A 121896-nucleotide genomic window follows, 5' to 3' on the forward strand; every position below is an offset into this window, starting at 1 on the left:
CCGCGGTGGTCCCTGGATGTGCCCCCTTCGTATTAACATAAGGAGGATAACTGTAGTCGGCCTTCCGAACTTGGAATGCCGGCCGCTGCCTTCTTTGGGTCTCATAAAAGGCCTGCCTCCACTCTTTCACGCAGAGCGAGAACAAGGCGAACGCGGACGGACCCTTTTCTGGAATTTGGAGGGAGAAAAACTGGAAAGACATAAAGAAAACTTTCGACCAGATGAACGCAAACTTATCGAATAAAAATTGTTCGTCTCGAATCATCTCCGAACGTCTTATATCAATACTTAGTTATTCAGATATCGTGAGATGCGGTCGGGTATGATGTAGGTTTCAGAAAAACATTTTCTTTATCGTGCCAACGTTTCGATCTTTTATTGAGATCATCTTCAGGGCTCAAAGTGTTTGTCTTCTGTGTAATTGTGCCATCCTTGCGTGTCGTGTTGAGAGTGCCCTCTGAAACCTACATCACACCCGACCGCATCTCACGATATCTGAATAACTATCGATTAACAGTCACTAATCTCTACACATCAATACTTAGGTTTTGTTGACAATGGTAACCATAAACCATAAATTCTTTAGCCCTTTATCGATATTTAAATAAGCTTCCAATATTCTTTCTACGTACATCAGGAAAGCAACAACTATGTACATCCTAACCTTAGGGAATCAGATGATAATCGATAATAAAAGTAACAATATTTTACAGGTAATCGCGAATAACTTTTTCTTTATTGACAATCGATTCAGACATTTATGGCATAAAGGGTGAATTGTTTAATCTAACTATTGATTTTCAAAAAAAATCTATATTTACTTATTAATTTCTCTCACCCTCTACATCTCTCATTCCCTTTTGCACTCTCCCACTCTCTTTATTTCTCTTTTTCACTTTTCTTCTTCTCCCTCGTATATCTCTCTCGTTTTCCCCCTGCCTCTGCTAATCTCTTACATTTCTTCCTTACAATTCTTTCCATTTTTTCGTTTCTCACACACACTCTCTCTTTCCCTCTTAGTCCTTTCTTTCCGCTTTCTGTTGCTCTCTCTTTCTATTTTGCCCACTCCCACTCTATCTTTCACTCCCTCCTCTCTCTCACCCTCTCTCTCTCTCTTTCTCGCTCCCTCTCTCTCTCTCTCTCTCATTCCCTTATCTCAACCTGCTTAGTTTAAGTATATTGTTGTTAAGGGGCGCGAACGTGCGGGTGATGCGTATGCGGATAGAGGTTGAGAGGAGGTCATCAGGGTCTCAATCATCATCGCTGCTGTGCGGCATAGATGTAATCTTTCTGGAAAACCCTTTGAAGAGATGACACAGACACGTAAGACGGCATGTTTGCAACAAGGGGCCCAATTAAAAAAGTGTTCCGGTCGTTGAAATAAGGGATCAAATAAGCTGAGGGTACGGCGCTGATGGGGCGGCCGTTAAAAGCCGGATCATGATCACCGATTAGAATGGTAGCCCTGTGCGATGTTTTCAGTTTTGAAATTGAATGAAGGCGGTTTCCGCCTGGTAGCGGAAGAATTAAATAATACATTCCTCCCCTCCCCTCTTCTCAACGTGGTCCAGCCTCCTCCTCCTCCTCTTTCCCTCTAATGAGAGGCCAATTAAATAACAAGAATCTACTTTCATCAGAGTACCCATCAAAGGAGAGTCAGTTGAATTCTAACGCAGCACGTGACTGAAATTTTATATCTTGACCTTTTTTTTCTTCGAATCAGCTACTTCATTTAAAGCATTAATTGACGCTAATTAGAAAAAGACGTGCCATTCACAACAAATTCACTTAATTACTTATTAAGAGCAAGGATTACACTGTTAACCCTTTATGGGCTAATGTTGTCATAGAGTAAGACGAACTTCAGCAATTCTTTTAAAAGGCTAGCGGGAAATCCCATGAGATTAGATTAGCGCCAAATAAATCAGTGTTGCCAATACAAGGGTAGGAACAGAGCAGGAACAAAACTGCGCCAGCCTTATACTCACGGAATTTCCTGCTAACCTTAAACAAAATTGATGAAGTTCTATGGCTCTGAAGCAAAATCAGCAAGAAAGGGTTAAATTATAAAATAAACCCGCGAGTGAAGACAGACCCAGTAGTGCCCGTGTGCCGGTTCAACATGAGTTCGCCAACTCGCAGACCAAACCCCATCATCTATTATAAAATAGATATGAAAAATTTATGTTTGGCAAATATAACAATCGATCAAAGTTGCAGTGGTTGGAGATAGAAGACAAAGATGGAGGTTTTAACTTGGCGTGAAAGAAATCAGTGTTGCCAATACACAGGATGAAATATTAAAGGAAAAACATGGCCCTCACCCTGAACCCATGAGATTACCTAAAATTTAGGAGATTTGAGGCCAGAAAAGGTTAAACTTTTTCTTTCTCAAGTCGGCTTAAGGTTGATGGATATGTTATGAGATAATTTTTCTGTCATATAGGAAAACCTTTGATCGACAATAATATTACATAAATAAACTAATTTTATTAAATCATAATCGAACCCCAATAGGTATAATTTAAAGTTTCATTAATATTGAATTCAATACCAAAATATATTTCCATTATAGCAGGACAAGGTTATTTCTCCTTTCGGGAGGCCGGTCGTTTCAGCCTCCAAGATTTTATCTTTTGAAACGTTTAACCATATTTTAATTTGTTTTATTATTTCTTAGAAAACCGTTAAACGGTATGTTTTTATGCTGGATTAAGTTGATAAATCATTGGTAAAATATTTCCTTTTTCACATTATGCATATTTAATGGTCGTTAAAGAATAAAAAAGTGTAAAATCTGCGATATATCGTTCAAAAATGTCGAATACTGTTTGAAAATGTTCTAAAAGGTTGTTTTTTAAGGCGCTGTAATAAAATAAAGATAAATACGACGTAAAATTTGTATTTTCGTGGTAATTTGTGTATTTTTTTTCTTTCTCCTTCTGTATATAGAAATAAATTATGGGCTGATGGCGGTGCTTGGTCGTGAATGGGCGAAAATCCGTTTGGGCTCGTTGTAAATTTTTACGAGGTCCCTCAAACGGCCGAAAGCCGTTTAGATAAGTAATAACGAAGTTGGCACTGGTCCCCCTTTTGGGGAAATAACGGTGAAGGAAACAATTTCTTCCTTGACGCCGCGACCCACGTGTGAGCCCGACATCATCGGCCGGGCCTAATCAAGTCGGACAATGGGCCGTGAATCTGATACCGGGATGATAGATGATCCTGTTCGATGTGTCTTCTCGATGTTGAACGTTTCGGGGTCAAACGACGAGGGGGGAGGAGCAGAAGGAAGCCACGTGATGGCCATCCTCTTCCAAATGATCTTCGCCTTTTGTCGGCTTTGTCTCGAAAGCGTCGACCCTTCGCCCGTCAGGCTCTATTCTATACAAATGCCCATTACTTCATCTTTACAACAATACGATATAAACCCAACAGAAATACGCAGTTTGATATATAAAGTGATAAAGTTACCAATGACTGGTAGGGTTGGTAACCTTGTCATAAAAAACAGGAAAAACCACCCTAGTTTAAGAATTTTCAAAAAAAAATCTATTTTATTGTATCGGACATAATCAACATATAAATTTGATTTACTTAATAAAATAATAACAACAACAAACAAACCCATTGAAATTTTGTCAAAAAAATTGAAAAATTTTCAAAAAGGAATAAATATTTCGTTTAAATCAAATACTGAACGTTGAACGTCAATGTTTCGATTTTATTGAATCGCAAAAGTGATACATGGATTTGTGCTGTTGGGGTTCGTTAAAATAAATACATCGATTGCTAGTATCGATTCAACGACATTTCGCTTTTGGAATTCCATAGAATCGCAACATCGATATTTGACTATTGGAATTAAATAGTAACAAAACATCGATATTTTGCCGCTGGAATTCAATAGAATTGAAACATCAATATTTTGCTGTTGGAATTCAATAGAATCGACGAAACATTGGAATGTTGATGGTCTAATTCAATAGGATCTAAAAATCGATTTTTTCTGATGGAATTCAATTGAATCCAAACATACAATATATTCGATAGTATCGATGTTTTCGATTAAAGTTTGAAGAACACCGTTGATGCTTCCTGTCAAAATTTTTGAGTATTGAGTACCATCCCTAACCATCCCTAAACATCGATGTTTTCTTTTGAATTTTGCTTGTAGCGATACTTCGATTATTTCTAAGGAAGTTCGATAATATCGAAAAATTTCTATCGATTTTTCGATATTATCGAACTTCCATAGAAATAATCGATGTATCGCTACTAGCAAAATGGACATAGATGGACTCTGTCCATGTACTAGTGTCCCTGCATAGAATTGTGAAACTGTAACTTTGTATATATTTGAATAAACACTTTATTATTATTATATCGAAACATCGATGCTTCAATGCTATCCATATAAGTGCATATAAATGCTGCTGAAATTAATACCCGAATGACAAGCGGGCGTATGTGGTGGTGCCCTTTGGGGGTGGCCCGGGTCGGTTGGCGTAGTCACCGACAAAATGACATTGAATCAATGTCTGTAGGGCAAAGTCAAAAAAAAAAAAAAAAAAAAAAAAATCCATATAAGTAAGTAAAATCGAAATTTTGTTACTGTCGATTATACAAAATTAAACATCAGCATTTCAATATTATATTGTAGTACATATAAACAGCAAAACACCGATGTTTTGATCATCCCATGTAGATAACCCTTAATTTTTTAATTATCTATTTATGTTAAGATCTAAACGTTTGAAATATTGTTAGGACAGATTTACCATTCCTGTTTCATTTGTGCACGATCTTCTGAATCAACGTTTAAAATTGCCCACTGATGATTTTACTTTTGCATGATTCATTAACCTATTGTAAAAAATGATAGCCGCCGGGTATGATTTATAAGAAGCAATACGAAAGGAAAATATATTTCGTGCTCTGCTCCCGGCCGTTAATTAAAATTAAATAGGGGGGTCCGCCCGGCTTATTCAGCAGTACAATGATATCTGAGGACTAATAAACAAGTCCCGAACCGACCACTCGGAATAAATTTACATTTTGATTCAACTGGGCACCGTTGGAGGGTTTTTTCATCTTTTTTTTACCTCGCTAGCTTTTCAGCTTTCCTATTGAGGAGAAGAGCACGAAGACGCGATAGATGAAAGAAACCTTGATGTTGACAACTGGAGTAATTGACCCTATAAACTAAAAACCTGAAGAACGGCTGGAACGGTTGGTATGTTATACATCTGGAAGCCAGATAGGCAAGAGGTAAAATATACAGTCCTTGTATGACCAAGTGGCTTAGAGGTCAGCGAATATATAATATTGATTGTTTCCGACCTTCCTGGCCCGTTGAGTCTAGCTGATTTGTTTCGGCGTTTTCATCAGTGGTCGGACAGATACACTCTTGGAGTTCCTTTATAAAAGCAATGCTAAGGTTGTTAGATTAGAGACCAAGTAAGAAGCTTTGACAATTTGTGTTGACTTTTAATTGGAAGGATTAAATAATTCGGCGGAATCCGACAGTTTCAGAGGTCCAAAGTGGTCACAATCTACAGAGCTAGTTGCGTTTTGGTTAAAATATATTTCGGTCCTAAAGACTTCTTAAGTTCAACCTTAATTAGAAAGATGTTAGAAGCTGGCATCTTACGTTTTGTATGATGATTCGACGTCAGGCTGCTGTCTAGGTATAGTCTTAAGTACATGACTTTAGTAGAAGTCGGTAGGTAATAAGGATTTGAGCTTATAGAAACCCTGGGTGCAAGAACTTATGAAAAGCTCAGTCCACATCTGGGGTCGCGAGAACGGAGGAAATTTCAACAACTATGGAACCATCCTGGTTCGTGGAATGATTTTATGTGATAGGACGAGCTTCGAGGATTTTGGACATCTCTGGAAGAAGGCGGTTTGTAGAAGGATGGTTGGAAGGTCTGTGAGCTTTAGGAATGAGAATGACGACGTCCAGAAGAAGGGAAAGCTAGTAGGATTACAGTTAAAATGGGCAAAGAACTTCTGAGGAAGGTTTCGAAGAACAGTGGAGGCAATTAGGCAATGTCGTGATGGTTTTCTACTTGGGGATTTGTGAATTAAGTACTTAATTTCAGAAGAATGGTTGAGAGGGCGATGAAGGTGAAGTGGCGGTATCAAAATCCTAGGCCCCATCCAAGATGGATTTAGGAAACCACAGGAAGAAGGCGATTTGTAAGAGTATGGCTGGGAAATTAGTTAGCTATAGAAATAAGAATGGCCATGGAATACTTCCATAAAAGAGGATTATACGTAGGATCATGGTTAAAAAGACCACAGACCTTCTGAGGAAGGTTTCGAAATAGAGTAGAGGTCCTGAGGTCATGTCCTGATGGTTTTCTACTTGTTGATTTGTGAAATACTTAATATCTTGTTATATACTGCATCAATCAATTCAATATTTTAACTGATCAACTAGTCAAAATTACAAGCCAAAAGACTGACTTAATGTGGCAAAATGTCACAGCACATTAGCAAATCTTTCTTTTCATTTTTTTACCAAAATTGCTTTCTCTTGTGTACGTATTCAAACCAATCACTAAATGACGACAGAACCGACGAGAATAAGCGGATCATGCTCAAACCATTCATTTTTTATTGGTATCTTTTATTAGAAGTTTAAGAGGTTCACTGCCATTGATGCCATGAGTGAGTTGTTTCACCGAGTGGATAACGCCAGAACGGCTTCGAGCTCTCAGTTCGAACAAATTTCTCAAAAAAAAAATATATAAAATCAGTCCCGCGGTAAATGCCTCGTGCAATAATGCGTTTTTATGCGTTTAAAAGAGAACGTACAAGACAGCAGACAGACTAACAATGTATATTTCATGAATATATTAAAAGCATGGAGTGCGGTGTGTTTGACAAAGCGCGGAAAGCTAGGGTCAAGTTGGCATTTTTTTTCTTTTCAAGTACAAGCTCCGCTTTCTCTCGGCTCTTCTGTGAACCAAGGCGCAGTCCGCTAGGTGCTGCCCTCACCGGCAAGTCCCAAAACGGGCATATGGATGGAATTTGACAACCCCGAGGGCCACAACGGGTATTTTTCGCTTATACGCCATAATTATAAATATAATACGGTTTATTCTTTATTTTATTATGTGTCGCAACTTATTATTTACTGTTTTTCCTAGTAAGTTTTCTTTAAAAAGGAGATTCCAATAGTGGATCAACTCTGCCGTGTCTTGCCAGAATTTGTCGCGCCCGTTTACAAATATAAAAGAGTTTCGAGACCATTTGTGAAAATTAAAAAGTCCAGGTAACAAGAAGTACTACATCAATTAAATCCATTAAAAAAAAACCCATCCGTACTCAAAAATCGACATATATAAATGTATCCTTTCTGGAGACTATTGGACCCTTGGTTTTCACGCGTTGTGACTTGTTGCAGTCTATCGTTTTTCCTTTGAAAATCAACAGAATTTTAGTTTTTCTCTTATACTGTTTTAACCATTAACTAAACATGAAATGGGCCCGCCTATTCGCGCTTTTTCTCTGCATTCTGAACATCTCAACAGACATTGTTTCTCCAGATTAACAACCTACCAACTATAAAATAAAATAAGAAAAATCTATTCCTTTCTAGTCCACTTCATGAAACAACGATTAAGTTTTTCCCTACACTTTTTTGAAATGCAAAAAAAAAGATTTTTTTGCCAATTCTTTTAAAATAAAATTGCTACAGGTTTTATTGATCCGAAAATTCGGCCAGAATGGGTTAACAATGATTCTGAAGGCGTAGTAGAAAAAAATGGCATAAAAGAACTTAGATATGAAAAATTGTTTCCTAAAGCATTGAAAAAAATGGAGTTATAAAAACATCGATTCATAAATCAACTAACTATAACATCGAGTGGAAATATCGATTTAAAAAGTATCGATACAAAAATTCTACACCTAAAACAATGATATAAAAATTGATTCTTTAAGCATTGAAACTAAAAAATAACATAAAAAAACATTGATATAAAAAATCGAATCATAAAGCGTAAAACTAAAAATCTACATAAAAACATCGATTCATAAAGAATGAAAATCTCCATTTAAAAAAGCATGGAACAACAGAATCGAGGAGAAGTATCGATTTGAAAATCATCTGAACAGAAATCGACATCTGAAACAATGATATAAAAATCGGTTCTTAACGCACTGAAACTAAAAATCAAGATATAGAACTTAGATTCTTACAGCATGAAATTAAAATATCGAATGTAAACATCGATATGAAAAATATCGATTCAAAAAATCGACATTTAAAAACTTTGATCTATAAAATCGATTCGTAAAAGATTGTAACTAATAATCGAGATATAAAAATATCGATATTTAAAAAGAAAAGATTCTTAAAGGTACGAATTACAACCTCTAATGGAATTATCGATTAAAACCATCGATACAAATAATCAACAAAAACTGATATAAAAATCGATTCGTAAAACATTGTAACAAACAATCGAGATGTAAAAACATCAATTGTTAATGTATCAAACTACATTATAGAGTAAAAATATCGATTTAAAAAAACATCGGTAGAATAATAGATATATAAAACGCTGATACAAAAAATCGATTCCTAAAGAGTCGAATTACAACCTTTAATAGAAAGATCGATTTAAAACAGCATCGATACAAAAATCAACATCTAAAAACATTGATATAAAAATCGATTCGTGAAGGATTGTAACTCACAATCGAGATATAAAACATCGATTGTTAAACAACGAACTGCTACATCGACTTGAAATATCGAAATATAAAATATCTATTCATTCTTGGACTGTGGGCATTTTCTGCGTTGTGCTTTTTTGCTATCCTTAGTCCTGCTTTGGATTAACGGCTCATTTTTAGTTTTCCATTTATGCTGTTATAATCATTAACCTGACCTGAAATGGGTCCGCCTATTCACGCTTTTTCTCTGTATTCTCAACGTCTGTACTGATTACATGTCCACCTGTTATCGCTATTTTCCTGAAGTTTGTGAATAATCCTACTTACAGTAATGGAAGGGAAGTGGGTCCCTGAAGCGGCATAGCAGCCCCGGCTCGATCCTCAGGGTCTTAAGAAGGTTTTGGACCTCGGAGTAGCCCAGAGGAGCCCTGTCCTCGTAGGTCTGGTCCGGGCGAAGTAGCATCCACCCGTTCGGTCACATTCTCTGGAAAAAAAACATAGGGGCGAAATTTAAGTCAGCGCATTCCGGAGGTTCGAGATAAAAATCTGACGTCGGAAATCAGTCCTGACCGCTCATTTTCATCATACTTCCTCAACAAAAACCCGCCTCGCGCAAAACAAAAATACAAATGATATTGCGCTATGTTTTTATCGCATCTTAAATGCTACTTCAAGTCTTTAACTTGTTGGCTTAATTTAATTACTCTACAGTTTAACCAGTTTTATCTATTCGTACTTAAAAAGAAAAACAGTTACAAATCAAGACTAAGGCGTCTTCATTAAGCATGTTTTTACCTCGATATCCAATTACATTATGAGACAGGTTTCGGCTTGAAACGTTGTAGTGCAAGTAATGAAGTGTGTAAACGGTACAAATCTTTATCGAAACGGCCTCTGTTTTCTTATTAGGACGATGATTTAATGCTAAAACATTGCGTTTATGTGATGGTTAGAAATACGATCGAAGATTAAGAAGAAGATAAGTTCTCGTTGAAATTTGTACCATGATAATGGCGTTGTAAAGTAATGCCAGTTGCACATCAAGAAGCCACATTAAACTTAAGATTGAAAATATATTAACTTAGCAACTTTATTACACTTGAAGCGTAATTAAGTGTTTTATTGTAATTTCTACGAGGACGAATGACACACTTTTTTTTGAGAAGGTGAAATAAATGAAAATGTGATGGTTTTGCTAATGCTTGCAGCAAAGTCAAAAAACCACCTTGTAATGCTAAAATAATGCAGATAAATTTAAAATATATAAAGTTATTTTAGATTAAAAAATCACGCCAGAAAAGGATAACGATTCTGAAGGCAGATATAAAAAAAATCCATTATTAACAACAAAATCGACGTATAAAAACATCGATTTTAAAAGAATCGAACTGCAGCATCGAATAGAATATCGATTTAAAATAGCATCGAAACAAAAAATCGAATGAAAGTATCTATTTGGACAAGCTTCAAAATAAAAAGAAAATGTCGATTCAGCTGAAATGGCCTATAACAATTAGTGACAATATCGATCAAACATATCGAAATAAAAATCTAAATCAAAAACATCGATTCTGAATTAATCAAAGTAAAATCGAATGAATATATCGACTTTGAAAAACATTTGACATCTGAAAACGTCGATTCAGCGGAAATGATATGTAATAACGAGTGAAAATATCGATCTAACAAATTGAAATAAAAATCTAAATCGAAAACATCGATTCTGAATTAATCAAACTAAAATCGAATGGAAAATATCGATTTTGAAAAACATCGCAATAAACATTTGACATCAGAAAATGTCGATTCAGCGGAAATGAATTATAACAACAAGCGAAAATATCGATCAAAATATCGAAATGAAATCTAAAGCGAAAACATCGATTCTGAATTAATCAAACTAAAATCGAATGAAAATATCGACTTTAAAAAACATTTGACATCTGAAAATGTCGATTCAATCTATCGAATGAAAATGTGTATTTTTAAATATTCGAAATACGAATTTGACAAAGAAAATATAGAATGGAAAATATTCAAGCTGTGACATCGAGTTTAAAAATCGATTTTAAAACGTCCTTTAAAAACATTTCATTCGGAAAGTATCAAACTACAGTCGAAATACAGATTTTAAAATAGTAAAAAAATAAAAAAATCTATTCTTCAAGCAATTAAAGCAAAAATCGAAATATAAGACATCAATTTTAAAGAATCAAACTACAACATCGAGTGGAAAAATCGATTTAATGAAGAATCAATTACAAAAAATTTGACAGATGAAACATTGAAATAAATAATTAATTCTTAAAGTATTGAAACTAAAACTAAAACAGATTTTTAAAGCATCGAACTGCAACAACGTGTAAAAATATCGATTTAATAAAGGAACAATACAAAAAAATCGATTCTTAAAGCATTAATAATAAAACTCGAGATATAAATCAATTTTTAAAGAATCGAACTGCACCAAAGAGTGAAAATATCGATTTAATGATGAATCAATTACAAAAAAATTCGACAGATGAAACAATGATATAAAAAATCTAATCTTAAAGCACTGTAGCTAAAACTCGAGATCTAATTTAAAGAATCGTACTGAATATCGAGTAGAAATATCGATTTAATAAAGCAACAATACAAAAAAAAGTTTCTTAAAACCCGAAGTGTAAAACAATTTTTTAAAAAATTGAACTGCAACATCGAGTGGAAATATCGATTTAATAAAGCAACAATACAATAACAAAACGGCAGACGAAACATTGATATAAAAAATTCGATTCTTAGAATATTGAAACCAAAAATCGAGATATAAAATCATCGATTTTATAAGAATCAGCCTATAACATCTAGTGAAAATATCTATTTGAAAAAGCAAAAAAGAATAAAAATGTATATTTTGAAAAATTCGAAACAAATATTTGACCACATCTAAAAGTAATGAATTGAGGTTTCAAGAAGGAATTGTAACTGAAAATCATACAACCAAGTAAATTTATGTCGAAAAGCGAAAGGAATAATGATGTTTTGTTTTTCTGAGTGGAAATATCGATTTGTTTTTATCTTTACGTAGACGATGTGAAATTCGTAAGGAATTGCGTCAAAACAAAATAGAAAAAGAACTCAACGAGCCAATTCACTGAAGTATGTTTAAAATACGTGCAACATAATAACATTGCGGTTAATATATGGTTAATGGGGGAAAACACGTTTTTTCGTTTTCGGCCACGGGTTTTTCGCGTCCCGCGAATATCTTCTTCAGGCGAAATTCATATCTCATATCTCGAAAAGTAGGATATGCATGAAAAATACTTTTCGACTTGACCGTGATGACGGAACCCCTTCCGCATCGGGATTTTACGATCCGGTACATCAATTTTAAAGACCGGTCCCGTTGATTTTTATCGCCACTCGAGTCTACCTAGATTTTTTATGTTTAAACAACACATTGAGCATTATTTAAGCTTTTTTTGCCAACAAATACCTCAGTGGATGGCGGAGTAGAAAGAAACCAGTCGGCCCTTTTACAGAGGAACAAGGAAGAAGCAATTACCATTTAGATGTCACGGGCCAGTCCAGCTTTATTCTTTCCTTTTTCCTCTTTTTACATGTTTATAATTCTTCAATAATACCTAGACGTAACAAGTTAAAGGTAGAAACATTTTTTCTTCTTGAAAATATCATAGGCACGTAAACTATTTTCTTACGGTCGGAGGATAAAGTCATTTGATTTATTTTGAATCGTTTAACACATCCGAAAAGTTTCATTGAATTCTGAACTTCAACTTCAGAACTTGAAACTGAAACTTCATTAAAGATCTAACAAAGGGACGACCAGGTTGGTGTGTCACGGATTTGGACTTTTTTTTTTTTATTCAATACTCCAAAATATCGGACACTTATCGGCCACTTCAAGCGAACAGGCCCAGGTTTCGCCAAAATTGTTTTTGAAAGGTCAAATTTTCTGTCTTTAATATTTTTATTTCCCCGTTCTACTTGCTCAAATCGACTATATATAATGGATAAATTATGAAAAATATAGTCCCTGAGATATTTGCGAATATATTTTGGCCAATCCTGATTAGAAAACTGGCCAAAATGGACACCTTTAATCAAATTGAGTCAGTGAAAACCTCATATTCTAGAAAAAAGCGAGGAAGTACGTACCGGAAAAATGATTTAGAGGTATAAATGGATAAACTATGAAAAATCTAGTTCCTGAGATATTTACGAATATATTTTGGACATTCCTGATTAGAAAACTGGTCCAAAATGGACAACTTTAATCAAATTGATTTAGTGAAAATCTCATATTGTAGGAAAAAGCGAGGAGAGACGGACCCAAAGATGATTTAGATGTATAAATGGCAAAATTAGGAAAACTCGTGTCCCTGAGATATTTGCGAATATATTTGGCGAGTCCTGCTTAAAAATTCTCGCCAGAAAGGCAAATTTTAATCAAACTTGGCCAGAAAAAATCAATACCATAAAAAGTGAATGTGTGAATTGACCCTTAGATTATTTAGGAGTTTAATTGGGTAAAACAGAAAAAATTGACGGTCCAAGAGATGTTGCGAATATATCTGGCCAGTTCTGTCTAGAAAAATCTTGTCCAAAAGCCAAATTTTAAATAAATTGAGCCATTAAAAAATATGATAAATTATTCTGAAAAAAAATGTTGGTAGAGGACGACCAGGTTGGTGTATACGGATTTAGACCAATAGAATATAGTGATTCTACACTCCAAAATATCGGCCACTTCTTGTGAATAGACCAAGGTTTCGCCTAACATTTGTTTTATAAAGGTGACATTTTCTATTTTTAATACTTTTATTTTGCCGTTCTATTTGCTCATATCAACTATGTGAATATATCATTCTACAGCGTTTTTATGTACATTGCAATAAAAATATAGTAAAACTATCAATGTTTATCAATAACTAAAAAATTCTAAAAGCCAAATATTTTTCAAGTGAACCTTTTATGACCTAAAGGTTTTTCAGTATTATAACTATCGACTACCTTTTCACTCACGAACACTCTGAATCAGGATCTTGAAGAAGGAAACAAATTAAGTTGTTACTGACAAGCTTTCGACTTATTTTAAGGTCATAATCTATTATTGAATATATTTATATTATATATTTAAGGTCATAGCCATATTATTAAATACTGTTACGGTCTTTGGCATTGTTGGGACTGAGCCTTCAAGAAAATATGAGATCGCCTGTAAAAACACATAAATATATCAATCTGTAGATAAAGATTGTTTTGCCCTGATGTTGACGATAAAATAGGTCGAAACGTTGGCGGTAACAATTTAATTTGTTTCCTTCTTCAAGACCATACCTTGAGCCAGAGTGTTAGTGGGATAAACTGTTTTTTTTGAGAAAATAATATGAAATTCCGTTTTAGCTCTAGAGACTCCTAAATATAAATTTTTATTTAAATTTATATTTATCGATTTTTTTAACCCCTAAAAATTTTCCATTTTTAAGAAATTGTTATCGGTATGTATGATTGAATCGCATATCATTCGAAAAACAGACCATTTGAAAGATTAGGAACGTAATTATTTAACGACCTATGCACCATTAAAATATATAAACTATTTCTATAAGAAAATACACAAAATAGCAAAATTATTTTTGAAAAATTAACCACTTTTTTAAATGGAAATAATAGTCCTAATCTTAATGTTTGATACAGTACTAAAATGCACTTGACAATTTTTTTAAATACGAATCATGAAAACCGGTCTCCTAGATTTGGAGAAAAAAATATTAGGGCTTAGACTAGGAATGTCAATCAATCAGAAAGATCAGCGAAATTATCAGTTAAAAAATTAATTTATATCATTAATTTAAGTCGGTATCTAAGGGCTGTATAATGCTAAAACCATGATTCTGGCAATGAAGTCAAGTTTGATCATTTAGGTGTTGCTAGAGTATTTTTTCCAAAATTTCAGATTATTTTCATACAAAAAATTATAACCTAGTTTACATGAAAAATATTTGATTTTTAGAAATTTTTTGTTTATTGATAAACTTCGATAGCTTTTATAATATTTTTATTGCAATCTACATAAAAAATTCAGTAAAATGACATATTCAATAGTTGATTTGAGTAAGTAGAAGAGCAAAATAAAAATATTACAAACGAAAAATTTTACCTTTCAAAAAACGTTTTTGGGAAACCTGAGTCTATTCGCAAGAAGTGGCCGATAAGATTTTGGAGTGTAAAATCACGAGAAAAAAATTTCGTCCAAATCCGTGACACATCAGACTGGTCGTCCTCTATCAACGTTTTATTTGAAAATAATTTATCATATTTTAATGGCTCATTTTTACTTAAAATTTGTCTATTAGTCAAGATTTTTCTAAACAGAACTGGTCAGATGTATTCGCAACACCTATCGGACCCTCAAATGTTTTCTATTTTACCCATTTACACATCTCTAAATCACCCGAGGGTCAAATCACACTGTTTTCCTGTAGTACTTATTTTTATGGCCCGATTTGATTAAAATTTGCCTTTGTGACAAGAATTTTTTTAAGCAGGAACCGCCAAACGTATTCGTAGACCTCAGGGACACGATTTTTCCCAATTTATCCATTTATACAACTAAATCATCTTGCGTCCGTCTATCCTCACTTTTTTCTACAATTTGAGGTTTTCACTGACACAACTTCATTAAAGTTGTCCATTTTGGACCAGTTTTCTAAGCAGGACTGTCCATATTCGCAAAGACCTCAAGGACTCGATATATCCTATTTTACCCATTTAAACAGCTAAATTATCTTAGGGTCCTTGTTACTTCTCGTTATAGAAATAGACAGGAAGGAAGGAAAAAGGAAAGAAGAAAACGTGACTATAGAGAGATTCTCGGTGAAAATTCTGTTTCCTAGTTAATTTAATATTATAGTAAAAAGATGTGTGAAAAAGGTAAGCAGTTGTTTTGACTATTCCTGATCCGACGGGCTTCGCTTTTCCCAGGACCAATAATGCTGTCCCGATATCACCTTGCAAGGATCCTGTTTTTCTATCCTGTTGTAGGAAAGTGAAACCAAAACCTTTTATGGACAATTAGAACAAATGGTATTCCAGAACCTTGCGCAATGTTTAGCGGGTTTTTCCACTTTTTCACCATCCCTGGGAGGACGCAATAAAGAACAGTTTCCTGTTCATCGTGATTTTCCAAAAATCACAAAAAAAAAAAAAAAAAAAAAAAAAAAAAAAAACAACCAGAGGACACGGACAAAAAGAAAATCCTTTAGTCCTTGTTCCTTCGTCCTGTTTCGACCAAGAGGCAAGAGAGGACGGCTCGAGTATTTTCATCTCTCCTCCAAGTCTTCCGGGGCAAATCTTCATTTTGGAATTTTTCACGTGTTCTAATTAAAAAGCGGTACCGTTGCAAGGGTGAAGATAAACGTCGGAATGTTTGTTTCCTTCCTTTTTAGGAAAGCGGTCGGACGACCGTCGGAAGGTCCCCGGTTGGTGTAAATAATTAATTAATCCGACTTTTATATTGTTCCTTCTTGACCGACGTGATTGCCGTTGTTTTTATGGCAATTGGTAGAGATTAATAAACTCTAAAGGGCCGGAAGATGATTCAGAAATTTTATTATGGCCTTGTTTTATATATATTTTTTTTTCTCTCGCGAGAACGTCTCAAATATTTTATATACAGGACTCTTCAAACGGTACAAAATTCACTGCTTCAGTTATGACAAGACTGTCTAGTTTGTTTCATTTAAACTGGAAAGACCTGACGAGGAATGTAGATCGTTTTCTCGTGAAAATTGATTGTTTACTTTTGGAGAGAGAAAAATATGCGTGAGGGGCCCGGCTTTCCGAGGCCGATATCGGCACGATCAGGAAAACGTGACCTGGGGCCGGGTCCATTTGTTTTCCAAGTACGAAGTATCAATCGGCACCGGCCCATTGTCTTGCGATTCGAAGCACGTCCTCGGCCTGATGGACGGTCTTCGGCCACAAAGCACCGGCCGCGGCATCCTCCTCCACCCAGGATCGGCAAAAAAGACACAAAGGAGGCCTAGAAGAAGGGTCTTAAAAATGAGATTTAAATCAGGTAAAATAAGGGGAAAAGTTGATAAAGCCTTGCGTTTAACATATCCACCTAAGACAAAGAACCTCAATAAATATACTTTGCTCGACTCCACACAGGTTTTCTTCTTTATTTATTCAGACATTTCCAACCTTTCAGACACTAAATATCAAACAAAACAATCGCAATAATATCAAAGATCCGAGAAGCTAAATAATAAAAGGAACAACACTAAAAACCTTATGACCTCCGCATCCCAAAAAGGCATAATCGTTATATTTTTGTATTATTTCAACCCCTCAATTTTTTTTTAGTTTTCTTTCATTCAAAGTAACTATTTTTTTACCTTCAAATTAACCTTTTTTAGTTTCAAGTTAACTTTGAGAAAATTAACATTTATAGGTTTTCTCCGTCAAATTAACTCTTGAATTTAACCCTTTTTAATTTCAAATAACCTTAGAAAAATTAACATTTATAGCATTTTTTCTGTTAAATGAATTCTTTATACATTCAAATTAATCCTTTTTAATTTCAAATAACATTAGGAAAATTAACATTTCTAGCATTTTTTCTGTTAAATTAATTCTTTATACATTCAAATTAATCCTTTTTAATTTCAAATAACATTAGGAAAATTAGTAGCTTTTTTCTGTGAAAATGATTAGTTAGAACTTTAAGCCCTTTTAAATTCAAGTAACTTTAAGAAAATTTGCATTTATAACTTTTTAATAAATAACATTAACAGTAAATAAAAATAACATTTATACATTTTTCAGTCAAATTAACTCTTATAACTATATTAATTTCAAATTAATTTTGGGAACGTGTACAGTTATTGCTTTTTTCGACAAATTAACTCTTCATAACTTTAATTTAACCCTTTTTAATTTCAAATAACCTTAGGAAAATTAACATTTATTAAGGCCCTGAAGATGATATCAATAAAGATCAAAACGTTGACACGATAAAGAAAATGTTTTTCTGAAACCTACATCACACCAGACCGCATCTCACGATTTCTGAATAAGTTCGATCTTTATTGAGATCATCTTCAGAGCTCAAAGTGTTTGTCTTTTGTGTAATTGTGCCATTCTTGCGTGTCGTGTTGAGAGTGCCCTGCATTTATTGTTTTTTCCGACAAATTAGCTCTTTATAACTTTAATTTAACCCTTTTTATTTTCAAATAACCTTAAAAAAATTAACATTTATAGCTTTTTTGTTAAATTTGAACTCTTTATAACTTTAATTTAACCACTTTTAATTTGAATTTATATATTTTTACCATCAAATTAACTCATCATACCTTCAAATCTACAAATTAATCCTTTTTAATTTCAAACAATATTAGAAAATCTTATGACTTCAAATTAACCTTTTTTTAATTTCAAATTAACTTTAGGAAAATTTGCCGTTGTAGCTTTTTCCGTCAAATTAACTCTTTAAAACTTCAAATTAACCCTGCTTAATACTAAATGCCATTGCATGTATAGCTTTTTTCCGTCAATTTAATTCATCATAACTTCAAATTAATCATTTTTAGTTTCAAATAGCCACAGGAATATTAACATTTATAGTTTTTCCGTCTAATTAACTCGTTACAATTTCAGATTAACCCTTTTTTAATTTCAAAGTAGCCTTGTTAAATTCAAATTAATCCTTCCTTTATCTTCAAATTACCCCTTTTAATTTTAAATTAACATTTCCGTCAAGTTAACTCTTTTTAATATCAAATTCACGGTTTTTAATTTCAAATAACCGTAAGTAATTCCGTCAAATTACTTTTTTCTAAGTTCAAATGGACCCTTTGTAATTTGTATGTAAATTTTGTAATCAAATTAACTGGAAAATTCACTTGCATTCATTCAGATTTTTTCGACAATTCACAATTTTCATTTAATATTCACCCTTTTTCGCAGCAAATTATTATTATTTTTTAATTTCAAATCAATCCTATTTAATAGGTAAAAATTAACTCTTTCTCTAAAACAACAAAAAACCTAGGAGCAATACAGTAAGCAGATAAAGTAAAAATTCCTGCGTTTGAAAAAAAGGCTCTTACAAGATCATATCAAAATTAATTACATTAAAATTAATGCTTATAGTATAATTTAGAAAAATGAAGGCTTGTTTGATTTGAGTTCAGAGATGTGATAATTTTGGTTAAAAGAAAAGAAATTAAAAGAAGAATTAATTGTTTTTTATTTAATTTTAAATCATTTTTAATTTTAATTAATTTTCATATAGTCTTCTATGAGCCCAATTACTTTAAATTAAAGACTTAAATGCTTATATTTCATATCATCTACTAATTTTTCAATGCTTTAAATAAAGTGTTGGTTTTAAAGTTAAAAATGCTTAATTTGGTGCGAAAAGGGTTAATTTGACGAGGAGAATCTATAAAAGCTAAGTTGAGAGGTGTAAACTATACTGTACAAGAAACTCTATGTTTTTTGTTTCTATACATTGAATAACATTAAAAATAAAATAAAAATACAATAAAATTGATAGTAAAACTTCGAGCCTTGGAAATCGGGAAAAAGAAAAAGCAGGCAAAGTGGCTAGAAAGGATGAAAATAATGATAATTGAAGGCACAAAATACACGGATGAGAAAGGAAGATAAAAAAGACTCGATGTTCACAGCAAATAACGGTGATTTAAATATATAATTGAAGCTTAGCAGAGATTATGCTGAGATAATTAAAGTTTTGAAAAACCCGATACGATTAAATTACCTCTCGCTTGTTATATTTTTACAAAATATTGTAATATTTTTTTGCTTATTGTTAATTTATCTAGATGTAGTGGTGAAAATATTCAGTTGATCATTTAAATTCTCTTTATTGTTGAATATTTGTTTTATTGTAGCATAAAAAACTTAATTATTTAGGGCCTAAATTCAGTTAGTACTTGCCCAATATTATTAAAGATCCAGTTTCACTATTGCTTGTTAATTTAACATAAATCATCCCAGCCTCCAGTGTTAAGTTAATAAAATTGTCCCATTATAGTCAGGAAAAAAAGGAAATAATTATACACATAAGAGAGAGAATTAGCATAGTGATCGATAATTATCAAGATTAAACAGGTCAAAAGCTATTTGAAAATTTCTACCATTATCGACAACTATTTTTCACCCTGTTTTTCGTGTTTTTCAAGGCGTTATTCAAGATTTTTACTCATGATTATTTCAGGTTTGTTTAAAAAATGTTTTTCCTCGTTATTAATCGATTAAATGTTAATCAGGGGGGCTCTCATTATCTAATCCCTGGGTATTAATTTCAAGAGAGGCTTCCGGGTCGAGGGCGTAGGAAAATGTACCGGAAATGATAAAGAGGTACACCGTTAATACAGCGATTAAAAGGTAAAAAATCAACGATGATATTTCCAGCCATGAGAAGACCCGAAGGGGGCACGCGTCTACGCGTAAAAAGCCCTGTTCAGGGGTCACAGTCCCACGACCCCTTTCCATTTCACCTTCGTACGAATCGTTAACACAATAAAAAAAAAATTTTTTCACCTTTTGGGATCCCCGACGATTAAAAACTTTCCATGGGATAAGGGAAACCTTGAAAGAAGAAATTCGACACGACAGTAAGCAGGCATGATCCGTCAAAGAAGTGGGTCTCCATCATTGTCTTGAGCGTTTTCTTAAGACAAACTAATCTAAAAACTTTGTTGATGGCACCCTTGTACATCCTTCAGGCTTTAGATATTCCTTTCTGCCTACATAAACGTTTAAAGTTAGATTAACTCTGCAGGGTACAGTTAGCAGTCTCCTAACACGTTCTAGGCTTAGTAGTGCGATGGTTCTTTAATCAACTTTTTCGCAAGTCAATGTCCTGAAGAAAATTCCCATTCAACCGATGACTTATTCTTAACGCTTTGATGGAATGGCTTTTCCACAATTTGGAAAGCGGTAAAAAGGTTCAGGGCCGAAAGGTGTCCCTAACTATGCTCGGCCAACTGGCCTCTTCGTTGCCCTGGTACCTAGAGAGGGGTTCTAAAATTAAATATACATTGAGCAAAAAGTAGTCAGGCTAGAAGGCAGTGGAGAGAGAAACTAGACAGTACTTGCAGATAGGAGGTCACAAGGCCTACTGCACCTCGACCTGAGTAGGTCTATTGTGCCCCCTTGTTAATTATAACTCACTGGCCAGCTTCAGGTTATTAATCAGCCTCCATGGCTTTGCCAGGGGCTGTTTAGTTTAGATCTTGCTTGTGGTTTTTCTTGTCCTAGTTGCAAGAACCTACACATACATAGACTTTCACAGAATCATAGAATGTTTTCTTCGGTCTCCTCCTCTTCCTGGCAGTATCTGCACAGTGTTTTATCTGTCCGTACTCCTATCTGGTGCATGTGACTTCTTAAGTGGCAGTGCCGTCAGGAGTCCCACTAGAATCCTGGTTCGGTTGAGGTTGCCTTCCAGTAAGTTTTGCGGATGGCCCTTCTATGAATCTCTTCACGTGCTTCGCACCTGTGGTATTGTTCCACCAGGTTTTGATCTCATTAAGGATCCATTTTAAAATGTATCCTCTTTTGTGGCAGTGTGCTAAGCCACAGTAGGTTTCAGGGCCCATTTACCGATGTCAGTTCGGTCTTGCGGTTCACCCCGAAGACCCCAGCTCCTTTACTCTTGTCGGTTTTGGAGCCGTCAGTATACCAGTAGGAGTTTGCCTTTAGCTTCCATTCTTCCCGTTCTGGTATCAATACTTGTTACTTTGTAGTGAAGTTGTACTTTAGAGTAGTGGCATCAATTGTTATGCCTAGAATGGCATCATCTAGTAGCTATCCAACTGTAGATGTGAGACCGCCTCTGTCTCATACGCTCACTGCATACCTTCATGGTGATGAAGACAAGTGCCCGTGCATGTCTGCTGGTCTTGAGATACTTGTCCGTCGTTATCCTGAACCGCACTTCCCCCCCTCCTACTGACCCAACTACCTCACGCTAGCTCTGAGCGCGCATGTTCCTATGCAACAATGACAAAGAATCCAACTTAATGTATGCCTCGACACAATTCTTTCAACGAATTTGAATCGTCACTTCAGGGCTAGGTGGATAGGACATCATGGCCCGATCTGTTGTCCATCCTCGGACCCGATATAACTTCACTTGACTAGTTCCTGAGGGGCCATTTAAAAAACAGTATCTACGCCAATCAAAACCCAGCAACCTCAATTGAAGAACTGCGGCATTGATAGAAAATCATTGTCAATCCATCTCCCCTGACTATCTCTCAGAGCACCGGCGAAGAGTAATTAAAAAGAGCAAATCTTCGCATCTTTACGCAAGGCAGGCAGTTCGAACATGAAATGTGACTAATAAATAGCAATCATCAAATTGCACCAATGTTTTCAGCGTAGAAAATCCTTTAAAAGAAGTGCTAGGATGTATAGGGTCGCATTTGAAATTTTGAAGTTGAACTGTGCTTGAGGTCCCTGTATAATTTTTCTCCAAAAAAGGTAAACGTTTGAAACTAGGATAAACAATATTAAAGACTTTTTTTATGGCGTCATTGGTTCAAGAGAAATTCAGTCACCATATAACTCCTAGCAAGTCAGTAATGTCTTATACAGATTCAAGGTGGTAACTTATAAAGCCTTGTGCTCTGTGTGCTTTGTTTTTTTAACGCTTCATTTTGTACCAAATTCAAAACAATTCCCACCGGTTTGATTGACGACCGAAGGTGCCGGGATTGAAAAGGAGTAAGGAAAAAATATCCTTTTGTCGTCGGAAATAAAAATCAGTGTAGCCCAGTAAAAAGGATCACGTGGGAACACGAAAAAAAAGTAATCAATACTTCGATTAATCAAGTCCATCAAGCCCCAGGGGATTAGATATTAGGCACGGTTTTTTTTTGTTATTCTACACTTTTATTATGACAAAGGTTGTCGGCGGAAGAATTAAAGTTTCTGTTCTAATGAATCTAAACCTTAATATTAACCCGTCCATAAAAAAAGCCAAATTTTCCTTAGTTGCTGTATAAATATTTGAAAATTTTTTACAACAAATTGGTTTTCTGATTTTCCAACAAGTTTACGGAATCTCCCTTGGCGGAAGTCGGTGTGATAGGAGGAAATTTATTGAACGATCAATTTGCCAGATTACAATAATTATCGGGTGTGTGCTTGTTTATCTTCGCCCTCGGTATAAATCAACCGCTGGCCCAACGTATAAATAAAAATCTAGAACAGCCTTTAAAACAATTGCCACATGAAAAATAATACTTCCTCCGACTCTAACGTGTTTCACAGATCGTTAAGTTATTTCCAGATTAAAATATAACGAGATAGATTGCGAAAGCATTTGATAATTATTATTTTTGTTTTGTTAGATGTCTTATTTTTTGTTCTTTTACTGCAAGCCTAAAATGGATTTCGGCCGAAAAATCCAACCGCCGTGAGTGATCTTCATCACGATTTAATCCGGCACCGGTCACGTTTTCAAAATCTGTTTAAAATACACTACAAACAACTGATCCGGGCTCAATATAAATAGACGAGTCTTTCCTGGAATATACTAGGGATAAGGATCCGATAAAGGAATAGCGAAAGTGATTACTGATTTACTTTTTGGGGAAGAGACACAATCCAAAGACTCAGGAATATGCCAAGAAGACAACTATACATACATCTAGAGGTGTATCGAATTGTTTTTTATAAATAGGCAAAAAAATAATGAAAGGATGTATTGACTTCCTTTTCGATAAACGACATAAGAATGAAACAATCTCAGGAATGGACGTATTGACATCCTTTGTAGGAAAGAAGAGAGAGAGAGAGAGAGAGAGAGAGAGAACGGGATAAGAGAGGGAGGGATAGGTTGATATTGAGAGAGAGAATAATATTTGAGAGGCGGAGAGGTATGAAGAATGGCACAGAGAGAGAGAGAGAGAGAGAGAGAGAGAGAGAGAGAGAGAGGAGGGGAGTGTTTGAGAGAGGAATAATATTTGAAAAACAGAGAGAGACGGAGAGGTATGAAGAATGGCAGAGAGAGAGAGAGAGAGAGAGAGAGAGAGAGAGAGAGAGAGAGGAGGGGAGTGTTTGAGAGAGGAATAATATTTGAAAAACAGAGAGAGATATGAAGAATGACAGGGAAAGAGAGAGAGAGAGAGAGAGNTGTGTGTGTGTGTGTGTGTGTGTGTGTGAGAGAGAGAGAGAGAGAGAGAGAGAGAGAGAGAGAGAGAGAGAGAGAGACAGACAGACAGATAGACAGAGACAGAAAGAAAGAATGAGATTGAGAGAGGTTGGGAGAGAGAGAGAGAGAGAGAAATATTCGGAAAGGCAAACAGAGAAAGAAAGAATGAAATTGAGAGAGATTGGGAGAGAGAGAGAGAGAGAGAGAGAGAAAGAGATTCGGAGACCGGTTGAAAGAGAGATTGATACTGAGACAGAGAGAGATAGAATGAGATTGAGAGAGTTTGGGGGAGGGAGAGGGAGAGAGATTGAGAGAGAGAGTGTGTGTGTGTGTGTGATGAAATAATGAATAAAAATAAATTTATTCTATATAGAAAGTCAATACAGCTTTTATTAGTCTTTAATTGGATCATATCGCCTACACTAGAGGAAACGAAATTTTTCAATCAACACTCAAATCAATTTTTTTATATTAATTTTCAAACATATAGTCTAAATTTATACACATTTCATCAGGAACGACGCGTAACGTACAAAGTTACACGGTACATTTACTGCCGACGACGAAAGTCTTTTACGGAGGCCGTTTCCTCCCGACTATATTCTCACATAAAACACTTCCTAGAATCTTTTAGACTCTTAACACATCGTCCATCTCAATCAAAGTTATCTTAATTGCCGATCAGCCACACGCGGTCGAAACGCTTGATTTACACGACTTTCAAATTTTATAGGAAAAAACACCGTTTCGCCTCCAGTAGGCGGAATCCGTTGATAGACCTAAGAAAGTGTTGCTTAAAAGAGAGTGCTACACATTTTATGTACATGAAATAAGGCCGGTCTAGTGATTAGATTGTAATAGTTTGGAATATGAGGCAGTAACTGCTGACTGCTCAGAAGAATAGAACTCAGTACAAACCCTATATGATCGTTAAGGTGCAGTTTTAATTAATTGCGGTACAGTTTAATTATTTTTATATGGCAATAGCAATGGGTCAAGAAATAATTAAGGAAGCACCTTGGAAAGTGCTTGAATTAATAAAGGATGTGTGATTCCTATGGTGTGGCCATAATGAAGTCATACCATGAATGATTTGGTTATTATGGCAAAACCGAGAAATTTTGTTTATTTTATCTGCATACCGTTTGCACACTAAGAATAAAGATTTCTTTCTTACCTCTTCTTGAAAAATGCGCATTTTTGCCGTTTTCTCCGTCGCTGTCTCATTAATACGAGCCGGGGGTCGGCTGGCTGGAGCGGGTCTTGACCCCCCCAGGCTTATCTAACGGATCTGTAACAGGAAAATAGGGAAAAACCTTTGTATAAAAAACTCTCAGTATTAATTTTTTTCACGATGCAAAGGTATGATTAAAAAAGAAATGCTAGACGAAAAAAGTCGAAATGACATTTTAAATGCCAAAGACGACACGGACAGGAGGACATTAGGGTGTCCTTTTTGTAAAAGACATCCTCAACTCTTTAGACACGAAAGAACGTCCTTCATCGCCAAAAAGTTTCGAATTTCAGCTGTCCGAGATAATAACTTGTGATAGAATTTATGTGGCGCTCGTGAAAAATTTATCACCGCGATTCCTCGGGACCTTGGATCAACTGTTTCAACGGTGATCTGTCATGAACTGGTTTGTACACATAACGTCCGGGGGAGAGGAAATCCGAAGAATTCCGTTTGCGCCCCGAGACGAAAATGTCCAGGGGAGCTGAGCGCTTAACATAAACAGGCCAGTTTATTTCCAAGTTCATCCATATGCATGCAAAACCACCCGTCATTAGCTGAGATATTTGCAGACGGTTTGCTGATTTCCGGGTATGGGGAGGATAAGACGATACCTTACCCCCGGTATCTGCCGTTTTGTGAATAAAGGTAAAACGTCTAAAGACCGTTAAGTGACTCACGTAAGGTTAGAAGCAGGGAGTGGTACAACGAACACTCACTCCATTTCTCCCATGTCAAAACACAAGCAAAACAATGGAAGATCAAAGAAAATATGATAAACAGTTATATAAATACATGGATATACAAAGAGTAATGTAGAAACAGAATGTCTGATAAAAAGAGCAGAGAGTTAGATAGGGGAGAGAAAAATGAATGAATATTGTTTTATTCAAAAATCTCGCAAATTTAGATCACGAAAGAAAGAGGGAGAAAGAGAGAGATAGAGATAGAGGTAGAGAGAGATAGATAGATAGATAGATAGATAGACATAGATAGAGAGAGAGAGAGAGAGAGAGGGAGAGAGAGAGAGAGAGAGTGGGAAAGACAGACAGACAGTAAGACAGATAGATACAGAGACAGTGACAGAGGTTGAGACAGAGACAGAGTCAGTGACAGAGAGGTAGTGAAAGTGTGAGAGAGGCAAAGAGAAAAAGAGAGAGAGAGACAAAGAGACACACAGGAAGAAAGAGAGAATGAACGGAGACAGAGAAAGAGGAAAATAAACAAAGAGGAAGTCGGAGAAAGAGAGAGAGAGAAACAGAGAAAGAGTGAAAAAAACAAAGAGACAGTCAGAGAGCAAGAGTGAGAATGAGAGACAGAGATAAAGTGTGAGAGACAAAGAGAAGTCATATAAAGAGAGATTGTGACAAAGAGGCAGACAGACAGAGAGGGGAGAGAGAGAGAGAGGAGGAGGAGGAGAGAGAGAAATAAAAAGAGAAAATTATTTTTTATTTGTACCCTATACATATTAGTACATAAAACAAATACAATCACGATGTTTTTTTCACAGTCACTGAGGCCAGCACTGCACCAGGAGGACACATGCCATTAGAAACCAGCCAATGCTCGTACTCAGTGTGAGGGATTAAAGGGCAATATCTCGAGGCAGTCGTCGGGCGGGTTTTGGAGATTGGATTGTATACAGAGGGTTCCAGTAGACGATCGAGAAGTTGATTTGAACAAACAGGAACGGATCATTCATTGCAAAAGGAATGTTTATGTCACTGTGGATAGTAGGGTTAGTTGCGCGGTAACTTACTTTGCTTTGGATGCACTCGGTGTTGGATGGCTTGGCAGAACCCCACAGTTCCTCTCCGTATGTCCAAAGTGGTCGGAAGTAAAGTTTTGTATAAGGTTAGTTCTGTTTTGAAGGTCAAGACGGATTTCGGTCCTAGAAGTCTTCGTAGTTTTTTAAGTCTTCTGTTAAGTCTTATGTGGGGCTCCACGAGTCTGCTGTCTAGATATAATCTGAATGGAAATAGGTATATTTTTGTTGTATATTGGAGAGAAAGCAGTTTTTTTCTTTTCTTCAAGTAAACATACACTGAGTACATTTTTCTTCATTCAGCCATGTTCTTTTTGTGTCTGTCTTCTATATGATGATCTTAGATGGGAGGAAGGTTGGTGAGGATGCGAGTTAGTAGGTGGTAATGTATTAGGTCAGCAGTGTAAATTATACAAAGGATGGGACCAATACGCTCCCTTCTGGGACGCCGGATTGTCTATCGTCTTCGGAGAACGCGTAGCCGAAGCTCACTCTGAACACAGTCGGTTAGGACAAATGGAGGGTAAACTGTTCACAAGTATGTTTGTAAAACAGATCATCTAATATAAAATAAAACAAAATAACTAGAAAGATATGAACACATCAGGCCGGGTAAAGGGCCTGATAGCAGTACGTCAAGACTATAAGCAGGGAAGGCTCTATTAAGCTCGGCCCTATCTGTAACGTGATCAAAGTGCAAAAAACGTCCATTATAAAACTGATGATACTTCTCCATTTGTGCTATAATTGCCAACCCGTTCCAATTACAATCTTGGGACAATAATCAGCGAATGAATAAGCATCGTCGATGGGAAAGAGGTCCAAATGACATGATTGATTAACGAAGTACCGATATGAATCCTACGTTTTTTCCACATTCGAAATGTGGATTTTTTTCGACCTCCTGTTGATTTTTCACCCATTCCGCAAAGCAGCCGAGACAAATCGTTAAAACAGAAAAAGACTCTGCCTAATAAGCGAGTCCGAGGAGGGTTTTTATTTTATTTTATTTGTTTATTTATTATTTGTCTCTTTTGGAAGAGCGTAGATTGAATTTAAAAGCCTTTATTTGCATAGATTTGACACTGAATCAATAAAGGAACATCTGAACTAAATTGCCCTCCTATTTACTTTAAAGTCACCGATATTATTCGGAATGCTTTTAATAAATTAGTAACCTCTTTAAATTCATTGATTTACCTCTACTTTCTTGGGCAATACGCTCGGAAACATTCTGATCTACAAGACCTTTCGTAATTCACATTTTTTTTATTATTGCAAAAATAAATCATTCATTCATTCACTCTCTCTCTCTCTCTCTCTCTCTCTCTCTCTCTCTCTCTCTCTCTCTCTCTTTCTAACTAGCTCGCTTTCGCTTTCGCTCGCTCTCTCTCTCTCTCTCTTTCTCACTTGCTCGCTCTAGTTTTCTCTCTATCTCTCTCTCTCTTTCTCACTTGCTCTCTTTCTCACTCGCGTATAAGATTCTTACATAGAATATGTAGTTAACGTTATACTTATATAATTTTATTTACTACTTTTATTATTCTCTTTTTATAATAAACTTTTACATTAACTTCTTAAACGTTAATAATCATTTTATTAGTTTTTTTTTCATTATGTTTCAATCCTAGAAGGTTGTAATCTAGTTTTTAAAAATCCTACGAAAAATCTACATCTAATTTTGTTACTCAACACTAATATGCTCTATATAAAAATATAACTTATAAGTTCAACTTACTCTTCCTTCATTTAGTTCAATGATGATTTTATCATAATTTGTTACTTATATTTTATTTCTGTTGCGACTATAAACAAATATTACAATTGAAACACACGTTAAGTGTAAGAAAGGTCCTAGAGACTTCCGTTTTGCGTGTATTTTAATGAATAAATCGTTAATCAATCAATCAATGAAACAATCTCACACTCTCACTCACTTTCTGTCTTTTTTCTCACTCACCTATTCTTAAATTTGTGAGATTGTTTTAAATAAAACAATATTCAATCATTCATGCATAATCTCACTTTTTTCTCACTCGCTCTCTCTCCCTCTCTCTTTCTCACGTTCTCTCTTTCTTTCTCTCTCTTGCCCACTTGCTCTCTCTCTCTCTCTCTCTCTCTCTCTCTCTCTCTCTCTCTCTCTCTCTCTCTCTCTCTCTCTCAATTTCTTTGTCTGTCATTTTTCTCCCGCTCGCTCACCCACTACTAAATTTGCGAGATTTTTTAAGTAAGACGGTATTCATTCATTCATTCTCTCTCTCTCGCTCTCTCTTTCTCTCTCTCTCTCTCTCTCTCTCTCTCTCTCTCTCCCTTTCTTTCTTTTTTCTCCTGCTCACTAACCCACTATTAAATTTGACAGATTTTTTAAATGAAACAGTATTCAATCATTTAAACATTATCTCTCTCTTTTTCCTCATTCACTCGCTCTCTCTCTTTCTCACTCACTCACTCACTCACTTACTCTCTCTCTCTCTCTCTCTTTCTCTCTCTCTCCTCTCTCTTTCCCTTTTTTCTTTTTTCTCCCGCTCACTAACCCACTACTAAATTTGAGAGATTTTTTAAATAAAACAGTATTCAATCATTTAAACATTATCTCTCTCTTTTTCCTCACTCTCTCTCTCTCTCTTTCTGTCCTTTCCATCTTTTTTGGATATATATATATATGTCGGGGCTGGACAAACGACTCGTTCAATTTAACTTTACTTTATTAAAAGTAGACAAATATACTACAATTACAAACAATTTTGAACTTCACTTAATTTTCACACGTCTTTTTCGTCTTTCCGATCTTCTCGTCGTGACTGTCTGTAAAACTACTATCTACTACTATCCCTGTAAACCATCCCTAACACTCTACCTCATCCGTCCCAATACGTCCCCACCCCTAATCGCACTCTCACGTCATCATCCCATATATATATATATATATANCTTTAATAAATCTATTTATAATAAAGTAATTTTAGTATTTTTGGTGGTTTTATAATTTGTTGGACTCCTGAAAAGCTGTCAAGAATGAGGTAGTTTAGATAAACACTTTTTCCATTTTTTACGTAGTTTTGACCTTTATTAGGGTCCATCTTCAGGTCATAAAGTGTGGTGTCATATTGGTATTGTATGAAACCCACATTCCACCCGAATGAAGGTCGAAACTTCGGCAAAAAATTAAAAAGGTGTTTTTTCTAAACTAACTCATTCTTGACAGCTCCTCACGAATCCAACAAGTTATTTATCAAATTGGAAAGGAAAAGGCGCGAGTAAATAGTTTTTTCATATATATTTATTTTTCATTTTTTCCAATGTCTTGTTTCACCTCAAAACGTTTTGGGAGGGAGGCACCACACCTGCTTCGGGGCTCGGGCTCGTAATTGGATTTTGTTTAGTTACACCAATCGGCCCGATGGTGGTAATTGCCGGTTGTGGGCGTTTAAGTAAGGTCATGGGGGGGCTTAGCTTGTGTGAGGATGGGCTTTTCGTGACCTCTCGCCGGCCGGCGTGATCCCTGGAGAACGCCCACTTTCCTGGCCGAAAACGCGTGGATCACAAAACTGTTCCAGGACCGTGGAAAGACGAGAGGAAAAGAAACCGACTCTAGTCACTGGGCCACTTTCTTGTAAACCGGTGTGGCGGGATGTGGTTAAAATCTTCATACAAATCTCCCTCTGTAAATTTGAGCGGTGTCAGAGGACTTAAGGAAGTCCTCCAGTAGAACTTTGACAATACAAGCGTTTAATCGCTGTACAACCGGGTTTTTAGTGTCTCTAAGACAGTTGGAAATTTTTCCCCTTTTCCTCGTTTGATCAAAGTTTATTCTCGATAAAGTAGGTCGTGTCAAAAAAGAACAATATCGGCCATCCATCGACATAGATCAACGTGACTACTCCAACCGTCGAGTTTTTTTTTCCTTTCAAATTTGACTCTTGATTCAGGATGAAACGAGTTCCACAGGTGGTCTTCAGAGAGTGGACCTACATTTGTCCCGGTATATATGACCAACACGGTATCGACGCCCCGTCGAGGCAAATTGAAATTTATCGACCCACTTCGTCATCCTCGTGAGGCAAATAGACCGACCGAAGGCAGCAAATTCTTTAAACCTTTCTATTTCACCGCACGAAAGATTGATTTAAGGATTTTTTAAAAATATTTTCTTTACAAACGTCCTGAAATGCCGAATTAGAAAAAAAAGAGAAAATTTTGTCAATTCTTGCTGGTGAACTCAAGCGTTTGTCATTAAGGAGAATCAGCCAGTCCTGATAAGGAAAACAGGTTGAACCAAATTTGAAAGCAGAGAAAAGCTTCGTCTGCACCCTCCCTACAGGTAAGGATCCAAAACAGACGAACTATAACCAAAGTAGCTACTGACAAGGGTAACCCAGAGGGTTTTAATGACAGGGGATTGCGAAAGTCAGAAAAAAGATTGAGATAAAAACTTCTCCAATGCCTTATTTTTAATATCGATGACATGATTCTGAAGAAACAGCTTGAACTAAAAATTATACCAAGAACAAAAATGCTATGGTGCTATCGAGATGGTAGGAAAATTTGTGAGATTTTCATTTTCCTTTGTTAACAATGAGTTCATGGTCATGACTCAACTCATAACGGATAAAAGTTGAGCGTCTCGTGGATCAAGGCTCACCAGGGGATTCACGGAAATGAAGAGGCAGAGAGGTTGGCTCAGGCGGCCCAGGACTTATCGCTTTACGTTGAAGTCGAAAAAGAACCAATCACAAGCCTAGAGATGAGGTAAAAGCTGAAGATGTGGAACGATTGGGAATATAAACGCAGTCCTGCAATAGAAGGCATACAGACAAAAACAGGAAGGATGGTCGCTTCATCGGTTTTTTTCGCAATTGGTCCAGACTCGTATCCCGTCTGGATCAATTGCGTTGTTCTTTATGATTTTATACTCATGATGGTATTTATTAATGCGTTGGGCGAGATGTCAGCGAAATACGGGGATCGAATGGGGGACAGCTAGGGAGGGATATTGAGTTATGAGTGGAATTTGAAGACTGAACAAAATGGGCATTAAACGTCATTTAGGAATGAAATTATAGATGAACGTGATGGCTTACATAGGGAGTAGAAGATTCCACATGTATCGTTAAGGCCAGAAAAAAAGCTTCATGAAAATAAAGAAAATGGCTGTTTTATTATAATTGCGCGATTGTAGGCTGCGTCGATCGAGGAGGCAGAGTCAGAGGCGGTTGAAGGTAAAGAACTAAAATTGATTAATTTCTAGGTATGTTTTGCATGTAAGCAATATGAGCATAATGAATAAGGTACACTAATATTATAATTTTTTTAAAATAAACTGTTCAAAAGCGAATAAGTTATTATTCTTATCTATTAATTTTAATTAAATTAACCTATATATTCTTGTTAGTTGGCTAAAACAAAATAGAAAATATAATCAAAAAACAAAACAAATTTGCTGAAGTCACGAGGAGCGGTCAAGAATGAGTTAGTTTAGAAAAACACCTTTTTTATTTTTTTGCCGAAGTTGCGACCTTTATTCAGGTCATCTTCAAGGCCTAAAGTGTGGTGCTATTTTTGTGGTATCATATTGGTTTTGTACAACCTACAATATACAAACAAATGTAGGAGGAGTAGTAAACGCGAAGATTACTCATTTTGTAAACGAACACCTTTTCTCGTCTTTTCTCCATTTTAATCCAGTTGTATTTTCTCTAATCATCTTGAACCGTATGATCGCAATAGTATTGTAAGAATGAGTCGTCGAGGCACAGGCAAGAGGATATCGCTTGGTGGATTTTAGTGCATTACGACGCTAAGGGAGGACAGAAATATGGTCATTGCTGCAAGACCCTTTTCACATTGCCTGTCAGATTCTAAATTAAGTACAATATGTTTTGGCAAGGCCTTTTTTAACACAAACGATTCGTAATGCAACATCTCATGTTGAGACTACCTGCAGCAACAGCCCACCACCAGCAACTAAGGAGAATATGGTACAGCGAGCATCCGAAGTGAGAAAAGATCAATTTTGCTCTCCTCGATGTTCGAAAAGGCGCTTTTTCTTTTAAAACAAACAGATACAGACCGGTGAACCGCAAGGGAGTATCCTTGGTACAACAACTTAATACAAGACTTGAACTACTCTGAAGACTTCAAAGGCCGAAATCGACTTTGACAACTAACACAAAGCTAACACTGTACAAGACTTTTCTAAGACCGATATGGACATATGGAGAGGAACTGAGGGGTACTGTCAAGCCAAACAATATCCAGCGCATCCAGTCCTTCAATGGGCCAAGGGAACACCACTAAAGGCAAATTCCTACTGGTATACAGACGGCTCCAAAACCGACAAGGGTACGGGAGCTGGGGTCTCTGGGATGAACCCCAAGACCGAACTGACAGTAAACCATACAGGCTTGGATATCCAGAGCATCCAGTCCTTCCAATCGAAAGTCCTTAGACAAATTGACAAAGCACCTTATTAAGTAACATAATAACAACTATAACCACTATCCACAAAAACCTCAACATTCCTTTTGTCAACAAACCGATCCAGTCCAGATTCCAAACTTTCCACAGTAACCTTTCGAACCATCCTAACCACACTGCTCGAGCCCACTCCACTCATTCCCATCCTGACTACCCTTGGGACTTCATTGGCAACTTGGCACCTAATGATGCATATTGAGTGCCAGCATTGGCTGACCAAAGCATGCGTTCTACCGGTGGCTGGCAATAGTGTTGGGCTGTGTGATACATTAATCATGTGCACATATTTGCATAGTGTACGATCATGTATGGGTAACAAATAAATTTAAATTGTAAAAAATCTTTAAAAAAGCAGAACATTATATTTGGACAGAGCTAACAAATATTATACTACTTAACCTAATTTAATATTATTTATATTACTTGAGTCTAAAGTCGCATTGGAGACGGAACTTAGTCTAAATCGCACTTCACTATACAAGTTCTTAACAAACACAATGTCCTTTATGTAAAGAGTACAAATCCGCGTAACTTTAAACCGATCGGGCACGAGATCCTCGGATTTGATAAAGTCTGGGAACGCGTGGCTTTTTAATCCTTTTAACGGGCACTAAATAGCCGGATTGTACGTGACACGTGTCAACATGGATTTTATTTTCTTGTGGATTTATAAGCGGGGGAAAATCGGACGATGCAGAATTATGTGGACTGTACTGTTAGATTTACGCCACCCACGCTCTACGCAGACGTGAGATATTTCCCTCCCCCCTCAGATGTAAGACATCTGGAATAATAGAAGAATTTTTTGAAAAATTTCATATGATAAAAAATACGCCTTACAATCCAGATGTTCGGTTCTTTCCCAGTTAATATCCTAATAAATACCTAATAAAAAAACAAAAAGTTAGCAATGCTATTAAAAGTGTTGTCTTTTACATGTAGGCAGATCAGAATGCGTAAGATTTTTTTTGTAATTTGCCGACATGGTGGGTATAAGTTGAAATTCCAGCCAGCATTGAACATAACCAATTGTGTACATGTCAAACCACATTGAAAACCATATCATGTGAAACCTTCAGGTTCTAGGTTTAATTCAGAGCAAAACGATATAGAAAAACTATCTTTATAGGCCAAAACTTTGTTTAGGCTTAAATCTCATAGGAAACTATATTTTAATAGATGAAATAGCAAAAACCTTTATTTTTTTATGCTCCTTTTTAAGGCTTGAGCCCATTGAAAACCATTTTTCTTTTTTATCAAGCCCCTTAAAAAGTTTCTTGCTGAATTGTATGGAAAACCTACTTTTAGGTTAAAACGTTATGTAAACCATTTTTATTTGCAAAATGAGTCGTGAACAACTTTTTTAGACCAAAACTTCGTATCAGACTGAAACTAGTGTCTGAAACTGAAAATCATACAGCCAACCAGTCTTACTTAACACCGTCTTATTAGATGGAAATTATTTAAAACCGTCTTTTCAGACCAGTTTTTTATTGTACGTATAAAACTTTCCTTTTTAAAGTAAACTTTATTTAAACCTGCTGAATAAATTATTTTTTAAAAATCCTACTCTTTAACTTCAATCACATAAGCAAAATATTTATAGGGAAATCTGTCGTGTAAAATGTTCTGTTGTCACTAAAATTAAAACAAGAAATTATCTCATTGCGAAAAAAAATTGAAAAACGGTCTTGTTAGGTGAAAACACGCGTAAATCTGCCATTTCAGGGCCAGTAGTAAATTTTTTCTGTTAAAGTAAAAACTTCTTTTGATGAACAAACATTACTAACATAAAAAAATAAAACCTTTCCTTTTTGAAACTTAAGTAAAAATCATCCGTTTGGTCTATTTTTATAGGCTAAAAATCTATGTAACACTAAGTAAAAACATTTCATGTGTCTTTTTTAAAATTATAATCATCAGCAATCTTGTACAGTATTGGTTTAATAATTTACTATATCCGTATTTTATTTTAAAAGATATGGCAATAGTAATAAGTAATAGTAATGGTAATAGTATTGGGTTGTCCGGAAAATAATGCAGGATTTTGGTATTAAACAAAAAAAAAGAAACTAGTTACTTTAAAGCAATGTTCTTTAATCAAAATAATTTCCCATACNTGAGTAATCCTGTAAACGTAAACAGAATATTTTATATAGATTTTTTTTAATGAAAACTTAAAATCCTGCATTATTTTCCGGACAACCCGATAGTAAGTAAAACCTTTCCTTTTTTAGACAAAATCTTAAGTTTAAAAAACTTCTTTTTTGTCAATAACATTCTTTAGGCTAAAACCCTACGTAAAACATTTCTTTTTCTGTTTAAAAAACAAGTAAAACCTCTCCTTTTTTAGACTAAAATAAGTTTAAAAAAATTTTGTTTGTTAATAACATTCTTTGAGCTAAAACCCTATGTGAAATATTTCTTTTTGTTTTAAAAAACAAGTAAAACCTCTCCTTTTTTAGACTAAAACTTAAGTTAAAAAAAACTTCTTTTTTTGTCAATAATATTCTTTAGGCTAAAACACTATGTAACAAATTTCTTTTTGTGTAAAAAAAAACAAGTAAAACCTCCCCTTTTTTAGACTAAAACTTAAGTAAAAAAAAACTTTTTTGTCAGTAACATTCTTTAGGCTATAACCCTATGTAAAACAATTATTTTTGTGTTAAAACACAAGTAAAACATCCCCTTTTGGACTCGACCTTTTTTTCTGTAACTTTCTTTATAGATTAAAATCCATATAATACCTTCTGTTGAGACTAAAACTCAAAAACTTAAAAAAGCATTTGATTACATTAAAACTTATGCAAACTCGTTTTTGTTTAAAACCTAGTTAATAGGCTAAAATATGTTTTTTTAAGTCCATTATGTTTAGTGATCTAATTGACCAAATTATTTCTTTCAATTAATTATTCTTTATATGTATGGTCCTAGTTTTTTTAAGATTCAACTTCAAAAGTGGTGTACGTAAGATCTTATTGTTAGTCAAAATAGCCTTTTGCGGGCTAAAATTCGTGTAATATGAAATATATACAATATTGTTTAACACTTCATTTTGGGTTTTGAAACATAATTTTTAACTTAAAACCTTATGGTACGTAGTCCCCGCGCCACTCAACCTGTAAGGGGGACTTAAGCTCTCCCGCTGGCACGAATTACTTACCTACCTTTTGAATCAAATATACCTTTTTTTCTAAGACCAATATTCCCATAAAATTAAACGGAATACATTAATAAAAATCGTTCAAAATCGTTTTACTTCAAGATTACAACCACCATAAAAAATGCCTTCTATGGTAAAACCTCGATTCTGTACTTTGTGATCAGTTAATCACAAATTTCAGCCCGGAAGTGAAATTAATGTGGGGAAAAACAAGGGGAATTAAAAGTTCTATGAAATTTCATGTATTGGGTTGTCCGGAAAATAATGCAGGATTTTAAGTTTTCATTAAAAAAAATCTATATAAAATATTCTGTTTACGTTTACAGGATTACTCATTTGTATGNGAAATTATTTTGATTAAAGAACATTGCTTTAAAGTAACTAGTTTCTTTTTTTTTGTTTAATACCAAAATCCTGCATTATTTTCCGGACAACCCAATAGATCGATCCATTACTGAACAAGGCGGAAAGAACATAACATAATTTGCACATGATGAGAATTACAATTAATTAGGAGAAAAGCCACAATTGATTTTAATTAGGCGATAATTTTGCAGGTTCTTCCGTGCAGGTTTTCTCTCAATATCCCTTACCCGCCAATTACAATTATTAAATATTCAGCAATTGTATTTTTTATATAGATTTTTCTAAATTTTATTCATCTCATTATAATAGAATGAAATGAAAACGAGGGAAATGTGGGAAATGGAAGAAATATGTTTATGTTAATAGTCTGTCCACGAAATACCATTTCCCTTTCACTACTGTTTCCGCTGGAATGCTTCAAAATAAGAGGAAATATTTCAATTTAAAGTATGTCTAAACAATCTGAGGAGTAGAATTCGTCCAGTGAATTAATAAAAAACATTATAACGTTATAAAAAATAATATGACCCACGTGAAAAATTCTTTTAAAGTTAATACTCATTTTAAATGGGTGTAAAATCTTCATTTCGGAGTAAACTCCGTGTAAAAATCCTATCGACTTTCTTCGCTGGCTAAAACTTCGTTCTTTCAGTTTTTTTAAGTCATATATTTTACGAAGAATAACACAGTCACGCTGATGAAGGCGCAATGCCGAACGTGCCTGATAAAACTACCCAGCGAAGATAGAGTAGCCAAGATTGGTTGGACCAAATTTCAGTTTTTCACCACTTTAGGAATCTCATTACATAATTTTTATGTTGCTATTGTTTTACAAATTTCTTTTAGCCTAAAACATGTGAAATACTTTCTTGTAGGGCAACAATTTACATAAAAATTTCTTTTTTGGTTGAACAACCAGAGCCATTAGTTTATCTTTTTGGCTAAAATTGAATTAGTTTTCTTTTTGTATTTGAAGTATTTGAAAACTTCTTTTTAGACCAATGTTCGTGTACAAGCTCTAATTTCAGTTTGTAGTTAATTTCAAATTTTAAATTTACATTTTTTTCTCCGTTAAAACACAAGTAAAACCTTCTTTTATGAATATAAGGAAAAATCTTATGGGAATATAAGGACATTTTTCTTTGGTTTTAACAGATAAATAAATTTTGGAAATAGATATTTACCCTATCAAGAGGATTATAGACAAAAAGGACAGTTTTATCTACGTTCGATTCTCAAAAGGTCGTTTTTCTTGGTTTTCAACAAAAAAAAATGTTTTTATATAGGTTTTTATCCTATAGAGAACATGAAAGACATAAAGGATGGGTTTTACTTTATTTTCCGTCTCAAAAGAAGGTTTTTCTTGTGTTATACCAGAAAAAGAAATGTTTTGACATAGGTTTTTATCCTATAAAGAAGATTATAGACAAAAAGGAGGGTTTTAAATAAGTTTATTTAAAAATTATTATAAATTTATATTTATTATAAATTATATATTATATTATAAATATTATACTATATTTATTATATTCAATATTATATTTATTATGAATTATATATTATAGTTATAAACTTATTTATCTGATAAAATCCAAGGAAAATCTCCGTATGAGAATCAAGATTAAATAAGCCTCCTTTTTGTCTATAATCTCCTTTCTAGGGTAAAAACCCATGTAAAAACATTTATTTTTTATTAAAACCGAAGTAAAATCTCCTTTTGAGAATCCAACTTGAGTAAAAACGTTATTTTTCCGTATAGTCCTCTTTATAGGTCAAAAACTCATATAAAAACATTTCTTTCTCTGTTAAAACAGAAGTAAAATCTCTTTTTGAGAATCAAACCTATGTATAAGTAAAATCTTTTGAGAATCCAGCTAAAGTAAAACCGTTTGTTTTGTGTATAATCTTCTTTATAGGTTAAAAACCTATTTAAAACATTTATTTTTCCGTTACAACACAATTAAAACCTTCTTTTGAGACGGAAAATAAAGTAAAATCCATCATTTTTGTCTATAATTTCTTTATAGGTTAAAGCCCATATAAAAACATTTAATTTTTTTATTAAAACCTAAGTAAAACATCGTTTTGAAACTAGGACCTAAGTAAAAAAATTCTTTATAGGCATAAAGCATTTCTTTTCCTGTATTGTAGAATTTTTAAGGAATTATTTTTAAATTACTAGAAACACAGCTGAGAAGCCAAAACAGCTAAATTGGGCACAAAATTATAGTAAACGACTAAGCTTGTATTCTATGTCCACCATCGCAGACCTCAGGAGGAATATCATAATATTTATATTACTGATTATCTTTGGTTGTAAATAAAATACGTTACTCACTTTCGTGAGTAACTTTTGTTGTGAGACTTGTAGCAAAATGTGGGCTTTTTAACACTAGTTTTAGTCTGGCCCGATTGCGCCGTGGATGCGCGCGATTTCGCGTGACGCCGAAATCCATCCATCCACGAAAAAGCGAGATCACGTTCCTGCAACGCCCACAACCAACAAGAAAATTAAAATAAGATGTATTTTTTCCTAATAATTCACCTCGTTTTGGACCGTCCGAAGTCCTTGGGAGTCCTGAAGTCCTCAAGCTTTCGCATCGGATGACGTATAATTTCAAGAGCATATTTCACGACGGCTCGTGACCGTTTTAAAAGCCGATTTACCCTCGTTGAGCCATAATGTTGCCTTGGTAATTCTCCTCTGATGGGTGGGAAACGTTTTCATCATTTAGGGCCATTAATAAAATCCCTAATCTATCCTTTCATCCCTCACGATCCGAAGCTGAATATTTTCAAAAAGAGCCCGAAGAAGGAACACAAAATATGTAAAAATTTTGGTAGAAACTTTGCCAATATCTCTGGATCAGGCCAATCTCGCTATTTCTACACGCTAAGAACTAGTTTTTTTATTTTTTGTTTTTTTATTAGCCCTAATGAACCAGTGAAGTCGAAACAAGTTTGACCGAGCGAACCCGACTCGAATGTGGACAAATCATCGATCAAAAACGGTTTTAAATGTGTATCAACCTAGTTATCTTTCGACAAGAAGCCGGAATTTAAAAGAAATCGTTACAGCTTACAAGACTGGTGTAATTGTAACTGTAACCTCAATTATAATTTACCCTGGCTTCTTTCTACGTAGAAACCACTTAAAAAATAATCATCTTCTATAATAAACGTCGTACGATTTATTTTAAAGCCAATTCTTCGAGCGTTCGACTATCTTGATCAGTAACTTTTAAAGCCTTCAGAATGCCATTTCAGATGTAAAATAAAAGTCATAGCTTAATGGGTTCAACTTAAAATTAATTTAAGAGCATAAATCTTCTTTCAACGTTTTTCAGGTTAAATGAGCAAGATTATGATTTGTCTGAGTTGTAGGGAAACATTAATTTTTTTAATAAACCAAGCATAAAATCTTCCAGGGTTGTTTTTTTTAATACTGTATATATATANTATATATAAATATGTTGAAACGTGTCGATTCTCTCTTAAGCGACCGTCGTAAATCCGGTCGTACACGCTGGTCGTGATGGTTCGGTCGTGATCATGCCGTGTTCCAGTCCGTCGCCTATTGGAAAATGACGGCCGGTGTGAACCGTACGGTTCCACGGTCAGGACTTGATCATTTCGACGGAAAAAGGCCCAAGTCTGCAGTTCGTAGGGTGGGAGCAGTTTAAAAGGCAAATGACTGTCATTGAACAAACAACCCCCATCAGGTGCAATCCCGAAATGACTTGAGACCACGAGAACAATCGTTTCAATATCAACATTTAACAACCATATTCACAGGTGAAATATGGACTTAAAACTTTGTCAAATGACTAGCGAGTCGTCCATCAAAACGGCCTAATCTTTTCAACAATGACTTCCAGACAAAAGAAAAATCGTATCTATTTCAATATTTAACGTTTTAACAGCATAATAAAACGCTGGCAAAATGGCCTACTTGTTCAAGAAAATAGAACATTTTCCAAACATCAGTTTCTAGAGAATAATAGGATCAACATGAACATTTACAAATATTCAAGTTTTTATTGCTGAAATATTTCTTAAAATGACTAACAAGTTAAAGAAAAAATGTTCAAATGAATCTTTGTTTCTGATGTTTGAACCATTAATGGCAATTCCGAAATGACTTTATATCGCGAATCCGATCAATCTAAATAACTGCCAAATTAAATAAAATTCCTCATACAAATGGCGTATTCGTTTAAAAGAGGCATTGGTCGAATGCAATGACCAAAATGGTTGCTTAAATATCTACGAAATCTTTCGTCGAAATGACCTATGTACTTGTTCCATGGAGATCCTTCCAGTCCAGCGATTGCTATATTCTAAATGGCATCTGATCGAGAGATTATTAGGGTCAATAACAACATTTACAAATATTCAAATTTTCTCTGCCGAAATATTTCTTAAATGGCCGACAAGTGGAAAAAAAAGTTTCAAATAACTCATTTGTTCCTGGTGTGTGAACCGTCAAAATAATTTCACAATGACTTTATATCGAGAATAGGATAAATCTAAATGACTGACAAATGAAATAAAATACCTTTATTGAAACGACTTATTCTTCAACTTTCACAATCTTAAATTCGAATTATTCTTTCAAAAGAGTTATTGATCAACTGAAATGACTAAAATGGTTGCTTAAATGACTACTCCCTTTAAAATGAGAGAGTAGCCATCAACAGCAATTCAAAATGACTTAAGATCAAGAGATTAAACTGATCTCTAAATCTGAATGACTGCCAATTAAAATAAAATCCCTTTATTTAAACGACTTATTCTTTCAAAAGAGTTATTGATTGTAACTGCAATGACTAAAACGATTACTTAAATGACTACTAAACCTCCCATTAAAATGACCTGATTCTTCGAGAGAGTGGCCACCAACTCCAATTCAAAATGTCTTAAGATCAAGAGAATAAACTAATCGATATTTAATAATGAACTAATCAATATTTAAAGCTCTGCTCGTTTTTACAGATGAAATGGTTCCTTAAATGACTTCCAAATAAAGTACAATCCTTCATATAAATGGTTTATTCTTCACCTCTTTCACTTTTAAAGCAATGACCAAAATGGTTGCTTAAATGATTACCAAACCTCTCATTTAAATGACCTGACTGTTCAAGAGAGTGGCCATCAACTGCAATTCAAACTGACTTAAGATCTAAAGAATATCTTAACGATCTCAATATTTAAAAATCTGCTCGTATTTACAGCTGAAATGGTTCCTTAAATGACTTCCAAATAAAGTAAAATCCTTCATATAAATCGTTTGTTCTTCACCTCATTCACTTTTACAGGAATGACCAAAATGGTTGCTTAAATGTTTACCAAACCTCTCGTATAAAAGACCTGATTGTTCAAAAGAATGGCCATCAACAGCAATTCAAAATGACTTAAGATCAAGAGAATAAATGGTGATTATCGATCTCAATATTTAAAGCTCTGCTCGTTTTTACAGCTGAAATTGTTCCTTAAATGACTTCCAAATAAAGTAAAATCCTTCATATAAATGGATTATTCTTCACCTCATTCACTTTTATAGCAATGACTACAATGGTTGCTTAAATAACTACCAAATCTATCATTAAAATGACCTGATTCTTCGAGAAAATGCCCATTAACAAATGACTTAAGATCTAGAGAACAATCTTATCGATCTCAATATTTAAAAATCTGCTCGTTTTTACAGCTGCAATGGTTCCTTACATGAGCTCCAAACGAAATATAATCCCACATAAATGCCTTGTTCTTCACTTGCAACGACCAAAAGGGTACTTAAATGATTACTAAATATCTTGTCAAAATGATCTACTTGTATAAAAGAGATTCTTTTGAGACCATCGATACGTTTGGAAAAATTACATCCGATCAACAGAAAATTCGATAAAACTTAATGTTCAACAAACTACTTTTTTTCTGCTGGAACGGTTCCTTAAACGACTTCAAAATGAAATAAAGTCCTTCATATAAATGATTTATGCCTCATCTCATTCACTGCTATTGCAACCATCAAAATGGTTGTTTTAAATGACTACTAAATATCTCGTCAAATGGCCTTCTTTATCAATAGAGATCCTTTCGGGACCAGACCATTGATATGTATATGCAAATGACATCCGACCAAAGGAAAATTCTGATAATTCTGCTTCACAATCTACCCTTTTCTTCTGCTGAAATGATTCCTTAAATGACTATTCATTTAAAAGAGTCATTGATCAAACTGATTGCTTAAATGACTAGCAAATCCTATATCAAAATGACCTAAGCATTCAATGGATTGGAACAGAGATTACAATTACCAAAATACTTCAGATCAAGTGAATAATCTGATCGATATTGACTTTAAATCTACCTGTTATATAGTCCACAGTGTTTTTTAAACTGTCAATTGAAAGAATAATGTTTCATTTAAATTGCTTATTAATTTTATTAATCATCTTATTAATATCATTAATAAGATAATTAATCTTATTAATAATTTTCTTATTAATAATACTAAAAAGTAATTGATTAAAACCTGATTGCACGAAGAGAGCAGAGTCTATTGTTCGGAACAATAAAAGCATTTTCAAAAAAACATTTTTTTAAATAAAAACGAACAAATTTTGCATATAATGAAATTGGCCCTATAAGATTCCGAGCTAAATAAGAGCTTGAAATATTTTTTTTGAATGTTCGGAATCAAATGTATCTGTGTATCTTGGACTGGCAATGGAATTCAACTCGACAACCCCATGCTGTTTGCAGACCATCGTCTTTTTCAAAAACTACCTTCCAACGTCCAAAAGAGAAAATCATAAAAAAGATTTTTTTTAAACAGAAAATCGCTTCTTCTGACAAGTCGTATTTTTCACATTTCGCTACGCTTTTCTCCAAAAACCTTTATCATATTGAAACAATCCTTTTTTCTGTTTGTAGTATAATAACAGTCAAACAATCGTAGCAAGGAATTGTTTAAACATAACTCTCAGTAACTGAGATATGATTTTTTAATAAATAAAAAAGTGTAAAATATTGTCGCAACTTTAATTTGTGAACAAACATAAAATTTTCACAATTTAAAAAACCTAGCCATGAATTTTTAGTACATTAAGGAAAATAAAACTGCAAGGAATATCGGTTATAACAGATCGAAGAGATTTTGAAAAAAAAGTGGTAACTTAAAAGTCCTCTCTTCAAACAACTAAATGATCATGAACTATTTCTGAAATACGTAAAATTTTAAATTTTGACGCTTAACCAGAAGGTTAAAGGCTCTCCTGAAGAAGAAAAAAAAAGCATATAAAAATGAAAAGTCATCATGTAAAAGCGAAATTGAACAAAACAATAGGAGACAAACACCAACTGTTCTTCCGAAAAACTTCAAAAAAATGTCGAAAATGACCAGAGACCAAGAGAATAAGTATATTCGATTTTCAAAAACAATAAAATTCAATATTTAAAAAAATTAGTAACTAAATTATGCATATATTATCAAAATCAAACAATTAAAATAATGTTTTGGCCTTTTCACTCAAATAAGTGTGTGCTTTTTGTGTATTTGTAAGCTATATAAAAAAAGCTTTTTTGCAGACATGATAAATCACCTTTACAACGTTATTCCTTTGTAGAAAAATAAAAAAGACACAAGACACAGTCACGTGTTCACACCGGTAAACGACAAAACCCGACGGACCGTCACTGGCCTCGTGCGCTAGTCCAACGAGGCCTCGGCGAGGACTGGCCGGGAAAAAGAAGCGATGCCCCACTCCCACGGATGAAAGAAGGGAGCCCGAGGGACCCAGAAGGGGTGAAAGAAGTCACCTCAAGAAAGGAAATCGCAAAAAAATAAATAAAAAGTGAAAGATTTAAAAAAATAGAAATCTGGACGGCACCGGTGAACCAGTTTAACGTTAAAAAAGCACCGAGTCGACAGTTACGTCTTGGTTTCAATGCAAGACAAAACCATTCGGAGCAAAGGACTAGGTTGATCAACGGAATAGAAAAGAAAAAGAAAGAACCGCCTAAACCACTATTCAAACCATGTTGTTTTTCAAAGCAGCTCTGAAACTAAAACAGTTCGATTCGAAGGTCAATCAGGTAAACATACATATAAAACACATAAGTCTTTAAATTGGGTGATTGAGGTGGTGTCCGGAGCTGCGTGAGCATATTACATAGTTGATGATGATAAAACTAGGAAGCGAGGTTTGTGCTCCCCAGGCACTTTAGCCTTCTAGCTTATTGTACCTTCCTAGTTTCTTAGTTCAGTGCAGTAGACTCAACCCTTCTCCTTACAAGTATCAGGTCATTGACTGTCGCTGCTACAATTTGATTCCCTAAGTTTTTTTTTCGTATGTTAGGTTAAATCTCCATTGAGCAGTTGCTTCGCATCAAAGGATAATACGGTTGGCTGTTTCTTCCTACTCGTTACATAATCTGCAGATGGGAACATCATTGTATATGCTGAGTTTTCTCAGATGCCAGTGATCGGTTAGTAATCCTATCACTCCTGTGAGTCCTGGTCGTCTCCAACTGCAGCAATGATTTTGCCAGTCTTGGTGAGGATTGTTTCATCATAAGTTTAATGTGTCTAGCGTCACTAGAGTTTATCCATTTCTACTTTTGTTTTGTTTGTATCCATATTTATTATATATTTGTTGTTGTTATCCAAAGTATAGGTTCGGGGCTTATATATGGTCTTGCAGATCCTCCTCTGGCCAGTCTGTCTGCGTTCTCGTTACCCAAAATTCCTCTGTGCCTTGGCACCCAAGATATCATTAGGTTGTTGTGTTTCTCCACGTTTGGAGATTCTGGATGCATTCGCTGACTAATTTTGATGTGATTATTTTACATGCTAACGCTTTAATGGCTACTTGGCTATCAGTTCTTTTGAGGATGTTTCGCCAGTGTAACCTCTTTTAAGATTTTCCGGGTCACAATCATTGATGGCATGTATTTCTGCTTGAAAGACCGAAGTGTACTTCCCTAATGAGTTTGATTGCTCATTTCTTGGGCTTGTACAGATAATGCCCGACTGGGTCCTTCGTTTGTTTTGGAGCCATCTGTATACCATACATATGATGCTCTCCTGAGTGAACTGAAGGCAGTTGCCGCACCGGCGATAAAGTCCACAGTCCTTTGGGACTGTATCAAAGCCTTGCCACAGAATGGGGAAAGTAACAAAATTACCCTTGTAGCGGGGCACATAGTACAGAGGGGCAACGATGAGGCCGATATATTGGCAAAGGAAAGTTCGATGAGAACACATATTGGCCCTGAACCCTTTTGTGGATTATCAAACTGCCAAAAGCGCGTAGCCATTAGTCGATTGAATAAAAATAAGTCCCCCGTTCAATGGGAATGTAGCCCGGGACAGAGTCATGCAGAAAAGTTCTCAAAGGACCATCGCAGAAACTAACGGCATAACTACTAAATCTAGTGCGTGGTAAGATTAGAATAATAGTTAGACAATCCTTTTAAAAGATAGTTCCTACTCACAGTAAGTAATTTTTACTACTACTACTACACCATTCATCAATTCTATTAATATTTGGACTGTTGACTAGACACTGCGGGCTCCGGAGGCTAGTATAGACTCGTAGTGTAAACAAGCCTGTGCAAGTATTGCCAAGAAGAAGAACAAACAGCGGAACATATCCTCTGTAGGTATGAAGGCCTGAGATTCCTAATCCTGGGAGAGGAAAAGCCAGCGCCTGAAGGATACTCGCGGGAGCTCTTGGAAAAGCTTTGGGGTCTGGTAAAAAGCCTTAAGCTTAACGAGGAGCTTTTGATAAAAAAATGGAGATGCACAATATACCATAACTGCTCGCGGTGTGCAGGTCGTAAATCCTACATGATCTAATCTAAGGGAGTGCTGATGAGAAACCCACCATGGTTCTATCAGCTCTTTATTTTCATGTTGAAGTTGAACGACTTGACGGAATCGTTTCCTCAAAAATTCATAATTCTACGTACAACCTAGAAGCTTTTTGAAAGTCTGCAAATTGAACTCGCGGAAGATACGTGAATATAGAAAAAGCAAATGAACTGCAATTCTTAAAAAAACATTGGGAACCATCCGGATCATCATCCATCAGTTCTTAAATAAAAGTTCCGTACTTTTTTCCAGGGGCAGGTTTCACTCCTGTTAATCGAAAAGACGAATGAAAATGCACTAATGTGACAATTCTAATGTGTTGTAAGTGTTTCTTGAACGGGCATAATTACAGACGAACGGTTGTTGATGTTGACAGGGGCTGAAAGAGGAAACAGGTTCGAGCCGAGTTGATGCGCGGGTGAAAATGGACTTCACATCAGATCTGTCCATTTATATCAATTATAATAAAAAATTATGCGACCTATTCCCACCCACAAATTATATATCATATTAGTTAAATAGGACATCATTTTTAGCTTTTGAATAAATGGTCCCTTGTTACAATTTAGTTTACAAATTGATTATGTGATTTATGTTGAAGGAGTGTCTTTCCATTGAAAACAAGTACAAATCATCGAAAAAATTCTGCTTTTAGCTTAATTCTTTCGCCAATCGATTTAGCAGGGTCGTTTCCATAGGAAAACATAAAAAATTATCCTACTTTTTAGGTTAAAACGTTAGGTAAACCCTTTTTATTTGCAAACTGAGTCGCAAAAAAACTCTTTTTAGAGCAAAACCTCGTGGCAAGAGTTCGTATCAGACTGAAACTAGTGTAAAATCATATAGCCAACCAGTCTTGCTTAACACCGTCTTATTAGATGGAAATTGTTTAAAACCGTCTTTTCAGACCAGTTTTTTCTTGTACATATAAAACTTAATTTTTGAAATTTGTTGAAGTCGTGAAGAGCGGTCGAGAATGATGTCGTTTAGAAAAACACCTTTTTCCTTTCTTTTTTTTTGTCGACGTTTCGACCTTTATTCATCTTCAGGGCCTGGGTAAATTACAAAACAGATGTTGATTGGAAAAAATACAATTTAAGATGTACTTTTACTGTGCTTGATTATAAATTTTGAATCATGTAGTTCATGCTCACATAAAGTGTGGCTCTTCATAATGTGAAATTAATACTAATAAAAATGACTTTCACATCACGTGGACAAACTGATTCTAAATTTGTTGACAACCAACAAGAAGGACTGCTGTCAATAATGGTAATGAAGTCTGTCAGTTTTCAAATTTCACTTCTTTGCCTTATGGGCAAAGTGTTATGGATATTAGATCTTCTCGTTGCACTTTGATAACGGGTAATGAGAAGAAAAGTTTGGCGTATAATGCAGATAGCGGCTCTTCAAACTTCACTAAGAAATCTGGGAAGCATGAATGCTCAGCTTCAAAGTTGCAGGTCAAAAATGCTACAAAAAATAAAAATATTGTAAATAATGCTGATTAGTGACCTTTAGTCGATGATTATTCAGAAATCGTAGATGCGGTCTGGTGTGATGTAGGTTTCAGAGTGTAGAAAATTGATTGAATATAAAAAAATATTTTTTGCATTGTATAAATTCACTTTTTTTCACATCCTACATGTATTTATTCAATTTAAACAATGTTTATAAATCCCAGGCCCTGAAGATAATGTCAATAAAGATCGAAACGTTGGCACGATAAAGAAAATGTTTTTCAGAAACCTACATCATACCAGACCGCATCTCACGATTTCTGAATAATCATTGTAAATAATGATTTACTACAGTTATGTTTTATGCAAAGAAATAAGATTGCATGTCCTTAACTGAATCTAACTGCATTCGTATTTCTTATGCTGCGTTTTTCTCTTCATTGTAAGAGCAAAGTAGTCCTAATTTTAGAATTATTTTAGTTTTCAATCTTAGAAGTATCGATCAATTTTTCACTCACGAACACTCTGGATCAAGGTCTTGAAGAAAAAAGCAAATTTATATTTACTGCCAAGCTTTGGACCTATTTAAAGGTCATCATCAGGGCCAATACTAATTTCATATTATGAACAACAATTGTTAACTCAATTGTACATATATGTTTTTGTAATGTGAAATTAATATAGGCCCTGATGATGACCTCAAAATAGGCCGAAAGCTTGGAGTAAAACTGAATCTTATTTTTTTGCATAAAATATAATTGTAATATTTCAGTATTTACAATATTTTGATTTTCTGTAACATTTTTGACCTGCAACTTTGAAGCTGAGCATTCATGCTTCCGAGATTTGTAAGTGAAATCTGAAGAGCCAGAACTATCAGCATTGTAGGTCATACTTTTTTTCTCATTACCCATTATTAAACGGAAAAGAGAAGATCCAATATCCATAACAATTGGCTCTAAAGTAATTACCAAAAATGTGGAATTTGAAAAATGATAGACTTCATTACTATTATTGACGGTAGTTTCCTTCTTGTTGGTTGTCAACAAATTTAAAATCAGTTTTGTTTTTTGAAAAAATGATGAGAAAGTCATTTTTGTTAGTATGAATTACACATTATGAAAAACATATTCGTACAATTGATTTAACAATTGTTTTTCTCAACGTGAAAATGTAACTACGGTATAGCATCACTAAACAAGAAAAACTGACCTAATTCGAAATGTGCCACTTTTCCTGATAAATACTCAAAGTATACTAAAGCTCGACACAGAACAAAGATATGCCACTTTTCGTGAATGGTGACAGTACTTTCCCTCCGATTCAAAAATGGCAAATAGTGCTAGGACAAGGATGTAGGGACTAGGAAAAGCCCATTTAAGCTTAAAAAAATCAAATTGGATGGGAACTAAACAATTCGGACACACAACCATAATTAATAAAAACAGACATCCGTTCATAGAAATGGGGACTGACTTATGATCCCAGAAACCTTCTTTACATCCTATAAAGTGTCAACGGACTTATAAAGGAAAGCATCAGATACAATGATATGGTATACAGATGGCCCCAAAACAAACGAAGGACCCAGTCGGGGATTATCTGTACAAGCCCAAGAAATGAGCAATCAAACTCATTAGGGAAGTACACTTCGGTCTTTCAAGCAGAAATACATGCCATCAATGATTGTGACCCGGAAAATCTTAAAAGAGATTACACTGGCGAAACATCCTCAAAAGAACTGATAGCCAAGTAGCCATTAAAGCGTTAGCATGTAAAATAATCACATCAAAATTAGTCAGCGAATGCATCCAGAATCTCCAAACGTGGAGAAACACAACAACCTAATGATATCTTGGGTGCCAAGGCACAGAGGAATTTTGGGTAACGAGAACGCAGACAGACTGGCCAGAGGAGGATCTGCAAGACCATATATAAGCCCCGAACCTATACTTTGGATAACAACAACAAATATATAATAAATATGAATACAAACAAAACAAAAGGAGAAATGGATAAACTCTAGTGACGCTAGACACATTAAACTTATGATGAAACAATCCTCACCAAGACTGGCAAAATCATTGCTGCAGTTGGAGACGACCCTTGAATGCGAAGCAACTGCTCAATGGAGATTTAACCTAACATACGAACAAAAACTTAGGGAATCAAATTGTAGCAGCGACAGTCAATGACCTGGTACTTCTAAGGAGAATGGTTGAGTCTACTGCACTGAACTAAAGAACTAGGAAGGTACATTAAGGCAGAAGGCTGCAGTGTCTGGGGAGCACAAACCTCGCTTCCTAATTCATCATCAACTATGTAATAAGCTCAGGCAGCTCCGGACACCTCCCCAATCATTCAATTTAAACCCCATCACTTGTGGGATTATATTTGAAGGCAGCTTAAAAAAAATGATGCAGATTATGTAATGAGGAGGAGGAAACGCCCACCCATATGATCTTCGAATGCAAAGCAACAGCTCAATGGAGATTTAACCTAACACACGAAAAAAACCTAGGAAATGAAACTGTAACAGCGACAGTCAATGGCCTGATACTTCCAGGAAGAATTGAGTGCAGTGCCTGGTACAAACCCCGCTTCCTAGTATCCTTATTACTACATACCAAAATGGTGACAGTACTTTCCCGCCAATTCAAACGTGACGAATAGTGCTGTCAAAATCACACGAATACTTAAAATACTAAATAATCGTTTTTTTATCATTTTTTTCGACTTGTTCCACTTTTCTAGTGAATATGCGATATGTGGTAGTCATAATTGACCTATTAATTATTTTAATTAATGATTATTTAGAGATCGTGAGATGCGGTCTGGTGTGACGTAGGTTTTAGAAAAACATTTTCTTTATCGTGCCACGTTTCGGCCTATATTTAGATCATCTTCATCAAAATGTTTTCTGTATAGGTATTTTCTTGTGTGTCGTGTTAAGAGTGCCTTTTAATTAATAATTTAATTTTAATTAATTTTCGTTTTTATGCAAGGTCTTGGTTAGGATGAAAAAACTTGCGTTACGACTACGATTCGATCCCTCGACCTTTGGCACAATACGCCTCTGCCTCGACCATTTTAGTGAATTCGATCCGCTCGGACACCTTCCGAATTTTCCCTCTTTTTGCCACATTTTCAACGGGAAGTTGGTGTCCGATTGGATCGAATTTTCTGGTGTTTTTGTAGTTGATTCGAGATTAATAGAATTGGAATCTCGTTCAGCAGAATTGCAGTTTTGAATGGCCTACGTTCTAGATACAGGGTGTGTTTGGACGTATCGAAGAAGGAATCGATAGGCGTACAGTTAGAAGTCTACAATTCTGCAGTTCTGCAATGATCGTCCGGTCGTCTGAACTCAAAACTCTCCCTTCAATTCTATCTTATCTCAATCGTTTCAAACGGAACATCAAAACGGGTTTCTTAAGTAGTACAGTACTGGAAAAACTATTCGATATTGAACAAGATAACTAGTTTACCTTTTCGATGCTTAAATCGATGTAAAGTTGTATCAAGAACGTCCCTCTGCCTCGGTGTCCGAGGCCGGGGTCTGTACTGTTTGTACGACGAATGGCCGTGGTCAACAAGTCTCCGGACCTCCGTTGGACGAAAAGGTACAGGCTCTTCTGCCTGGGCGGCTTGGCAGTCCTGTCCATCCAGCTCTTCCTCGCCTACCTCTTCTTCGCCGTCGAATCCAACAGCGAGACCCCTACCCAGGAGTACCTGTCTGGAAAGGGCAGGCTCAACCTGGAGGTTAGACATATAACCATTTATCAATACTTTTTTCGCGGTTTCCTTATTTTAATTTTCGTTTTAAACAAGAATAAACCTCTCCGGTGCCGCCTAGTTAATTTCAGGCTGACCATCCAACCAGGATGTCCACCCTGATGTTCTCAATACACCACTAAAATTGACAAAACATGAAAATTATTTTTAAATATTTGTTTATTTCTTTTAAAACTACATACACACAAACAAAAATTACAGTACTTACAAAATATACACTTCCAGGGTTGGAAGCATGAGTCGGATAGGTTGCGATGAAAGGACAGTTCGGAGTCTTCAATGGCACTGGACCAGCTTTGGGGATCAGGTTTTTTTTTTTAGATCAGAGTGTATGGTATGATAAGTGACAACGGTCATCAAAACCATCTGATACGGTCCTTCGATAACACTGGCGATTTAATTACATTAAAAAAAATTTGTGAAATGATATACTTACAAATATCTTAACCGAGCAGGCGCACTGGTGTACTTTGTATGCATGTTAGTTTCTTTTCTTATCAAGAAGTAATCATCACTCGTAGTACCTTCTAATCAGATATCTGAAAGCGTCTCAGTGCAGAGGTTCTTGCATCTGGCTTGTTTGCAGTTCTGGTATGAAGTGTTTGAAGTCTCTTTAGTGCCAGAAATACACCAGAGCGATTGGTCATGTAAGTGAACTTTACTATTCCATTATACGTCTAAATCTTTATAGAACCGAGTAACCAGTAGACATTTCAATTGTCATTACAATCATACCATATTTCGCCAAAAAGTAGGCCCTGAACCCTACTGTGGCTTAGCAGCCTGCCATAAAAGAGGATACATTTTAAAATGTACCCTAATAAGGCAAAAACCTGGTGGAACAATACCACAGGTATGAGGCACACGAAGACATTCATAAAATGACTATCCACAAAACTAACAAAAGAATTACTGGAATGCAACCGCAACCGAACCAGGATTCTGGTTGGACTCCTGTCAGGGCACTGCCACTTAAGAAGGTACATTGTACAGACATAAGAAACATTGTGCAGATACTGCCAGGAAGAGGAGATCGCAGAACACATTCTATGTTTCTGTGAAGGTTTATGTAGGTGCAGGTTCTTGCAACTAGGACAAGAAAAACCACAAGCATGATCCTTCACTAAGGAGCCGATGGCAAAGCTGTGGAGGCTGATTAATAACCTGAAGCCAGTGTTATAAATAACAGGGGAGCACAAAGATCTACTCAGGTCGAAGGTGTAGTAGGTCTTGTGGCCGCCTCTTTTATCCCTATCCCTATCATATTTGTTATTTATTGTTTATAAACTGCTCAAAAATGAATAGGTATAATGCCAATTTTGTATTATTTGGACCTTAAAGTTTGGATCAGTTCGTTGATAAAAGGAATGATGAAGTCTTTGTGGATAATAGTGACATAATAACAAGGTGCTTTGACAATTTGTGTAAGGACTTTCAATTGGAAGCCTGGATGCGCTGGATATTGGATAGCTTGGAAGTACCCCACAGTTCCACTTCGGATGATATATTGGTCTTGGTAAAGTATTGTACAGTGTACAAGAGCAGTTTTGTAACTTCTTATAAGTTTTTGTAGTAGTCCAAGTCTTGTATTAAGTTGTTGTGTTTTAAGTCTTGTGTGGGGATTCTACATCAGTCTGCTGTCAAGATATAGCTGCAGGTGACTTGAGTGAAAACTGGTATCTCTTTCTTGTTGATGTACAATCGAGGGCAAGACTGCTTTTTCAGCGTAAAAGTACACTGAGTGCATTTTTCTTCGTTTAGTCTGGTCTTCCATGTTTTACACCAGTCTTCGATAAGCTCAATGTGTTCCTGGATGTTGGAGGTAGGTTGGATAAGATTCTAATTAGAGGATAGGATTGCGGTGTTGTCCTGGGTGGTGATAATAATGTCAGGGTGTATTGGTAGATCGGCAGTACAAATGATATAAAGGATAGGACCAAGGATCTCCCTTGCGGTACACCAGCCTGTATCTATTTGTTTTAAGAGAAAAAGCGCCTTTTCAAACGTCAAGAGGCGAGAGCAAAATTGACCCTCTGTCATTTAGGACGCCATGCTGTAACATAACATTTGCTGGTAAAATAAAGAGGAAGAAAGCATCTCAGATCACATGTAGTTAACATTCCCCCAATTTGGAGAAAATATTGAAAGCCTAAGTCATAAACATGTACAATTTTGTAGTATTTACTTTCCCCAGTATTTTTATTATAAATTGTATTAAAATTTATTTAGTTTATTAGAATGTATTGTTTTTTGCTGAAGGAAAATTTATTTATTAACCGGTCACTGGCATCTGATAAAACATCTACACAACACGGACACATATAACGATGATCCCATCTGCAGATTATGTAATGAGGAGGAAACAGCCACCCATATCATCGTCAAATGCGATGAAACAGCTCAATGGGGATTTAACCTAGAATGCCTAAAACCTAGGGAATGAAATTGTAGCAGCAACAGGCAATGAATGACCTAATACTTATGAGAAGAAAGATTATGTGAATTGCTCTGAACAAGGGAACTAGGAAGGTACAATAAGCCAGAAGGCTGCAGTGCCTGGGGAGCACAAACCCCACTTTCTAGTTTCATCATCATCAACTATAAATATGCCTAGGCAGCCCCAGACACCACCTCATTTAAACCTTATTGCACATTTGTGGGATCATATATGAAGGCACCTTTAAAAAAATTAAGATTAAAAACAAAAACTAGCTAAAAGAAGAGGTTTTACAGGATTAGACTAATACATCCCAGGACTTCACAAAAAAGTTCTATAAATGAAAAACTGATTAATTTTCTGATCAGATTCGGCATGATGAAAAGAAACTTGTGAATAATTTTACACTTTATCAAAGCCTGGTATTTTTTGGCCTAATATAAGATAAATTTCCAAAATTATTAGTTTACACATCTTTAATTTTTTATTTCAGGTGTTGGATGAGCACAATGGACTTGAAAATTCTAGGAGATTAAGAGACTCATATTTAGTCAGTGATGACGATGACGATGATTCTTTAGGAAACAGTAATGCAATATATAATAAAGTCAAAGTCCCGCCTGATAAAGTGGACTCAAAGTCGAACAAAGTGCCTAAAATTAGCAAATTAGGGGAAGGAAACAAGTAAGCCAGTTGACAAAATCCAATTTCAAAAGAATTACTACTATATTTTATCTAGGACTGTTACACTGCGAATTGAAGAATTGGATTTCACACCTATGTGCGATATTCGCAATAAAGAGGCAATATCAGCGATACACAGGGCGAGCACACAGAACTGCAAACAGCAAATCGCCAACACGACGTGCCTTGTCCTCTCGGGGGACCTTTACCCGCAACTGCTTCCGCACAAATGTCCGGCTGAAGGTCGCAAGGGTAAGCCTTTAGGATGTTACCAAGACGATAAGATATCGCGACTGCTCAAAGAGTACTATATCAACCTCAAGTCGACCAACTCGCCGGAAAATTGCATCAACATCTGCCTACAATCTGGATTTCCTTATGCAGGAGTTCAATATGGGTAAGTTAGATTTCATTTGATTTTTTGTTAAATAGTTTTATTTTTATTTTTTAACAGGAGTGAATGTTTCTGTGGAGTGTCTGAACCGTTGTCTTCTGCAAAACTTCCTGACTCGTCTTGCAACATGAAATGCCCTGCGGATGCTCGCCAGGCTTGCGGAGGTTTCTACACAGTAAACATATATCAAACTGGAGTAGCTAGTGAGTTCCTGATACATTTTTCCAATTATTCTGTTTTTATTTAATTTGTGTCTTTAGAATTGTCCAAAGAGCCAATAATCGAGACCTGGAGCAAGAAACGTAATGAAAACAACGCTGAAAGTAAGGTCCGTATCGTCTTCCTGCTCATGCTGAATGGCAGGGCTGTAAGGCAAGTCAAAAGGCTCATCAAGGCCCTGTTTCACACTTCCCACTTTTTCTACATCCACGTAGACGCTGTAAGGAATCAATTTGCCAGCCGAGGGATTGTTTTTGAAAACGTGGTTGTTGTTTGTTTTTTCAGAGGCAAGATTACATGATGCGAGAACTTTTAGAGCTTGAGATGCGCTTTTCAAACATCCGACTGTGCCGGAGACGCCAGGCGACGATCTGGGGCGGTGCTTCTCTTCTTTCTATACTTCTCCAGGCGATGTCCGAACTAGTCGAAAGCGGCTGGCAGTGGGATTTTGTCATAAATCTATCCGAAAGCGACTTTCCAGTCAAGTAATAATGAGAAAACAAATATTGGTAAATTTGTTTTTATCGCCGTCTGTTCTGCGTAGGACGAATGAGCAGTTGGTGAATTTTTTGACTGCAAACAAGGAAAGGAATTTTGTGAAGTCACATGGCCGTGAAGTACAGCGGTTTATACAGAAGCAAGGCTTAGATAAGACTTTCGTCGAGTGTGACAACCACATGTGGCGCATCGGGGACCGTATCTTGCCGACTGGTGATTTTATGATTTCAAACATGTTACAATTTATTCAGTAGTATATAGGTATATAGTATATACATTTAAATAATTGTTCAAAAAATTGTATAATTTTAAGGAATCGTTGTGGACGGTGGAAGTGATTGGCTAGCTCTTTCAAAGCCATTTGTTGAATACTTGGCTAAAAATCAGAATGATCCACTCATTCAGGGTTTAATCACTATTTTTAAATACACCCTTCTTCCTGCAGAGGTAAGCCAAATTTATTAAACATATAAAAAGAAGAAAAATCTCGATTTAAAAAAAAATTTAGTCTTTTTTCCACACTGTACTGCGTAATTCTATATACTGCAATAGCTACGTTGACAACAATTTGCACATAACCAATTGGCGGAGAAGGCTTGGCTGCAAATGCCAGTACAAACACATTGTCGATTGGTGTGGTTGTTCGCCGAACAATTTCAAAACCGAAGACTGGCAACGGATATTGGTAAGTGAACTTTTGTTTTATTTATATTGCGTTTTAATTTTTCACCGTTTCTATTTGTCAGGCGACTGAAAACAAACCAGTTTTCTTTGCAAGGAAGTTTGAACCTGTGATCAACCAAGAGGTCATAAACCATCTCGACACGTGGCTGTACGGGAACTACCCAAAGAGTAAGCCTAAACATAAATCTATTGGCAATGATCGGTAAAATTGGATTCGATATGTTGTAGACCTTCCAGGCCTTGACAAATACTGGCAAAGTATTTACAATTCAAAAGACATCAGCCCTTCTCCTGATGATACCCTCATTTCCCTCGGGCACAGCTTAACAAGATCTTCGATCCGTGCTGTACAAAAAAATTGTTCACTCTCAATGGTCAAACTCCTCGAAATTATTTCTTACTATGAATCTAATACGTACAAAGTAATTTTTTTTTTTTTTTTTTTTTGTAAATTTAAAAGTGGTCAAATATAAAAAATAATACAAAATTGCAGGGTAGTTTAATCTTCTTTGAAGCAAAATCACGCCTCAATAGTAAATCTTTGAAAATTGAAAGTTGGATCCAGCATGTTGAACACTTTGTTATTCTTAACAACTCCGCACCATCTAGTCGGATAAAAGTAAGTTTTTCACAATCATATCAGCTGTAACAAGCCAATCATGAATTTTTCCTCATTTTCAGAATGTTTTTGTGAGCTCGGATTTTGACCAAAAGGAGCAGACGTCAAGGAACAACCTGAGGACGATTGGCCCGTTCACCGAACCGACGGCCATTGTCGAACTCAACCCCGGTGAGACGCTGTTCAACATAACAATCCTCTGGATAGATCCGATGGCAAATATAGCTGCGATCCAAGATTTTATTATGGAAGACTCTGTCAATGTAAGCAATGTAGAAGTAATGAAATAACCCCCCAAATAAATAAGTGCGTATTGAAATAAATTTTTCGATCATGGATGTCAATGAGTTAGGGAAAATAGGGTTTATACGCATTGCACTCATATATTTTCTCTACTTTGTAGAAGAATGTTAAATCATAGATATACATGACCTAATTGGAAGCGTCTTACTGAATGAATGCTGAAGACCCTGCACTGACCCTACTTAATTGAATCTAACCCTAACTCTACCTAAACCTGCCCCCACACACAAATCTTCTAACAGTAACCCTACCTAACTTAACCTCCATCTAGCCTGTCTCTAACTTTACCTAACCTCAACTCTACCTAACTTGGGCCACACCTAATCCATATAGTCACCTACTTAACTTAACCTCACCTAAAATGTCCCTAACCCTATCCAACTTGTCCCCAACCCTAATCCTAATAGTAACCCTACCTAGCTCGTCTTTAACTAACCATACTTAATTTAATCTAACCTCCTCGCTTGTCCTGTCTCTGACCTTAATCCTAACAGTAGCCATACCTAACTTAACACCTTACCTAACCTTTCCTGAACAGTAACCCAGCCTAGCCCTACCTAACTTAATCTCATCTAATCCTAACCTGTCCCTAACCATACCCTAATACAAACAACAACACTACCTAAACTACCCCTAACCCTAACTCTACCTAATATGAATATGTCTCTAACCTAACCCAAGTGCTTGGTTTGACTGAGTTGTAATTGAGTAAAAGACAAAATAAGACATTAAAACATAAAAATTACTATAAATCAGATAAAATGAAAATTGCCTTGATCAAGGCATAATAATGATAATAATTCCTGACATGCAAAAGGGCGAAATGTGCAACTACCTTGTGGGTGTTACAAATGAGGGGTTAGAATCACTTTCAAGTATTTTTTTCCAAATTATTCTCAAAATAAAATTCAAGGGCTATGGCCAGGTTTCAAATCTTGCATTGCTAGCATGGCAAATATGGGTAGTCAGACACCATTATGACAACCATAATTAAGACATCAAAATTTAATATAATTATGTATTTAATACTCAATTTATTTAGAGTTAGAAATTAAATTTAGCATGTATGATCCAGCTCTAGTAATTGTGTCTGATAAAAATTTATTATTGTTCTTTTGAACTCTTTCCTCAGTTGTTAAATTTTATTTTAGGTAAATTTTGTCAAACCTCTTTTGAAATCTCCCCTTTTACCCGGCGTCTGGACAGTCAAGCTAGTTTGGAAGTCTAACATTTTTGCTCAAACATACTTCCTCGTTGTTCCTTTAGAGATTGTCTCAGGATCGCCTATAAACCTCCAACAGACGCAGTAAGATTTTTTTAAATAATAATTATTATTATTAGTGTCTAAATAAAGAGGCAGTAAAAATGATTTATTTTTGAAGATTTTTACATGGGGGACCAGGGGAAAGGTATGTAAAACAAAACAATGATTGGGCCAAGATCGTCGGAAGCCAGGGCGAGAATAGAAGTGCCCTTGAAAGGAGGGCATTTAGCAACAGCAAACGAGTCGGGAAGGATTTGAACATATGGATTGATTCCCTTACTAACAGGTTTTAAATCTTTAATCTGTGTTGAACCCTGTATTCATTCATTTCTGATCATCCTGCTTATTTTTGCTGGTGTTGACTATAAAGACCAATAATATCTTAAAGGCCAAAATAAGACTATGATTGGAAACAACCAAACTACAAAATGGCATAATTAATTTAAAGGACTTGAACCAGTTATAAAATTACAGGTTTTACCAAATCGTGGAAACGTGTACAACGTCCGTTTCGGAAATGTGTGGCCTTGAGAACTGCAAGAAGACAAACTGGAGCTCCCTCTCACCCGATCCAAAATCCAACATGAACATGATCGAAAAGACAGGAAGGATAATCAGGTCGGTATATAAACCCGACGATCAAAATTATGGTTAAAATAAAAATATTACAGGTGGTGATGAGTTTTTAAAAGCATCCGACCGACCTTGGAGCCCAGAGAAGAAGCAGCGTTGCATAAATGTGATATTAATTTGTAAGGTTGATATCAACATATATTATTGTTATGAGGCAGAAACTGCTCATTAGATATTCCAAAGTGTCTTTGTTATTGATAATTAAATGCCGCTGCTTCAACCTGATTCGAAAACCGTGCCATATCAAGCAGAGCCATATCACTTTTGTTAGATTTAACAATTGGACCAAACAGGTTGGCTTTAGTTATTAAGTAGCGTAAGTAATTATTAATAATTAATAAAACTGCTTCTTTTTAAAATTATTTTTGGTAAAATTGCTTTAACAGTTATTAACTTTTTTCATTTTTTTATTTATTTATTTATTTTTTTTTTTAAATGATTCAGTGGCTAGGGGAAATAACTTTTGACATTCCTAATCGTTTTTAGATAGTTTACCAACACAACACACAGTCACACAGCTAGAAAATGGTTTAAAAAAATCAATAAATAAATAAAATTAAACAAATCCATTTATAAACTTAGTTTAAATTTGTAGCTTAATTAGTTTCTCACAATTGAAATATTCAATTCGTGAGACGAGATATGTAAACGTGTAGTTTGACCACTTCCGACTGTATCATGCATTTTTCTGTGTTGATTTCATCTTTTTTGTTGGTTTCTAATTTAACGAAGTGACAAAACACAACTGCTCACGAACGTAGCAAGAATAATGCAGATCTGAGACGATAATAATTCAGCGTAGTTTTACATATGTTATATAGTTTATACTCAGCACGAATTGTCAGCACAGTGGTAAAAAATGAACACAAGGATAGGATACAGAAGAGAGATCACAGATTTAAATGAAACTTTTTTTTTTCATAATGCTAGGTTGAAAAATATATATGTATTCTTGAGAATGAGACTTGGGAGCAAAAAAAAAGTAATAAAATATATTTTTATTGTTGGGTTTTGTTGTGCGTGTCTTTCAAAGTTTTATATATTGGTCAATTTGTTTTTTATTATTTAAAAAAAAAATTTTTAATCCAGGATCTTAGCAAAATAAGTTAAAATATTTTTTTAGCAAGAAACAAAGTTGATATTCATTTTATTGCACCCTGAAAAACCAATCTTTACAAGATACGGAAGAATTGCCTTCTTGACTGACCAACACTAGAAGCTTTAAGTTTATCCAATAGGATAAATTTGTCAACCTGGTCAAAGGCTTTGGATACGTCAGTATAAATGTAATCTAATTCGATATTCACCGGAGTATTCAGTATAAAATATTTAACAATTAAGTTTGTAGTTGTTGATCAGACTTTTAGGAAGAAAGCATGCTGAAAAAGAGAAATGAGAAAGAAAGCTCATCTGCAACTAAAGAGTTTTACTTACAGGGCGTCAATATCATTTAATACAACCTTGAAATGCATGCACAACAAAGGCAGAAAAAATATTTTAATAAAATTACTTAAATTAGTTTTTAAAAAATCACTCCTAGAACCCATTGGCAAGAATGCTCGAACACGTGTCTTAATATTTTTTGACTAAATTTCATGAAAAAAGTTTTATTAAAATTGGTACTTTCTCATAGCCTTCCCTTGTACTTTCACTGATAGTTTTAAAAAAAACTTATTTCCCATAGTTTCTGTCATAAGTTACCCAGTTTAATATATATAAAAGTTATTAATTGGATTTATATATGTTAAATCTTGAAAATATGATTATATTTATTATTATTTCGATGTAAGAAAAATAGTGCTAGTTTGCACTAAGTCCACAATTATCCAGTTTTATTAATTGTAGCATTAATTGCGGACCACTGCCTCTTTTCTAGTTAATAATGTGTTCACTATTACGATTCCAATTTTAATTATAAGCTCGTTCATTTCTTATAGATGATCTTTAGATTAGGCATTTGAGCTCTGGTACGAGTTTCAAAGGGTTGGAACTTGTCGAATCGGTGGTGAAGTTCAGGCATAAATTTTTCTCATTGTTGAAAGATACCCTTTTATAACAGGGTTCTTATTATTATTAAATTGAATTTTATAGTTACAGTTTATAAATGGATTATTAGCAGTAAGTGTATATATCCATTGGAAATCTTTATATGACATTCCTGCGACCAAACATTTAAAGGATTTTCATCTTATACTCGTATATATTGAATTAAAGGTATAAATATTTCTATCCTTTTTCTTTAATAAATTTCTTTTTATATTACTTTAAAAGCTTTTTTCCTTCCCTTCTGTGCTCAATTGTTTATTAAAAATGTGCCAATTTGACCAGTAAGTGTCGAGTCTTACTTTTGTTCCTTTTTTTTTCAAATTTATTTTAAGTTACATAGAAATATTTACACCCTTGGTGTTTTATTCTTGTCTGTAATTTCATGTTTGAAATTTTTCCAATATGATTTTTTTTCTCTCTTTAGGCTATAAATAAATGTAATTTAATTGTCCTCTCTCGTCGAAATTCCTTTTCAACTCTTTAATCAAAACTGCAATTCAAATGCTATCAAATGAAATTGTCTCTTATTAAAAAAAACTAAATATCAAACCAAAAAATAATTGAATTCGCTAAGATTTTACCTGGTGTATGTCATTCCAGTATTTTTATGGAAATTTTTCTACTGTTGATAATTACAATTCTCATAAGGTTTATTAAATATTTATCAAAAGTAATTTATACATTTAAACAAATGTTTCAAAGCAATACCATGTACAATAATATTTATATAAATGTATTTTGATTATTTAAAAAATATAAATAAATAAATGAGTGTATAATTTTAAAGGCTCCCTTTTACTTTTATTACTGAACCTTGTTTGAGTTTTCATCCTTGAATGATTAACAATAAGAAAATAAAGTTTTACATCATCTATTTTCCTGGCCAATCGTGACATGAATTGTCTGCTTATATAACTATATAACTATTTGTTTTAAATTTCAGTTCTTAAGTGATCAAGCAGTATCTTACAAACTAATGGCAAACCAAAAAATAAAAATTGTAACTGCCAAATACATAAAATAGTCAGAAGTAAGTCATCTTTTTTTTTTAACTTCCTACTTCTTATTTTCAGGGGACCGTGGTGGTCGAATGGTTAGGATTGCCAAATTATTTCTTGATCATGGCATGTACTATTGCCAACACCCATAATGGCATGTACTTGATACATAAGGAAAAAGTAAACTTCCATTTGTCTCACCTGAAAAATTTTCTTTTTTTGAGTAGTGTCACTTGTCTTGCGGATGTGCGACATGTTCGGTCATGTGCATGTAGTAGACTAAAAGGTAAAAATCTTTCATTTTCTGCCACCCTTTGTATTCTTCCATTCTCTCTCTCCTGTAAATTTTTTTTGTTGAGTAGTGTGACTTTTCATGTTGGTGTGAGATATAACAAAGGATGTATTTAATAGGTTATCCGACTGAAAGTTTTTAAGTGGTTTTGTGTAAAAAGTATGCTTCTGAATGATTGAAGCTTGGTTTGTAAATAAAGTAAATTATTTTTGTTTGATAATTTTTCTATGAATAATTATAAACAAGTTGATTTATCTTTTTAAAACTGATTACACTTTTTGGATTCACACGCTCACACATGTGCTTTGTCTCTGTATGTGATAATTGCACATAGAAAGAATCCTTCTACAAATAAAGGAGCAAAAAAAAGTTTCAAAAAGCCATTATATATATGTATATGTTGTATATAAGTGTGTTATATTTTATACAATATTCACACACTCATGCATGTGTTTTGACCCTGTATGTGATGGTTGCACATAGAAAGAATCCTACAAATAATCGAGGAAAAAGAAAAGTTTCAAAAAGCCATTACATATATGCATATGCTTTATATAAGTGTGTGATATTTTATACAATACTCACTCAGTCACGCATGTGCATTAACTGTATGTGATAGTCGCAGACAGAAAGAATCCTTCTACAAATAGCCGAGGAAAAAGAAAAGTTTCAAAAAGCCAACTTAATTACATATATGCATATGTTGCACATAAATGTGTTATACCTCATACACTCACATATGCGCTTTGACTCCGTATGTGACAGTTGCGGACAAAGAATTCAAAACGTGAAGAAAAAAAGCAGAAAGACTCCTTCTACAAATAACCGAGGAAAAAGAAAAGTTTCAAAAAGAGACCTTAATTACACATAGATATATGCATATGTAATTAAGTTGTATATAAGTGTGTTATACTTCATACACCCTCACACATATGCTTTGGCTTTGTAAATGACAGTTGGACACAGAAAGAATCCTATGAATAACCGAGCAAAAAGAAAAGTTCAAAAATACAAAAAATCAATTTAATTACATAACTATATGCATATAAGTGTATTATACTCCATACATGTGCTTTGTCTCTATATGAGACATTTGCTCACAGAAAGAATCCTACGAATAACCGAGGAAAAAGATAAGTTTCAAAAAGCCATTACATATATATGTTGTACATAGTGTTATATTTTATCTCACACACTCACGGATATGCTTTGACTCTGTAACTGATGGTCACACACAGAAAGAATCCCTATGCAAATAAACAGGCAAAAAGAAAAGTTGAAAAAAATGAAGTCAATTTAATTACATAAATATATGCAAATAAGTGTGTTATACTTCATACACACTCACACATGTGCTTTGTCTCTGTATGTGACATTTGCACATAAAAAGAATCCTCATTCATAAAAGCGACCAGCTCGAAGCTTTTAACTAGAAACTAAGCCTTTTCATCATTTTTACATGCAAAGAGTTAGAGTTTACTTAATGAAGTGGAAATTTGTAAAATTATTCTTGATTGCTAGACAACCTTTTTTGATTTAAAAAAAAAATGGATTTGAAAAATTGTTTGAAATTTTGTTTATCTCAATTTTCTTGGAACAACACCATCTGCCCATATGTACATCGTCTATCCAAGTGTAAATTTTTTTTGTTGGGTTATTTCACTTTCCTTGTTGGTGTGTCATATACAAAGGATGTACTTATTTAATAGGTTATCCGAACGAAAGTTTTTAAGTGGTTTTGTGCAAAAAGTATGCTTCTGAATGATTGAAGTTTGGTTTTTAAATAAAGTAAATTATTTTTGTTTGATAATTTGTCGATGAATAATTATAAACGAGTTGATTTATCTTTTTAAAACTCATTACACTTTTTGGATTCGATCTGAGATTCAAATGAAGCGGCGTCAGAACAGCATGTGGCGCCACCTTTGACATCTACGTGCTCTCTTTTTCGATTAATTCTCAAAAAAAAATCCAATAAAACCTGTTCAAATGAAAATACAAACCCTTTCATAGTTAAAAAGGTTCCTTTTTTGACAAAAATCAGTCTTTAAATCTCCAGTTCAAAAGCAATCGACAAAAGCAACCTGTTTGATTTGACAGTTGGCAGTTGCCCTCAGCTGGGTTTGTATACTTGACCTGAAAAAAGTAAAAGCCTTTTAGTTCACCACTGCGATCCGTGAAGTGAGGACGGACCTCCTCGGGCTTTTTTTTCTCGCTTTTATCACTTGGAAAAAGACTTTTCTCGAGCCAACCATCACGACCAAGGGCCCGGTTTGAGAAGGACTAGGCCGAGATCAGACGTCCCAAGCCAGCGAGTGCCTAAGGTAGGGGATTTTCTCAATTACCTACTTTTTAACTTACAGCCTATGCTTTTTTCTTTTTCTTTTTAAATTTAACGGAAAGATCTTATAATTGGACTTGCTCACATATGATATATTCAGTACAATATATTGCACAAATAATCTTTACAGTTCAGCTATTAATAACACATTCGAATCAGTCCGAATTCAAAAATTATATTCTTCTTCTATTTTCACAATTTAAACTACATTTATAACATTTAATCGAGTTTCATAGAGAGGAGAGAAAAAAAACTATAACTTTTCCCAACATTTTGTGCAATTCAAAAGAAATTTGCATATTTCCTGATGCATCATAGCAGCGAGAAAATACAAAATATAACTATGCTCTAGATTACATCCGGCGTGTATTTCGTTGAATCTATGTGTTTAGATAAGAATATGTGTGGATATTTTCTGTATAAATGCGTTCGTATATTCTACTTCTGTGGGGAAAAAAATAAAATGTACAGTGAGCTTTTTCCAAAATCAATGCCAACATGATTACACATATGCAAATAAGTGTGTTGTACATTATACTTACGCATATGCTTAGATTCTGTATATGACAGTTGCACACAGACAGAATCTTTCTATGAATAAACGAGCAAAAAAAATATCTCAATAAGATTAATTAATTACATATATGCATACATTGCATATAAATGTGTTATATTATATGCACACTCACTTGTGTTTTGTCTCTGTATGTGACAGTTGCAGACAGAAAGAATTAAAAAAGAGAAAAAGCACAGAAAGACTGCTTTTACAAACCAAGCAAGAACAAAAGTTTCAAAAAGATAAAAATCCAACTTAATTACGTATATGCATATGTTGCATATAAGTATGTTAAACTTCGTACACATCCACACATGCGCTTTGACTCTGTATGTTATAGTATCACACAGAAAGAATTTTTCTACAAATAACCAAGCAAAAAGAAAAGTTTCAAAAAGACAAAAAGTCGCATATATGCATATGTTGTATGTAAGTGGGTTATATTTTATACAATATTCACACACTCACGCATGAGAGAGAATCCTTCTACAAATAAACGAGCAAAAAGACAATTTTCAAAAAGCCAATTTAATTTCATATAAATATATTAGCAACATATGCATATGTAATATTTTTACTTCATACACACTCACATATGTGCTTTGACTCTGTATGTGACAGTTGCAGACATAAAGAATTCAAAAAAGTGAGAAAAAATAACAGAAAGAATCCTTCTACAAATAACCAAGAAAAACAAAACTTTCAAAATAAAAAATCCAACTTAATTACGAATATGCATATGTTGCATATAAGTTTGTTATACTTCATACCCATACATGTGATTTGACTCTGTATGTGACATTTGCACACGGAAAGAATCCTCTTTCATATAAACTCCTTCCTCCCTCCTCCTTCCTTTTAACTATAATCTAAGCCTTTTCTGATATTTGTTTACTTGCAAATGGTTAGAGTTTAATTAATTAAGTGGATATTTATTTTTGTAAAATTCTTCTTGATTGCCAAACAATGTTCTTCGATAAATTGTCGGGGTCGAAAAATTCTGTATCTCAATTTTCTTGGTACAACACCGTCTGCCCATACGTATGTCGTCGAATCGAGGGACTGTAGAAAAAAGTCAAACATTTTGCCATTTTCCACGTTCATAAAGATTAAAATAGTCCCCATTGAACTAAAAAGTCGGCAGTTTTAATGTAATGACAGATTTTCTGACTAAAACAAGAATTTATATAAAACTACAACTTTTTGGCCACAAAATGAAAGCTTGAGATTACGAGCTTAATGACCAATGGCCCAAGTGGAGAAGTCATAGACATATTCCATATTGTCCGAGCACTACTAACCATTGGGCCGAGTTTATTCAACAAAAACTGGGGGGAAAAACACCCCCACGAGTATTAGATATACAAGTCAACCTTGATCACATATGATGCACCAGTATACGCAGGAAACAGTGCAGGAGGAACAAAAACTGAAAAGTCTATAATGACTAGTGTGTTTTAACAGGGGTAATATTGGAAAAATTCATGTACAAAAAGTGGCTTGCTGGATTGCTAACTGACTCCTGACAAAGAATAAAACTACATCAAAGGAGCCTTCACAATAGTTCTTTAGAGAATTAAGATAACCCGAGAGGGCTACGATGGTATTTGACAAAATTAGAGGAAAACTCTACCTTGACAGATGAAATGGTCTTAGTTAACTGAAAGTTTTGAAGAAATGCTACCCCAAAGTTCAGGAAGCCTTAATGTGGTATTCTGATGAACGATCATCGATGGAACAGGTGGTAAGTAGATGGGGTAAAAGATCCGAATTACATCCTAGAAAAACCCTTGAACTGGTTCGTACTATCTTCTAGGCTGAGGACCATGCAATCCTACTCTGTAGTCAGGGGATGATGAAAAACATGAAAGTTGCATGGATTTACATACATTCGGACAGTAAGGCAGCTATAAAGGTACTAAAGGCGTATGCTAGTCTGGTAGTGCTTAAATAACCTTGGAGAACACAACAACTGTGAGGTCGGTCCTAAGACATGAAGATATTTAAGGAAACGAACACGCTGACCAACTAGCCAAACAAGGGACCCTCTCACCCATCTGATTGGAACTAGACGCTCCTGAGAGTGTGCTAAAGTCGTAGCTGGAAAAATGGCTCGGTATAGCCTTGGGTAAGGCAATTCTCACACAAAAATTGCTCGAAGAGGAACCGTAGAAATCCTCCTAACAAAGCATATAAAAGTTTTTATTTTTGAATAAGGAAAATAACAAAGGTCCGAGGATGGAGCCTTGGGAGACACCCTTTGCTAAGATGGGAGGAGAGGACCCTGCACCCACGCCTTTTAGTCTGGCTTCGATTACCTAATTATGATAAAACTAAATTTAAATTTAAAAAGACTTTGGTAGTAGAAAACAGAATAAAATAAAGGTTTTTCGAGAAAATAGGCGTTTTTCTCCCAGGATATTTCTTGCTCCTGGGCCAGTTTTTTTCCCACGAGAAAGTTATGAAAAAAAATCTATTTGACTAGCCATTTATCAATTTCCCCCATGGGCTTTTTCGTTATTTACACAAATCTCTGAATTAATTATATTAATTAAAAAGCAGAAGAATGTTTGCGTGACTCGAACGGTTTACATTAGACAGCCCAATAAATATAATTTTACGTATTGACGGTTTAATTTAGACTTTAAGCAGGTGCTTTTTTTAAAGTTATTCTTTTTTTCTCTTTGGTTGTCGTTTGAAGATTTCATATTTCCTCGCGGTCCTTTTGAAAGAGGATGACTTTCGGCTTAGGTTCTGTGACTTGCAGAACTTGCTCATCTCTCGAAGGCACTTTCTACTTTAATTTTCCGAGTGGTTTTCGCGTTCTTGATTCGTCGACAGTGATATTTTTATGTTTTAAAACCCCTAGAGGAGATGGTGGGTTTTCCGTTTTTTTAAAATTTATTGTCAGTTCTGTAAAAGCAAAAAGCTGTGTTGAATATGAAAACGTGAAAAGTTTTAAACCTTTACGAGGGGGAGGAAGACTTTAAACCTGTACATTTGCCCTTGGAATTTTCAATGAGAATTTAAATTTAGCCAAGTATTGCCTCTTCTTTTCTCCTTTGGCGGTTTGACTGCTTAATCTTATTTAAAAAAAAACCATAAATCCAATCTATAACTAATAGTTTAAAGACATAATTTTTTAAAAATTTAAGATTTTCGATTTTTTGCCGGGAGGGTGAGGATTTTTTTTCTCGAACCTTTTCGGTTTACACCCGAAGGAAGTAGAAGTTTTGCCCTCTCCCCCTTGGTCTTGTTTGTAATTGTTCCCGAATTTGAATTTGTAATTGTGACTTTTTCTCCTCACGGTGAACAAAGGGGGCTCATTTACATTCCCCACCTCAGTTTCTTTATTTAGATGTTTTCTTTACACGGATCCACGAAGGACTGCTGAAGAAGGAAAACAGGTTCTCAAGTATAAAATCGGACAAAACTTTTCAAACAAAAATTTTTATAGAAAAAATATCCATTAACAAGATTTTCGTTTATCATTCTGAAGACCTATCGGCGTGTAGTTTTTTTTTTTTTTTATCCGCAGTTAATTATAACATCCCTTATCATTTTACAGTGATTCTCACGTTCTTGCTAATCCAATTTTTATCAACAGTTCAGTTGATACTAAATATTTTGAGAGTACAAAATTAGATATGCAGAGAAAAAAACAAAAAGCAACCTAAATACATGATAACAGTGCCTCAAGCTTATAATTTCAACTGGTTAAAATATTTATATTTATGTTTTTCCAAGTATATTTATTTATATATATTAGTATTTTATTTTGTATATTTTCAATATATGTATCTCAAAAAAATCTTATACTGAAATGAAACTCTCCTTTATTAAATATTATAATGAGTTACAACTATTTAAATTCAATTATTTGTATCTACAACTGTATATGTATTATATACAACCAGCAGATTGGATAATTTATGTTTATAGTATTGTGGGAGTAATGGATTTGTGTCTGTTTTTGTTTTTTTTAATCGTGTATGTGGATTCCTAATCTTCTACCAAATGTATGTCCTAAATAGTTAATTTTGTCGGATTGATATTTTTTAAAAGTATATGCTATGTCAAGTGTAAAGGTGATATTTTGTGATGCGTTAAATTTTATTTTCAAAAGATCTCTCCATTTTTCAATTGTTGATATGTGATTTGGTAACATAAGTGAAGTTTAGAAGAGGGATGAACTTGTTAATATGGCGGTGACAAAAGCGTGTTGGGCATTTGTGGGCTCATCAGAAGTAAAAATGGTGACAACAGCGGAGCGAGTATTGACCCCTGTGGCACCCCTGCAAGAACTTCTTCCATCCCAGTGGTCTCCGTACCCTGGTTTACTGCGAAAAATCTCTCCTTAAAGTATGATCGTTAAATCAGATAATAATGCTGGGGTAGAGATAATTTTAATTTGTATGATGATCCCTCATGCCATATTTTGTCGAAGGCCTGAGAAACATCTAGAAAAACTCGAGTCGCGTACAGTTAATGCTCGTGACATGAAGTAATGAAATCTGTAACTGTGTGATGTTGATGAGTAGTGGAATGACTTGTTCGAAAGCCAATATATAAAAAAAAGTTAGCTAAGATTCTCGAGATAAAGCTCATTTTTTAGGATCCTAGCCATAAACAAATAAAGAATCAAGAAATGAAAACACAAATTGTATAATCAGATAATAGGCCTGGAGTAAAAATAATTTTAATTTGAATAATTAATGCTCAAACTGTAAATATAAAAATAAATAAAAGCACACTACGACTATAGTTAACAACCGTCTGCCGGAAAAACGGGCAAAAAGTTTATTATTATTACTTTAAATAAACAAGCACATGGAACTATTATTCTTACTAAATTCTAACAATTTGTGAATGGTATCTATATAGTAACTAAGACAAAAAGAACTTTTAAATATAATATCAAATGTAAAGTCTTTACTAGTTTAAATATGAAATCAATTCTTTCCTGTAACTCCTGCAACTTTAACAGACTTTACTAAGTTGAAGCACTGAGAATTATTTAATGAGGGCAATTGTATATTCGCTTGTTAGTTTCGTTTGACTGGACGGTTTTTTAAAATTATTTTTGTGTGTAGCATTTAGTGTTTTTTAATGAATTTACATGTAGACGTGTCTGATTATTTATCATAGGATAATCTTACGGCTAAGGCTAACCTTTAGATCCATTGTCTGCCCGGGAAGAGAAGAAATCCAAGAATGTTGAACAATATGTTGAAATTTAGTTTCCATTTAGTGTGAGCTTCGTTTGGGAAAAAATTCTCGCTATCGAAGAGCGATTTTTTAAAAATTTGAATTCAACACTCATTTTGTCTGACTGGACGGTTTTTTTATATTTTTGTGTGTAGTATTTCGTGTTTTTTTAATGAATTTACATGTAGACGTGTTTGATTATCTATCTTAGGATTCAAGAGTGATTTTGTAGAAATTTGAATTCAACACTCATTTCATATGGCTGGATGGTTTTTTATATGTTTGTGCGTAGTATTTAGTATTTTTTAACGAATTTACATGTAAAAGTGTTTCATTATTTATCATAGTATTCAAGAGTGATTTTTTAGAAATTTGAATTCAACACTTATTTCGTCTGGCTGGACGGTTTTTTATATTTTTTGCGTAGTATTTAGTGTTTTTTAATGAATTTACATGTAGACGTGTTTGATTATCTATCATAGGATAATCTTACGGCTAAGGCTAATCCTTAGATCCACTGTCTGCCAGGGAAGAGAAGAAATCCAAGAATGTTGAACAATATGTTGAAATTTAGTTTCCATTTAGTGTGAGCTTCGTTTGTAAAAAATTATCTATCATAGGATAATCCTAGAGATAAGGCTAAACTGTAGATCTACTGACGGGCCAGGAAGAAAAGAAATCAAAGACTATTTATTGAGCAATATCTTGAAATTTATTTTCCATTTATTATTGTTTTAGTATGGGCTGATTTTTTGTAATTCAAATAACGGGTTACTTTTATCCATTGATATGTAGAATTGTTTGATTGCATGTTATAGGATAATCCTAGTGGATAAGGCTAATCTTTGAATAGATTCTCGTGCCAGGAAATTTAAAAAAAAATCCAAGAACGTGAAGCAATGTCTTGAATTTTATTTTCTATTTATAATTATGTTAGATTTTGATGTACTAGTCGCAGTGTATAAAATACTGCGTTAGGAGTTGTATTCATAATTGTATTAGTTCTGAGTTAGATTTTTGTTTTTTAAATACTTTTTATTATAAATTAATACATTTTGATCGGAGTGTCATTTGTGAAGAAATTCTTGCTTTCACAAATGATTTATGAAAATTCATTTCAACTCTCTCTCATTTCGTTTGACTGCAAGGTTATTGTTTGTTTATTTTGCATAGTATTTAGTGTTTTTTAATTAATTTACATGTAGAAGTGTGTGATTATCTATCATACGATAATCCTAGAGATAAGGCTGTCGGGCCAGGAAGAGAAGAAATCAAAGACTATTGAGCAATGCCTTGAAATTTGGTTTCCGTTTAATGTAAGCGTCATTTGTGAAAAAATTCTCGCCATTCAAGAGTGATTTCTTAGAAATTTGAATTCTACACTCATTTCGTTTGACTGGACGGTTTTCTAAATAATATTTTTGTGTGTAGTATTTAGTGTTTTTTAATGAATTTACATGTAGAAGTGTTTGATCACCTAACAGTGATTAATCCTATGGGATTAGATTAATCTTATAATCGGCTGTGATGTCAGGAAGGGAAGAAATACAAGAGCGTTGTCAATACCATCGAATTTATGTTCTATTCATAATTCCTCTTAATTGTTAGTTAAGTTTATTTACATATTGATTCACTTTGGACCGAGTCATTTTTGAAAAAAATTTGGCCTTTCACAAATGAGTTTTTAGAAATTCAATTCAACACTTTCAGATTTCGTTTTTCTACACGGATTTTTGTTTAATTAGTTTGCGTAGAATTTTTTTTTTGGGGGGGGGGGTTACATGTAGAAGTTTTTGATAGACCATCATAGGATAATCCTAGAGATAAAGCTAATCTTTAGGCCTACTGTCAGGCCAGGAAGAGAACAAATCTAAGACTATTGATCAATTCTTGAAATGTATTTTCCATTTATTATTCGTTTTAGTTCTGGGCTAAGTTTTTCTGTTTCAAATAGTTTATTAAGTTGTTTCATTGCAAATTAATACATTTTGAACCAAGTATCATTTTGGAAAAAGATTTTCTCGCCTTTCAAAAATGATTTTTAAAGAGGATTCAACTCTCAATTCGTATGACTTCACGATTTTTCTAATTTCCATGCGTTTTCTTTGATAGATTTACACGTAGAAGTGTTTGATGAACTATCATTGGGTAATCCTAGGGATTTGGCTAATCTTAACAGACAAGACAGACGGAATGATCAGGATCGACCGAACTACAGAGCTCAAGAAAAAAATCTCACATTAATTGTCCATTATACTCAGAAATTATCTTAATCAATCCCGTCCCGATTTGAATATTTATTTATCCAAGTCTTCTTCATTATAATACCGGGGATAAGGCTAATCTTTAAATCATCTGTCCGGGTCGAGAAGAGAACGAGAAACCCAAGGTTCAACAGAGTTCAAAATAGAACTCGTGGGAGTCTTATTTACTCCATGCTTTGGATAACGGATATATAGCTTATCCCGTAAGCCGATTTTTTATTATCCACTAAACGGAAATCATGCAAATTTATAAATTAAAATTAATTTTTTTAATTTAAAAAAATTACTTTTAATAGATTTTTTTGTGTAAATTGTAAATTGATTTTTTCTTATGGGACTCGTTTTGTGAGGGGCTTGTGAGGGTATGGGGGAAATAAAGGGCCTCGTCCCTTTCCAGAATATGCATATGAGGCTGTTTAAATGCATAAAGCGCCTGGTTTAAGTATCGTATAGGACTCTCTCTTTGCCAAAGTGCTTTGACCTCTGTTGAACCGGTACTTTACCACTGTACCCCGCATACCTTATACCTCCTACACGCCTGAAAACGAAAAAAAGTCAATATATTTTCAGGCACACTGTTGTTTATGTAAAACGCACGGGAGTTTTGATGTAAAGCACAACAGAATTTAATAGCTCTTCAGGTCCTAGGTCAACATATGACACTTTCGAGTGACTTCACGTCGAATCAAAGTTGCCTAAATCCTCTGATCCTTTTTGTGATAGACATTTGTATATTTATGCAGTTGTGCGCGTGCTTGTGTGTATTTTTAGTCGGACACTGCCAGAATTCGTCACGGTCAGTCTTATTAACCGGGCAATTGTAGGTCTTTGTCTCGGTTGGTCACGAGGGACCGTCGCCTATTCAGAAGTCTCTTTAAATGCAATCTACCGTCAATTACGTCCTCACTCGGCCCCCTCACGACAATTAGCCACAATTCTTGACTTGGGGATTTTTTTTTTGGGGCGATGCATTTGCAAAGACACGACGAGAATGCCATGTGTCCGCCTTGTTTCGCCTATTTAGGGGGGGGAGGTATTTTCGTCTTTTTACGGAAAACTTACAATTGTAGATTTTTTTTTTTATTGAACAGGATCTGTACAAGGTAGATTTGTCAACCAACAGTGATTCATACAGGAAATTGTTGTTTTTTACCCAACTCAATTCGGCAAATATTAAGAACTTTTTTGAGTGATACACCCAAAAATATTAAATATATGTCTGAACATTCTTGCCAATGGGCTCTGGGAGCCAAAATTTAAATAACTTGGCTAACGTATGATTTTATAATTTGTGGGTGTATTTCAATTATTATAAATCATCTGTTTTTTATTTTATTTTATTTTTTTTACCTAGGAAAAATAATAATACACAGGATCGTACTTAATGAGGTATGACATATAAAAAGTTACAAAAACCCAATAGTGCTTTTCGTAGTGGGACAAAAAAAATTTTTTTTCTCGAAAAAACCAATTTGGATTTGTTAGAATACTGTAAAACCATAAATACGACTTTTTATGGTAAAAAATTGACATTTTTGCACTGGACCAATGATTTACTTTTACTTTCTCTCTCTCTCTCCTCCCCCCCCTCTCTCTCTCTCTTTCTTTATTCTCCTCACTCATCTACATATTCATTCTTTTCTTTCCATCCCTCTCTCTTCCCCGCTCTCTGTTTCTCTTTTTCTCTCTCACTCTTTCTATCTCTCTCTCTCTCTCACTCTCATTCTCTTTCTTCATTCTCCCTCACTCATCCTCATTTTCAGTCTTTTCTTTCCATCCCTCTCTCTCCCCCGCTCTTTCTCCTCCCCTCACACTCACTTTTTTCTCTCAATTTATTATGATCTGGAGTGTGGTAAGTTCGAATCCCGCTCGTGACACTAACTTTTTCATTTCAACCAAAGCCTTACATAAAAAGATTAATTAATTGAAAGAAGTAATTTGGTCAATCAAACACTAAAAAACCCTTGTAAAATTTCTTGTGGGTAGGTGGAGCAATTTCAGTTTTCACGATTTTTGAGTTTTATTTTTTTGGAATAATCGTAAGCAAAATGGCGAAAAATTTGAGAAAAAATTATTTTGATAAAAATATTGTCAATGATGTTAACTTTTTTGGTACAGGAAGGCTAGGAAAAAGGCATAAAAACCAACAAATTTATTTAAATTCTTGGCTTAAAGTCATTGACAAGAACCCACGGACACGTGCATAATATTTCGATAAGAAAACAACAATTTCCTGTATGAATCACTGTTGGATGATAAATCAACCGAAACAAAAAATCTATAATGATAAGTTTTCTGTGTAATAAGAGCGAAATAATTACCTCCCCCCTAAAAATGCTAAACAAAGCGGACCCAAAGTGGCATTCTCAACATATCTCATACTAAAAGTGAGTCCCCCCCTCCCAAAAAAATAATTGAAATTCATGATCTCTCCCTTCGTTAGTGAGATTTATCATCCAACAGCTGCTCTTTAATTCTGCAAATATCAAGGATCCTTACATTTTTTTTAAATTTATTAACAAGGTGAAAATTACATCCGGACCGGAGAAGAAACAATGTCAACGATGTCGTAAATTTCGACTTGCAGGTGTGTAGAAGTCTTGGCTTGTGGGAAATTCTTTCCAGTCGCAGGTGCCTCTCTTCCCTCTTCCTAATTTACGCAAAGATAGCGCACAGGTGCGCGTCCTTAATCGCATCCTGAGGATGTCGGTTTACAGTTACCTCGAATTTCGCCTGCCCCGGCGCGGTCGAGAGTGCAACGGGGTTCACGTCAAATTGTCCTTAATTAAACCTAAACTTTGAATCTTTATCACCTGGCCTGTCTAAAAGTTTAACACGGTCGAAAAATTCTGTTAGTCATGCCAGTCATTTACAAAAAAATCGTTGGGTTAATATGCCAGTTTTTTACTTATCTGGCAATTTTATTATTATTATTTATTTTAATTTGTTACAGTCTCAGCCATACAAATGGGGTTGGCCTTCAATACATACAATAATATACAATAGTAATAATAATTATTATATACATTTGGAAACAAAATAAAAACAAATTTATCCTGGCATTGCCTACAATAAAATCCAGTATTAACATTGATAATAATTAACATATATAGATATTATAAAGGAAAAAAACATATTTATCCCGGCATTACATCCGATATAATTCACCAGTAATAATAACAATGAAGAATTTTAATGAATTAAAATGAAGTATACTTCATTAAAGCTCTCCATGGCCGTTTCATTTGTCGCCGAGAATCCAACCGATTACACGACATTTGAAAAATGGCAAAAAGGAGGGACAATTCAAAAGGTGGGGTTGAGATGGGAAGTTAGTGTCCGAGTGGATCGAGGTCACGATAGCTCAAGTGGTAGAGCAGCGGCGTATCTAGCCGAAGATCGTGAGTTCGAATCCCGCTCGTGGCATTGACTTTTTTATCTTAACTAAAAACCTTAATTAATTGTAAATAATAACATACATTTTTAGATATTTTAATGAAAATAAGACATATTTATCCTGACAATACATACAATGTTGTGACAACAGACAACACAACACTTTCACTCAAAACCATTATGACACTACAAGAATAGCACCACCCTTTATGCCCTGAAGATGACTGGAATGAAGGTCGAAACGCTGCCAAAAAAATAAAAAGGGTGTTTTTTCTAAACTACCTCTTGACCGCTCCCCACGACTTCAACAAATTATGAAACAACCGGTCACTAAGTAACACACTTAAATTCCTAAACTTATACTTAAATAGAACATAAAGCAGGTGCTTTGCAATTACAGAATAATTCAAGCGTAAACGGCGGTTCTATGACAAAACGAAGCATTCAGCCAAAAAATGAACAATGTCCTCCCTGAATTGCATAGGGGAGACTGTTCATTTCCTAGAGTCCGAAAAGGGGCACCGTTCGGACATAAAAGATCACCTCTGATCTTGAAAAGCCAGCGAAGTTCACCCAAAGACAAGATTTGCGAATTATCTGTAATTGAGCTAAACATACCTGAGCTGGTGAACCGTCTGTAAAAAAAGAAACGTGAAGTAGACGACACTCTTTCCTAGAGTGCTGAAACACATTTTAATTTTAAAGTAACAAGTATTTCTTAAAAAAATGGCGGGCCAATTTATTTACATTGCGAGAAGAGTTCACATGACAGCTCCATTTGAGGGGTCGTTCCATACCCTAAACAATGTAATCTGGGAGTTCCATTATTTTTAATATGTATTTGAAATGGAGCTGCAGCATATATGTAATTAGGTGTTGGTGTAGGTAAGGCAACTTTCTTATGAAGAAGCGTTGAATGTTTTCCAGCGGCTCAAACTTTTCGTAGCCCCTGAGCAGCATAACAGAGGATCGAACGGCATATCGAATTAAATAGTTTTAATTTTGTGGGCAGGAGAATCGTATCTTGTGAGATCATGCCATATGCTGTTCAGAGCCAGTTTTGTTCTGGATGCTTTTCAATTAATGCGATGGAGAAGTGACAGACATGAAGACAAGGAAACACCCAGAAACTCGTTTACAATTTCGAAGTTTTTGTTAATGATCCACCAGTCCTAAATAGCATTCAACTCAATTATTTTATACTTTGACATATTAACCACTAAATTCCACTGTGAACAATATACGGCAACCAATTTATATGGTCATTTCGGTTTCGTTTAAATCGACTTGGAACGTCCTCTGTTGGCTTTCTCCCATCAATCCACCCTCGACCCAGCAATTATGTTACCGGGTCGTTCTCCCGATGCAGTTGAGATTTCTAACTTTTTAACACGTTTCGATATTTTAATTACATCGAAAAGATAAACGACGACGATATCGAAGACCGGCCGTTCCAGTCCTCCGAAGTTCATTTTAGATATTGGGATTAGATAAAAATGTGCAATCTAGAGTCTAGACCTTCACGATGGGCATTACGTGTAGGTTAATCGCTGTGAAAGATGTTGTTTTTAATTAAAAAAAAAGGTACATTATCTAAAAATGGCTAACTGAGAAAGTAAGACAGAAAGAACTGGGATTGACAAGTTATCAAAATTCATTATATTTAGTGGTCTGATTGACCTAATTACTTCTTTCAATTAATTAATATTTTTTCTGTAACGTCTTGGTTGAAATGAACAAAGTATCACGAGCGGGATTCGAACCCACGACCTTCGGCTCAACCACTTGAGCTATCGTGACTTCGATCCACTCGGACACCAATTCACCCTCTCAACCTACAACTTTGTAATAAATCCCAGACCCTGAAGATGATCTCATTAAAGCTCGAAACATTGGCACGATACCGCACAAGACCGTTGCATCTCTAAAAAGTCATTAATTATTTATTTGACTACTTTTTCGTAAAATATTATTTCGGTGAATTTGTTGAGAAACTCTGGGTTAACTGAATTTTTGACTATTGTAACTACTGGTTGCTCATTTTATCATTAGTTTGATCTTGCCATCTTGCGGGGCAAATTTTCCGCAGAGCTCACGAGATCGTAAAGTCCGGGTTGTTTCCAACTTGGTAAATAAACAGTGAGAGGATGTTTTCTATGAGAATAGCTGCTTTTAGTTGTTTCGCTACCCTTTAAACCTACTTTCTTTGATTTCTTTTTTTTTTTATGAAAATTGGACAACTGGTAAGTTCTTTAAAACAAGTTAAATGACCCATTAGATGTTATTCTATGTGAAAAAGGTAAATTTATCAAAAAGGAAGTGGAGAACATACGGACCAGGTTTGACAACCGGAATAATTAAACTTTCATAAGCCAAAAACTTATCTTTCTATGATATCTTATGTATCTCATGACACCACATAATCTTTATATGTACACGTCGAAACTAGACAAATAACACATGAAAAAAAAATTAAATAAGGGACAACGTGCTTTAAAGTGATGCGATGTCTGAGTTCAATTTGCTCCATAGCCCATATAACGTCTCATAAAACTTGCTATTTAAAAGATACGGCGAGACTGAGCGGACAATTGTGTCAGGAGAAAACTATTCTCAATTGTTCAACCCTGACACAGTCACATCATCTTCACACGTAAAATGTACATGTACAAATTAGCCAAATCTTATCGATATTTTTAAATTAATATTGATAATGATAATCAGTGGAGAGATAAGATGTTAGAAAACATCCTGGTATAATAAATGGATAAAATATTCACTTATCGCTGAAAGTTACAGCGAGAACGGGCGGACCAGGTTTGGCAGGGGCGACCAAACCGGTCGCATTAATTAAACTCAGAAGCCAAAAACTCATCTTTCTGTTATATCTTTTAAAAAATGAATTGAGAGTAATTAATTTTTTATGAGAATAGCTATTAGGCAATCTTTAGACGTTTTTGTTACGATACAGAAAATGTACAGCGAGACAAAGCGGACCAGGTTCCAGGAGTGACCAAACTGTTCTTAATCATTCAACTGTTTTTTTGTTTATTTCATTAATGAATATCTATTAAATAGGGAGATTGGAGGTTATTCTAATATAATATTATGAATTTGTTCAAAGATGAATAATGTCTAAACCATTCTGACTGAACATCCAGCGAAACCAGGCGGACCAGGTTAGACAGAAGCGATCAAACCGATAAACATTCAGAAGCCAAAAACCCATCTTTCTATGATATCTTTTGAAAAATGAATTGAGAGGAATTAATTTTTTATGAGAATAGCTATTAGGCGATCTTTAGATGTTGTTATGAAACAGAAAGCAAACAACGATACTAAGCGGACCAGGTTCCAGGACTAAACTGTTCTTATCATTCAACTCTTTTACCATTAACATAAAAATTAGCCAAATAATCCACCTTGCTGATTTCATTAATAAATATCGATTAAATGTGGGATTGGAGGTTATTCTAATATAATACTACGAATTTGTTCAAAGATGAAAAATGGCTAAACTATTCAGACTGAAACAACAAACAGGTTAGACAGACCGATCAAACCGATCCCAATTATTAAACTCACTCTCAAAAATTACAGCCCCTTGTACATATAAAATTAACACAAAAAATCAAAAACCTACTATCTGTATTAAGAAGAAAAATAATTAGATGGTATTCTATGAGAATATTTCAATCAAAACCTAGATCAAACTGCTGTCGAGTAAGCCGAACATGCCATATATAAAACCTAGCCACTTATGATAAAGTAAAAAGAAACCTCCTAAACAATTTTTATTGACAGTTACAGCGAGACTAAGCGGACCGAATTGATACGAAGCCATCAAACTCAATCGTCCATCACTCATACCATCAACATGTATTCGAATAATCTAATTGAATAATAATCCATTTATGTTTTAGTGGTCAATTGACTAACTGACTATTGACTAATTCAATTAATTATTCTTTTTATGTAAAAAGAGGGAAAATTCGAACGGTTGTAGGTTGAGATGGAGAGTTGGTGTCTGACTGGATCGAAATCACGATAGCTCAAGTGGTAGAGCAGCGCGTATTTAGCTGAAGGTCGTGGGTTCGAATCCCGCTCGTGACACTGATTTTTGAACTCAACCAAGACTTTACATAAGAAAAATAACTAATTGAATAAATTGAGAGATTAGATGTTATTTTATAAGAATAGGCTGAATTTGTCCGACAGGGAATAAATAGATAAGCGCCTAAACACTTGTGACTGAAAGATACAGCGAGAACAGCCGGACCATGTTAGAAGTGATCAAATCTATCACAGTTTTTTCACCTTCATACTACAAAGTCTTTATATATAAAACTTTGTTTTTGTTTATAAAACTTGGTGCCAGGTAGGCACCGAATTCTTCAACTCTCATACCACCAACACATAAAATATAAATCGCGCATAAAAGTTATTTTGCTTTTTAATTGGCTTAATTAATTATGAACCTTTTCTGAATCGCGTTTCTGTATGTTTAACCGGTTGTGAGATCTTAAAGTCCGATATCCGTTCCTCGTCGACCCCGAATTAAGTCCATTAAAGTCCGGTATCTCCCCTTGGGTCCGCTCGGCTGAGTCGGTAGACGCCGCCCCAAGCCCATTTAAAGGCATTATTCAGGAAACAAAACACGTCCGGCCGATTTACGTATTACGCGATAGCGAGGGCGGACATCGGACTTAATCAGGGGCTTGAATTATGATTGGTAAAACAAGATATTGGGCCGTCTTCGCACGATGTAACATGCCCGGGGTGTAAACGGATATCAGATTTCTACATTATCTTATACACAATTAAAAAACAATCCAACGTAAAACATAGGTAAGCGTGCATAAAAACGAGCCACGCCCTTTACATTTTTCACACCCGAACTCGCCCCGATCAAAACTTTCTTTATTATTAATATAACTCGATTTTTTTCTTTACGACTTTCACCGCTCCTTTACACGCTCGTAGCTCATCAAATAACAATATCATTTCAAACACAAACTTCTAAATTATTTAAAAAAACTGTATAATTTGACCGGCAAACAATTTAAAAATAATGTTGCCAGTTATGTATATTGTATATAAAAGTGATGTGAGAGTTGAACATAAGACCGGTTTCATTCCTTCCCACCAACCTGGGTCCGTTTAGTCTCGCTTAATCTTTTCCATACAATTGTTTAACCATTTTCTTTTAAGTAAGTCCGGAAATATTAAGTTATATGGGCCATAGAGTCAATTGTACATATTATATTTAAAAATTGTGAGAGTTGAATGAATGAAACTGGTTTCGTTCTTCCCACCAACCTGGGCCCGTTTAGTCTCGCTTAATGCTTTAAACACAATTGTGTTTAAAACACAAAATTGAGTTTACAAGGGGCGACCAGGTTAGGCTTGAGTCAGATTTTGACCAAATGTTTTTAGGTGATTCTAAATTTCAAAATATCTGACCCAAAGAATACGGAAGTATACGCTACTTAATTGGCCTGGTTTTGCAAAAAAAAATTTTTTTTTTGAACGTTGAAATTTTCCGTTTTTTGATATTCTTATTCCGCCGTTCTACTTGTGAATATATCATTTTTACATCTTTTTTTTAGTTTGCAATAAAGATATAGTAAAATCTATCAAAGTTTATCAATAACCAAAAAATTTCTAAAAACTAAATATTTTTCAAGTTAAATGGGTCATAAATTTGTTTTTCGTCAAACAAATATGAAATTTCATTTTATCTCTAGAGACCCCTTAAATATAAATTTTTGTTTGAATTTAAATTTATCGAATTTTTCGGACCCCTAAAATTTTGCCGATTTTTGAGAGGTCATTATCGAAATATCTGATTAAAACTGCCATAATTCAAAAACGTCTAAAATGATTTCAACGTTAAACAGACATTTGAAAGAAGGACGTAAATTTTTAACGACATATGTACCATTAAAATATATAATATATTTCTATAAGAAAATAAACAAAATACCAAAATAATTTGTCAGAAATTAACCTGGTTTTTTTTAATGGAAATAATAGTTCGATTTTAATGTTTGATACAGGTATAAAATGCATTTGACAATTTCTTTAAAATAACCAAAACTATTGATAAACCATGAAAATCGATCCACCTTGCTTTTGAGAAAAATGAAGTTAGAGCTTGCACTTATTTATATTTATTATCTATTAACTTAAAATAAATAATAATCTTAAAAAAATACTGTTTAAATGGTAGCAAAATAATTATAAAATCGCATTTTAGGAGAAAGTTTTTCATTAAGAAGAAAGCGAAATCACCTAACATAAATCATAAAATCATGCTATTTGACTAGTTTCTACGTGAGAGCGGTTTGATCGCTTCTGACCAACCTGATCCGCTTAGTCTCGCTTTATAAAAATTGTTTAGTCTTGTTTTCTTTTGCTTTGTTATGCCGACTTGGCACCAACTGTTATAATTAAAAACATTTTTGTGTAAAGACTGTGTTTGTGGTGTGAGTTGAAAATTTGAGATCGGTTTGATCGGCCTGTCTAACCTGATCCGCCTGATCTCGCTGGTGTTCAGTCAGAATGGTTTAGGCATTGAATTCATCTTTAAACAAATTCATAATATTATATTAGAATAACCTCCAATCTCACCATTTAATCGATATTTATTAATTAAGGTGGATTATTTGGCTAATTTTTGTGTTAATGGTAAAAGATTAAGAACATTTTGGTCGCTCCTGAAACCTGGTCCGTTTAGCATCGCTGTATTTTTTCTTTTTCATAACAAAAACATCTAAAGATCTCCTAATAGCTATTCTCATAAAAAATTAATTTCTCTCAAGTCCTTTTTTGAAAGGACATCCTAGAAAGATGAGTTTTTGGCTTCTGAGAGTTTAATTATTGCGACCAGTTTGGTCGCCCCTGCCAAACCTGGTCCGCCCGTTCTCGCTGTAACCTACAGCGATAAGTGTTTATTTTATCCATTTATTATACCAGGATGATTTCTAACATCCAATCTCTCCATTGATTATCATCATCAATATTAATTTAAAAGTATCGATAAGATTTGGCTAATTTGCACATCTACATTTTACGTGTAAAGATGATGCGACTGTGTCAGGGTTGATCGATGGAGAACAGTTTTCTCCTGACACAATTGGTCCGCTCAGTCTCGCAGTATCTTTTAAATAGCTAGTTTCATGAGAATTTATGTGGGCCATGGAGCAAATTCAACTCAGACATCGCTTTAAAAGACTGTAGTTGTACTTTATTTATTGTTTTTCCATGCGACATTTGTCTAGTTTTTATATAAAGACTATGAGGTTGTTTGTTCGCTCATGAATAACATGGTCCGCCGGTTCTCGCTTTATCTTCTAGTCAGAAGTGTTTAGAAATTATTCCACTTTACTTCTTTTTGATAAATTCAGCACTTTCTCATTTTTCAGGTTGTCCAATTTTCATTTAAAAAAAAAATCTATTTAAGTTGTTTAAAAAAGAAAGAAACAAGGTTTAATGGGTAGCAAAAGAACTAAAATCGACGCGATAAGTTTTATGTTTTAAATAAAAACTAAAAAATAGAAGAAGAAGAATAAATTATCCAAATTAAATTATACAAATGTGTATTTTGACTCGGCTTTATGAGCATAATTTATTTGTGGTTTTGAGAGTTGAACAATTGAGATTGTTTTGATCGCCCATGAATAACCTGGTCCGCCGGTTCTCGCTTTTCCAATCATTAGTGTTTAGGAATTATTCCAGTTACCCCTCCCGAGGGCCATTCAGCCAATTTATTCAAAATTTATTATAAAAATCGGTCAAATGTGTTTAAAAAAAAGCCTAAAGACGATGTATTAACGGTGAGAGATTTGAATAATAGAGAACAGGTTCGGTCGCATTTGACCTGGGTCCGCTTGCTCCCGCTTTATCTTTGAGAAATGTTTGTTTCCTTTCCCTTTATCCTGTACAATTAAGCCGCATGGGGAAATTGGGCAAATTCGCCATGCTCGACTGCATTTTTAGAGACTCCGGTTGACCTATTATACTAGAATAACAACTTATCTTGGCATTCATTTATATTATTTAAATTAAATAGTAGAAATATAGGCTATTTGGATATATTATACCATGTCCGTTGTATTTATAAGTTTTTTTGTAGTTTGAATGTTAAACAATTGAAATTGGCTCCTTCCTCTGTTCCTGGTCCGCTTGTTCTCGCTTTATTCTTCCATATAACTTAATGCCCCGATCCTTTGTCGGGAACATCAGACAAATTCGCATCTCACAGAATAACACAATAATCTCATTGCTTATTTACCAACTTAATAACAACTCAGACCGTACGATCTCGAAGAATCTGAAGAGAAAATTAGAATGCAGACGTAATTAAAATAGTCAAAAATTGAGTTGAAACCGAGCTGCTCAAATAATTTTAAGAAAAATAATAACAAATAATTAATTTTACACTCTCCTCGAACAACCTTCATTTGATCATCGGGTCAGTTTTTATCGCCAAATTCAGTCCTCGTCCTTCTTACAGTCTGTATAATAAACCGTCAATAAAAATTGACTCTATTGGCAAAAAGGTCTAGCTGGTTTCAGAGATAAGATATCCTTGGATGAGTGTTTTCCTTTTTATGGAATGACTTTTTTACCAGTACTCAATGTTTTTCTCTTTGATCTTTGATTTAAATGTAATAAAATAACACATCGGTCTAAAATCTGGGAGATTGTTGGTGAAAAGCCATCAGCCATAATTATCGAGTATAATTGTGAAAACGCTTATCATCAATCCGTCCGAATCACCTGTTTTCAAAATTTCCAGTTTTAGATTCCGCCGTGACAAAATCGCAAACCTTTTTTTTATAAATACAAAATAAAATAACAAAACAGCCGTGGTTTGGAAACGGCCTGGGGAAGGGCGTCGCGTGGTCCGGTTTACGCCGTATGATAGGAAAAAGGCCGAGTGGGGGCCCGTCGTGGGTTCGTCCAGTTTCGAGTAAACCGCCCTCCGAGGAGGAGAGGATCCGTAGCAGTGCCGTGTCCTGACGAATTCGACCTTATTTTTACCGTAAGTCTTCCATTGATTCAGTTGGATTTATATCCCTTGCACATCACGCAACAAGCCCTCGATTCCAAACTAATTAATTATTAATATACGGTTTCACGAAGGAAGCCGAAAAGTCGCCAAAATGCAAAATCAAGATTTAAAAAAAATATACTGATTCCCATTTCCTTGTGTCGATTATAGCGTCTTTTTTTTTTGGGGGGGGGGAAGATGGCTGTCATTAAATGTAAATGTAATGACCCAAACCCCCCAAGCGATCAATCTCACTTCTCTCTCAACCACTCACATTCTCTCTCTTTCTCCCCTCTCTCTCACTCACTCACTCTCCCTTTTTCTCTTATCTCTCATTTACACCTCTCTCTTTCTCTCTCACTCACACTCCCTCTTTTTCTTCTCTCTCTCACACACTCTTCCTTTTTCTCTCATTTACTCCTCACTCTTTCTCTCTTACATACACTCTCCCTCTTTTTCTTCTCTCTCTCACGCACTCTCCGTTTTTCTCTTATATCTCACGCCTCTCTCTTTCTCTCACTCACTCTCCCTCTTTCTCTCTCATTCACACTCTCCCTCTTTCTCTCTCACTCACACTCTCCCTCACACACTCTCCTTTTTTCTCTTATATCTCACTTACACCTCTCCCTTTCTCTCACTCACACTCTTCCTCACTCTCTTTCACTCACACACTATCCCTCTCTCTCTCTCTCACTCACACACTCTCCTTTTTTCTCTTATATCCCACTTACACCTCTCCCTTTCTCTCACTCACACTCTCCCTCTTTCTCTCTCNTCTCTCTCTCTCTCTCTCTCTCTCTCTCTCTCTCTCTCTCTCTCTCTCTCTCTCTTTTCATCTATCAATCTATCTCTTCCTTTTTTTAAATGTGTATGTCAGTTTGATTTTTCTGATAGTATTTTCATTTCATTGCAATCAGCTCATTTTCGGGTGTATTGGTTCTATGTGAGGCTTTTGTCAAAAAGAGATGTAAGATAGCGAGCACTTTTCTTGTAAAGTAGGCTGGAGCTTCCTGATTAAGTGAAAACTGAATTTTGGAAATTTCGTCGGTTTCGTTCTTTGGGAGGAGGAGCCAGGACTGTTGGGCTTGTGGATAGGTTTCAACGGTTGCTTATGTTGTTGAAACAATGGTAGATGAACTGTGAAAACTGAGTATAGTAAGGGAGCAAGTACACTTCCCTGGGGTACGCCAGGTAATATGGAACGGATAAACGACGTGGAAGTTTTGTAAGATTGTATTTGAGGGTTATGAATTGAGAATGTGTACATGAGTTTTCTCCAGCAATTGTTGTCAAACAGGAGGGCTTAACGTCAAACTAACCGTTGGGTGTCTTGAACGAGGGGTCAGACACCACTTAACAATACTTTTCATACTGCAATCAAAAACCCATGGGCTCTGCCGGGATACGAACCAGAGCAAGGCCAATACGAGTCCGACGCTCAAACCACTCGACCACTGCGGTCCTCTATCCAGCAAACCCTAGTGCCAGATCCGATCAAGAGCAATATTACTGATAAAAGGTCGACTTGGTGGTTTGTGGGAAAAGAGAAAAGACCTGAAGGTTTGCAAAAGATAAGGAGGTTGTAAAGATTTCGGCACGTTGATGAATTTCCATTTATTTATTATTAGGAGTCAAACGGATTAAGCTCTTTAGCTCTTAAACTTTTGTCTATTGTGACCGAACTCTACTTCTGATTACTGATGACCTTCATTCATCTTAACGATTCATCTTAGGGTCAGACTAGTTTTAGCGACAGTTTCTGATCCTCCAATGTCATGTTATTAGTTTTAAACATAACATACTTTCATAATAAAACAATCCTTTCCAGACGATATTGTCAAATAATGTTAGGCTTCGTTAAGAAACTATTGCCTTGGCACAAACAGACAACCGTGGGTCTTTTAAAGCCGACAAAACTTTCCAAACGTAATTTTATTTTACTTGCATCAAGACAGTGCTCGGTTAATGGATGTCGTCTTGTCTTTTTTCCAGAGATCGGGAGGATGGTGGTTCTAGTTGGGGGCACGCCCCTGGAGGAGCCCCTCCCCGACGCCAGGACCCTCCATCACCTCCATCCGATGTTCAGGGAGACGGCCAACCAGCTCATCAGCATCCCGTCCAAAGTGGTCGGCCCCATCGGACTCCTGTACGTCATGCAGAGGGAGATGGCTGTCACCGTACCTCACGACAGTCAGTACATTTCAATTTAAACAGTTCGTTTTTTTTTTTTTTTTGTGTGTGTATGAAAAATTCACTTTTATATTTTATTCTGTTACAGAAAATGTGAATATCATCGGATCTGATGACTTCACTACGTGCATAGTAGTCGTCCTCAGGCATACTGGTAAGTACGTCCAACTTAACTTACTCCGATAACCTTTCTATATTATTTCATGTTATTTAGTCGTTACCGATCATTGTGATGATCATCGCTGATTGTTTGGCTTTGTTTTGAGATGCTTTAAATTATACATTTAAACTACAGGGAGAATATCTTTTATAGCTCAATTTTTATTTAATTAAAATCTTCACTCTTCGTTAATTAAAATTCGTTTATAATAATACGCAGAAAAGTTAACTAAAAACGATAGTTGGTATTCACATGGTCTGCATGAAAGAAAGCATCCTACAAAAAGGACAAGATCTCGACCATTCTACTCATCTAAACTCATAAATTCATTTGTGTTAAAACTATGATTTTTAGCTAATATTGAAGGTAAATGTTTATATTTGATAATTTGTGTAAATCGTAAATAGTTTTAAAGTGCTGATGAAAGGGGCTCAGTGTTTTTCTCCCTTTACTTTATATGCAATTATATTATTAAGGATGATATCAAAGGACGTACAAATGGGGAAAGGTATAGACCAACCACTGAAAATAACGAAATTATAACTTGTCAGGTAGATCATTTCAACCCAACAGTTTCCAAATGTGTCTTACTTTTCTATTTTTTTTCTCACCCACTCACTTTTTTAAATCTCTTTTTCTTTCTCATTACTCTTTTTTAGTATCTCTTCTCTCTCTCTCACTCTCTTTCTCAGTCACTCACTTTTTAAGTCTACTTTTCTTTCTCACTACTCGCTTTTTTAGTATCTATTATATCTCTCTCTCACTCTCTCTCTCTTTCTCAATCATTCACTTTTTAAGTTTATTTTTCTTTCTCATTCACTCATTTTTTCAGTCTCTCTTTCTTTCTCATTGACACATTTTTTCAGGCTCTCTCTGTTTGGTTTCTTTCTTTCTCTCTCTCGCTCTCTCTCTCTCTCTCTCTCTCTCTCTCTCTTTCTTTCTCACTCTTTCACTCACTTTTTTAAATCTCTTTTTCTTTCTCATTACTCTTTTTTAGTATCTCTTCTCTCTCTCACTCTCTTTCTCAGTCACTCACTTTTTAAGTCTACTTTTTTTTCTCACTACTCGCTTTTTTAGTATCTATTATCTCTCTCTCTCTCACTCTCTTTCTTTCTCAATCATTCACTTTTTAAGTTTATTTTTCTTTCTCATTACTTGCTTTTTTAGTATCTCTTCTCTCTCTCTCTCTTTCTTTCTTTTTGTTCTCAGTCACTCACTTTTTAAGTACATTTTTCTTTCTCACTACTCGCTTTTTTAGTATCTCTTCTCTCTCTCTTTCTCTCTCTCTCTCTCTCTCTCTCTCTCTCTCTCTCACACACACACACACACACACACACACGCACGCACGCACACACAAAATTTCAGAATCTCTCTTCATTCTCTCACAGACTCTTACTCATCCACATTTTCAGTGCCTTTTCTTTCCATCCCTTTCCTCCCCCTCGCTCTTTCCTCTCCACCCTCACGCACATCCTTTTTCTCTCAATTAACTCAATCGTTAAAAACAAACGCGCGAAACTTACTTACAAGTGCTTAAATATTTGTGAGAATTCCTATAAACTCCCGTCACCCCAGTACAAACGTTTCCCTGTCTCGTTTTTATTTATTTCTTTTTTATTATTTGTTCCTGCATATACAGAGCCAACTTAGCAAAATGTGTTTTAAAAAATTATATAAAACAGTGAAAATAAACACTTTTCACGTTTTGAAATCGACACTCGTACTCGCAGAAGTTAAATTGTTTTCATCTTTATTTAGGGCCATGTTTGTTAAGTTTATAACCCTTGGGTAAAATTTAATTCGAGTTGTATTGTTTTTATGAGTATTCTAAATGTACCGTACTTGTCTATGGTATTTTTTTAATCAATTTTAACTTTCGAGCGTGTATCATTTCTATGAACATAAAATGGCGGGAAGGCTGGAACTATTTGTTGTTTGTCAAAATTGGGTTAGACTGAAGGCTGGATAAAACAAACCAGGTGGTTTTAGCCTTAAAAAATTTCCGAGAAAGGATGATTTTTGTCAAAATGAAATTTGAGATCGGTGTGTAAGGTTGGACACGTAGAAAATTCGTCATTTCATGTATTTTAGTCTGAAGTCTTTTAAGTCAAATTCCTAGGTTCCATATCTGCAAAGAGGAATACATTATTTCATGGATATCGTTTATATTGTTTTTTTTAATTAATCAATTTTTTTATAGAAATTTAAATAAAAAAGAACCACTTTTCAGTTATTAAGATTATTTATTTTATATAAACGATACATGATAATCCATCATAAATGTGAAAAATCGTGAGTGAAATTTTCGAAATAGGTTCTATTTCTTCTTTGGGGGTACAAAATGCACTTGCCTGGATTTCATCGTGGACCATTTCATTCGTTTCCAGTAGATGGACAGCGGTACCGTGATGGAGAAGAAGATCAAAGCCTTGATGGTCATGGTTTTGCGCAGATCGTGTTCCGGCTCCGAGGCCCATTTGAGAAAAGTGACCACGTCCTTGGCCACCTGGGACTTTGTCGGTTTGGTGCCGTCCGAAAATTCTAGGACGTTGTTGTAGAGAGGATCCGCCATGGAGGTGGCACCCCCGGCGAAGTAAGGGTTGTAGTACTGCCCTTCTCTCAAGACGATACCTTCGGGAGGATCCCTGTAGCCGGTGAGATAGTGAAAGATGTAGTCCTCCTTTCCGTGCCTGGCAGGTACGATGTACGTCAGGTCCGGTGGATAAGCGCCGTTGTTGGCGAACCTGGCTGCCTCTTCGTTCGGGTAAGGCTTGGGTAAAGAGTCCGATAGCTTCCCAGGCCTTTTGAACATCAAGCCCTCCTCGTTGGGGCCGTCCTCGATAATCTGCTCCTCCGCCTCCCTCTTCGCCTCTTCTTCCGTGTGACTCACCCCGATCAGCTCCCTGTAGCAGACGTACCGCAAGCTGTGGCAGGCCGAACACACGTTCTTGTACACTTCGTAACCTCGTTTGATACTCGCGTGGTCCAAAGCCGCCGTGTATTTACTATGCGACCAGGGCAGCTTCGGCGGGTGGAGCACCAATTCGTAGGCTTTCACGCTCCTGTCCATGGTGTAGAGCAAAATCGCACCGCAGCCCAAAAGCCCTCCACCCACGATCCTCGGCCATTTCTTCTTCGTAGCTTTCTTCCTCGTGATTCCGGTCAGAGCGAATATCCTCACAGTCGTCACGAACTGCCTCAGCGAATTCATTTCCTTTGTGTAAAAAATTTAAAACTTTTATTTACGCAAAGTTAAAAACTATACGTTTAATTCCGAACCGGCTTCAACTTAACGTAACAGCTGACTTACTTAAATTCACGCCGGCTAAATAAATAAAACGTCGATTTAGAAACCAGTGGGGCAAAAAATCACACGGTTTAAACCCAAAAATTGTAAAATTTAAATAAAACAAAATTTTTAAAAAATTGAATCATTATAAATCGGCATTAACGTTCAATATAATAATTCTCTCTTTTTCCCTCCACAACAGGATACATTCAAAACTAAAACACAAGTTTAAACCACCTTCTTTTGCTTCATTATAATTAGTTCGATTAATATACTCAAAAAATTGCCTGATAATATAAACGTTCGGTTATACCTAAATATTGTAAGCTTGTAATGAACTAAAAAAATACAAACGGTGTAATTATTACTGTTTTTCCCTCTCTTTCCCCACCACACGATAAGATTCAAAACCAAACTACAAAAACACTACAAAATTGCCCGAATCATTACTCTTCTTGTTCATTTTAAATAGTTTATAAATATTCGTAAAAAAATTCCTGATTAATGTTGATTTTCAGCTATACTTAAGTAGTTTAAGCATGTAAAAAGTGCAAACTTGTTACTTATTTCTGTTTTACCTCCGTTTGCCCGATAAGATTTCAAAATCAAAACTACAAAAATTCACGAATCTAAACCACTTTTGTTCATTTTAAATAGTTTATTAATAGTCGTGAAACAAAAAATTGTCAGATAATGTACATTTTCAGCAGTGAAGCAGTCTAAGCATGTAAAAAGTGCAAACATGTAATATCTTCTCCCTTTCGCACGATAAGACCTCAAAGCCAAAACAAGAAAAAATCACGAATTTTGTTCATTCTTTTAGTTCATTTTAAGTAATTCGATAAATATTCGTGAAAAAAAAATTGTCAGATAATGTTCAGTTATACTTAAGTAGTTTAAGCTACAATATGATTCAAAGTCAAAATCCTTAAAAAATACACGCATTTAACCACACTTCTGTTCATCCTTTTAATTCATTGTACATAGTCCCGTAAATATTCGTAAAAAATTGCCAGATAAATTAAATTTTCTGCTGTTCTTAACTATTTCAATTAATAGTTCTTTTTATGTAAGGTCTTGGTTGAGATGAAAAAGTTAAGTGTCACGAGCGGGATTCGACAATTTACTTTTTCATCTCAACCAAGACATTACATAAAAAGAACAATTAATTGAAATAATTGACATCGTCAATTGGACCACTAAACATAAATGGATTATACTTAAATAGTTTAACCATGTAAAAAGTGCAAACGTGTAGCTTATTTATGTTTTTACCTCTTGCACGATAAGATTCCAAAATCAAAACAACAACAATTCTCGAATCTAAACCACTTTTGTTCATTTTAAACAGTCGTGAAACAAAAAATTGTCAGATAATGTGAATTTTCAGCTATACTTAAATATTTTAAGCTCGTAAAAAGTGCAAACTGGTAACTTATATGTATATGTTTTTACCTCTGGCACGATAAGATTTCTAAGTCAAAATGCTGTAAAAATACAGGAATTCGACCATTTTTGTTGACTTTTATTTCATTTTAAATATTCGACAAACATTCGTAAGAAAATTGTCATATAACGTAAATTTTCAACCATACTTATGTAGTTTCAGATTGTAAAAAGTACAAACTTCTTAACTTATGTCTATATTTCCCTCTCGCACATGATTCAAAATCAAAACACTACAAAATTGCCCGATCATCGCACTTTTTGTTAATTATAAATTTCGTGAAAAAAATTCCCCATTAATGTAGAATTTCGGCTATACTTAAGTAGTTTAAGCATGTAAAAAGTCCAAACTTGTAACTTATTTATGTTTTTACCTCTCGTACGGTAAGATTCCAAAGTCAAAACTACAAAAACTCACGAATTCAAACCATTTTTTTCAATTTTAAATAGTTTCAGAAAAACATTCTTTAAAAAATTGCCAAATAATGTAGAATTTCAGCTATACTTAAGTAGTTTAAGCGTGTAAAAAGTTCAAACATAACTTATTTCTGTTTTACATCTCGCCCGATAATATTTTAACCATAACCACTTTTGTTCATTATAAAGTAGTTGGATCAATATTGTTGGGAGAAAAAAAGCAGATAATCTAAATATTCAGCCACAATTAAGTAATTTTAGCTTTTAGTTCATTACAAATAGTTTGATAAATTGGAAATAGACGCATTTTCTTCGTTTACCAAGAAAGTTTCAAGTAACTTTTTCTTTAATAATTTGTTGGAGATTTAGAGTTGATTGATTTAGCCTATGAACCATTGAAAATATGCTTCATTTATATATGAACCTAGGATGGAAAAAAGAGAAAATATCCTTGTTTAAAATTTTTTTTGCAAATTTCAGTGATGAGTTTGAAATTCAATTAAGTATTGACCATCAATAAGCACGAAGATTTCTAATTTTTTACCAAAGGCCAGCTGGCTGAGTTTAAAGCACCCTATACTTCAAAATTTGTTGTCCATCGTGTTATACGAATCGTGACACGTAACTTAACAAATTTTGTGTCCAAACTTGCCAGATAGCGAACCTAGCGTAGAAAATCAGTTAATTATTCTTATTTTTTTAAAAAGACCTAGAAACTTTCAGCATTGTCGAATTGTTTAGGACAGTGTGTCAGGAATCCAACACCCCACAGATACGGTTTTATCTCGAGAAAAAAAAACCTCTGTCGAAAAGAGAATTAATAGGAGGGGACGAAAATGTTAAGATAAGTAGAAAAGGATAGAGAGGAAAAAACAAGTGATCAGTCAGAGCTAATCTTAATAGTTTTCGTTCGTTAATTCGTAGTTCCTCTATGGATTCTCACGCCGAAAAAATACTAGGTGGAATTTAATCAAGAAAATATTCAATTGGTCTTGGCTTACTGATTGATTTGGTAATTTTTTTGTTAACCCTGAGCCTTTAATAAATCGCTCCTTAATCCTGGGCATTTTAATAGTTAATCCTGGCTGGCTCGCCAAATGGTCCTCCCAGCCCATAATGTCCACGTGTTTAAAACGCCACCTGCTCCTCTCTCCCATATAACTCAAGATCCGCCAATATCTGGAGCGGGTTTAAATCATTATCAAAGGTTTTTTCTTTTTCTTTTTTTTTGGACTCGATGGACTCCCTAAAAAGATAGATTTGTCCAGATATCTTTATCAGCCCGGGTTGGGTTCGAAATCAGTGTTATTCCTAGAACCATAATTCATCTGGATCGTATTTAGAAACTTTTTTTTTTCCCCTATTTTGCCTTATCTCGGTCGGATTTTCGAATGAAATACAAGGTCCGAGGCACTGTGTGACAAAATCTTTAATTTTCATCCTTCACAGGATTATTGGAGGCAAAGAAAATTTGCTTGTGCACACTGTGCCCAATGCCAAAAAAAAACAGTATCATAGATTATTTTCAAAAGGAAAATAACCCAGGATATAAGGATGATTAAAAATCTTATAAAAACTACAGTAATCACTTTTTTTCTCTACCTTGTTTGTTACAACATGGAATAAAAACTGACTTTTCAAGCCAAAAACTCTATTTTTTCCGTAAAGCGTTGCGATTAGTTTTATCTACGAGTATACATGCGATTAGCCCATGTCTCTAAGCTGATCTAGAAAAAAACAAAAAATAAGAAAAAATTAAACTCCTATATTTATATATTTATTAAATTAGGCTTTGCATATCTTGCCAATAATAATGTGAAGAATAACAAAAACAATTTTTTTTCCTCTCTTAAATAACAATATTCATCCATGCCAAATATTATGCAATTGCTTGCTTTTCTTTTTGTTGGATATGGATGAGAATCTGGATTATAAAAACTTCGTAAGCTTTTCCAACATTTTTTTTAATGTAGATACATTTCAACACTCTTTCTGCCTCCTCATCAGTACATTTTTCTAAAAAATTTATACATCAACAATAATAAAATAGATTTTTGGACTTTAAATAATATTTTACTGTTTTAAACCAACTCGATCCATATTGAGTGTCATTAGACGACTGGCTTTTTTTCTCTTGTCGTTGACACTCAAAATGTAAGGATCGAGTTGTTTATACAATTTTATTAAAGTTCAAAAATATATGTTATTGTTGTTGATCTATACAAATTTTAGAAAAATCTACTGACGAGGAGGTGTAAAGAGCCTCGAAACACATCTAGATAAAAAATAAAAAATTTTACAAAGATAGTTCTTATTCAGAGATAGAAGTTTATAATTTCTATTAATTTGCTAGGATAGCTTGGATAAAATTAAATTCTTCTTTCCTTCTGTCAGCCATTTTAAGATTGATTCTTACTGGCCATCGTTGCTGTTTTGGGCATATCGATCTGTATTTTTTCATGTCTTCTTGTCCAGTTTATTATAAGATAATTTGTTTTAAAGAGGATTCGCATATTTCTTATCTTCTGGGCCTGAATGTCTTGCAGTGCTTCTTTTTTAACAGATTTGTCCAGTTATTTTCTACCCCCATTATCTTCTTTTTGACATAACTGTAACGTATATTTGGCTAAATTTTAATTTTCTTGGTCTGCATATGTTTCAAATGTTTGATTTTTAGCAAATTTGTCTAGTTATTTTATACCCAGGCACATAGTCTTGGTTTTTCTTGGTGAAATCACATTTTCTTCCACTATTTTTTTAATTTTTTTTTATTTATTTATTTACAATTTAAACTTTGAAAGGGTTGATGGTTTTATTTCGTAGTCATTCTTTTAGTTCTTACAAGTATATCATTATTACCTACTTCTTTTCAATATTAATATTTATTTTATTTATTTTCCGTACAGGGGAAACTCCCATATAAATAGAGTTAGCTTATGTATGCATTTAAAATACAATATAAATATAATGTTTTTCATACAATGGGATCATTAGATCAAATTAATAATTTATATTTCCTAGATTACCATGGGTTAGGTAGTGTTGTTTAGGTTAGGTTAGAAAGGGTTAGGTTAGGTTCAGTTAGGGTTAGGTTACATATTTATAACTCAATTGTTTTTGTTTTTTGTAAAATGGAGAAATTATCGACTTTTATTTATTTATTGTTTCAGGAAGTGGAGCAGTAGGGCTGGCCCATTGTGATGGAGCTGGAATCGAAGAAGGCGTACTCTCGTTGGTATCGAGGGTACAAGAGCTCGCGATGGGATACCCGGAAGGCCGGCTCCAGCTCCAGTTTGTTGGCGGCTACTCAGACCCACACCACTTTTCTGAGGAGCTCTTCTACACTTTAATCCGTATGTCTTTTTGTTTTTCTTTATGAATATTGATTTTTTCTATTTTTCTTTTTTTTCTTTTTCTTTTAGACGCTTTTCACAAACAGCCCGTCGAAGTCGAACTCACAAACGTCTGCGTTGGCGAGCTCAACACGACGGTCCGGAGCGGGATACACTGGCCGATAATATACGGGATCGCTGTCAACGTCAAAACTGGCGAAGTCTTCCCAGCGACTTTCCCGGACAAAGGCCCTGAATGTGCGTTAAGAGGCGCTAGGCATATTACAGGGGGTCAACAGGTACAACAAGTAATGAAACGTTTTTTTAATTTTTTTATTTTATTATTATTTATTTTATTTCTTCTTTTTGTTGTATATTTAGTTTTTCATTCAATTTAGTGAGGTGGTGGCTATGTTTTATTCACACTTTTGTATGTTTTCCATTAAATAATAATATCAGCCTTCAATGATATAATTTTATATTAAAAATAAAAAATAAGGCCAATTTGAACAAAAAAATCATAGCTTTAAAGGAACAACAAACGAATTGAGTGCTTTTTTTTCAAATTGGACTTATATCCCTGAATTTAAGTTTGATTTCTAAATGTATTAACTTTTTTTTTACTTTTGTTTTTCTCTTTTAGATATTAGACGTATATGACTGCAGCCTTGGTCTTCTTAGGATAGGTCCATTCAATTACCACCCGCTGAGGGGCGCTGAGCTTTGGCTAGCTCAGCCTGATGAATTCATCCTCCAGCACTTGTCGACATCGCCCGACATCGAGCCTCCCAATTTCGTCATGCAGGTACGACAGGATGAAATAAAAATTTATTTTTTTCATTACAATTTTTTGTTTTCAGATACGTGCGGTTCTGAAGTACATACACGAACATCCATTCCCAGCAGTGACCGTATTCAGGGACTCGAGGCCCCTCTATTTCCGAAGGGACGAACGATCTGGCGTTTGGATACCGTTCAACTACTGACTGAAGGGGCAGAAAGGGCCGAAGCTCTTTTACGATTATTGGAAAATCAAAACAATCTTCTCAACCGGTTCAAAACTTATGTTTTATCGACTCCGTGAAGCACTTTCTTGAACTGTGATTTTGTTTATTTTTTTTAACTTTCCCTTTCGCTTTCTTTTAAGCCTAAGCTTTTTTATTATATATGAAAATAATAAGGAAAAACATGACATTTTTACTGTTTATTTTTAAGAATCTCTTTTTATTTTTTAAACAAATGAACTTAGTTCCTTGTTATTTAAAGGATTTTCTTTTTTGTTTTTCACTGATTGAATCAAAACTTTTCCATTTCCTTTGAAATTTAAAACTTCATAGATTATTGTATAAAAGTTGTAAATAAATAAACCCGGTGAAAAAAAAATTGTATGCTTATGCAGCCTAGAATAGAAAATTGATTTATTATTGTTTGTTTTTAACTTTTAAAACTACGTTTCAGGACACTCAGTGCCATCTTGTTTAAAGTTTTTAAAATAAAGTGTGCCATTTTTTTTTCAGATTCGATTTGTCCTTTAATGATTTATTATTATTATTCTTTTTCTTTTTATCTTTTGTTTCGCTCTGTAGCCATTGAAAAATAAAACGGCACTGTGATAAAGTAGTAAAACTTATAAAAACGTACAATCTAGTACAAATCAAATGGCAATTAGGTGCTGCAAGGTCAAGGTATAATAGTTTTTTATAATTGATAATATTGTAATATATTGGGAGAAAGTTTATATTTTTTATTGTGTGTGTGAGTGTGTGTAATTTGGATGCATCACATCTCACCCTTTATAAATAGAGGTTATTTTAATCAAAGCTTCAGGCTTTTCATGATTGTTACGGATTTTTTTTTTTTTTCTGTTATAGACTTGTTATAAATACGGTGTTGCCAGATCTTTTATGATGTTTATGTTATGATAAACGTTAATTTTTTAAAAAATTATAAAAAATAAATAAAGATTATTTCTGTAGGAACGAATTTTTTCTTTAGCCCCGAGGAGTGTAAAAGTTCCTGGACGGAATCAAGACAACTAAATGAAACTGTACTGTATTGTAGTAAGCATTTTTTTAAACCAAATAAAAACAGTATAAATAATAATTCCTCTCAATCCTAAAGAAAAAAATATAAAAGAAAATAAAGAAATAAATAACGTAATATTTATATATAAAATATAAAAGAAATTGATTATTTGTACATGATGTAATGTTTTTTTGTTTATCTAATGCCAATTTATTTAACTTTTAGGGTGTCTTCTTGCCTGGAGGTTCAGCGGATAGTTTTGATCGTGCATAAGCTGGCGGTTGAGCGTCATGTTGCTCGCATTGTAAGTCCTGTAAGGGTTGTGCGTCTGCGGGCAATGGTTGCAATCGCACCTTCAAAACGAAAAGAATTACTTATGAATAAAACCACCTGTTGGGAAATTACCTGTTGATGTGGTATGGCGGCGGAGGAGGACGTGCCATATGCCTCGGAATGTGGTGGTTGTAAGGATTAACCGGGTGGTAGTAGGAACTGTTCGGGTGATTGTGTCCCCAAGGGTTTGCATTCCTCTGAAAACATGCAATCATGCAGAATTTTTTTTTTTTTAAATAATTTTGATCACTTACTGTAATGTTCTGATAAGGAACTCCAGAGTAGTTTGGCAAATATTGATCCCTCCTTAATAAACCCTTTAAAACAATTAAAATTTAATTAATATTGTGAAATAAACTTGAGATGAACCTGCTTTATCATATCTTAAGCATTAGAACTACCAATAACGGTGTCAACATGTAAAAACGCTCAGACAGGTGAAATTTAGATTGAAAGACAAAATCGGCATAAAATTGGGAAAAATGATATATTTTAAATCATTATTATTTGATCGTACTATTGACAGACCAGCCCAGCGAGTATAGCCAGACCAAGATGCTACTGTGCTTTAAAATAATCTGATTACTTAAAGAACTTAAAATTGTTGTTCATAAGTAAGATTATTTTTGCTATCTTCTTTGAGCTGAAAAGGGCCAACTCCTTATACAAAAATGTCCTTTCTATACCAACTTCCTTCCCCACCCTTCAAAATTCAACATATTAAACATAAAACAGCAATACCTCACTGGCAGTCTCAACACAACACGCAAGAATGGCACAATTACACAGAAGACAAACACTTTGAGTGAGTAGAAATATTTTGATTGAATATAAAATATATTTTGCATTGTATAAATTCACTTTTCCACATCCAAAATGTAATTGTTATATGTGTAAACAATGTTTGTAAATCCCAGGCCCTGAAGATGATCTCAATAAAGATTGAAACGTTGGCACAATAAAGAAAATGTTTTTCTGAAACCTACATCACACCAGACTGCATCTCACAATTTCTGAATAATTATCGATTAACGGTCACTAATCACCACACATTTTAGCAGCAATAATTGATGTTCAACTCACTTGGTTATTTAAATGGCAAATCCTTCTAGCTCCAGTAGCCATTCTCGGCATCGAATTCGACTGTACACTATACGTACCGTAAGCCGAGTGGATCTGAGCGGGCGCAACGTGCATAGTACGCGTCTGCTGGGTTTCATGCTGTGCTGTCGTCGTCGGGGAAATCTAGGCCAAAAAAGTTAGGGTTAGATTTAGCACTGTGTTAGGTTAGATAGTATTAAATTTATGTAGGGTTAAAGTTAGGGGCGGGTTAAGTAAGGTAATTTTAGAGCTAGGTACGGTTTGATTAGGTTTTGTGTAGGTAGGGCTAAAGTTAGGATCAGTTTTAGGTTAGCCTAGGTAGGATTAGGGGGGAAAATTAGGACTAGATTTAGGACTGTTTTTAGTTATGTATGTTAGGTTAGGTAGAGTTAAAAAGGATCGGGTTGTTAGGTTGATGTTGGAGTTAGGTAGGGTTAGATTAGGTTAGAGTTAGGATTAGCTTTTAAGTTAGGCTAGGTAGGATTAGGGATGGGTTGAGTTAGGTAATGTTAGAGTTATGAGGGGTTAGATTAGGCTAGTTAGGATCAGTTTTAGGTGAGGTTAGGTAGGATTAGGGTTGGGTTAAGTTAGGTAATGTTAGAGTTATGAGGGGTTCGATTAGGTTAGTTAGGACCAGTTTTAGGTGAGGTTAGGTAGGATTAGGGATGGTATATCCACGATTCAATTTTTTCCCTGAAGCAGAGAAATTAAATAAGTGCAAAACGAGTTTTAAGTGTTTTTTTAATCATTATTAATTACCATTTCGTAATTTTGCATATTGTTCGCACTGGGTTGCTGGGGCTGGGCCAAAGCGAGAAGCCCTTGTCCGGGCACTGTATTTCTTGAAGGCTAAATACTTTATTTATATGATAAAATTGTCGAGTTTTTGTTTTTGTTCTAATTTGCCAAAGACTTACTTGCACCGGGATCAAGTCATGGATTATCGAGTTTACACTCTGGGGCAGGATGATGTTTATATTAACATTCGCAATGTTTAACTGAAAAAAATATATGCACATGTAGCATAAGTATAATTTAAAAAAACTTTAGAATTTAGTTATTACCTGAAGAGGAGTTCCAGTAATCTGATGACTCACTATAGTTGTTGAAGCCTGCATATACAAAATTTTGAAATAATATTAGTTAAACAATTTTTTTTATTGAGAAATTGGAATCTTTTAATAACTAATGTAATGATTATAGTGGATCAATAGGCCCTGATTGCAAAAATGTTAAAAACTTGGCAATCAGATCAATTGTAACGGATCCACTCGAAACACAACACACAAATTCAATTAAATTTTTAAAGAAATGATATTACAGAGATACCTCTGACATAGGGGCTTGTAAAATCCCCCGAACCTCTACTGGCTGGACTAAAGCACAAGGTGTTACAGTGCAAGCATTGTCCTGGAAGTAAAATCCATTAAACAAATTTTCGTTTTTGTAAGATGAGCTTTTTAAAAACTCACTCCGATGCTGATCGACAGTTGAACTGTTTCCTGTGGTATTTGAGTCGCCGGTGTACCTGTGACATTCCATACCTGTCCGGCGGATGCTTCCTGAAACGAGAAAAAAAAATCAAACTACATTTTCTCAAAAATATCAAACCTTACTATTTGGTCTTCGATGTTCACGTTTAAAGGCTGTTGCAACATTCCCAGGTATCGGCGTTGCACCTCGTTTTGCTTCAATTGAAAAATTTGTATTATAATTTGTACAAATAAGGTGTAGGATGAAAAATACCTGTTGTTCTGAGGGGGCAGGTTCAGTTTGGGAAGGTGGACTTGAAACTTGATGCATAGGATTAGAGTTTATTACTGAAATCTGAAATTATGAGAATATATTGCATGAATTTCTTATGATAAATTTTNTATACTTTTTTTGGGGGGGGACCCCATGTCACATTCACTAAGGATATGTGCCAATATGTTTTTTGCCCTTATTAAGAATTAAACAATTTAAATTTAAACTACTCTTGGCATATTTTGTCCAAATTTTCCAAGGGAAAACTAATCCTGGATATTTTATTAAATTAACATTTTATAAAATTGCAATGCAACAATGTTCAGTAAAAGTAAACTCCAGTCATTGAATTACCTGTGTATTTGCATCAATTTGTGCAGAATCTGCTTTTGCTACTGGCTCATAGTAAATTATATTTCTTTTATTAACCGATAAATCCTAATTTAAAAAAAAAATTTAAATTTAAAAAACTTTAGTAAAAGATTTTTAAAAAATTTAATACCTGTGTCTCCAGTGCAGAATTTTCCTCTGAACTTTGACTCGACATCGACATGCATTCAGCCTGCGCATACTCGACCACCGGAATAACGTTACTTCCATGAGCCAGGACTTTTGTCTAAATTAAAATAATTTTAAAAATGTAAATTTTTAAAATATAAACTCAGATCATACCTGGTTTTCTTTCCTTTCTTGTTCAGCTGATGTACCTTCTAAATTATACTGTTGATCAGCGTCCTGTGAAAAGCAGTTACGTTGTTTATATATCTGTCTTTTAATACGTATTATTTTTGTCTGTTAAATTGTTACGACATAGACTTACAAAGCTTTTCATCGGATTTGAATCTCGTTCTTTAGAAAGATCCTCAGGCAGATCGTCATTTCCCGTATCAACATTGCTAGCATTCTTCACCGCATTTCTTGGATTCTTTATTCAAAATAATAAAAATAAAATATTTTATTAAACCAGTTACATTTTCTTACCATAGAAATCGAGTGGACAATTGCACTCCATGGAACTTCCTTTTTCTTGTTCTAATTTAAAAAAAAATAAATAAATAAAAATACATGGTATAACTTTATTTTTAAATAATGTTTAGACAAACTTCTTGTGTATTTTTCAACTGTGTCCTATTTTTCGTCCTTTTGTTCGTCTTTGAGATTGTATCGATCTAAAAAAAATTATTACTGTATAAAAAAAAACAGCCAATAGTGAATTTGAATTGCTGACCTCTGGACTCGTTTTGCTTGAAGTTTGTACCATTTGGTATGAACATGGTGTGACGATTTCATTCTAAAACTTTATCGGATGAAAAAAAAGAAATTGTTTTACTGTTTGATTTTTACCTTATGATTGAACCTTTTAAGGTCGGAACTGACGATCGGCTGTTTTGATGTAGATGGTAGATTCCATGATTTTCTTTTTTCTTCGTTTGTACGTCTCTGAAAAAAATGATTTGATTTAAAATCGAATAATAAATTAACAATGTACTTGCCTTTGTGCCTTTATCCTCATTTTGAATGTGAAAGTTGTGCGGTTGTCTCATTTTAAAGTTGACCTCTCGCTTTTGCTGGCCTTTGTGGGAAACTTTACCGCGAAGTACTTCTCGACGTTGCACCGCTGAAATTTCTTCTATCAGACTTTGCTGATTGCCAAACTGCTAGAGAAAAAAATCAATTAACTGATTAGCTATCAGATATTGAAATCAACAAGTCGATAAAGGAAACTTTTCCCTTAAGATAAATGGATCAGTGAAACTGATATTGATTTTATAAGGTATTAAATCCATCCAGTACGCTGTACGATTAGTTAAATTTTTTTAAAATTATTTATAAACAAATAATACATTTTCTATGAAAAAACAGGTGCAGGTCTTCTGTTGTTTGTAGATCACAAGAAAAGTAAAATATTGACATACAGGAAGGCTTAATGTCCAACTCGTCATTTACGAGCAGTCAAACCAGTTTGCAATACTATTTTCCTATTATTCTCTGGACATTGCAGACTTCAGAGGAATATGCATACAGTCAGAGCAGTATAAAAATGCACATATTGTCAGAAAGGAGTAAAAACTGGCTTCCTATTCCTGAGAGAGGAAAAGCCAAGGCATGAAAGATTACTAGAACCTTAAAGTTTAGGGATCTGATAAAAAGTACAATGAAAAGCTCTAAATAATAATGAAGATTGCACATTGTCTGATATTGTGAAAGGTCATAAAGAGGCCGACTCCTTTTAACCTTAAACTTAACCTTAACTTATTACTAATTAAAAAGCCGTGGGCTTGAGATTTGAACCCAGTACTGACAGTGTGATAAATACAAGTCAGAATATTGTTTCAGTCTGCATCTTTGTACTGGTTTTCATAATGAACGGCTATATTTAAAGTTGTCGTGTATGCCAATTTAATAATCCATTCAAAATCTCCCCAAATTCAGGCTTCCTGGATATTTTTACAAAACTAACACAACGTGAGGACTAAAATGTCAAACCAGATTCTTGTGTAAGCTGGCATAATTGAAATTGAAAAGGCAGACAGAATGGCTATCAACTTACAAATCTTGTCTGGAAAGCCTGAAGGTGTAAATAATATGCCCAGGAAACAATCCTTGCAATAAAAATAAAAATAAATAAATATAATTTAAAAAATGGGAATTGTCCTTTAGACCTTTCGAAAAGAAGAAACTCTGGCAGACATCGAACTTGATGTAATTCAACCCATCAATTTTTGCCCGCAGTTCAGTCTTGGGCTATCTGGGTTCTCTCAGATCTACATATCTCCAATGAGCTTGGAAGTGTTGAGGGCGACTAGACCAACCCTTCATCGATAAGCCTTGTATTGAAATGAACGCCAATTTTCATAGACAATCTTATATCAACAAATATTAAATGTTAACTCTATACTGCTGATAATTTATGTATTAGTCCACCAAGGTTTTTTTCTTTCTATTTCTTAAATATTATTAAATAAAACGAGTTGTTAAAGCATTATAAAGATTTATTAACCAATTTGTTAATTTTTAGGCTAAGGGTTAAAAAATTTGTAAGTTAAATGTTCACAATTATGCTCTCAAATTACCTCATCGTTCAACTCTTCGTAATAATAATCATCATCGCCATCGGGAATTATGATGGTTTTGCTCACTCCGGACATATCTGCCATTTGGTCTTAAGACTGTTTTTTTTCTTTCTTTTTTTTTTAAATAGTGGGGATAAATTATTTTTTCAAAATTGCCTGACTCATTTCAGGTGATTCATGCTCAAATAAGAAAATAGAAAGAAATTTACTGATTATTTGATAAAAAAGGAATTTCAGATGTAAACTTCTGCGAGAATAGAGCTTAATAGGCACTACCGTTATCTTTTCCATGAATCGAACTTTCAAGGGTCGCATTCCAGACTAAAAGCTAAATTTATAAATAAAGATCCTAATATATAAATATACTTTAAAAAAAAAGTTTAAAATAAAATTTTTTATTTATGCCCATTTTAATGTTTTTGGTTTTTAATATTGCTTCAACTGTTCAAAAATTAATATTTTCATTTCAACTAAGTTTTCATCTATGAAAATATTACATTTTTTCTATTATATTAAAAATTGTTATTCATGGGGGTAATCAGAAACGGGAATTTATTACGTAGTCAGCTGAAGAAGTCAGTCTTCATCATCTGAAACAAGATTGAAACATGTTATGATTTAAATCATAAGAAGAAAAAAAAAATTGTATGTACAAAAGTCTAAAACGGGATCGGTATAGTTTTCACTGCAGCATAGGTAGTCTCCTGTTGCATTTCCATCTCCAGTCATGTTATTTCCGTCGTTAGATTTGAGTTTTGAGTGAAGCGTATAGTCGGCTGTGTTTGGCAGTCCTCTGCAAAGACAAACAGCAAGAGCTGATCGATTCAGGTTCATGCTGCTGACTTCGTGCCACTGGTTTCCATCAAATCGTTCTGTATATGCTGTCGTTGTGCTTCCTGAAGAAAAAAAAATTGAGATTGATCACAGATTATAGATTAATAATATTCATCGTACCATTGAAGCCACCGACGACGTAGATCATGTCATCCATAATTGCGCAAGCAAAGTTACTTCTTTGAGTAAGCATGTCTGGCACGTCTAATGACCAGTCACTCGGGTTGTTCGGATTTAGCCGCTCGACTGAAACGTATCAGCTCATAATTTTAACAGGATTTAATCATTATTTCATAAACTTATATGAACCTTGGGTCTTTACCAGTGCTTAGTCTGACGTAGCCGCTGAAACCGCCAATTGCATAAAGAAACCCTTTGTAATAGACTAAGGATACGCCGCTCCTTGGAGTATGCATTGGCGGGAGCATGGTCCAGACACCTGTGTCGATATCGTAGACTTCAGCGGATTGCAGGACTTCTTGTCCGTTAAACCCACCGACGACAAAAATCTAAAAAATATTCAAAATGACTATCAACATGGTGGCGTGAATTATACAGCTTACCCTGTTTCCGACCACTGCTGCACCACCATCGGATCTCTGCCTGTTCATCGGGTTGATCATCGTCCATTGGTTCGCTGCTATTGAAAATTTTTCCGCAGAGTTCATACGAATCCTACCGTCAAATCCACCGATTGCGTATATGTCTTTTCCTGTGTTAAAACATGATATGAGATTTTATAGGAGAGTTTAGAGTAGAAGGTGTACCGTGGGTGACACAGCAGACGTAACACCTGGCATGGTACATGCAAGCTTTTTCGGACCACTCTTTCGTCACGGGGTTATGACACCGCACTGTGTTGAAGTGGTTCGACCCGTCAAATCCACCTATCACGTACAGAAGGTTGTCCACGGATACAAGTCCGTGGTAAGACCTTGGTGTGTTGTCAAACTGTTTTGCTAAAAACCATCTGTCTGCCCTAAAATATAATAATTAAACATTCAGACTCATAAATATTTCATTCTTTCTGGTAATAAATTATGAAATTATTGGAAATTTTCAGGTGGATAAAGATCATTTTGGCCTATTATCTAGGATGTATTTTGGCATTATGCCATCTTAATAGGCAGACCAAATTAATCTGTATGAACCAAAATGACTATAAATTTCACTGTCATTTCCTCTTCATGCAGTTCTCTTGGCATGTGCCGAATTGGATATACCGTATACCATCTAGTACCTCATTTCATAAAGGATATATGCCAATTTCTGTGGTTTATCTTAGCAGAGTTTCTGTTTCTTTAAGTTGTAATTAAGAAGGCAGTGGCCGATATAAAGACCTATAATTTTCTTCTTCATGAGAAAGCGAATTTCCTTTGCCTTCCTCATTGAGAGATTTATACATCTCTTAGATTGCCTAGCCTCATGTTTCTGTCCAGTTTCAAATTTCATCGTTAGCACACTTTCTCATGTGCCTAGTTGTGATGCCATGGGTTGGCCTTCTTCGGCCTTCTCATCGGTCAGCCTGTTTATTTCCTTCTATACCTTCATGTCCCCAAACCCCACCCCAACATTGTTCTGTTTCCTAGGGCCATTAGGCAATTTATGCTTTTCCAGGCTACTTTGGAGCTAAAAGCAAACATTTAGTCGACGTTTTAGCTGCCTGATATGAAAATATGTTTAATACTCATATTCTCAGCAGTTGTCAAAGCCTTGAAGATTTCTTAGTGTGTCTGTTAAATATATTCTTCAGTTACAAATACGATTCAGTACCTTTTTGTACTGTACAGCTGGTTGGAAAAGCCAAGGCGAATAATTAATTTTTTAAACAGAATTTTAAGGTTAATTACTGAATATTTCAGTATTGAAACGTTCACCATAAACTTAAGGGTCTTTTCAAATACGAAAATACCTAATAAGGCAATCGTATAATCAAAGAAATACATCATGTATTAACAAAAGTATATTATATTAATATTTTTATTGATTTAGTAACTGTAGTGTCCTGCTAGGTTAATTATATTTTGAAATGTATAAAGTTTATCAAAACATCTAATTCACTTAAAATGTTGTCTGTGGAAGTAAAATATAAAATATTCAGCAAAGAATGTATACTCATGGCCTATTTACCCAAGTCAAATAAAACATATGGTTAGAATTTGTTTATATTTTTTTCTTGTTTCTAAAATTTTTTTGTAGAGAAAATAGTTCACTGTAGTGCTTACCGGATGTCATACGTTTCAATGCAGTTTGTAGGTGCACCGGCACTCCAGCCGCCGATGGCGAACAGTACCTCGTACGGTATGCGGGGTTTGGTCAGAGGTGTAATGCTCAGCTCAGAAGACCCCATTGATTTCTCTCTTTCTGCTATTTCAAGGCTTAACTGTTTGAGGAACAAATGGTCCACCTAAGTAGAAAAAAAAAGAAGAAAAAAGATGAAAACGCCGTCTCGAAACTTTCCCATCTGCTTACCTTATCGATGTAAGGTGCACTGAGTATGATCTCTGAAAAGAAGCTGGGTGAGACAAGACCTAGACGAGCGCTTTGGAAGAGTTTCGTCGTGTGTTGCTCCCTTTCATTCTTATCAATCATAATCCATCTATGTATAGCTAAACAGAGAACAACTACTTTACACAGAATGAAAACATCAAACCTATAAAAATATTATAAAAAAGTATTAATACAACAAGATTTGAACACATATGTCAAAAACAGGCAATCATCACATATTTTTCGATTATATTATCTTTTAGGCTTTTAAAACAATAAGAGTTTGGATTATGATTTAAACTATATAATATGTAAAAACCCTATTGAAAATTAATAAATTTTAAAATATACATATTGCATTTATTTGATATACCTTCTCTACTGATTCACGCTAATAAATATATTCACTCTCAATATACACAAAACATATCTATCAAATACTATACACAATACAGTCATTTCTTCCAAAAACCAAAATAATGCCAGGTTCATGGAGAATTCTCATATCTGGTGGCACACTTACACTCTCTCTATATGGAGCCGAGAAATGTAAAGAATAAAAAATTCTTCAATTTAGGAGGGAGAAATCAAGCAATCTTTTTCTACATGCTGGACAACAATTTGCCCCAAAAGAAAGAGTTTGTGTGTCAATCTTGCACGGCTCATTCTTAATCGAGAGAAGATGATGCCTTTTACGATTTTGATCCTCCGAGGGCCGTCAACCCTGTCCTTGATATATGAGTTGTTTTTTTTTTATTGAACCAACCCATTGCATTGCCATTTCCTTTCGATCATCATTTTTATTGTATTTTTAGCATCTGAGGGCTCAATCGTGGTGATGAGGATGTCCCGGACTTAGCCACCTTCTTATTCTACTTCAGATGTAGCCATGAAGGTGTTTTAAAAAATTTAACAGGGTAATTTATTCATCATGCAAATACATCTTGCATTGAACCATTTATTTGAGTATTGAATCTTCGCAATTTTATAATTTTTTAGAGATATTTTAAACAAGCAATAAGAGTAGCTACCGTAAAAGACACACTCTTCATTTCTAACGTTGAGACAGTCGTCGCTGAGGAGGAGGACAACATCATCAACAGGCATTTTTGGAAACTCTGGAGAATAATTATAGAATTCGACAAAATTGAATATCATGAATTCCCTGGCTTCGTGGGCGACCTGGTGCATGAAGTAAGTCCTCGAGAAGCTGTGAATGCCCCAGCAGTTTGACACGGCAATCTGTTGGCTTAAGAACCTACAAATTTTTTTTTTAAACCCAAAGTACATTTTATATTTTTGTTTTAAAAATACGGCATTACTTGGCGCAGTCGCTGATGATTCCCATGACGCCGATTTGGTCCGCAGCAGGCAACAGACGTTCTATATTGTCGCAATTGATGTGGCAATGTCCGGTGTAGCAAAAATCGACGATGCAGTCGACAATATCGGAGGGGAATGGTAGACGAGCGTTCGACCCCAATGGGGCGAGAGGGCTTGTGAATACCGCCCGGAAATATTCACTTGCAGCTACCATAATGACTCTGTGAACTCTGAAAACAAGATTGCGTGTTAAAAAATGATGGGATGTACTGGAAACATGCTTAAAAATTAACTCGCCTTGTTCTCCTCTGTCAAACATAAAATTTAACATTACAAAGTTATTTAAGTTGGAATATGAAGATAATCTGGAGTGGAATTTAAGGTATTGTGGTCTGGCAAGATCAATAATTTAAAGATTTTTAGGTCTAACCAGAGGATCCTTTTTTGCTAGAAGTGCTGAGTAAAGTTGTTCCAATTTGTAGTACAATTTTGTGGCGTTCTGCCACAGGAAGTGGTATTTGATTCAGATAAACAGGAGGGAGTAGTAACAAAGTGGTCTTGTAAGGATCAAAAGGCTAGTACTGGATTGAGGTGAGTGTTTAAAGTTTTTAAGGAAGTCTGTCACGCATATGTTGAAATATAACAGACCTAGGATGCTCCCTTGAGGAACACGAGAGAGGTTAGAATGGTTCAAAGAGGTTGAGGCTAGGAATGGAACATGAAAAAAAGGATCAGGTAGGATTTTATGATGAAATATACTAGAAAGGAAGTATTTAAGTTTTAGCAGTATATGGTGATGTGATTGAGAAGCCTAGAAAGATTTGAACAACTGCTTTTGATGTGATGATGTCTACAAAAAGAAGAATTTGGTGGAGTTTGGAAATGGTTCCTTGATGAGAAAAAGGTTATTTAATTTTTGACACATACCTGTAAATTTTCCCATCACTGCTTTCTATAACACCGTCACAAAAGCGATCCGTCTTTCTCAGGTCGGTCCATATTTTTGGGAAGGAGCGTAGCCCATAAGACTTATGGCAACAGCAACTCCCTCCCTTTGGGTTTCTTCGGGCAACTCTCGGCCTGGGCCTCCTCCAGTGCTCCCGCAGGACTTTCATCCCTCGTGTTCAACTTTTCAATAATTTTAACCAACTTCGATTGACTTAATGTCGTTTTAGCATATATTTTATGTGTCGATTGCCTAAACTAAAAGAATAAACATCAAGAAAAAAGTAAGAAGAAAAATTTAAGTTCTACACAAAAGATGTATTTATGGAGAAATCATAGCAACCGGTTTCATTCATTTCATTCCATTTACAATAAATTTCCTAGCAACCAAATTTCAAAAATATCACATTTATTTAAATACTTTTTTTTTATAATATATGTTTTAAAAATAATTTATATTTTAAACGAAACTCAATTTATGAAATCCCAAGATGGCATCTTCAAGCACATATAAGTTAAGTTTCATGCTTTTAATTTGTTTAAAAATAATAAATAATCATAGATTCACCTGTATTTTTATGTATAAAATTGTCTTCTTCTCCTTCAACCCAATGTTTCAACAAAAATGAAAAATTCTGCAATTTTTGTGTCAAACCATAACTTACACAGAAAATTTGGAGTTGAGGGACAAATTTAAATCATAACTTTTGACCACTGAGTCAATCTTTTTTAAGACATCAATTTTAAAAAACAATTATCAAACAGCTTGTAAATGCACTTTTTTTAAATAGGTATAATTTTTGTTCACATGGAAATAAAGGATAAAAAAATATAAATATAATTGATTTTTTATCTGGCAATTCTGAACTAGTTTTGAATTTGAAGGTTACCATCAATCTTTTGTAGAAAATTTAATATAAAACAAAACAATATTTACATATATGTATAATATATCATTTCATAAGATATATTGTTTTTAGGTAATCAAAATACCAGAGTTCCTATGAGAGTCACCATAAAAGCACACAGTAAAAAAACCTAACTTCTTTGCCTAAATATACTATTATCCCATTTTAAAGCGTCTCTCAATTTAAATTTAGTTTTTTTTAATTTAACTAAATAATCAAACCCAGGCTGTACGGTATGTTGCTTCCTATGGTCCTCTTCACGCCCCTTTGTTAATAGATGTTTCTCAGGGCTCCATCCTGGACCTTTGTTGTTTTCACTGTTCATGAATAACAGATCAACTTCTCTTAACTGTTCAAAACGCTTTTGTTGTTGGTACATTTGAAAATTTGATTTAATTATTTAAAGACCAGGGGTAGATAACCAATAAGCCATCCTGGGTTTTTTTTTCACCGTTTTTGCTGCTTAATCTCTGACCTTTTATGACTGTCAACAGGTCTTCTGACTTTTGGCATTTTGGTTAATTGACATTAGACAATTTAAGCAACTTTCAGACTATGCCCCTACCCATTTTACCCTTTTACCCTACTTTTTGATATTTATGGTTCTTTCCTTTCAAATTTCTGTAATATACGACCACTTGGAAGGGTTTGCCAAAGTTGATCTTTCTTCTCATTTCCTCAAACCAAGTCTATCCGCTCTTGTGCATGGTAGGGACAACTTTCCAATCTTACATCTAAATTTGATTTAATAAAAAATCACTTGTAGCTCTTTAATGTCATTGTTGTGGCATAATTTTCTTAAATTTTAAATTCACTAGATTTAGAATATTTTCAGAGGCTTCAAATAGATTAATGATTTTACAAACATACCATAACTCAAATAACAAATCATTTAAATTGGCAGTTGCACGGCATTGAAATGCACTTTTTGATGCAGTGATTTGTCATTCTACACTCGAAGACCTAATGTCTGCAATTTTGAACACAAATTATCAATTTTCATTATTTTCTTATTCTTTCTTCGCTTGGCTATTATATTTCAATTATTATTTTTTACTATTGTAATTAATTTATCAATATCCACGTAATTTTTTGCCGTATAAATATTAATAACATTTAATTTTAATAACCTACGAAAAATTTAACTTGGCATCATCATATTTGGCAAAGAATAAATAAATCTGATTTTGTTCCATGCTTGATTGTATTTATTGATTGTTTATTAACAATAAGATTTTTTTTTACTATTTCAGTATTCCTTCTTAATGCAATTGCAGCCTGTTCATTTTAGACTGTATGTTCAAGCAGTTTGGCCTGTCTTGCTGCATTTAAAGCTACTTTTAAACTAAATTGTTGAAATGAGCAGAACAAAAATTCAAACAGATCGGACTCTGCAAGTTAAGCCATCCCAAATTAATAACAAACATGTTATTTCTATAAAATGGCAAATTCATTATTCAATGTGCTTCAGCATCTCATATTCTTCAACTCTGATGGTGTGAACTGGAAAAAAAAATTGAAAAGAAGCTAGAAAAAGGTGAAAAAAGGAAAGAAGCAGAGAAAACTATAAAGAATGAAAAAGAAAAAAGAGAGAGAGAGAGAGAGAGAGAGAGAGAGAGAGAGAATGCAATGGAAAGGGAAGATAAATATAAGGGCATAAAATCAAACCAAGAAGAGAGAGAGATTTCGAAGAAGCTAGTAGATAAAGATTTAAAGAGAATGATAGGGAGAGAAAGAAAAAAGGGAGGGAGAGAGAGAGAGAGAGAGAGAGAGAGAGAGAGAGAGAGAGAGAATGCAATGGAAAGGGAAGATAAATATAAGGGCATAAAATCTGACCAAGAAGAGAGAGAGATTTCAAAGAAGCTAGTAGATAAAGATTTAAAGAGAATGATAGGGAGAGAAAGAAAAAAAGGGAGGGAGAGAGAGAGAGAGAGAGAGAGAGCGAGAGAGAGAGAGCATACAGTATAAAGGGATGAAAAAATATAAGAACATAAAATCTAGCCAATTATAGAGATACATATTTCAAAAAAGCTACTAGATAAAAATTTAGAGAGAATGATAGGGAGAGAAAGAAAAAAGAGAGTATAAAAAGAGAGGGTCAGGGAGAGAAAAAGAAGAGAGAGAGAGGGAGAGAGAGAGAGAGAGAGAGAGCATGCAGTAGAAAGGGATGAAAAAATATAAGAACATAAAATCTGACCAAGTAGAGAGAGATATTTCAAAAACAGCTTCTAGATAAAGATTTAAAGAGAATGATAGGGAGAGAAAGAAAAAAGAGAGGGAGGGGAGAGAGAGAGAGAGAGAGTGACCATAGATGGAAATCGTTTTATAAAGTTTCACAGTTAGCAATATGGATGAAAAGTATCCGAACTTGTCCACCAACCGGAGCTTAACTGTTGGTAAGTTTACTTTTTAATCATGTCACTTATCAGAACTTTTTCTAGAGCGTGAAAACTGGGTGGATGAAGGCAATTTCTCCGGCTATTTTTTTTTTTTTTTTCTCGCATCCTTTTATCGCACACAAAATTTTGAACGGTTCACAATCCACCATTTTTTCTTAAGATGATTTTTTTTACAGATAGATTGGCATGATTTAATAAGGGGGTTTTGACAAAAATCACACCATAACATGGCCCTTTCTTATTATTCTCACGCGTAAAGTGATTATTTCCGGTGTTCGGATATAAAAACAAACTCTATTTTTCCACTGAGTGTTCCACCCTTCCTTCCCATCCATCCACCGGCTAAACGCTCATGTTACTATTTAGAGTTAACACGTGTTTTGGCCTGGGCCCGTCCTGTCCAAACAAATATGTGGGCCAGCGCCAATCATACTTGTCAATGTAATGACCTAACAACCCCGGGTGAAAATTTAGATGCACTTTTCATTTTCAAAATTTAGCCTTTTCGTAACGACCCAACATCCCGAGATATTCTCTCTATTAAGGAGAAAAATTTCCATGTTTCTGCTCTAGGGTTTTCTATTATAAAACGAACACAGTTTTAAATATAAATAAGATTTATTTGTACATATATTACATGATTTTTGTAGGAAAGCATTTTTATAAGTGGATCTGCTGTAAAACTATCCGATTTGTATAGGATTTTCATAATAGTTGATGTAGTTTTGCGTTTCCTGCGCCTGCTGGGCTTCGTGGTGTTGCGGTTGAAACGTAAAGGGCCAGCTCTGCGAACAAAAATTCCTTTGAATTAAATTTCAAAAATAAATAAAAGATTGTTAGGAAATGGGATTTGTTTGGATCCGGCGCTGTTTACAGCCGGCCGTGTTTACAAAAGTCCAAGATTTACAGCTTGTACAGCAAGGGGTTTAAACGTTGTACATGTTTTTTTATTCCGTTCGACCCCACAGTTGTCCCGGGTTAAAATCGAACGATTAGTAATCAATTATCTTCAAAAGAAGTGTTTACAAGCCTCTTAAAACGCCCCCGTCCTTAAATCGAGGGGATAACCATCCTGGGGAACTTCTAAGCCGTTTGTCTTAAGCAATAAAAGAAGCCAAAAGTGTAAAACAATCAAAAATATATGTTTAAACTCCGTTAAAGAAAAAATTGAAAATTACTGTAAACACTTGAACAGTGCAAGGAAGAAAAAGTCTTTCATAACCAATAAAGTCAAATATGGTTGAGTCAGAACTCAGGAACTTAAAATTAACATCAGTCAACTACAACAAAACTGAAGTTTGTTTTCCTCACAATTGGTCAACTTTCTTCAATTATATCAATATTTGTTTGATTAAAAGACAGTAGCGCTTTTCCAGTCGATCTAACTATATCAACTATGTGTATAAGAACATAAAATATAATAAGAACATAAAATTTGACCAAGGAGAGAGAGATTTCATCGAAACTAATAGATACAGATTTAAAGAGAGCGACGGGAAGAGAAAGAAAAATAGAGTATAAGAAGGAGATGNAGAGAGAGAGAGAGAGAGAGAGAGAGAGAGAGAGAAAGAGAGAGAGAAATAAATAGTGAGAAAGGGAGAGTGTATTATATATGAGGAGAAAGAGGTATCGAGAGAGAGAAAAAAGTGAAACAGAGAGAAAGATAGAGAAAGATAGAGCCAGAAAGAGTACAGTATAATAAGCAGATTCACTAGTTTTCGTGGTCCGCTTGACCAATTAATATCTTTCAATTAACTAAGGTTTTTAGTTGAGATAAAAAAAGTCTGCGTCACGAGCGGGATTCGAACCCACGACCTTCGGCTAGATACGCCACTACTCTACCACTTGAGCTACCTTGACTTCGAAGGTCGTGGGTTCGAATCCCGTTCGTGACGCTGACGTTTTTATCTCAACTAAAAACCTTAATTAATTGAATTATAAGCAGACTTCAAAAAGTAAACTGCTTTCTTAAATGTTGAACATGGATAGTGAATTTTTGGTATCGAGAGGTCAAAATCGGCTCACCATGCTGAGCGGACTGGGAGGCTGGGCCTGGTTGGCAGGACCGTTCAGAACCCTCCGGAGGTGGGCGATGTAAGAAGTGGCCAGCCTGAGGGTGTCCAGCTTGGAGAGCTTAGTGTCCGCAGGGACCCAGGGGAGGGTTGTCTTCAGCCTGCAGAAGGCCCGGCTCAGGACGCGCATCCTCGCCCTTTCGCGAGCGTTGGCGGCGTTTCTCTGAGGCCTTTCTTCTTCCTCTTCTTCCTCCTCCTCGGAGCTCCTTCTTCGGGGCATCTATTAAAAATATAAAAAAACAAAAATAACCAATAAAGTTGTTCAAACACAAAAGTTCTCAGAAAATCAACAAGTCTCGTTCATATATCAGTTGGATATTAAAAATTGACAACAATAAAAGTACATTCAATTTGATACTCGTGCCTCTTGAGGGGATGATGAGATTTTGATGATACCTTCAACAGGAGGAGAAAGAATTATTTTTCCTTCAATGACACGCTTATAAACCAAAAGTGTTTCGATGAAACTTGGTAGAATCGTTTGACATTCTAGTTTTGGTCTCTGGGCCAAACTTGGTCTGCAAAGGATCAATCCTTCTTCCTCAGGTGCATGTATTTTATTGCAAGTTTTACCTCGATTTGTGGACAAATGTTTGACTAAATCGGTTGGACGGAGAACGCACTCAAATCCTAAAGTTACCATTAAAAAAATCCTGTTATTCCCTATAGTATTTCCCTAGTTGCCTGCACATTTCGACTTTGATCTGTGGACAAAATTCGGTCAAATTCTGGGAAAAATCCGTTTAGAGTAATTCGCTCCTACATCGTAAAAATCTTTGCCTGGAAATTGTACAAAATATTAAACCGTTTTGGCTTTAACCTGTGGACAAAATTTGGTCAAATTCTGGGAAAAATCCGTTCAGAGTAATTCGCTCCTATATCGTAAATATCTTTGCCTGAAAATTGAACAAAAATCACATTTTTCCGATTATTATTTTCATGAAAACGACTGAATTATTGAACCATAATGCCTTTGATATGGGGACCAAATTAAGTCCAAATCTGTCCAAAATACAAAGCTTAAATATAACAGGACCCTTCTAAAAAAATCTCCAACGTTATTTCTCTTCATATTCGCTCAAGATAATTTCACGAAACTTGGCAGAATTAATGCAGTTTTGGTTTGGTTGTGTGGACTAAATTTGGATCAAATTCGTTCGGTTGAATACAAATTCAAAGCAGAACTTTTGCCACTTCGACAGGTCGAGGCTTGGGGGGATCCCTCCAGTTTTTGAACAAATTTTGTCCTTAAATCTTGGCAAATTGGTTCGATTTTATAACGAACCAGCTGGAATTATTGAATACTAACGATTTGAAATTTGGTTTGTCAAAATATCTTAGGATTTTGTCCACTGTCGTGAAAATATATTGGCCAGTGACTGAGAAAGGAAATATAGTTTGAACTGTTCAGAAAGGATCAAGGCAAAGAAACACTTCTAGATATGAACAGGTTTAGGCTTTGAGTAAGAATTTCACCCAACAGATTTTGTCCAAATTTTGTCCACAGATCGGGGTCAGAACGTGATTATTTTTATTAGTTGCAAGTGACTTGGTGAATTGACTTTGGTTTTTCGAGAGTTCCGACAAAGTGGGAAACGCATACGCTTGGAGTGGGTATTCCTCTCAACACGACACGCAAAGTTGGCACAATTACACAGAAGAAAAACACTTTGAGTGAGTAGAAATACTTTGTTTGAATATAAAATATATTTTGCATTGTATAAATTCACTTTTCCACATCCAAAATGTAATTGTTATATGTAAACAATGTTTGTAAATCCCAGGCCCTGAAGATGATCTCAATAAAGATCGAAACGTTGGCACGTCAAAGAAAATGTTTTTCTGAAACACCCGACCTCATCTCACGATATCTGAATAACTGTAAATAAATAAAAAAATATTTTAAAGGAATCTGACAAACCGTAAAACGTTTGAGCTGCGAACGTGTATTCAATTCATCTTTTTTGGTTCCAAATTTGTCCACCTAACAATACCAAAAGGTGCGTTTATTCTGCCGTTTCGAAAAATTAGCTTGGCCATTTGGTGAAATATTGAGGGAAATTAGATTTTCTGGACTCGTGAATATCTTGATCAGCTAGTAAAATAATAAGGAAAAGGTTGTCGGTGTTTTTTCAAAAGTCGTTAACAAAATGAGACACGTTTAGGCTGCGCGTCGCTATTTCTCCTAGCAGATTTTGACGCAAATTTGTCCCCAAAGCAAGTTCAAAACGTGCATTACTTCTGCGAAATTTCATGAAAATATCTTGGCCAGTTAGTGAATTATTAAGGAAAATACGTTGGGGGTTTTTGGAAGGAAGCTGACCACGTTCAAGCATTTAATGCAAATCCCTGTAGACAGATTTTGATCAAAATTTGTTCACAAAACAAGGTCAAAACGTGCATTATTTCTGCGAAGTTTTGTGAAAATATCTTGACCAACTAGTGAAATATTAAGGAAAATATTGTCTGTGTTTTTTTAAAGGTTTAAACAAAACGTATCCTATTTAGGCTGCGATTTTTCGATTCGATTTCTCCCAGCAGATTAAGACGCAAATTTGTCCACAAAACAAGGTCAAAACGTGCATTACTTCTGCGAAATTTCATGAAAGGGTCTTAGCAGTTAGTCAAATAATAAGGAAAATATTCTCGGTGATTTTTAAAGGGTCGACTTAATAGATCACATTTAGGCATTGAAAGCGTATTTCTCTTATCAGATTTTGTCCAAAATTGGTCCACACAAATCACTAAAAGTTCAGTATTTCTACCAACTTTCGTAAAATTATTTTAGCCCAACTGGTGACATTTTGACGAAAAAATGTTCGTGGTTTTGCAAAAGGCTTTGAACGGATGCGTAATTTCAAAACACGTTGTCCAAAATTTGCCCACACAACAAGGTCAAAACGTGCATCAGTTTCGCCAGTTTCGTGAAATTGTGCTACACAGCTAGTAAAATATCAAAGAAATATTAACGTCGGTGTTTTTAAGACTCGAATCGAAACGAAACCCGTTCAAGCTGAGAAAGCTTACGCCTCCAAACAGATTTTGTCCAAAATTTGTCCTCAATTCAATGCCAAAAGGCTCAACATTTTAGGCAGGTTGACAATGTGACAGTAAATATAAAAGCTTCAGACCAAAAAATGCACTTTTACGCTCTGGGGACGTGATCATCTCAACAGATTTTCCACCAAATTTTCTTATATCAAAATCAAATATTTCAATCAATTTTGTCAAGTTTTGCAAAAATTTATTGACCGGTTACCGAGATTCTAACGTTGTTTGGACCGGTTGGATTGGATCCGGACAAAGATATGCACTTATAAAAATTCCTATGTGCAGATTTTGACCAAATTTTACCCATAAATCTTGGCCAACAAGTTCGACGATTTCTGTCGAGAAATTCGACGAATTTATAGAAATAATTGTCGTCAAACAAACGCTAAAACGACCTACAATTTTTCCAAGTTTTCTTATTGTCTAGGTCAGGTAGAAAATACAATTTTCTACAATAAGATTTTTAAAGACCCTCCTGACCAATTATTACCGACTGATACCAATAGACCAATTTGAAATGCCAAACGATTCTGTTTCATTGAAATTTTTAAAAATACATGAAATAAGTATATAAGTAAGTTATTGAAAGAAATATAGTTTCTATTCTTTTTGGTTAACGTATCTTTTCAAAATCCCAACTCTCACCCCTTTTATTCGTTAAAAATCGCTCCAATTTCATATCTGCAAGGTAAAATTTGATAATATTTTTCTTTTTATATCAAAACCATATAAAAATATATAACAGGAAAAATACAGTGTAATAGCGCCTAAATTGAACCTGCTGTTCGTTACTGTCTTCTTCTTCTTCTTTTTTTTTTTTTCAATTTTCATCCTACTCTGAACGGGTTTAAATGAAATCCTCGGTACTTACGTCTTGTTCCAGTCGACCTCCTCCTTCCTTAATGTGTACTAATGAGTGGAACGGAATTTTCAGTCGAGACTGGTCGAAGGGGTTGTGGGCGTGACGAAGGGTTCGGCTCTTACCCAATGGGTTCGTTTTTGGGTTGGCCTACTCTATTATTGGATCCATGGGGGATAGAAATATTTTTAGACCGTTCAAAGGACGCTTTTCCGAAAAAAAGTCAAAAATTGGCGGATTCAAAAATCGACCGTATTTACCGGAGAAAAATGTAAAATCCTGTCGTTTAACATTTCTTCTATTTTTTTTAAACTGTGTTTATTTTATTTTTATTGCATTAAAACTTAATAATAAATATCTACCAGATACTTTTCCATATCGTTAATAAAAACCGCAAAGAGTAACGGGCTTAGCAAACAACCTTGCCCGACACCCGCGTGTTTCACGCAATCTAGAAAAAAGAAACTTTTAACTCTTTGGAGTGGGATCATATCGTTTATTGTCTATGGACAGCCCTAGACATCATCAACAACCCTTTAGGCGTGACCAGGGGATTTGAACCCGAATCGGATGAGTATTAATGGTTTCAAGTCATCAGCTTTGGTACAAGGAATCTTTCGAAAATCTTCGAGAATAGACTAAGGAAACGTATTGGCCTGTAACCGCTTATGTCATTTTTTTCCGGTTTGGCAATCATGATGATCGCGTGGTTCCACTTCTGAGGGAAGTAGGTTGTGCATGGCATTATAGATTTGTGTCGTGAACACTAAACTTAAAGTTGGCAAAGAGCGTTGGACTGTCTCGCCCTTCAGCTTTTTTTGTGGGTGATTATCGCCCAAAAAAATCCTGAATATGAATTTTCATGAAAATTAAAAAAATAAAAATTTATATCAGAGTTTTCGACTTCGATTTTATTGAAAACGAATTCTTCAATCCAAATGAACTTTTACAAGTGGTTAGAAACTCTATAAACTTCACGTAATGGCAGAAAGTTCAAAAATTCACAGCCGGAGATATAATATAAAACGTTCGATGAGGTTTTGTTGATTTTATACTTATTTTTCCCACTCATAATAACACAAAAGTTAAAGATTGTTTATATAAGCTCAAAGAAGAGAGATTGAGCTTTCGAACGGTTGTATTAACATCGAATTTGGATAAATTCCAAAGGAGTTGTGAATTTTTTAAACGGAACAACGGACATAGGCGAGGAAAAAACGACCCTGCTCGTTTGAGCACGAAAATTTATATTTTTTCTTTCCTTTAAAATTTCGTATTTAAGTAGGAAAAAAACAATTAACTTTTTGAAAAAAAAATCGGATTTGTTTTAAGCACCCTTTAAAGCCCTTAAATACGAAGTTTCAAGTAAAACAAAATAGAAAAAAACTGTGTGCTCAATCAGGGTGCAGTTTTTTCTCGTTTATGTGCGATGATCCACTTAAAATTTTTAAATATGTTTAGACGATTCATTTTTGTAGCTAGAATAAGAAAATAATATGCAGGTTTGTATTAAACGAGTTTAGATATATAAAAAGTTACAAAAACCAAAAGACGCTTCCAGTAAAGAAAGTAAAAAATTAAGTTTTTGAAAAAATCAATTCGGATTCGTTTTAAGCATCCTTTAAAACGTTGAAATACAAATTTTCAAGGATAACAAAAAATTTGCTGCTCAATCAAGCAGGGTGCTATTTTTCTCGCCTATGTCCGATGTTCCACTTAAAAAATTCATAACTCCTACGGGCTTTATCCAAATTCAGCTTTATTAATTCCCATTGGAAACTGGATTATTCTATTTCTATCTGCGTCAATAATTTTTAGATTTATTTCATCGTAAGTGAGAAAAAAAAAGAGTTGTGAAGAGCAAGAGTTATGAATTTTTGGAACATCGGACATAGGCGAGAAAAAAAATGCATCCTCCTTCTTTGAGCACAAAAATTTCTATTTTTTGTTTTTTCCTTGAAAATTCATA

General features: G+C 34.8%; 6 protein-coding genes, 2 long non-coding RNA genes and 1 pseudogene across 18 annotated transcripts in view; 4 read left to right on the forward strand and 5 right to left on the reverse strand.

The window, feature by feature from the left end:
- Nucleotides 1–44627, reverse strand: part of LOC106671120 (myosin-I heavy chain) — a 127236-nt gene extending 82609 nt beyond the window's left edge. For both annotated transcript variants that reach the window (XM_024230706.1, XM_024230705.1), the window contains exons 1-3: nucleotides 44512–44627; nucleotides 25077–25190; nucleotides 9022–9178 (exon numbers count right to left, since the gene is read on the reverse strand). In XM_024230706.1, coding sequence (XP_024086474.1) covers nucleotides 9022–9157 — 136 coding nt within the window. In that variant the 5' untranslated portion in view covers nucleotides 9158–9178; nucleotides 25077–25190; nucleotides 44512–44627. The remainder of the gene's footprint in view (nucleotides 1–9021; nucleotides 9179–25076; nucleotides 25191–44511) is intronic.
- A 6971-nt stretch (nucleotides 44628–51598) lies between these two features.
- LOC106671121 (xylosyltransferase oxt) lies at nucleotides 51599–60713 on the forward strand. The gene is made up of 17 exons (XM_014401955.2): nucleotides 51599–52006; nucleotides 54970–55160; nucleotides 55216–55557; nucleotides 55615–55757; nucleotides 55815–55993; nucleotides 56059–56258; nucleotides 56318–56484; nucleotides 56585–56718; nucleotides 56780–56956; nucleotides 57018–57123; nucleotides 57184–57377; nucleotides 57449–57574; nucleotides 57637–57837; nucleotides 59029–59183; nucleotides 59260–59427; nucleotides 59616–59759; nucleotides 59813–60713. The coding sequence occupies exons 1-17, from the start codon at nucleotides 51824–51826 to the stop codon at nucleotides 59817–59819; spliced, it is 2817 nt and encodes a 938-aa protein (XP_014257441.1). The 5' UTR covers nucleotides 51599–51823; the 3' UTR covers nucleotides 59820–60713.
- Nucleotides 60714–65236: 4523 nt separating this feature from the next.
- On the forward strand, nucleotides 65237–98746 carry LOC106671143 (protein N-terminal asparagine amidohydrolase). 5 transcript variants are annotated; one of them, XM_014402000.2, is made up of 8 exons: nucleotides 85655–85924; nucleotides 87762–87859; nucleotides 87926–88123; nucleotides 88212–88277; nucleotides 96606–96788; nucleotides 96858–97066; nucleotides 97411–97572; nucleotides 97628–98746. In XM_014402000.2, the coding sequence occupies exons 2-8, from the start codon at nucleotides 87778–87780 to the stop codon at nucleotides 97751–97753; spliced, it is 1026 nt and encodes a 341-aa protein (XP_014257486.1). In that variant the 5' UTR covers nucleotides 85655–85924; nucleotides 87762–87777; the 3' UTR covers nucleotides 97754–98746. The 5 variants fall into 5 exon arrangements, with proteins under 5 accessions (XP_014257488.1, XP_014257487.1, XP_014257486.1 ...); XM_014401997.2 differs by having other exon boundaries at nucleotides 85656–85924; nucleotides 96858–97075; XM_014402003.2 differs by lacking the exon at nucleotides 87762–87859 and having other exon boundaries at nucleotides 85657–85863; nucleotides 85897–85924; nucleotides 96858–97075.
- Nucleotides 90507–91632, reverse strand: LOC106671144 (annotated as a pseudogene).
- Nucleotides 98747–98989: 243 nt separating the features above from the next.
- Nucleotides 98990–105361, reverse strand: LOC106671141. Of its 4 annotated transcripts, none has more exons than XM_024230708.1 (21): nucleotides 105047–105361; nucleotides 103466–103627; nucleotides 103317–103412; nucleotides 103201–103263; nucleotides 103076–103141; nucleotides 102954–103004; nucleotides 102793–102897; nucleotides 102645–102707; nucleotides 102475–102588; nucleotides 102327–102410; nucleotides 101973–102053; nucleotides 101843–101914; nucleotides 101699–101788; nucleotides 101556–101636; nucleotides 101291–101338; nucleotides 101144–101224; nucleotides 100986–101075; nucleotides 100209–100370; nucleotides 99380–99442; nucleotides 99198–99322; nucleotides 98990–99145 (listed from the first exon to the last, which is right to left on the reverse strand). In XM_024230708.1, exons 1-21 carry the CDS (start codon nucleotides 105128–105130, stop codon nucleotides 99007–99009), a joined length of 1920 nt encoding a protein of 639 aa, XP_024086476.1. In that variant the 5' UTR covers nucleotides 105131–105361; the 3' UTR covers nucleotides 98990–99006. The 4 variants fall into 4 exon arrangements, with proteins under 4 accessions (XP_024086476.1, XP_014257481.1, XP_014257480.1 ...); XM_014401995.2 differs by having other exon boundaries at nucleotides 101864–101914; nucleotides 103466–103630; XM_014401994.2 differs by having other exon boundaries at nucleotides 103466–103630; nucleotides 105047–105358.
- Nucleotides 105362–105448: 87 nt separating this feature from the next.
- LOC106671156 (kelch-like protein 10) lies at nucleotides 105449–111412 on the reverse strand. 2 transcript variants are annotated; one of them, XM_014402031.1, is made up of 12 exons: nucleotides 111207–111412; nucleotides 110621–110896; nucleotides 109693–109923; nucleotides 109402–109628; nucleotides 108353–108489; nucleotides 108106–108287; nucleotides 106648–106859; nucleotides 106444–106592; nucleotides 106203–106389; nucleotides 106001–106126; nucleotides 105700–105942; nucleotides 105449–105636 (listed from the first exon to the last, which is right to left on the reverse strand). In XM_014402031.1, the coding sequence occupies exons 2-12, from the start codon at nucleotides 110806–110808 to the stop codon at nucleotides 105623–105625; spliced, it is 1896 nt and encodes a 631-aa protein (XP_014257517.1). In that variant the 5' UTR covers nucleotides 110809–110896; nucleotides 111207–111412; the 3' UTR covers nucleotides 105449–105622. The 2 variants fall into 2 exon arrangements, with proteins under 2 accessions (XP_014257517.1, XP_014257518.1); XM_014402032.2 differs by lacking the exon at nucleotides 111207–111412 and having other exon boundaries at nucleotides 109402–109619; nucleotides 110621–110980.
- Nucleotides 108488–109460, forward strand: LOC106671159. Its single transcript, XR_001341172.2, has 3 exons — nucleotides 108488–109111; nucleotides 109186–109287; nucleotides 109370–109460. It is a non-coding gene; the product is annotated as an uncharacterized LOC106671159 (long non-coding RNA).
- On the forward strand, nucleotides 109743–111701 carry LOC106671157. 2 transcript variants are annotated; one of them, XR_001341170.1, is made up of 4 exons: nucleotides 109743–110075; nucleotides 110145–110284; nucleotides 110340–110597; nucleotides 111619–111701. It is a non-coding gene; the product is annotated as an uncharacterized LOC106671157 (long non-coding RNA). The 2 variants fall into 2 exon arrangements; XR_001341171.1 differs by having other exon boundaries at nucleotides 110340–110428.
- Nucleotides 111702–114578: 2877 nt separating this feature from the next.
- Nucleotides 114579–120049, reverse strand: LOC106671119 (transcription factor 21-like). The gene is made up of 3 exons (XM_014401953.2): nucleotides 119940–120049; nucleotides 115971–116237; nucleotides 114579–114730 (listed from the first exon to the last, which is right to left on the reverse strand). Exons 2-3 carry the CDS (start codon nucleotides 116235–116237, stop codon nucleotides 114629–114631), a joined length of 369 nt encoding a protein of 122 aa, XP_014257439.1. The 5' UTR covers nucleotides 119940–120049; the 3' UTR covers nucleotides 114579–114628.
- Between the last annotated feature and the right edge of the window lie 1847 nt (nucleotides 120050–121896).

The sequence above is a fragment of the Cimex lectularius genome, unplaced genomic scaffold, assembly GCF_000648675.2.
Source record: "Cimex lectularius strain Harlan isolate CLEC.00 unplaced genomic scaffold, Clec_2.1 scaffold39, whole genome shotgun sequence".
NCBI classification, from domain to species: domain Eukaryota; kingdom Metazoa; phylum Arthropoda; class Insecta; order Hemiptera; family Cimicidae; genus Cimex; species Cimex lectularius.

Coding starts and splice junctions, on each gene's coding strand:
- LOC106671141 (XM_014401994.2), bottom strand. CDS start 105,130: ATGGCAGATATGTCCGGAGTGAGCAAAACCATCATAATTCCCGATGGC. Junction 102,898..102,953: donor TTGTCCACTCGATTTCTATG/GTAAGAAAATGT, acceptor TTTTGAATAAAG/AATCCAAGAAATGCGGTGAA. Junction 101,339..101,555: donor TACAAGCCCCTATGTCAGAG/GTATCTCTGTAA, acceptor TTGTATATGCAG/GCTTCAACAACTATAGTGAG.
- LOC106671119 (XM_014401953.2), bottom strand. CDS start 116,237: ATGCCCCGAAGAAGGAGCTCCGAGGAGGAGGAAGAAGAGGAAGAAGAA. Junction 114,731..115,970: donor CTCCCAGTCCGCTCAGCATG/GTGAGCCGATTT, acceptor TTTTGTTCGCAG/AGCTGGCCCTTTACGTTTCA.
- LOC106671143 (XM_014401997.2), top strand. CDS start 87,778: ATGTTAGGCTTCGTTAAGAAACTATTGCCTTGGCACAAACAGACAACC. Junction 97,076..97,410: donor GGGGTCAACAGGTACAACAA/GTAATGAAACGT, acceptor TTTCTCTTTTAG/ATATTAGACGTATATGACTG. Junction 97,573..97,627: donor CTCCCAATTTCGTCATGCAG/GTACGACAGGAT, acceptor TTTTGTTTTCAG/ATACGTGCGGTTCTGAAGTA.
- LOC106671156 (XM_014402031.1), bottom strand. CDS start 110,808: ATGAAAGTCCTGCGGGAGCACTGGAGGAGGCCCAGGCCGAGAGTTGCC. Junction 106,860..108,105: donor ATTGAAACGTATGACATCCG/GTAAGCACTACA, acceptor ATTATATTTTAG/GGCAGACAGATGGTTTTTAG. Junction 105,943..106,000: donor CGTCGTCGGTGGCTTCAATG/GTACGATGAATA, acceptor TTTTTTCTTCAG/GAAGCACAACGACAGCATAT.
- LOC106671121 (XM_014401955.2), top strand. CDS start 51,824: ATGGCCGTGGTCAACAAGTCTCCGGACCTCCGTTGGACGAAAAGGTAC. Junction 52,007..54,969: donor AGGGCAGGCTCAACCTGGAG/GTTAGACATATA, acceptor TTTTTATTTCAG/GTGTTGGATGAGCACAATGG. Junction 55,994..56,058: donor TCTACATCCACGTAGACGCT/GTAAGGAATCAA, acceptor TTGTTTTTTCAG/AGGCAAGATTACATGATGCG.